Genomic DNA, 142,393 nt, shown 5'->3' with positions numbered 1-142,393 from the left:
AGTCCGTTGTTGTGGTCCGTCCTTGTTCGCCATGTTGTTTACTTCCTGCCACCCAAATGATGAAACATTTCCCATCATGCATGTTGAGTCTAAGTTTGCCGTTTTATTTCCAGATGCTACTTTCTGTTAGCGTTGACGTGTCTGTTCAGAACATGGTGGTTTATGTTGGTAACTGTCACGTTTGTGCTGATTTATACTCTTAACCATTAGCGAGCATCAGCTGTATTTTACAGTGCTTTGAGTTCTTTCCCCCTGTGTTAAATGTTAAGACTGCGTTTGTCTGCTGTCTGGGTGAAAGTAATGAGTAACAAGGCCATAAATTTCAGTCATTATAATTGCATTATTTAATTTGGAAAAGTATTTAGTTTCATTTCTAGTTATTGCCAAAAGCAGCAGAATTACAGTAACACTTCAGTTCCAACACTGTCCAGCAGACATGGACAACTGTGACTGGACAACATCCAATATTCCGTCTTGTTTTAGCTCTGTTTTTGGTCCCTACCAGCTCCAGAGGGACATGTCTGGTGCTTCAGCAGAAAAACACTCCGTCATGTTCACCAGCTCGTCTCTAACTTCTTCTGCGTGTCGCCTGGTGCTGAGCAGCTGCCTGTGGTGGCTGGAGATGGACTAAAAAATGAATCATAACAAAGCTGTCTGCCCTAAAAGCAAAACATTGAGCGAAAAGAAGTTGAAACGCTGCAGAGAGGGATGGTGATGCACACACACTCATCTGATCCATCGTCATTATAAAACGTAGCGATTAAAGCAGCTTAAGGCTGCCGTAAACGGCCATTTGTCATGAATGATGGAATATTTCACTCATCACTCTGTTTGGTTGAAAGGTAAAATAAAGAAAATGCAAAAGTTTAATCTTTGCTGTTCTACATGCCTTTTTTCTCCAGTTTTCTATTCAGACATGCGTACACTGGGAACATTGAGGCTTTCACTGCAGCCATTAAAAACACATCTTTCTTATGTTTCATCGAACTCATCGGAGATTCCCTCCCTTGCATGCTTGTGCAGTGAAATGCCAGGTTCATACTTTGCTTAAAGGAACCTACAGTGAAATTAAAAAACATGTTTCTTCACATAAATCTGGAACAGCTGCAATTTTGAGGCAGCCTTCGATACCCAAAGTTAACGTGTTTATGTTTGCAGTCATGTGGCTGTTGGCTTTATTATCATGCAAATTTGTCTCCGTTTCATTTCTAAGGGCCCACGGCTGAAGAGGGTCTGTGTAAACTGCCCAGCCAAGCAATATTTAACCAGGCTGGTAGCTGATTTCCTGTGTGCACCGGCCTCCACCGTCAGGATATTAACTGTTAAAACCACTGGAGTGTGATACTTACTCGCGCTGATTGATTTCTTCTTGTCTCACAGAGGAAAAGTCCACAATTCCCGGGAGTTGTTACTAGAGAGGAAAGCATTTGCAGACACAGGCACATGCTGCCAATTTGACAGGTTTAGTTAGGCACCTTGGCTCTGCTCCTTTGTTGTATTTAAAAAGCATCAGATGAGTGGGTTTTTTCTTGGGCGGGCAGTGTTTGACTCTGTTTCAGAGTGGGGAAACAACTCATTTCATTCCTTTGTCTAAGGGTTTTCCCCCCACGTCTCCCAACATGAAGAAATTGTTGCAAATGAGTCATTTCTTCTTGGCAGGCCTGAGGCGCAGCAGGAAAGAAGAATAGCCATGTTCTTGAGTAGACAAAAGTGATTTACTTATCCTGTCACTGCTTTAATTACTTCTGATAAAAGCGGTGATTACTAATGTTAAAATGTATTTCCTGCGATATCTTAAATTGCATCTTTGAAAATTGTATTGTCTCTATCACAGTAAAAAAAAAAAAAAAAGATCTTGATTCACACACGTACCAGTTTGAAAAGTTTCTGTCTGGGATTGTGTGTGAGTAATTTTGTGTGTGGAGAAAGATTTTGGAAAATGAGTGTTGAGGTTTATGTTTGTGTGCATGCATGACTGCACGCGCTGGTAAAGGAGTGTGTTATTGTCCTCGTCGGTCTGGGAGGGGAGATCAAAAGCAGACCTCGTCTCTCTGCGACTGGCCTTCATTTCTGAGCTCAGTCTAAACTGAAAACTGAAAATGTCACATTTTCCCCTCCGAGTTCCTTCAAGCTCCAACATGTGCTTGCAGGTAGTATTTCTGAAGTGCAATACATACAGCAGGGGGGGGGGGGGGGGGGGGGGCAGACGCAGAGTCTACTGTAAAGCTACAGCCTGTTTTGTCTTGTTGCTAGTTTTATTACAGCTGAAATATGCAGCCAGGAGAGCGTTTGAACCCTTGGCCTCAGTCTCGCCCAAGTCGCGGCCCAATTTGAGCCAAATCTGAAACAGTAAAATCCCAGAGGATGTATAGTAAAGCGCCGGTGCCAAAACCCTTCTCGGCCTGCCTCGCCCTGCCATCTGCTTCGTCGAGTGGAGTCACGAAAAGGCCTGCAAGAGTGAGATTTAGTGCCACCACACCTTAAAGGATGTTCTGTAAACATTCATACTTTTCCTCTTTTTCCAAATTTCCTTTACACGTAATTGAGATGCTTCAGGGAGGGGTTTCATTCAGGATGTGGTGACCTACTGCCCTCGTGGGTTTTTCCAGCATTTGTGCCTTTCCTCTGCTGTTAATGTCATCATCTGATTCACTTGCTCTGGCTGAGAGTGATGCTCATGAACAAGTCTCCCACGAGCACTTCTGTTTTCATCGCCATCCAGTGCAGTTGCTGCCTGGACGTCTGATTTGTCCGGGAATGCCAACGCTGCTGGGGTCACTACAACATCAATGCAAAGACAAAGAGACAGACGGAGGCCTGAGAAAGCCCGGTCAGTTCTGCACAAACCACGCGTAAGATGTTCACACGTTTCCGTGAACAGAAGTTACACCAGCCACACATACGACATGTGAATGCTTCTTCTCTCTGTCGACCGTCACTGGTCCAGGTTCAGACTTAAAAGAAGAATTGGAGGGACAATCCCCTTTTATTTGTCACACAATTTTTCATGCACATGCACACACATGACATGCAAGTTGGTGAAACTTGTCCTCCGCATTTATCCCATCCTGGTCGTCCTTCCTCCGCGGCAGACCAGGAGCGGTGGGCTGCCATCTGACCGGCGCCCAGGGACCCAGTTCCTGTTCGTCACCATTGGTCAGGTGGTGCAGCTCAAGCAGCAGGCACCGGAGGCATGGTGGAGGACACGCCCCCCCAGCGCCCACAGCGAGATTCGAACCCGGGACCTTCTTCTGTGAGGCGACAGTGTTACCACCAAGTCACCGTGCCACCAGGCATTTCCGACCTCTGTATCGAGCCTTTGAGCCTCATTTTTAAAGTCTTCCTTTACTTTAACCCAACACGTGTTGTGAGAATTCCTCGGATCAGCGATAAACTCAAGTTCATCAACGAGCCGCTGAAAGGGGAAGACGTGCGATGCGATGGCCGCAGCCAACACTGAAGATGCTATCATTTTATCTGGTTTGGCAAATGAAAGTCACTGCAGACGTTTGCTTCTGTAGTTTCTGAGGAAGACAATTTCTCTACCTGACTTCAATCAGGAGGACTTGAAAACTACATGTTGTTCATCCTGGTATTTAAAGGAATAGTTCAACATTTTGGGAAGTACATAGAAGGCTACAAGCGGCCGGTCCAGCGAAGAGACAGTGTGACACACAGTTTTTACCCTTTGTTTTCAGTTTGGATTAAATAAAACACATATCCTGTTGATTAACGAGCTTTAGAGGTGCTGGTAGGCATGTTGTTGCTACATATGGACCGTGCCAGGCTAGCTGTTTTTCTCTATGTTCAGTCTTTACGCTCAAGCCGCACCTCACCTAACTCTCAGCCAGAAAGCAAATAAACCTTTTTTACCAAAATGTGGAACCCTTACTTTAAAGCCTAGTAGACAGCCAGAGGAATTGTAACAACCACTCAAGGCAACATTTTGTCGAGATTACGAGGCTATTTTGAGGTTGTTAACATGAGCACCAGAGCTGTCGACCCTTCGATCCTCATCACGCAGTCTGGATGCAGAGTGTCGGTGAACAAACATGTCCAAAGACAGAAGGAGGAGGAAACATCTTCATGTTCCTGTGAAAGAGAGAGCGGCCCTTCATGCAATGAATTCAGCGTCGTCAGCGCCAACCTGCATGAATGGAGACATTATTAATTATAGTCCACAGCCGACAGTATAACCACGCTGGACAGCGCTGGCGACTCAGCGTGAGTGTTGGAGCCGTGAATATGTGTTTCAGGCACCCCGAGTGCGGCTTGGCTTCGCTGCATTAGCAGATCCGGCCAGATGCTCAGTGTGATCTGTCGCAGGGGATCGGGCTGGATCACAGCGGGTGAAGATGAAATTAATCTCGGTCCAAGGCGACATCGCACAACTGCTTCTTCTCCACCAGAAAAGATTCAACGTGAAGAACAAACAGAAAGGAAACTGTGCGTCTTGCGGTCAGACAATGATGTGAGAGAAATGGGGTGGAGAATTCTTTGTTCTCGCAATTAAGATCAAATGTAATGATTTCTCAGACAAAAACATATTTTCACCGGATGCCATCATCGAGACAAGGAGTGAAATCCTCCTGGAAAGTCCAATTAAAACGCACCTTTTTGATGTATAATTAAAACTGCTTAATATATAATATAACCTTTCAGTTGAGCATTACAGTTTTATGAGGCCCAAGTTTAATCCTCCGACACTGAAATGATTTAAGATTATGGGAAACAGAGAGGTAAACATAAAGCTTTTGTATTCTCTGATTATGAACTTTCATATCATGCAAGTTGTACTGATGCTCGTCTCCCTTCTCGTGCAGCTTAAAGTGATCCAGTGTTTACAAGCACATGATGCAAAAACAGACAAAAAAACAACATCTTGGGACAGTGAGACAACCACTAAGAATACGTGCAATTACGCGCCGACATGACATGAAATCTGTGTGAACGATGCGCCTGAAAAACAAAGCCCTTCAGCGCTCCCTTCCTATTTTCAGCAGATGACACTGCCTTAGCATACATTACACATGCATATTATCTTCGCTAATCACGCTATTTGTGGGCCTGATTGCAGTGTTGCTTAAGACGGGGTGAGCAGGGGCCTCCTTTGTGCCGGAGCTAATGATGTCCCTTTGTGATCGGGCGGGGTGTGAGGGTTGAGGACACTGGAATAGACTCCGAAGAGCTGCTGTGTGGGTCTTAGTGTGACTGGCAGCTGCAGTAATCCGCCCTTTGTGTCTTCAACAGGGCCCCACTGAGCTCCCCTGACAGGGACCGATGTTCCCAACTCCACCAGACAGCCCAGATGGGCCGAGTGACACAGAGGGAGAGAAGGAGGGAGGGAGTCGGAAAGCATCGAGATAGAGAGAGACAGGGAGGGAGTAAGAAAGTCAAAAGAGGAGCGGGAAGTGAGAGGAAGGAGAGGATCATCTGGGGTAAAAGGAAAATCCTGGGAGGAGAGTGTGGAGGAGACAGCGTGGAGGAATGGGGGTCTGGTCCCTCTTGACAGCTCTGTTGCTGCTAAGACAGGATGGCCTCGGCAGCTTTGGATCAGGGCTGGTTTGTTTGCCCAGCATTTGTTTTTTGTTCCTTTGCGGTCACCCTGAAGCGTGCCTGAGTGAGGGATATGATTGGTGGAGGCATTCTGGGCGCAGTGCTATTCAAACCCACGGCCGCACACGATTGCACAAATACCTCTCGGTCTGTCCGTCACTGGCATGACACAGTGTTTGTTTACGCTGAGCGACCCTTTCGTGACGTCTGACAGGACGGGATGTTTTTTCTGCTGCTGCTGGCGGTTTGTGTTCGTCTCATCTCGTTACTCTGGGATGTCATGTGACGGGCGGGTTTCCTCCATCTTTCCATACAGTGAAAGCTCAGGCAGCTTTTCACATCTGCTATGACCACACACTCTTCAGCAATGTCACCAGAGATCATTGAAAAAGACCGAACATCTCACCAAAAGCTGTCATCTGGGAAAATGCTGCACGTTAAAACACAGACGGCTCTACAGTGAAGTTCAGAACATGATCATTCTGTCAACAAAAATAAACCACATTTTCCTGTGTTGTCCCGTGTTAGGAGATGAGAAAATGAGCAAATTAAAAACTGCAAACCGCATTTTGAGAGTATCTTATTAAATGAATTTCATGTGCTTGGCGGTGGAGCAGGATACTGGGATTGGACATGGCCAAGGGACAGATTTGAGGTTGCAACCAGTTTAATCAATAAGAACTGTCTGCACTATAAAATGTCACAAAATAGTGAAAAATGTCTCAATTTCCCCCAAAACCCAAGATGATGTATTAAAATTGCATGTTTTGTCCGACCGACAGTTCAAAACCCAAAGACATCCAGTTATTGTCAGTTAAAACACAGAAAAGTGTCAAATCGAAAATGTTTGAGACACCTGAACCAGAGAACTTTGGGCATTTTGGCTTGAAAAATAACTCGAATGATCAACTGATAATCAAAGAGTAGCTGTCAATTGATTATTTGACTAATCACTTCAGCTCTAAACGGATCAGTCCACGTTACGGAAAGCTAATTTCATCGAGCGGAGGGGTTTAAAAATGTTCGATGGATTTACTGATTCAAAGGTTTTGTATGTTTCCTGTTACCTGATGAACATCAGTCTGCTTCAGTTTCATTATTCCAGAAATGAGTAATGAGATTTTGGAGCTGTCTTGGAGGAAAACCACAACAAACCCGGTTCAGTATTTCCTGTCTGTTTCTAACTGCCCATTAAAGCAGAAATACCTTTATGCTGTCCAAAAACATAAAAAAATGTATTGTAACAAGGATGTAATTTATGAAAAAATACTGTTTATAAGATAAAACCATCTTTCCCTCGTAAATCTATCGTGCTGAAATTTATGGATATAATCAGTCACCAGTGCAAATGGTGTTTTATTAGTGGAACAAAATCTAGTTTCTCTTCTGAAAGACCCCGAACTGAAACTCCTGACAGTGTTATAAGAAAACACACAGGCGTCTGTACCACAGCAGCTTCATAAACACGATCATACACATGCTGTTATTTCTAAAACAGAAGGAATTTATTTCCAATAATCACAAACTGTGGGAGAGGACTCACTGAGCTATGCTTTCCCGTGTGGGTGGAGTCAGAAAAACCAGCAGAGGAAAAGCAGAATGAGCTGTCTGAACAAACTCGTGTTGATCTGTCCTTCTAATTATGAGCTTTGTAGCATTTTAGGAAGGAAAGTATCAAAAGTGTTGAGCTTTAAGAAAATGAAAAGGTACCTGCCTGCATACCTGCATACTGTCTGATTCACTGATTTTCACCTTAAAGGACGAGAGTCCTCATTTCTATATATTAACATTTTCTAAATTGGTAAAAGAATCACTTGCACTTGTACTGTATTATTGTATAATACTGCATAGCAGTGCAAGGACTAATCTTCCAGAGTCTGTCTGGTCAGAATCACATGAAACCGTTCACTGGTCCTTACTGATAATCAATAAGTGGTGTAAACAGTTGGTCAGCAGGCAGCGGGGCCACAGAGTCAAAGACAAGCCAGAATAAACCTCCAAGTGGAAACAACAATTTCCTAAAGGCTCAAAACTAACCCACAGCCAAAGTCCCGCACCATGATATTATCTGCTCTTACTGCAACCACAATGACAGCTCTTTGATTTCAGCGTGAACGAGCTCCTCACTTGAGACATCAAACAGAACATAAAGCAACGGGGATTTGAGAGTGATAGAGGCCCCATTGATCTTCCGCTTTCTTCTTAATTTATATTTAACCATTGGCTTGGCACCAAAAAAGATTGTGTTTATGGCCTTCTAAAATCCATCATTAATTTCTTAGTGCTAAACCGTGGCCAAACAGTGTCGTAAATAATGTTAATCGCAGATGAAACCCAGCGATTTCACCATCAACATTTCCTCAAACAGCTCTGTATTTACCCCGGCTCCCACAACAAGCTGCTGAGCCCCAAACTCTTGGTGCTTCGCAGCAAGTCGAAGAAATAATTGTCTACACTGAACTGGAACTCACTCAGATGTGTTTGGAAACTAAACGGCAGACAGAAACAGGAAGCGGCGCTGGTGGAGGGAGCTGGGTCAGCGTGGACTCAAACAACACAAACTCACTTTAAATAATGTGGAAATCATCTATCCAGACACGACGGGGTGTGCACAGGAGGAAGAATCGATTTTAAGATCATTTAAAGTCACAATAAAACGCTGGGAAATGCTGGGAGCATTTGGCTCCTTTAATTTGAAAACTCAAACTAAATATTGAGGTGCAACAAAATTCACCTGAATTGCATTTCAATCTAAAAACATGTTTGTTATTTAATGTATAAATCAGCTACAATCAATATGTTTGTATTAAGAGCTCACAGGACTACTTTCATGTAAAGGGATCGCTCATCGTGATCAGCCCACGGGGATTTATCACCATCTTTGCAGCTCTCCTCGGCTCTGCAGGGAGTTTCGGCATCTTTCAGTTCATTGTTTCGGTTTTCCTGCACACAGCTCTTATCACCTTTGTTTTCAGGTGCAGCAGGCAGCTGCTTTATCACAGACCTCTGAACCCTGTCCTCTACCTGCCCAGCACCACTGACGAGCTGTGGACTCTTGGAATTTCCCCTCGCAGGACTAATAAAGGACTATTGAAATGAATTGACATTCAGCAGCAGGAAGCAAGAAGGTGAATACTGCTAATGTTGTGCTAATGTTGCTCTGTCTAAATAAATAATAATAATAAGTAAATGTGTTGACACGTTCGTCGTGCAGACTCTTGATGAAATGTGTGTAACAGGGCTGTGGAGAGGCAGAAAGTATAAGTTGGGCTTTGGATGCAAATTGTGATGATACTGGAATGAAAACAATTCTGCAGGACCGACAAAATAAACACAAACAAATCAAATCAACTTTCCTGAATTGGTCTCAAGTTCTGCTTTTAAATTGTGAAATTGTATTCATTTTTAGGCAAATCAACGATTAAGACTCATTCTGTTGCCTTTCCTGTTATTTCTGCGCCCATCTGTAAGTGTATTCCAGTGTGTGATAACACACACATGTTAAATGAACGGCAGAATGAACCAAAGCTGATGCGCTCAGTCCGTAGATTTCCCAGTTTGGGAGCGGATTAGAAACTGGAGAGCTGCACATCCATCTCTGTCTAATTGGCATTTCATAATTGCCACTGCGCGCAGCCCAGTGAAGTCTGGACACTGCATGTCTAAAAGCAGGTGTCTTTGCACTGTTTGGTCAGCAATTTTGGTGAGGAAATGTGGCGTTTGAGGGCCGCGATTCAATAGTTGTAGGAAGGGAAAAGCTCAGATCAGGGTTACAATTCAACATAATTAATGCCCATCAGCATCCAGTGACTCACTTCTCTTTTCTCTGAACTACAGACATGATGTACATGAAGATCTGAAGATAACAACAAACAAGCAGCAAAAGCTGGCTTTGACGGCAAAAAGTGGTGTATAACTGTAAAGAGCGCAACAAAACTTTCCAGGGAGTTTATGCTAGTTTCACATAAGTCATATTTGAGCTTGGTCTCAAGTGCTGCTTCATGAACATGATGAAATGGCCTTTTAAAGTACTCTCTGAGGAGCCAACACTTCAAGGGCTTCTTAGAACCCACACCACTGCCTTGTATCACCCCAGGAGAGGCAGAGGAAAGAGGGCCAAAGAGAAATAGAAAGAGAACGCAAGAGACAGCGAGCAAGAGGGAGAACACTCTCAAACCAAAATGCAAAAGATTCATAGGGGCTGAGATGAGCAGAGAAACCATCACAGAGAGAAAAAAAAACTCCAAATGAAAGAGCGCAGAGCCCCCCAAAAAACTTTTATTCTGAGCTGATCCTCAGATCAGATGAGATAAGAGCACAGTAAGTTCACTCTCTGCTTGCAGCTGAGTTCAGGCATTTCTTTTTCCAACTTACTGAGTGTTGGACTAAAAGGAGGACCAGAGGAAGAAGGAGGCAGGAGCAGCATGAGCGTGCCCACTAGCTTTTAGTCAGGAAGCCTAATGAGTTCCTATGGGATGGAGGCTGGCTGTCAATCACCCTCATTCTTTTCCAACACTGTGCCGTGTCGTCCTGCACATGCAGAACCAAGGGGCATGAAATAATTAGAGATGGCCGAGCAGCCACAGTGTGACTCGGTTGTCTGGCAGAGGAAGGAAGTCACAGAGTGTCTCTCGTGTGAGGGGACATTTGATTTGGTTGGATCACGGTGTTGGAAGACACCGCGCCCGCCTTCGCGACGACGCTAAAATGTGACAGTGAGGTAATAGTGTTACAGCATGTTGCGTAATGTCGCCATGATTCCTGACTTATTGTGAGGGCGAAGAAAGAAAAAAAAATGGCAAGCAATGGATTGAGCTTATGATGAAAGGCAGCCTGCTGATGGAGCATCTGTGAGCCTCCTTTTAAAGATGGGATGGCAGAGAATGAGAGGGCAAAGACGGAAAAATGGATGAGCACAGAGAGAAATATCAGGCCTATTGTTCAGCTGATGTTTTTTTAAAGGGAGGCGATAGCGTGGAGATGAGAGGGGGGCTGTACATACAGCTTCACGCCTACGATGAAATATTTATCAGTCGTCATTTATACAGTCACCCAGACCGTGCAGGGGTTGATTATATAGACCACGCAACCAATTAACATTTCTGTAAAATCCACATTTGGGCTTAACCTCTTTTTTTTTTCTTTGGCTATGAAGACACAAACAGAAGGAGAGGGAGCTGTGGGAGGGGGAGCAACACAAAATGAGCCATCCGCGATCAAAAAACAAGAGGAGGATTTAGTCACATCTGCATGTGAATAGATGCTGCGAACATCGGCAGCGGCAGCGAGGGCTTTATGTAATTGCTGATGAACAATGTCACAGAGCTGGCAGATTGGGGGAGGGACGGCTTAGGGGGTCATGTGACGAGAAGTGGCTTTACATCGGAAAGAGCGTTCGAGCCGTATGACGGTGCAAATCTAAATCTGACTGTAGCCCTCGCAGACGACTCGCTCTCAGTGAAGGTAAAGGCGAAGCGTGGGTGTGGTCTATTACTACCTCATTAAAGTTTCCAAAAATAAGCACTTTGTCAGGGAACAATCATGATGATGGTTAAAAGAAGCCAACGCTGACCGTCAGCTGGAGGCAGGAAACAACCCGCAGCCTCCCATGTGACCCATCCAACCATCTCGACCTCCACCCTCTGTGGACTTTGCGGCTTTATAACAACGTCAAACTTTTCATTTTGCTCCGGATGGACAAAAGTCATAATTCCTCAAAGCAAATGTCGTTTTTTGGGGCTCATGCTCGTGTTTTCCTTCGGAGCACAGAGCAAAATCCAAAGAAATTCAGTTTACGATAAGATAGAGAAGCTGCAACAAGTGTCCCATTAGTTTTCTGCCCATTGGCTAACTGTTGCAGCTCCAAGTATAAACCTGCTGTCCACGTTTTACGTTGCCATGATCTATCCAGAGGCCCCGGCTGAGTGAGCAGCCAGCGAGCCACAAAGGTTAATGGATGGCTTTCTCATTAATTTAGCCCCCCTCACACACCGCTAACGCTCCTCACTGCTAGCTAACCTGCCTTCCGTACCTCTCCACGTGTCTTGACACAGAGTAAAATCACCCACGGTCTAAGGTTAATTGCACGTCCGTCTCTTAACAAAAACGCTGCATTGTATCCTCTTTAGTTTGTGTAAAAAGCTGGCAGGGAAAGGCAGGAGTGTCGCTGCCAGGGGTGGTGGGCCGGGAATGGGCTCGGGGGACGGAGGGCGAGGGTGTAGAGAGCAGCCAAGGTTGACCTACGAGGCGGGGCAGGAGAATTGGCCCGGGATCTGAGGAGGTGGTGTGGGGACGCTGGGGAGCTGCTCTATCTGCGGGCATCCAGCCAGCTGTGATCTACTGTATTTCCCTGTCAGGCAGGCCAGTAACACACTGATGCCAAGATGAGAGGAGAGGAGAGGAGAGGAGAGGAGAGGAGAGGAGAGGAGAGGAGAGGAGAGGAGAGGAGAGGAGAGGAGACAAAAGAGGTGGCAGATAAGAAGCATGATGCTGAAAAATGCACGGTGGACACAGTTGAACATTTGTTTGCTATCACACAGTTCAGATCAGATTGTTTGATCATGACGTGCGGCCGATCGTCAGCCTTGGCCTGAGGACACCACCAGAGCCGCAGGCGTAAACAGTGGAGGGATCAGATGATCGGCTGGACATCTGTCCCCTCTGCACATATGACGCTTACTGCATGTGCATAGAGGTGCCTCTTCACTATTGGTTGCCTGTTTCTCCCATTTTTTGGTTTTTCTGTGGAGTTTTTCCTTTCAGATCAAGGGTCAAAGGCCAGATGGTGTCATGTGCTGTTTAAATGGACAACGAGTCAATGCTGCACGTCAGTCCAGGCTCCCGTAGGCTGGGACACGATCTACTACACTTTGTCTCCATCACCCAGGGGAGTAGTTCTTAAATGCTCTTGAACTCACTGCAGCTGACATTATCTCTTCCCCTCAACCACCAGCTATCATCTATTTTTTGCTTTTCACCACTTTTCTCTGCCTTTCCAATTTCGCCTCTCGGCTCCTTCCCCTTCTCTTCTGCCGTCATTTTCCCCGTTTCTCTATTTCTCTGCCTTTCTCCTCGGCCTCTGCTGTCCCCAGGGGGTATGAGACAGGGTAGGAGACTCGCTGTATGTGTCGCTGTCATGGCCTGAGCTCCCGAGTTGAGGATCCTTTGATGGTGTTGGGGATTATTCATCCTGTTCATTGGGCCGTACACCACTGTCACACAGCAGCAGCAGCAGCAGCAGCATCACATGCATTTACAGACACACACAGACTCACTGCTCAGGAATCTCTACTTTTTCCACCGCCGCACTTTGATGTTGGAACTGCTGTTCTTATCATGATACTGTAAAGTTACTATATGCAGTATTGATGCTTCTTAGCACCTCAACATGGCGCAGACATCCTCAGATTTATCATGTAAGAAAGCGGAGTTCTGTTTGTAGTTCATGCTAAAATGTTCATGTTTCTATGTCTACACATTTGTGGAAATCTCTCAATTTTTTCTTTTCAATCCCAAACTCAACAATCAATATTTCCACTGTCATTTCCACATTAAGTTATGGAGACAGAAAGTCTAAATGCAGTGTCGTAGACTACATCTCCCATCATGCTACAGACCAGGAAACAGTGACACTAAATATGTTGTTATTGGTATCAGAATGTGTTCATTTCTCTTGTGGAACAGTTTCAGTCCAGATGTTTAATTGTTAAAGTCATTCAACGTTCTCCAGTTCACACTTGTTGGGATGTGCTGCATTTCTTTATCATGTGTGAAATAAACAGAATTTTTCTTGACTCTGGACAGCCGGTTGGACAAAACAAGCAATTTGGAGGCATTTCCTAGAAGTCTTTGAAGTAGTGACGGGACATTTCCATAATTCTCTGGTATAAAAGATGAATGGATTCATTGAGAAAATAAGTCAGATTAAAGAGTAATTTAAAAATCATTAGCGGTCCTTCGGTAGCCATGATGCTCCAGAGTCAGCGAATGTGTGACTCAAGCAAAACACGGAGAGACAGTGAACATTCAACTCGTGCATTCAAGCAGAGACTATTCATATTTTTACCATTTCAGCCAAATGGTCAAAGAGTGTCTAATGATGATGGCTTAAAATCTGTAGAAAATGAAGGTGCTCTGCATATTTTATTTTTGCATATTCAAATAACAGGTGAAGAATCAGGAAGAAGCACAGCCAATGAGCAGAGAAGAGTCTTGTTTGTTAACTGATGCCACGGCTGCTCCTCTCTTTACTTAGACAGATGCTAGACTCACTGCTGAGTGTTGGTCAAGGATAAGTGTGTGTGTGTGTGTGTGTGTGTGTGTGTGTGTGTGTGTGTGTGTGTGTGTGTGTGTGTGTGTGTGTGTGTGTTGGATTCAGGGTGTGGCTGCTGGCTGCTGGCAGCTGGAGCGTACTTCTCTCCCTGTGTGGCGATCTTGAAGGCTGTTCTTTTTTTTTTTTTTCTTAAGTCTTTTCTTTCAGGGTCCCCGGAGGAATTTGGGAGCATCTCCTTAATGATGGTGAACGGTGCAGCCGTGGCAGTATGTGGGCTGCTGGTGTGTAGGCGATGGGAGATGGAGCAGCAGAGCTCCACAGCACCTCATTAGGCCCAGGACTCCCGAGCTGGAGCCACATTAAAGAGCAGCCATGCCTTTCAACATGTGCCGGCTGGTCTCTCTTCCGCTTTCCCCTCTGCTGGAGCAGTCTCTCACATTTCAGATGCATCCACACATACACGAAATGTACAAGGGAGAAGGGATGAGGGAGGAGGTGAACGAGGGATGAGAAAAGAGGAGGTCACTGAATCCTGGCTGGTTTGGTGCTTCTGTATTGTGAGTAACTGCGTTGTGGGGTTTGATGAGGAGCATCATTAAGGCCTTCAACACACCTGTGACTAACGATGCCCACGTTAACTTCAGAGCAGGAGAATGACATCAGGAAAACGGTGGCGGATCCTGCTTACATCCCGACTTTCAGCGCAGACGCTCCCATGCTTGCGGCAGCCAGGCAGGGATCACAATAATCCACTAAAGCCCTCCACCTCTTCACACACTTAACAGAAGTGGAGGGAGCTCCTCCTCCTCCCTCTGTGAAGTTTGGATTCGGAGGCTTCACGAGGTCAGCCCCGTTGTTAGCGTTGTTATATTGACGAAACACTCGGCTGGCAATCAGTTCGCAGCCCGCCCATAATTCAGCCGACAGCCCAGCTCGCCTCTGCGAGGAGAGAGGTTAAGTTTCTCTCTCCGCAAGTGCACAGAAAGAGTAAAAAGGGTGTTTGCTGAGGACTGGTATTCAAATTGCTGTGGGAATTTTGCATGCATGTGTTTGCTATCTGTGTTTACGATTTAGTCGGCTTTCGCTGTAAACAAGCAACCATGAGAGAGCTGTTTGGATGATATCATAAAACGCACGTCTCTTTTAAGTGCTGGAATCAATATCCCATATAATCACAAACATGAGGGCGTTCGAGAGCGATGTTCTCCTCTGCTTGGAAGGGCATACAGTATGTCATATTAATGCAGTTTAATTCAATTAGCTCTTTGCTGGGAGTGCCACGGAGGCCCAGAGGGATATTTTGTTGATGGTACGCGGCGAGCAAGAAAGCAGGAGAGAAGATTGCCAGTTAATATGACGATATGATGAGAACATTTGGTGCCATAACAAGCAACAAACTGAAAAGTTTTAATTAAGTGCAAAACAAGCCGGCGATCTTTCACACGAAGGGTTGGCTGCAGCGAGGTTTCGTAAAGGGCTGAAAAAGGTTTTTAGATGGAAGAAATAATTAAAATCAGACTCTCAGTGTTTCTCTGACTGTCAAACAAAGAACTAATTTTAAGGATGAAACTCTCTGTGCAAGCAAATTTAAGGAAAAACAGCCATTTTCACCACATCGAACAACGTTAGAAGAATAAAAAAAGGAGGACACAAAGGAGAGCCCGGAGGTTTTTCCTCCGGAGCGAGTCCCCATCACGAGTGACACAAGCACTTATTTTCCTCTTTTCACTGCATTTCATTTAAATTTCCATTCTGTGTCTTAGAAATGAATATTTGATCTTTTCCCCCTGAACCTGTCACCGATGGGCCTTTGAAGCTCTGAGGCGCTGCATTGTGTTTGTGACACTGTGGGATATACAGCAGAAAAAGATCAAACTGCTGCGCGCACACACAACATGAGGCGGTAAACACTGCGTCCTGGCGGTTTACCTGTTTAGAGGCCCTCTTTGTTTCAAATGTCCTGACCACAAATGTTTAGGGGCAACAGTGTTGTACAATGTTTGCTTTTCTGGAAGTGATTGTCTGCTTTAATGTTTTTTTTTTTTGTCTTACTTGGACTGCGTTTGCTGCAGTTTGCAGAAAGAAACTTTCTCTCTGAGACCTTTGGTTCTTTATGTTCTGTTGACTTTACTTGTGTTTGTATGTTGTTATGTGCCGAGCATGCATCTGTGTGTGTGTGTGTGTGTGTGTGTGTGTGTGTGTGTGTGTGTGTGTGTGTGTGTGTGTGGTGTGTGTGTGTGTGTGTGTGTGTGTGTGTGTGTAGTGACAGCAGCACTGGAGGTCTGCGCAGTAGCGAATTTCGGAATTCCCCTACTTGAGATCAAATGGAAAAAAAGATATATGGGCTCTCGCTGCTTTCCAATTAATACTTCACCTGCGTCTACGGCAAGATGAAAAGTGATAACGACGAGCTGAGGACAGCCAGAGGTTGAAAGAAAGTGTGAAACAGAGTCGGAATGAGCTTTAGAGGTGTTTTGGAAATCTCCAACCTGCTCTCATGCTGATCAGCGACACTCCAGCATAACAACTGTGGAGGAAAGATTCTCGAAGGTGTGTAACCAAAATGTTGATTCTATGCTCCAGATTATAGGCCTGTGTAAAAATAGAGAAAAACATGATAAGCACGGTCTCATAAAAAAGTGGAAATTGAGCTCCCTAGTTAGTCATAATTGGCTAATTTTGTGTGTAAGGTCATGATAGCACTTGAAGCCTCTCTGGATCCCTTCCCGCAGAAATGCAGCGTGCAGCACAGGAAGCCCTTTTGTGTGCCAGCCACCACTGATGTGCTTTCTGTTTCCATGCCAACTCACTTTCATCTTTCATCTTTCTTACCAGCTCATCCTACGCTTCAGATGAATTAGGTTTGTTGCAAATTCTTTTGAAGTGCACACACAACCCCTCCTGCCCCCCCGCCTCCCCCCCCCATACCACCCCACTTGAGCGAAACAAAACAAAAACAGTGAGGAGCTACAAATGTAAGCCAGTAATCTTGCTCGTTTCGGCTCCTTGGCTAACCAATGGCACCACGGACGGGATATTTCCACTTCATTTCAATTTGGGATACATCCCTCGCTCCTTCTACCTCTTGGCTTCCATTTTCTGCTGTTGTGAGCTGCACTGCACCGCACAGTTCATTTCCATTATGGAGACGGTCGCTGAGAGGGTTGCATTGTGGGTTGGTAATGATCTTCAATTACACTGATGCCTGTACCTAAGGGGTAAAAGGAAGGTGGGGGTCTCTTAAGGATCAAAGGTTTGGACCTGAAGAGGACTTCTGTGTCCTTGCAGATGCATTTTCTCAAGATGCTCCAGTGAATTCTGCCTCTGGACACAGAGAGGCAATTTCCAGGCCCGAGGCTGTGTGTGCCGGTAATAGAGGTGCTAGAAAATCTGGCGTCGGCTGGAGCCCTGGCCTTTGAGATACCAACGATAAACACATCAAGTTCGCTTTCTTCTGCACCTCCATTTTCCGTTATTTTCAGCTTGAACTTGATTATGTTACAGCCTCACAGCTGCTGATCAATATTTTTATCTTGTTAATGGTTTAAAAGTGTCCATCATATGCAGTGTTTCCATCAGCGCATTTTTGTTTCGCATGAGAGGAGGCTGACGGGAACGGCAAAACAGAAAAATAAAAAACCTTTCGCGAACGGTTACCTTCTCTGATAAATTCTGATTCTGCTAATCTCAACGAACAAACTCCTAATAATCACATAACCATCGCCAATGTAAACAAGCTATAGTTTGTGTTTTCTTTTGCTGATTTTTGTGAAATTTCATTCATATTTGCGACACGTTTGAATGGAAAGAGTGAACATAGTGGAGCATTTCGCAGCGAAAGAGGCAGATATTTCCCTCAGGTGTTAGAAAGGAGAGTGAGTGTTCGACTTATATTCATGAAGAGAGAAACATGCCTCAGAGTGAATGCTAATAATGTTCTCTGTCTGTGAAATGTGTAAATAGGTTACTGCTTGCTAGCATGTCCACCAGAACAGCTTCATTAAAAGAGCAATAATAAGCCAATGTTGTGTTTAGAGTGTGTCCCGCTGCCCCCTAGTGGACAACAAGAAATCAGTCAATTCTGCTTTAAGCAGATGCGAGTGTGAGCGTACAAGTATCTTTAAAAGCTTTGTAAAATGTGTGTTTGATTTCTTGAGCTATTTCGTTTTTATTCAGAACTCGATTAGGAGTAATTAAGACAGTCTACACAAGTCTGCTGTGGATTTATAGCACCATAACACACAAATATCACTTCAAGAACTCAATTACGAAACCCCAGTGGTTGCAACTGATCAAATCTGCCTTTGAAGCAGAGGAAAAGTCGTGGAAAACAATTAGATTAGCAACAAAAAGCCATACAGCCAAGAACTGTTTTTTATGGTAGTTCAAACAGGAGAGCTGAAACTCTCCATTCCCACAGTCATCAGTCAGAATTCAGCCTTCAGAGAGAAACACAGCACACATCCACGACTCCAGCGGCTGTTTGTCACAAACAGCGACTCAAAAAACAGAGGAAAGCTCATTTCAAAGGTCAATTCAGAGATATTCTAAATTGAATCCAAACTCATTTCAAAACACAAAGACACAATTTTGCCATCTATGACAGAGCAGTGAGTCTTCTCCTGTCTCTCATATTGAGCTTTTCACCTCGCCTTCTCCAACTTTACACCAGGCTCGGCTGCAATATTTGTCCCTGGTGACATCAAACGTGCTTCACACTATCTGGCTGTTCTTTTGAAGTTCCTCGACTCGAGAAAAGAAGGAGAAATAAATAACGTGCTATCTGGAGTTTCACATCCGGCGTATCTGGACACCGAGGTCCTGATTTCTTTGCGTGGAAGCGAATGGAGCAGGTGCCAGCTTTTAGGAGAGAAGGGAAGGAATACGGGAATGTTTCGGGGTCATCACTGAGGTTCATCTGAGCAACAGAAAGCACTGGAGGAAAAATCAGACTGGAGGACACTTGGAAAAGAAATGCTTTGTGTTTGCAGGTCAACAATTCAGGCTGCAAAAACATTTCACAGCCAGGGAGACAATCTGTGCATCGGTACTGGACCTGCTTCTGTGATTTATTCTGCCCGTAACGCTCAGTTTTAGCCTCTAATTATTTTCCTATCTGCTCGGAAACACTGACAGCATACGGACACGATGGTGAAGCATAAAGGGGCAGATAGAAAATAAAACATCACAGGGATACCACTGCCAAAGCACGTCAACACGCACACAAAGGGGATGCATGTAAACCAGTGAAACGCATGTAGACCACGTTGTCAAAAGATCAGCTCATTTAACGCTCGATTATGCCTGGTAGTTTGTGACGAAAATTAGAGACACTGAAATTCCTTGGTCAGCCTTTCAAAGCCGGGGCGCTGTGGTAATTTACTTGATTGGAATACAATTTTGAGGTTCAATTAATTCCAAGATGATTCAGAATACATTACAGGAAGACTGATTTATTTAGGTTAAGCTTCCATTGGTGCCGTGCAGAAGAGTAAGGAGGCTTTAACAGAATGATGCTTCATAGTACAGAAGTGAAAAATATTCAAGCCCCTTGAAAAGGCGTTAAAGGAGCATGAAAGGAGCCAAGGGTGATACTATACCCCTACAACATTTGGTTAATTGGAGATTGGTCACGGGCTGTAATATTTGACTGTAATCTGAAAGGCCTGTGAAAGCAGGAGTGTGCAGAGAGAGAGAGAGAGAGGGAGATCAGCACGCGCTATGAGGAGCAGCCAGTGATAAGATTAAACCTATTCACATCCCATAATGAAAAATGAGCAGCACCAGCTCCTTTTTATCAGCCTCATTTCTCACACCGTCACTCCTCTAGGTTGTTGTCGTGTAAATAACTGAATAAGAGCCGACGCTACAACGCTCGTTCCCTGGCGCAACGAGCAATAACGTGCGTTCAATATGGCATCGAACACCAGGAGGAACCAGAAGTGGGGAAATAACAGCATAAACATCGGCCCTGGCCTTATTTTCTCCCCGCTCCTCCGCGTAACCAAACTGACTCATTATGAACTTCAAAGACACAGATAGGAGTTTTAATTAAGAGAAATGCAGTGGAGCAGTGGAGATAAGTAACATCCCCCCTCCCCCATTTCCCCCTGCCCCCCATCCTCCCTCCACATCCCCACCCCTCAGCGCTCAGACAACATCATTAGGACAGTACAGAGGCTGGTGGTGCGCAGCAGCCAACCGTCGTCCCACCGCATGACACCAAAAGCCCCGCGTGGCTTCGAGGTGGTAATCCTCACATCACAGGTCCTTTGTGCTGATGCGCAGTGACACAGTGCGTGTCGCAGTACACGCATGCAAACATAAACACAGGATTATCCGACACCGGCAGCAGCACCGGTGCCATCAGTCAGCTGCAGTGTATGCGCAACAGAACCGAGAGGCCTCGTAGGCAGAAAGGTGCCATTGTTTCCCAGAGCGTCATCCTTTGGCATCAGATTACATAACTTTGCAAAGGGCACAGCCACATCCATACTGCCAAGGAAAAGCCACAAATGCTGGGCTGATAAAATCAGATCACTTGATTTTCAGCTGGTGGAGAGTAGACTATGGGTTCTTTTCAGTGTCTGCGTCACACCATAGAAGCAAGACTAAAGAAAAAAAAAAGATTTCAAAAATTAGGATTTTTCAAGCAGACATGCCTGAAAGTCTGTTTTTCGAGTTTTTTTAAAGGTGAACATTTGTTGGTTTTCGTCATCTTCTGATAGTAAACTTTTATCTTTTATCTTTTATCTTTTATCGAACGGCTGCTGAGACAAAACGAGTGCTGCAGCTAACCCATCACCTTCTTAGTTAACCGTCATCACAATATCCTAAATGACGAACATATCAAACGTCTTCTGTCTAGCCAACAGACTAAATACCAAGAAAAACAGCAAATTCTCACATTCTCTGTCATTTTTGCTTGAAAAGTGCCAATGATAATTAACTATCACAAAACAGTTGCTGGAGACTTTTCTGTCAATCACCAAATGGGTTAACTGGCTAACTGCTGCAGCTCTCGACAAAACAAACAATTTCAAGATATGAATTTGCTCTCTGGGAGTCTGTGATGGACAGTTTTCACTATTTTCTGCCAGTTTATAAACCAAACAAGTACTGAGTTGAGTTGGGTTGCAGCCATAAAGAACATGGAACACAATGGTTTTGTTTAGTCTCTTTTAGTAACTCATATTAACAGACATGCATACTGAGTAAATCCAACGGCAAGTTCTAGTTCCAATCTCATCTCAACCTTCCACTTTAATCAAACACATGGAGCCGCAGTCTTACTTGCACTATTTGTCTTTGATTACTGATGTTTGAAAAGTTTGTGCCTGCAGTCCTGGTGACGCTCATGTTCTCAGATCCCTTGAAGAAGAAGCGAAGAGCTGAGACACCATAAAACTCTGGAGGGGCTTGTAAAAGCCTTCTAAAAAACCCATCAGATGATGTCAAAATTCATTGTCATCAAAGTAAACTCCACACTGCTTGACTTAGATCCGAAGAAAAGAAGAAGTCATGCTTTGGAGGTTCTCACATGATAACAATGTACTCGCAGCCCACAAATAAAACTCTCATTTTACCAAGTAGGTCAGTTAAATGCCAGCGTCAGAATGCCAAACAGTCTTATGAGATAAGATAATGACGAGGAAGATACAACATGTCGAATGACTTCCAGTGCTTTCTTACACTTAATTAGCCGACGATCACAACTAATCTTACATCACATTATCTACCCTGCCAAGCCAGGTGAGCTGTGCCTCGAGTCTCAGGTGGATCCCCTCCCGCCCGAGTAGACTGGGTGAGCGCTCAGACCGCCCACACACCCCCGGGCCTGCTGTGCAGCGGAGATCAGTGGCAACAGAAAGAAATCTACCCCCCCACACACACACACACAACCCCCCCACCCCCCCTCCAGGGTAAGGCCTGATGTCGGAGAGATTAATTGCAGACTACGGAGCTGCAGCATGCTGGGAGCACACATCGCTCACAGGCTCAAATATATTCATCTGCGTACACACACACACACACACACACACACACACACACACACACACACACAAAGCTAGCCTCCCTCTCCCCTCACAGGCAGGATCCATCAGCATGTTGAATCCCAGATGAACATCAAACCCCCCCAGAGGTGCTGCTCCTTTGTCTCCAGGTAGCGCTGCCTGGCGTCCTGCCCACCGCCTCCCGCTTTCATGTGGCCGAGGGAATTATCCCTCCTTTTGTGTGTATGTGTGCGAGCATCGGTGTGTATGGTTTGCACTAGAGTGTGACGCCTTCACAGGTACTATCTTTCATATCTGTTTTCTGCTCTGGCAACAGGCCAGCCAGCCTACCTCACAGGTGGCTGGCTGGCCTGTTTTCCCGCAGGCTCCTGAGCAAGGCAGCGAGGCTGCAGCCAGCCGGCGATTACGAGAAGAGCAGTCGGAAGAAGGACGTAACTCTCAGACTGCTGCACTCTAGTTAGCGGTAAAGGGTTAGGAAGTGGTTTGCCATGTGTGTGTAGTGTGTGCATGCGTGTGCGAGTACAGTAAATCACCGAGGCTTTTTCATGTATACCGCGTGCCCCTGAATCTAAAAGAGTTTTCCTGTGTGCTCATGCGTGGCTGTGTGTGTTTGCGTTTCCCCCATGTTTAGTTTTATTTGTACAAGGAGAAAAATTGAAGGTACAAACCCACAGTGTGCTGTGCTGCTTATTTTGGGGAAACATAACAACTGGTATTTCCCACTCTTCAAAGGAAGCTGTATAATACTTGGTTTTGCTGTCTTCTGAGCGTGCTTTGTGGAGATCCCCACTGTGAATCCAGCTTAAATGCTTTTCCATCCCGCAAACTCCTCTCTGAGCGCGGCGGCCGACTGAACCTTGAAGATGGCTCTAGAGTCTCAGCGAACTTTTCACAACAAAGATCATATGGATCTTTGGTAGTGCCATTAGATGTGTGCGCTCGTGTTTGTGCGAGTGAGCAAAGTCTCGTCATCGGGAGCTTAAGTGTTATCTTTGGTCCTCTGTGCGTGTGTGTGTGTGTGTGTGTGTGTGTGTGGCTGCAGTCTCCTCACTTCTTTTAATTACTCTGTAAACTCTGGTTCAGGTGAGTCATCGCGTTCCGACAAAAATGAAAGAAAATGCCTTTACTGCAAAGGAAATTGTTGTTTTTGGTGAAGCCATTGCGTGTTAATTGTCGTCAGATTGCTGACATATATATATGATGACCGTGACTTATAATTAAAGAATGAAGTGCGAGCTAACTGCATATTAAAAAGGAGTAAACTACTGCGGCTGCCAGTTCAGCCTTTCCTGGCAGCGTGTGACTCACCACCGCTCCTCTCACCAGAGTCTTTACTGGAATCCAGCAAAGCCAATCCTTGTCCTGACCTAAGCTATCAGTAAAATTAGCACCTGCAGGCCTCAAGAACTGGTTCTGCGCACTGTGTGTGTCTGTCTGTATGTGTGTTCGGGTTCTCCCTGATGTCCCAGTCCCAGAGCCGTGCAGGTATGTTTACGCTGCAGCAGAATGGGCCTGCAGGATAAGCAGCAGGTGGCCCCTGTCTCTGGTGACAACAGCTGGGTCCCGTTTGTTGATACTGGGCTGCGGGAGGAGGAGAGGCCTGCGAATATCCCTCCACCCTCAGACTCCACATGCCTGTGCTTAAAGCTGAAGTCTGAAGTGTGTTTGAGATAAAGACACCTATCCTCACACGGTGCTGTGAATGAGCTGAAATGATGAATTTTAGTGAAGTAAAGGACAGAAAGATGGCATCAGCGATCTCTTGCCTGTTTGTTTTCTCTACATAAATCAGCTTCACTCAACTTGGGTTCACTCTGTCTTCCTCCCTGGTCATCCACGCCCCCTCTGCGGTAGCTCTATGCCCCTCCCAGGGGGGCCTGCCCCCAGTTTGAGAACCACTGAGTGCACTTACTCAAGTACTACCAAAATTCATAGGAAAACGTAGCACAATTTTGAGGAACTTTCCATGCGTATTTTAACTTCCTGCAGAGGGAAATATTCTACTTTTTACTACATTTATCTGAGAACTATAGGGGATACTTTGCAGATTAATACTACATGCAAAACCTTTGATCAGCTTCTAAAATATGATGTATTATTATAGTTTAAAGAGCCCAACAGTAATAAATTAGTTCAAATCAGCTCCACCTGAAGGAGCTACAATACAATTCAGTTAATATATTGATGAATAAATAATAATAATCCAGTAATAAAATATATAATAATACATACAAGAGTTACACTGTATAATGAGTACTATTGCTTATGATTTCGACTTTAAGAAGATTTTGTTGATAACACTTTTAATGAAAGACTAAAGTAAAGGATGTGAATTTGTCCTATACTGCTGCTGCATAAGGATTTGCTGTTGCTTCTGTTTTATATCACTGTAAATGAAACATAGTCTGGCTTTGTGAAGAATTATGATGAACATTTTTCACTATTTCTAGATTTTATTCTAAAAAACAAAACAAAAAAACAACAACAGATTATGAAAATTATTAATTTCAGCCCTGAAAAAACAAAAAACAATATGCAATATTTGTATGGTGAAAGCAGCATTTGAACTAAACCAAAGCACAAACGTCAGAGCATATAAAGACAATAGAAGCTGTTCATTAACCTTGATGTTACATCCATCCAGGAGAAATTTCCACATAATGCAAAACAGATCAAATTCATGTTTTGGAAACTGAAAAACTCCACAGACCTGATGACAGTTTATGATCGTTTGATTTAAAGAAAAAAAAACAATTTTTAGATCCTCTAAACTCACGTAAGATACAAAAAAGCTGGATGCCTCATCACTTTAGTGCCTAAAGTCAATATTTCTTCCAAAATAGAAATCCATTCTCCCACCCCCCCAGTTCCCTTTGATGTGTGGGTGTCTGGGTCTTACATCAGACATCAGGGTCAAAGCCTGAAAAGGCAAGTCAATTTACAGACAGACATCAGAGGGAGAGGCTTCTCCTGCTCAGGTAGGGCCAAGAGAGTTGGGCTGCAGCTCCACAACCTCCTCATCTGTCAAATTTGAATGGAACAGACAGCTCGGACAGCTCGGCTAAAGCAGGTTCATTGTTGGGTTCGTTACACACATCGATTTACGAGCAAGAGTGCAAACAGTCCAGCTCGGAGTCCTGAAGCAAGGGTTGACTGCGAGGCGGTGTGTCCACCAGCAGCCATAAAGGTTTGTATGTCGGCACATCAAAGCCCCCAGAGAGCATGCTCCAACAGCCAGTAAACCGCTTTATGGTATTAGCAATTTGCTCATGTGCCTTTATCTTCATGGCTCTTAAATATCACTGAGTTCATCCACAGAGACGTGAGAGGGATGACAGGAAGTGAAAGCTCACCACAGCAGCAGCGGTTTGTCCGGAGTGGCCGATTCCTGACTTGATGTAGCATAAGGTACATTACGCAAACAAAGCAAATCTTGTTTACATGCCTGCGGGTGTATTGGAATTTCAGTTTGACCAAAGTTAAGATTTAACTTTTCAGCTTTGATCTGCATGAAGAGTATTCAAACCACTGTAAGCCAGAAGAAAATACATATTTTACTTTGAACTGCATTGAAGTCAAGTGTAATATATGTCTTTGTATGAGGAGTTGTCAGACATCAAATAAATGCAGGAGCAAGTAATAATAAACATTTTTTTTTCAAATCATCTTCAGTAGAATGTTTTAATCTGTACCCCACAGGAACGGAGGCTGTTTCACAGAATTAGCTGCTCTGGCTGTTAAAAAATATTTAATTTCTTGACCAAAGCTCGTTGAAAATATGAAATGTGCACGCTCGAAATCTCCGAGATGTTTGGCAAGATCTCATTTCTGTGCGCAAGAAAACTCAATTACACAGCACCAGCTAAACTTCCTGCATTTCAAATTGATGCATTCATTCATAATTTCCATTTGTTGATGCACCCAAAATGAGACTGCATTAACATTTCGGAGATTGTGCGCATACATGACTCTTATTTTGGGTAAGCTGTGGGGTGAGATTTTAATGTCTCAGCGTTCAAAAGATTTTTTCCACATGGTTCGCATTCCTGGGGGGTCGATCGGACGAAGTTTTCTTGTAGATGATATGAAACAAATATGTATTATCACTGGCTGCAGGCCTCAGATAAATCTATTGATTACAGTTAACCTCAATGCAATTCATATCTCATGATGCATTTTCTATAAGGAAGAGAGCAACACGTCCACGACCAAAAGCCAGGACCTCAAAGCCGTAAACAACTCTCCCTGCAATATAATGATCTGGCAGACACACATCAAATACAAACACGGATGAAAGACAGAGCCAAAGCACCTCCAACGCCGCTCCTGTATGTGCCATTACATGCAGCAGAGTTCATTAAGCTGAGTATGTGAGGAGAGATGAAGGCCCCTGCATTGGGGGATTTCCCCCTGCTAGCATACTGCCTGAACATGACTGCCAGTGTCTTTGAATACTGTACAAATGCATGGCTGAGGGCGGATTTCTCATCAGGCCTCAGATCCCAGATCCTGTCTTCTTTCCATACACAGATGGAAGTTCCTTCTCTTTCTGTCTCTCCTTTTTACTTGCATGCTAGTTAAACGGTACATACAGAGATTGAAATATGCCTTTGATAGGGATGAAGAATTGATTTATGGACATACTTTTATCATCGCTCACTCATAACCCGCTGCCCCCGAGCACTCTATCCTGTGGAGAGGTTTTTGGGGAGGAAACCACCTGCTTTGATTTATAACCCCCATGGATTGAAAGTTGTAGTCTGGACTTCAAGTGTGTGAAATCCCTGACATCTCCTTCTAGGCTGAGTCGCACCGCTGAGCTCAGGGCAGTCCAGGCTTTGAGCCTGATGGTCTGAATTAGAGTTCGACTTGAATATGGACAGCTAATATGAAAAGAAAATCTACAAAGGAGACAACTGGGAAGAATTAAAGGTAATGTGTGATCCACAGCGGGGTGGGGGACAGCTGAAGGACATTAGGAGGCATTAAAAAAAACAAGTGTCCACAACCTGTGGACGAACACGAAGTGTGCCACACGGGGATAAATCATGATCATCTTTTCACCATCTGAGGGCACACATGTAGCTGTATAAGCCAGAGGGTTTGCCTATAAAATATACATGTTTGAGAAATTACAGCCAAAGCATATCCCAAAGAGGAACTCCTGCAGTCAGACGCAGGCTGACTGGAAGTGACTGTCCAGACTCCTCAATAAAAAGAGATGAGCTGAGACTTCTTAATGTTGCTCTGAACTTTGTCTGAACTTGTCAACGTATTATGTATCGTTTTATATAAATGAGGGCTGCAAATGATGGTCTAAAGGTCAATCAAATCTCTTCATCTTCAGATAGAAAATCTGTTGCTCAAATCAACATTCCTGGGAAATCAGGATGTTTTACATTGTGTATGAGTAAATGCACACTGTACCGCATGTACAATGAGTAAATGTGTGTGTGTCTGCATGGACTCATAGATGCTGCACAGTTGGATAAATATCTGATCTGTGATCATGGGATTATGTTCAGCATCTTAAACACCAGCACAACCTAATTATTATTATTTTTATTATTATTATTATTATTATTTCTATTTTTTGTTTTTTGCAATTTCTGCTGTATTTGACAGTGATAGTAGAGACAGGAGAGGTATAGGAAGGGAGGGGGGGGGGTTTGACATGCAGCTGCTGTAAGGCCCCCGCCAGGTGAGCTACTGGGCCCCCGGTTATTATTATCATTACCACTGCTATTACTGCGACTACAGATGTTGTTATTGTTTCCATTATTATTTTTGATTAGCTACCCTTCCTTGTTTTAAAGTTTTTATGGCTCATTTTTGTCCTCTTCTTCCATACATAATTGTCTGATACATCATATAACATCAATATAATGGCTTTATGCTTTGTTTTGTCAGGTAGAGTCAACAGTTGTTTACAACATGGAGCCACAGATGGGATTTCCTCCAGTGAAACACACTTGCAATAACCCAACAGGGGCTTCCGATACTCTGGGATCTGCATTGGAAATGCAGTTCGTCTCCTAGGGCTACAGGCCCTCCTCCATTGTTTCACGGCTATCTTGACACCCACTCACCAGAATGGAGGCATGCCGCAATGAACCCTGGGATCTGTGATCCTGCCACCGATAGGCACAGCAGTGCCACAGATTCCATTAAGCTCCAAATTAAAGCAGGCACATCAAAGGGCCTGTGAGGAGGCAGCATGGAGATGTGACAGTGAGAGGGGGAACGAAAATGAGTGAGGGGAGAATAAAGAAAAAAAGAGAAGCCTCATTTACGCAATCCCCGAACGTGACAGAGCCTAATCCAAATCAATATCTGTGAGTGGTAGAGTGTTGTTACAATGCTAGTGTGGAACATATTAGAGGAAGATGAAAGCATCAAAGTGGTTAGCTAGATGAAATTATGTCTTTTATATCACAAGAAATAATTGGAAAAATCTGGGAGAGCTGGCATATGTTTTTGCTAACATGCAAATGTTCTTATGTGCGACCGACAACATGGGATCGGGAAGCAGAAGCTTCCTTTGGCCCAACTGACATTTTTCAACCCGAGTTTCAATGATACCTGACTGACAGCTCAATGGAGACTCTGTTCCCATTTTACAGCCAAAACAAACAGACATTATGTGCAATTACATCAATGAAATCACTTGACTTGAAGACGCGCCTACTCTTCCACACGGTGTTTGACAGCCGGCTGAAACAATTACACAATGCTATTAGCTTCGTCTGGGACTGTTCAGTGCATTAACTGTACATGTTATCCATCTGAGAGGCCTTCTTTTTTTCAGCTGAAATCTGAGAAGCTTTATCTGTGTCCTGCATGCAGAGGGTAGAGTAAAGGGGGACCACTGGGATCTATTGTCTCTATAGATAATCTCTATTTATTTTTCTGTCCAGGGTGGAAAATTTGTGACGAATCCCTCGAGTTCACAGTGTTTTATCACTCGATGTTACTTGCGATTTGGGATGGGAACAACTGTACGTGATGCCGCCCGCATAATTCCCAAGGCCTGTCCAGGAGCTTCTGCTGTTCAGACAACACCCAGGGACCCTCGCAAGCTCCATGAGCACCTCTGTGTGGTTTCAAACAGCAGAAGAAGAGCAATAAGGGGTACCGGCCAAGAGGGATTGTGGAGGGGGTTGCGGCCCTACAGCAGTCTGCCTGATTGCATCGCCACACAAGCGTGTCTTCAAAGCCTTCCCCTCCCCACCGCCCAGTTTGACCAGATAAGGGCCCCCTCACGCTGTGGTTCAGCTAGGGGACAGGAAGACACATGGAGGGGTCAACGGTAGTGCCATCTGCTCCCCATGAACAACAAATACTGTACATCTACATCAACAAACTGCCTCACTGGCCAAACACATATCCTGTCCTGCGTTGGGGCTGGCTCCTCAGACCGTGGCTTTGATCACTCTATAGGCTTTATATTGGAGCATATACTGTGTAATACGTCCAGGATGTTCGTTTCACCACTCACACAGGTTTCATGAGGACAAAGTTAATTGACTCAACATCTTTGTTCCCTTTTGTGCCTAAGACCAAATATGTCTTGTGATGTACAGCAGTGCAGGCAGGCAGCTGCCAGCAGGCTGCCGGGTGTATACGGTGTTAACGATCTGTATTAAGGGCATGCTGATAAAGGTCAACTCCACGTGACATCACATTCCTGCGTGCTGCTAACTGCGAGCGCCGCGACATTGATTGACAGTGGGCACAACACATAAGACGTCTCATTCTCGGAGTGAAAGGCACGCTGGAATGCAATTCAATCTGCAAGTAACTATTCTAGAAACGGAGGGTGGCGTATCATTTGCCTTGTGGCATTTTTTTGGGATAAGCATGCCAACCCCGACCCCACACCGCCACACAACAGCTATCCACACTCCCATACCTCTTGACTGGTTCCACCACCTCTGCAGTGTCAGCAGCTGTCACAGAGGCCATATCGTGTTGCACAGAGGCAGCCAGGCCAGCGCCTCCAGGTTTGCTGCTCGCTAAGGTGGCTTTTTCCAACAGCTTTTCATCTTTTCCCTCTCTCTTATACCTGCTTGATATGTCTTCTGCTTTTATCCCCTTTGCTCTCTGAACAGCTTGTTGGCTCCTGCTGCTAACACATTATCAAGCCAATCAGGAGATAATGACTATCATTGGGATCTATGCTTAATTAGTCGTTTCCAGTACGTTCTAACAGCACGCCTATGTTTCCCCTATCCTCAATCTTCCACCACAAAACTACTCCCCCGTGACCTCACCTGAAAAGGTGCTTTCCACTGTTTTGCAGGTAAGACCTGAGGGAGTTTGGCTCTCAACAGCCAGGGCCCCCCAGAATCAGCTTCATACACTAAAAACTTCAGTTATGTCTGTGGGTCCAAGCATTTTGATGAATGAATGGTTTGCCTGCCGTGACAACAAAGGAGGTAGCTGGATACAGTCACCAGGCTGGGTAATAAAACCGGGGACTATCAAAGTATTCAGCCGGTTTAAAGACAAGCAGGAACTCTGGCGTGAAAGTATGAGCTGTTCCCAAAGCATGAATCTCTGCAGCGAGTGAAACTGTCATGTGGGGCCTTGTCAACGAGCCAAAAACAACTGAATCAGCTTTGCATAAAGGAGAAGTTACACAATAGAGCCTGTAATACCTGGTCAAACAAACCTGTGATTGATGCATTTCAGACAATGGAATAGCTCAAGAGTGAACAGGATCATGGGACTGTGACCAAATAGTCTTTAGATCACTTTTCTGGGAGAGGCCTCGATGCGGTGAGTGCTTCACCCAGTGGTAATCATGTTTTGTTTGGAAAACCCTGCTTCATATTGTTGCTAATGGGAAACAAATTGCCTGAGCATGTTGTCCCCTCAAACTGAGGGATTCCCTAATCCAAATCCACAACCGATAGAGAGAGAGGGAGACAGCTTAAAACCTCATAACTTCTTGTGTTTGGTTTTGGCGGAGAGGGATAATGACAAGGAAGACTGAGAGCGCTGGGCTTGTCTCCTGGCATGGCCATGGGAACCCCCCCAAAAATGAATAAGTCACATTATAATCCATGACACCACAAGGAGATGAGATGAAGAAACACTGAAGAGGGCCGAGCAAATGGCTGCAAGAGAGACCATGAGAGCTGGAGGAGGAGAGACCACATACAGGCAGAGGAGAACAATGCGGCTCTCTCAGGAGGGGTTCGATGATGAAGGGACGATGAGGATAGATGAGGGTGAAGTGTCAGTGCAGCTTCCACGTACAGTCCGACTAAGATCAAGGACCCCGAGAGACAACTGAATCAATGTCAGACATGGATTTGGATGCAATGTTTCTGCAATCTTGCAAATCTCAGGATGTGGTGAACATATGCTGCCTTTAGAGTGCAACGTGTGGGGATTGATAACAAACCTGCATGTTCTCTCCTATGTACGCACACATGCGCGAGTGTGTGCGTGTGTGAGTGTGAGTGTGCGTATGGTAAAAGGGTGGGGCGTTGAACAGAGGCCCCTCCAGTCCAGACTTGAAAAGGCATTCTTTCATCATTGCTAATCTCCCAAACATAAACATGAGAGCATCCACACAGTCTCTCTCTCAGGGCCAAGGGGTGACCCTCCCATGACTGGGGATGAGGGACTGCACGAGTGCAGGACTGTGCGTGCTTCTGGCCGTCTGACTGTTTGTGTTAGGCAGAGCTGCACCGACTGCATCAATCAACATATCAGGTTTATAATAGTTGTTTGTGAACATACTGTGAGATATTTTTTGGTGGGTGTGTGAAACAGAGTGTGTGTGTGTGTGTGTGTGTGTGTGTGTGTGTGTGTGTGTGTGTGTGTGTGTGTGTGTGTGTGTGTGTGTGTGTGTGTTCTGACTGCGAGGATGTGTGTGTTCCTGCGCTGCTGGGTAAAATCAGGCTCCAAAGCAGGGCGCGACTTGACACGGGAGACAGTTTCATCCGCAACAACCGACAATTAGTTATTTTTCCACAATAACCGCGTAAACCATAATTGCTTGTCGTTTCAACAGGAAAAATTATGTCAAAAGCACATAATGCTCAGACGCAGGGACAAAGAGAGACCTGATATCCACGTGTGGCATTCGAGAAAGTGGGAGAAGTGGAAACTGAATCACCTGGGAATGGCTGTCAGGCTTTCAGGGAGTGGGTACGGCTGGGATGTGAACCAGCACAAGGTGGCACTGGGCGTGCTCCTCTCTATAATAAGGACTCTTATTTCTCAGGCCTGTATGGCTGGCATGAAATAAGCTCAGCTCACATGACACACGCACGCCTGCGTACACACACGCACACATCCAAGCTTGAACGCTGCACCATTCCCTGTGTACAAGCCAAAGCTGTTTTTGCAGAGCATTTAAGAGATAAGGCCAGTGAGTTAATGCAGACGTACTGCCATAATCCAGTTTTCCCCCCCTTCTGACTCTCAACCACCCCACCCCACCCTCCGCCCCCCTCCGCTCTCCTTGAACAGCTTCTCTGCACTTCAGCTGCGTATCTGTGACAGATTAGGGCAGATCACCAAGGATTACCTCCACCAGACGCAGCCTCTACACGTTGACCATAGACACCCCCCAAACTCCCCCACAGAGAGATGGAGAGAGGGAGGGAGCCAGATTTAAATTCAATATTGAACAGCTGAATTGATTGATCATGTGTTACAGGGAGTTTCATTTTATCAAGTAATAATTACAAAAGTAGAAAGATATGATCACGTTGCCTCTTGTCACTCATGCACTCTTCATATCCTGTAAGGAGTCATTGTATTGGTGGGAGGCTGCACGGTGCATGGGTACCTGTCGTTCCTATGGGATGCTGCTACAGAGTGAATATAGGTCAGACCTTGTTTTTGTTATTTGCCTTTGAATGCTGGATAAAAGGTGCCTGCAGTCCCTGTTACTTGCTAATGATCACCCTTTACTAATAACAGGAGCAGCGCTCTGTACCCAAAGCCAAATATCTGACAGAGAAATCATTACTTTATTTTCTTTGTTCCAGACTCAACAACTTCATTTTCGTGCAGCACACATGTCAGCATCACCCAGTGGTCTGTTTGGGTACTGCACATTGGCCGAGAAAGGGTGGGGGGACATGTAGTGAGGAGTTTATCTCATGGATTTGATGTGAGTGTGAGATAAAATGAAACTGATATCTCACCACTTTTAAATGTGATGCTTTTGGGCAATTTAAGGGCAACTTTTTCCATATGAAATGCATTTGAAATGAGAGAAACTTTCTGCCCAACTTCCAGGAGATGTTCACTGTTACAGTCCAGAGAGAATATTTTACCCATTTCTAACAGAAGAGAGCCTGAATAAATGAGCAGCATCCTTTATCCTTCTTCATCTATCCAAAGCACTTGACAGCAGTGATCTTGTTTGTAATCAATAATACATGATTCAATTATCATGTATATATAATATGTATATATTAAATACATCTCCAGTTTTTATATAATCAGGTTTTTATTCATAATCAACATTTTATCCTCAGAATAACCAAACAGATCAAACAGAATATTTTACTGTATCCTGAACATTTTGGAGGAGTATATGATTTTATGGGCAAAGTCAGATTTAGATTACAGTCACCAAGGCTGATGTTTAACTTCTCATTTTGAACACGCTTAAAACATGAAATAAGCATAATCCAGCCGCAAAGCAGCCTTTACTGCCTGTGTAATCTGTGTTTGGATGCCTGGAAACAAAAAGGTGTGTGTGTGTGTGTGTGTGTGTGTGTGTGTGTGTGTGTGTGTGTGTGTGTGTGTGTGTGTGTGTGTGTGATGGAGCAGGTGTGTGCAAGATAGGCAGATAGGGGGCTGAGGGGGGTGGGGTGGGGTGGGGGCACTGAGACCCCACCTGGACTCAGAACAAGCAGGGGACCGACTGGGGACACGGACACTACACAACACACACTACAAAGGGCTGGCGGGGCGAGGTGCACGAACGCCATAACACAGCCAAAGTCCCATTGTTCTCTCCTCGTTTCATCTCCCCTCCTTCTCTCCAAATATTTGGAGGAACGCTCTGAATAACATACTGGTACTGAGAATATTGCACTCTGTATATTGTTGAAAGGAACTTAGGCAGTCTGAGTGTTTGGCTCTTCAAAGATGGTTGCTTTGTTTTGTTTGGGTTTTGTTTGCTCCTGTATTTGAATTGTGTACCGTGATTTCGTGGATACCTCATTGTTCCAGGATTTCAGATTGTTGGACAGAGAAGCGCCCACTGGCTCATTTATTTTCGTTGCATCATGTGACTCATTGTAATTGCAACACACTGGGAAAAGCAGGCTGAAATGATGCAAAAAAAACAACTGGCTCCTGTTTCCCACTGCCGCTACTGGGGAGCTGTTTGCCTGAGAAGTTTCATTCTCCTTCATCATTAGTCTCAATAAGACTGTTCCTATATAGACTTCCAGGGTGCACATTTCCATACCCGCGCCAATGGGAAGTCAATGATTAAAAATACAAGAACACAGCTTTGCATCAGAGTTCAAAAACACGGGGCTGAAAGTGTGGAGCTGTGCTATTAATCATGTGATCAATGGGGGATGAGCGTGAAGCCCGACAAGGCACAGTTACAGCATCGTCTTACAGGGTCGTTTGATGGCCCTTTCCTGGGGACCCCAACATTGATTGGGCCCTGAGGGTGCCCTGCGGCGCTGCCCCGTCGCCAGGGCCTGACTGACAGCTCTAATGAAGCCTGCCATCGTCGGGCAAGGGACCGCTCCAGAGCAGGCACCGAACTTCAATCGGCCTGTGTGACGTCCAAAGAGTTTTGATTTCTCAGCAGTGGCGAGGGGGTAAAAAGGAGACCCCTGTGGGAGACAGGCAGCCCCGGCCTGCCTTTGAATATTTCTCCGTTTACCGCATGTCAGTTCTCGGTGTTGCAGGCGCACAGAAGAGAGACGTAGGGGGGTGGCTGTGGTGAATTTTTCATAAGCGAAAAGAGAAAAAAAGAGAGAGAGAAGGGGCCCACAGCCCCGTGGGATTAGGTCTGGATGCTGTCATATGAATGTCATTATGTGTGGCTGTCGTCGTGCCAGTTTACAATAACAGTTGTTGTCCAAACCGAGTCTCGCTGATGTCCTGGTGCGCTTTACGAGCCAAGAGAAAAACACGTCAGGTAACTTTTCTTCTTAGTTTAGCGAGGATGGACGGAGAAGTTGCAACCATCAGTGGTCTCTCCGTCTTCCTCTCTGGCAAACACACACCCCTTCTCCCTGCGATGGAGGGATGTTGAAGAGCAGTGGAACCTCAGAAGACTCATCCTCACTTTGTTCTATTATTCACCATCTCTGGCTTCAGAACTCTCTAGGATCTCCATGGGGTTACACGCTCTCTATCCTGATGGAAAGACTCCTGCGCCGCTGAGAGCCTGTTTACTCCCCGGCCCCGAGGTCCACCGGAGTATACAACCAGTCCCTTCACTCCCATGCTCACATCAGAGCCATCAAAAATAAATCAAAAACAGCCTGGTGCAAGCCATTTGTTAATCTCGTGTTCGCTGGCACTTTTTGAAACCACTTGCTGAATCAAAAAGCGTCATTTTGGAGACTGGCAGCCCACTTCAATCCAGCAGCGATGATGACATTCTGGCAAACGTCACAGAAACGGTTAACTCGGCCGTGCACGGACCTCCTTTTGTTCTTTTCAGTCAGCACGAATCTTTACATCCTCACCCACCATGATACGATATGATCCCCTCTCAGAATGCTCATTTGTACCAGCATAAATAGTTATTTGAAAGATAAAAGCAAACATGTTTGTTTTTTGTTTGTGTTTTTTCCTCTTCTCAACTCCCCAAAGGCATTTATGAGCACTTTGGTAATAAGGACCAGAGAAGGATTTAGCTGAAGAAGAGGAGCAGAGGATGCTTTGATGTACTCTTAGATTAAGTGAAGTCTACGGCGATGTCTACAAAAATACATGCAGTGTATACACTGAGCTCGGCTAGACAGATTCCTCTCTGCTGGCCCTTCCTCTCTGGTCCCAAACCACCACAGCATGAAAGACAGTCTGTACGCTCTGTGGTAGCAGGAGACTTGTATGGACCTTGTCGACAGCTTCAGATGAACCATTCCCAAAAGAAACACAAACCAGGGAGATTTTTTTTCTCACAAACTTGTTTTTTTCCCAGCCCAGAAATTTCCCCCAACAAAAAAAAGGCTAAACTTTTAAAAGACTGGGTTCACAGTTGCTTTGATTTTTTTCGATATGTTGCTCTGCTTAAAAGAGATTTAGCAACTAGGCAATGCTCTGAAGACGAGCAATGCCCCAGCGACTCGACACAGTGCCAGCGTTTGAGCGTGAGGAAGACTGAGTGGGAGAGGGAGCAGCAGGAGAAGACAGAGAGGATCATTCTCTAACTTGTTATGAAACAGTCAGCATTTTCAATTTTAAATTTATCTTAAATTTTAAACATTGGATTCAGTGTGATGAGCTATTCAGCCAGAGGCAACAAAAAGTGTCAAGTCTAACCTTTTCATATATTATGTATTCTAATCACTTGCAAACTAGTTAGCAAGCAGAAAGCGAAGGAGCCGGCCAGTGGGTTCTGGCGAGGATGTGTGATCCTCAGTAATAATATACAGTAAGCAGGTTTACAAATCAGCAAGCAGACATTTTCTTAAGAAAACACTCCTTGGCACAGTGTGACTACTATGATTCCCTCTATGCTGTGCAATTTGTATTTGTTTAGGGTGTTAATGAAAGGTTGCATGAATAATTTAACATAAACAAAGCATGTGATTCCAAATTAAGTGCAGCTCTGCAAACACAGGAAGCAGCTCCATGGCACCGCGTGTGGCGGATCGTCTGGTGATCTGATGCTGACCTCTACTGGACAGCTCTGCTGCTGAGCGCGAGGTTATTAGCAGACTGCCTCCACGTTATTCTCAGGCACTATCACAAGCTAGTCCTGCAACTATAAATTCAAGATAATGGCAGCTTGTGATTTTAGTTTACATTCCATTGCTAACTGATGATGGTAAATGATATCTGCATTGCAACTTTACATATTCTTCATACATAATATCCATATTACAGCCCCACCATCACTGGACTTTGGAGACTTAAAACAATAGATAACGGTGTAAAGATCAATAATCATATTGTTTTAATTAAGAAACATTTTTTTAAAAGGATTTCTTAATGTTGTTTGTCAAAGAATTGTTACCAAGATATGTACTGAGGCAGACATTTCATAGCATTTTTTAGTCCTCTGTAGTGGATCAACAATTTATATTTTACATATATGCCTTTAAGATATATCTGCAATAAGCTCACGTTACATGTAGCTCTGCTTTATATTCACCTTTTTTTCTGCAGGTTTCCCTCTCTGCTTTCCAGTAAGACTGCAACTTACGATTAGTTTCCTTATTGATTAACCTACAGATTATTTTCCAGATTACTCAATTTAGCATTTTGTATATAGAAGTTAAAAAGTAATGAAAAGTGCCCAGCATGGCTTTCCATAGCCCGAGGTGCCATCATCAAACCATCAATTGACCAAAACCAAAAAATTAATCAAAGAAAAGCAGCAACTCCTCGCATCTGAGAGGCTGGAATCAGCTAATGTGTGGTATTTTTATCTTGAAAAATGACGAAAACCATGAATTAATCATCAGAAATAGTTGGAGATTACTTTTCTGTGCATTGAAAAGATTGACAAATGGACTAATTGCATGAGCTCTGCTTTCCAGTTAACTCCAGTAAATGATAAAGTATTCATGTATGAGTTGATGAACACAGCCTGAGAGCTCTCTCACTTAAATGCAACGTCGGTTAAATGTTAGAAATATATTTATTTACATTTGCAAAACAGGCAAAGAGCAAAGAGTGAGAGTCATAACGCTGTTACGGGGCTCTCTCTCTCTCTCTCTCTCTCACTCTCACTCTCACTCTCACTCTCACTCTCACTCTCACTCTCACACACACACACACACACACACACACACACACACACACACACACACACACACACACACACACACACACACACACTGTAAAGTCCAGTTACCCCAAACAAACCTTTTCCCTGTTTTGTCTTCCTACAAGTTGAGGACGGCCCACTTCCCATTTCCTCCCCTACCCCCTCCACACACACACATTCACACACCCACCAGCACCACCACCCCACCCAGTTCAATTAACACTGCGGGTCCAAGGGTGTAAATTATTTAGCGATGAATTATTAATAAATAATAACAAAGGGGCCCGGGGGAGACGCGGCCCGGTCAATTAGGAGAGAAGGGAAAAGTGAAGGCAAGCAGCGGGGGGTGGAGGCGGGGGATCTGCAGCTGATCTGATCTGCGCCTCATCATTATCGCCGCCCGTCAGACACAATTACCTCAGCTCTGCGCTCCCCGGCACTTCAAACAACAGCTCGTCCCTCTGACGCTGACAGCCCTCCACTTTCTACTGCCTCTGCCTCACACGCACGCATGCACACACACACATACTGTACATACACACACACTACACGTTCTCCAACTCTATTACAAGTTTAGATATTCATCGTATATTGTAACATGGCCACAAAAAACTTAATGATTGGCAGGTATGAGCTCCAATCAAATATCAGGACACCTCATGCAACAGTTCAGGTACTTCAGTGTCAGTGTACTTCAGTTTGAATTACTTCAGTCTGAAGTACACTGACACTGTCTGTAGAAAAGTATTCACCACTTCGGAAGTTTTTATGTTTTACAACATTGAATAAAGTAGACTTTCATGCGTCTAACAGATCCCAACAAAGTCATCTAAATCAATGACAAAACACATATTTTTACATGTATTCGCTCTCTTTTACAGGACACACCTAACTGATCTCTAGTGCAGCCAGTCGGAGGTCACATAATTAGTGAAATTGAGATCACATGTACAGTATGTAGTCAAGGAGTTCATTTGATTGCAGTATAATCACAGGAGGATGAGTATTTTTATAGGTACCAGATATTAAACTACAATTAACTACTGTATAGCAACAACTCTTGTGTTTCACCAGTTAACTCGTAGTGTTGAGACAAATCTAAATCAGAGTTACACTGACTATAATCTGTAAAAATACCACTGAGGAAGTCCTGGAATGTTACAGGGACCTCTGATTGGGTAACTTTGACCTCACGACCCCCTGAATGACATACTGTAGGTACAGCGTACTCTGAGTGAAAGTACAGGTACATATGAGGAGTATACAGTCATTTTCTGGATTTCTCTGTGTGTGTCGTCCTGTCTAATTAACTCAAATGGATTTGACTTGTTATGGTTCATCTATAATTTTCCTCAGGCCTTTGATATTCAGTCTGCAGATATAAAAAATTCAGGGTTAACTTGTCTCCAAGCCTGTGTGCCTCCTTGTGTGCAGGGCTTGGATTTGATATGATATGCAGACAGAACTGCAGGAAACCGCTGCGTTTTTTTAATATCATCAAGAAACAGTTTGAGAATATATGATCGTTTTTATAGCATATGTAATTATTAATCAAATCATTTGAAACTGCTCATACTCCTGAAAATACAATATATTTGACACTGAGCTGTGATGTCAGGAAAACCATACCGTTTCTAAAGACATGCACTTCAGTTACTGGGTGTTTCAGACATTGTTGCATCATATTCAGTCTGTTAATGGAGCTGAACATATTTAAAGCATCTGACTGTGTGATACCACAAGATGGTGCTACATATCCACAAAGTGTGAGCCTCATGAGAGCGCCGTAATGCTGCTTTTTAATCCTGTCTGCTCATTTAGAGAGCAACACCTCACCAAGGTTAATATGCAGCATTTTAGGATAAAGTAGTGAATTCTGATGCCAAGTGCATGTACAGTAGCTGTACAGTGTTTCATTCATTGAGCATAAGGACTTTGTAATGTTACTCCAAGGGCATGAGGTGGCAGTCTTTATCTGTTAAACCAGGGGGACCATCAGAAAAGACTTAAACTCACAGATGAAGCTCTGCTGTGTGTGTTAATCCTGGCAACCATGTTCACTGAGCAGAGTCATCCAACCTGTAATATAGACCAGTGGGACAAATAGGATCAGATTCATTAATTAAGAAAAAAAAGTCTTCAGCAAAACCAGATGTGGTGATGTATCTTAAAGAGTTTTATCATCACAAATATAGAATTACTGCATGCATCACCATGCTGCTCAATAAATAGCCTGTAGGCAAATCTGTGTGCAAGCAGATTTTGTTATTACAGTGCAGCTTCTTTCAATGGGATAAGCACAAGAGCCAACTCGTTAGAAAAAGAAACTTGGCACGCATCCCATGAATAACTTCATTCAGCAGGAGAGCTGAATGCAGTCTTAGTCAGCTTGTGGCCAATATGAGAGGGTAGATCTAGCAGCAGGCGATGGATCATGGCTGACAAGAAAAAAAAAACAGTATCTGGGCAGCAGATGTTCTCTGTAATTTCATTAGTGTGTCTGCATTATGGAAAGCTTGCACATCATGACTGATGCTCATTATATTCTACTGAAAATACACTGTTGTTTAAAGATGCAGTTGTTTTACTGTGTACACCAGTGAGGCTTTTTTTCTACAGTTTCTTTCTAAAAGCACAAAAATTTGAAAAAAAAATATTCAGAAAAACCAATCTCCTCGCCAAAAGCATATTGATTGCATCCAGCCGTTCTGCCATCTCTCAGGGAGTATTGATGACTTTCACCAATCTGACGGGATTCAGTGCACTGCTGTGTAGAATATGGCATGAGGGAAAGAAGTCTGACAAATGGGCAACTGCTTTTATGACTCATACCTCCTCTCCTTTTAGTGGAAGAGGTATTTGTTTTACCCTGGGAGGTTCAGAGGGAAAAGAAATGTCTCAATATGCATCCACTCATTGTGCTACAACTCATCTGAGTCCAGGAAACATGCTTCTTTAAGGCCATTATACAGATTTACATGACAGTTAACAGTTACTTTCCATCACAGCGTACCTTATAAACAAAGGATCTTGATTTTGGAATGCTTTGCTTGTCTATAAAATTATTTTATGTTAACAGTCAAACTGCAGTCACCAGAATGAGTGGCAACTTAAAGGCAATTTGTCCACCACAGGATGACTGGTCAGACTCTGGAGTGAGAGCCAAGAGCGAATTACTCCTTTATTGACCACACACCTGAGGGTTCCTTGATCAGTTTGGAGGCAAAGAACTAATACGTCCATAGCCATAAATAAATGAAGGGTTCGGTTCGGGAAAAACTGATTAAATGTAAAGATGCATAAGCCAATAAACCTAAATATATGTAGTTTCATTAAAACAAATCGTGTGCTATGTGATAATCAAAGAAAAAAATGAAAATGCCTCCTTTTTTTGTCTCCATCTATTCCACGAACACTTCAAATACACACATACGAACAAACTGCAGTGCATAGTTCTCTAATATTTAGTTTTACATCATTTAACTTGAAACCTAATTTAAAATTAGACTGCATGTGTGCTCCCTGTGCTTTGGTCTTTGTTGAACATCTTCACAAAACTGAACAATTCAGCTCTTTCTCACACATATGTGCACATACATTTACCAAATGGACTCATCATTCATGTTGATTAGGGAAGGCAAGGTCGGTCTAGTTCTTCCCAAAGTCCAGGTCTGCAGCCATGGACCTCTCTTCATTATAGTTCTCAGTTTTTTCAATCTCTCCAAAATCATATTCAGCATCAAAAACCTTCTCAGATTTGGACCCCACAGAAGAAAAACTTGCAAGCTTGCATAAAACATGGACGCACTCTTTGTGCCATCGCAGTTGGTTTCTTAAGAGCCATCGTGGAGCTAATCCAAAAATGGGCAAAGAGGTGGAGCATGGGTGGAGCAGAGGCTGCCTGGCTGGTGAAACAGCTTGCCATCAGTCTGACCCTACATTTACACATAGGAGGGTATTTTGGAAAATGCATATTTTGGCCACTCCGTTTTCAAAAATAACATTGTGCACACAACATTGTTTTCAAAAATGTTGCCGTTTACATGAACACGGATAAATACGCTGTCGAGCGCATCATAACTATGCCAAACCTATGGGCGTGAGTGTAAATAAGGTCGCTCACATGATGTTAAGTATTTTCAGTTGCATGTTGTGACGTTTCGGAACCTAAAACGCCGTTTAACCCTGTTCACATGCCAACAAATAACCGGCGTTTTCGGAAATCTCCACTTTGGCCGAAGTAGCCATTCTTGGACCTGCACTTTTTGGCACTTCAGTGTAGGCTTCATTTTGTCGCTATACAAATAAAAAATTGAATTTTCCAGGCCTGGAGGCTGCCATTTGACCTTTGCATCACTGTCATGTGAGGGCTTCAAAGCAGAATACAACTCATTCAGCAGAGAAGAGAACAGTGGGGTTGTGTTTGTAGTTCTGTTTCTGAAAAGCTGGGTACAGTTTGTGGAAATACTGGACTGAAACTTTAATTCTGCCCACGGCAAAGATGTTCTGAACCCAGGCAGACAGTAAACAACCATGTGATTGCGAAAATACTTTGGTGGTTGCAAACAGCGACTGGGTAACCATTAGCAAAGACAAACAACAATACATCAAAAGACAGTTTAAGTTCTCAGCAAAAGCTGCTAAAAATCAAAGCTGATGTAGACTATTTAGTCAGAAAACAGTGACTTACTTGGATTTCCCTTAAACTCAACAGTGTAAAATCCAAGATGGCGGACATAATTACTCACTGGAGTGCTGCTTGGTGCTGCCCCTGACGACTGGAAGCTGTATTACAACAGTTAATGCTATTTTTGTTATTTTACCGCGTACAAACGCGTCTTTTGTCTTTTTAGTTTCATGTTCAATCAGCAAACCTAACTGTCTAGCATGAGGAGAAACCAACGTCAAATTGGTTCGCAACAGGTCGGAACAGGGGCTTTTGGCGCCAGAATGACCTGTTTGGGTCCTCGAGCCTCATCTTGGTGACTACCGGTTTAGTGCCTGTGTATTAGCACTTAATGCTAGTTGGTGGTACTCTACATGCTAATAAGCGAGTTCAAACGTATATGTGCCACATAAACACGACACACCAGCCGCTGTTTCACCAAGTTGCATACCTTCAGCCACCTAACCGCGGTGCTCGGGGGCGTGGTGCTGTGGTTCACTTGGGTTGGGACGTTCCTTTGCTCCAGCCGCCCTGCTGGCTGCCTCATGAAAAACAGACCGAGGAGAAAAAAGCGGGGCGAAGGGAGCGGAGTCTGGCTCAGTGTCATTAGGAGGAAATGGTATGCAGCTCGGGCTGGGCTGTGCCTCTCTCTGCCCCGTAGCTATCGTCTCATCTGCTGTTCTTTACTCAGACAACAACGCGTTTTGAACTGGAACACCGGGCTCCGGAGCACATATTGTGGAAGGATATTCTCTAACCGGAATGCCCCAACAGTATAGCTAACACGGTAAACGGCTGACGATGGCTTCGGTGCGGATGGTCGGCAAAGTTACGGCGAGACTTTTGGGAAGTGTTCAGCCTCTCCACTGCGGTCTCAAAACCACTCGTCCGGTTACATTTCTTCATCAGGTAAATGAACCATAAAGCGAATGGCTTTAATTCGTCGTATGTTTGCTAACATTACACCGCCGTACAGCTGTTGAAGTCTGCCGGTATGTTAGCTCACGTAGTTGACCAACTGGTTTCCTGCCATGTGAACGCCTCACTGTGTACTTCAGTGTACTGCAAACGGTTTGAAGAGCTGTCTTCGGTCATTTCTCGACCATTCTAAAATCAGATGAAAACTTTAGAAACAGGTGTTGACTGTTTTGTTGTCGTTGTTTAAGTACGATCCAGTTTTCTTCCAGGTTCCCTCTGCTGGAGGTTTTCAGGACTCCGGAGAAAGGCATCTCCTCTCCGCCTGCATCAGTGTTTCTGTCTCTGTGTCCTGTAATTTCATTCAGGGCTCACGGAATAACAAATGAATTATTAAAGTGCATTACTTTGCTCTTCAGGGGTTCAGAGGGTCTAAACACGACGTACTTATAGTTATTGTACATTATCACTATCATAAAGCAGTGCTCATTTAATTAGTCCCCTGAGGATGTTCGTCAGGAGCCCATTTTGAGAAACAGGCCATGATCAGGCTGCTAAATATACTTCTGAACTTTAAGTAGAGGCTTTCCTTGTCCTGCACAAAGACACATCATTTACATTGCTTGCTATATTCTGCAGCATGTTGAGCATAGAGGTCAGAATCTCATAGTATCATATGTCGGTGTTGTGCATCATCAGGTGCTCGTCTGCCATAGTCAAAGATGCAGGTAAATACCTGCCTGCACAAATCAGTAAATGCATACAGTTGTGAGCGTTGTGCAGGTGGGAAAGGCTGCGCAAGGCAAAACTCCACATTGCATCAGAGCATCACCACTCAGGTTTATCATCAGTAAGCTGTTAAAATGGCTGGTTCAAGTTGCCTCTTTTATTAAACATTGTAAGAAATCAGCTAAGTCCTGAGCCAGCGGATCCCCAAGTGGACGCCTCAGATTTCGGCCAGTGCAGGAAGAACAGGACATAGTGTGTTGCCAAACGCCATGACAGTCTCCATACTGAGCGAAGATTGAAATGCAGTTTGTGGGACTGAGGAAAACAATTCTTTCTGTTAGATGGGCAAGCTGTCATGAGTCACCTTGCATGTCAGGATGACTAAGAGTTCTATTTTTAGTCTGGACCATATATAAAACTGGAGCTGCAGTTTTCCTCTTTTAAGATATGCTGTACTAAAAGTGCTGCTACAGCAAACCCAGTTTACCTCTCCATACTGAATGCCGTCACTACTTCAAAAACAGAACTCCTCTTCATCGGTATGCTCAGCATGTCCCACCAAAATAAGGTTAAGGTCACTGCCTCCGTGTTGTGTTGTCACCTTCTTTTAAGCCCTAAAGATACAACAGAAACAGTGTATGTAGCTTAAATACACCCATCAAAGGGGATCCCCGCAATTGCACGATCAATATCTTTAACCCCTCGGCCACCAGGATGCCCCCCTCCAACCCACAGCCTGAGTCAGTGCTGTGTGATTTTCCTTTTCCCAGAGATTGTAGACATTTAACAGAGTTTAATACTAGTATACTCGTTTTTTTTAAGGAGTGGCTGCACCACAGCTTGTTTCAAATGGGCAAGAACAACATCTGTAACAGGAGAGCCTGTGTACCTAACCAGTTTTAGGAATCCAGAGATCTGTCAAGTTTTCTATGAGATTGTTTCAAATAAATAATAGAGAAAGTGAATTCAGATAATTCAGCAGCATTAGCCAGCAAGATAGACTGGGGCTCCAGAGGTTGAGGAAGTAGAAAATGAAAATTGATTTGGATGGATTGAAGTTTTGACTTAATTCATGGGTTCTCTACCCTTGTGTACAGAAACTATAAACCACTACAGTCAGCATGAGCAGACATAAATTGGGCATCGAGCTGTGTGAGCAGTTGACAGCGTGCACTGATCAGACCTGAGATACGTTCTCTTGTGGGTAGTCATAGAAAGTGTCATATTTCTTATTAAATTTTGTTGAAAAAAAGTAAAATGAGCCATTATCTACTGAGAGTGCACAGGAGATGAAACCTCCAACACTCTGCCATCTGCTGTATTTCTTGTTTTGCCCTCAGCAAAGGTTTTCTGCTGGGAAATGTTTTATTAAGGCAGGCCTCTCACTTTTATGAGAGAAGCTTTAGGGAGTTTGGCTTTTATGTCAGTAAGTGATGGTGCTGTCGGATAATTAGTTTTTTTCCTACAGGCTGTGCCGTAATGCTATACGGGCGAACGTAATATGATGGAGCTTGAAATACTTCCATGAAGGACAGGAGAGTTGAGAGAAGTTTGACCGACCTGCAGCTCGCTCAATGCAAATAAGCCACTCTGAGTTTGTTCTGCAGTCATTGTTGATTGTCTGTATTTACAGTAACACATAAAAGGAATATTCTGGGAAGTGCATTCGCTTGCAGTTTTTCCCAGAGTCAGACAAGGGGATCAATATCAGTTTCATCTCTGTGCATCCAGTATTGAAAGGTTCAGGAGGCCAAACAGAATGAAGGGTAAACTACAACTCCCAATTACTCCCGCTGTGTAAACATGGATGAAACACAATGTGATCATTAAACACAGATCAGTAAACACAGTCTGTTTGCAAATGATTGCGTTTTTACTTTTTACACAACGTGTAGCTCCATTAAAAATGCCTTTCAGCACATCCAAAGCTGTCTTATTTCCACAGTATTGCCTTTGCATTCAACATATTCAATCATTTTCGGAGAAGTTTTAATGAAGGGCTCGTTTTACAAATCCCTGGCCATGATGATGACACATATGATATTAATAGCCATGTTTTCATGATGAGTTGCCATGTTTGTGTCATAACTGTGCTCTGAACAAAACCTCTGTGACTCCAGGATGTGCTGGTGACGACCTGCTTCCTGTCAGGTCACAGCATGTGAAACAGACAGCTCTGGATCTGTTGATAGGCGTGTTTTCTTCCACGTTTGACAGCGGTGGGGGAGCAGTCCCCCCTGCTGTCAAACATACTCCCAACACACTGAACCTTTGCACTGGATGCACAGAGATAATTGACACGAATCGCTTCACTCGACTGTTGGCGGGATTGCAAACCAGCCTGTTTCCCAAAATATAACTGTTTTCTTGAAGTATGGAGTGGCAACACAGCACTTTGTGAAATGAAAACACGCACTGTCAGGGTTTCCACAGCATACAGGAACAAATCAGGAGGAAAGCGTATTGTTCTCTCAGTCTTTCCATCACATTTATAGTTTGTACTTTGAACGTTTGTGCCTGAAATGGAGACATATTCCTGCTATTCCAGAGAAAATGTAAACCCCAAAATGTCAAGAGAGCTGAAGCAAGCATCACTTTGTCACTGGAGGGGTTGACACTTTTGTCGGACAGCTGTCTTGCATCTGCTGTCTTGCACCTTTCAACGTCTGGCATTACACTGTCGGATGGAAGCAGTTTCATTCCAGCGAGTCTGTCTGCTTGTTCCTCAGTGTCAAGACTGGTCATGCCAGGCATAGAGCCGTCCTTCATTAGGCTGGCATCCACAGAAATAGAATAGGCCTGATCTCCTGGAAGGCGCATGTGGACATCACCCGCAGGGAGTCTTTCAGACTTGTGTTTCACTCAGTAGATGTTAAGGTGTTGAACTTGGGACCAGCTGCGGGCTGTATGGAGGATTCCTGATTGGAGCTGTAGCGAGAGACGTAGTGTAGCAGAGCCTGAAATACCTGGTCTTTACATGTAATGTGGGCCGTCTGGTGGCCTGGTGATTAAGATGCAAACCCTGTAAGTGCAGCATCATCAGTTTGATTCCAGCTGGGGGATTTGTTGCATGTCACACACCTTCCTCCCCCCTCGTGCTTCCTGTCTGCTTCGCTTTCATCAACTGTCCAGTAAAGATGAAAAATGACTGTATCTGAATGTCTAATCAATAATGAAAAATGAATGTTAATATGAGGTGTATATTCATGCAGAACCCATTGCAGTCGTAACGCTATCAGGTAAAACACCCCTGGAGGTGGTCTAGCTCCCAGTGTAATCAGTTCTGAGCCAGGTGTAAATGCAATCAATAAAGTTAAACCACAATCTGCTCTTCCTCCTGTCTTAGGCAGGACGGGCAAAAATCTACAGATCCGCTCTTCACTGCAAATAAAACATGAGGAAGAGTTAACACAGCGGCATTGCTTCCCTTCTCCTGGGACACCTCATGTTCAGCCACTCATACCTACACCCACAAGTCAGTCTGCAAATGGCATGTTGAGATTAAAACATTAGGACCAAGTGTAAACGCAGTCGCCTCTGATCAGGTACCATTATACCGACAGCTGTGATATTAATCACCTTAACTGATGCAATTCACGAAAGCTGGAACATTTATCAGCTGTTGATTCTGGATACCTCACCTGCTCCTGATAGTGGTTCTTAAAGTACAACCAAAAAGCTTGAAACAGTACATATGCCTCTACTAACTGTACTCGCATCTAGATACAGATCGCAAGGTAACGCCAGGAGTGACAGTAACAAAACTGTTACACAACACTGAAAATATCTTATATGTTCCCTGTGAAAACAGTGAAATTCAGTGTTTTGTCCTTGTAGTTAAAACAGATGAATAAACACTTAACGTTGCATTCTGTGTTCTGTATTGTCAACAACGTATGCTGTGAGATCAATAAGGTGTTAATGAGCCCTTCAAATTAAAAGTCATCAGTTACAAATGTGACCACTAAACACCAATGTATGTGATGTTTACACACACAGGTGAAATCATTCCTTAACCTGAGACTTGGCACACTAAGGGTTTGTTTAAGTAACTTCAGGGTACTTTTTAATCCGACATGTGCGCCTGGTCCCGGTGTGACCCTGTGACGGTGCTTGACTGTGAGACAGACTGGGAAATATGACTCAGTCATGTTGGTAAAGTTTTTGTGGCAGCTTTGCTTTTTGGGTTTGTTTTGTTCCTTTCCAAATTTCTGCTTGGTATCTGGCTGTTGTGGACCTTTGCAGACACCACACGAATTCCTAAACCCCCCCCCCACCCCACCCCCGTTGTCCCCCTCTTTTCAGTATTCATCTCCTGCATTGTGTTGTGCTGGACCGCAGGGCAAATAACTGTTTGCTGATTGAGCCATGCAGTCTCTTACTGTGTTATCATGAGTCAGTACAGACAAGTACAATTTGGGCTGAGTAGTGATTAACTGTAAGAGCAAAAGTCCTACTCTTACATGTGTGGCATGAATAAATATGAGTCTTGCCTCTCCTTGTTATCCTGCACCACCCGTTCTGGCTGCAGTGAAGACACAAAAGAGAAGTTCCTCCAAACAGACAGTTACTATCTTCTCATGGCAGAATAACTGTTTGGAAAGCTGCCAGGAAGCAAAAGGCTCTGCTTGTTGCCCCTGCTGGATAAAAGGCCATCTTTACATTCCCAGCATGCATGAAATAAATGAAATCTGTTTATTTATGTGAAGTATCCAGTTCATCCTTTGTTTTTTAATCCCCCAATGAATTATAATTTTACATTTTGATACACTTACAGTATGTTTTACAGCTTGATTTTCACTATTATCAGGTATTTTAGACTTGCTGTACAAATACAAACCTTGTCTTTCCTCTACCCACATGCCGCCATACTGCAGTCCCCTTCATCCCGTTGTATGTCCTCCTCGTCCTCCTAATCCAGCCGGATCATTAGTTGCGTAACAGAAGACAAACGCCTCAATGCAAACTATTTAATGGCACAGTGCTGGCTGTTCACAGCCATGATGGCAACAGGGACTAATTCAATTTCTCATCATGGCAGCACTCATTTTTCATCCCGGCGTTTAGGCCATTTATTACTCTGCTTCAAGGCACGCCTGCAAGATGCTGTAAATCATCACATTATGATCACGTGTGCACATGCGGAAAAGTCACTTTCTCTTTACTTAGTGGTATGAAACCCTTGATGAGAGTGGGAGGAGATGCCTTTAGGAAGTCTAGATGCGACAGGCCATAGCTCAGTTGTGACAGGATCCATAATGGAGCAGTGTGCTGGGAGACTTCAGGGAAAATGAGGCTGCTTGTCACCGTGATAACCCTATTCACTGCACAAGCAGGAAGACCAGGCCTACTTCACAAACGCGGCAGAAGGACATTACAGTTTGTCACCATGTTGTTTAGGCTTACTCTGCGTTTTCGCTCTCTCCCTGTCGGCACGGCATAAATAAGAAATGCCCAGCTCAAGGGGTAAATATACCTTCAGCCGATTGTTTTGAGAAACAGTTGGAGGAAATAATTTGGCGAGGAGGATCAGGTGCGCAGTGTTGTTCCCTGCAGCTCCAAATTGACTCCAGAAATGTCTGAAGGAGAATGAATAGACAGCGACCACCCTGCACTCTAAATACAGATTAGCTGTGTAATTGGGAAGTGTGTTTTGTTTTGATAAGCAGACAAATGTTCAGTATAGAAGCCAAACGTGACAGCAGTCATCATGTGAAGTCGAGAGGCCCACTCCTTTCTGCAGGCTGCATGAGTGTCTGGTGACAAGGCATGGGTGTGTCACTTTTGTGTTTGCTTTGTATGGGCTTGTTCTTTAGCCTGCAGCCTGTCGCAGCCCGTCGTTGTGTGTTTACTCATCTATGGATGTGTCTGTCTCTTTGAATGGGAGTAGCTCCAATGAAACGATAGATCATAAATAGGTTGGACATTTTTAATTTGGATCCAATCCAGTAATTGGTAGCCGACCTTTCCTGCATGTGGGCGCAGAGCTTGTGACCTCTGTCTCACATCTTATCTGTCTAAACATAATTTGTCAAAAGCTGCCATATTGCATAAACCCGAAATCATTAAATTTCTTTTTCTATCTTTTATCTCATCTGATTTTGGTAAGTGCCAGTGTTAATATGGAAGTGAATTAGCAAAAGGTTGTATATGACGTCAGTCACTCTTTTGTTGTGGTGTGAACTGCACATGGAGGGCAGGAAACACTATAACACACACTCAAAATGCCTATGTTTTGCGTTATTTACGGTTGCTCGAATCAATCAGTGTAAACGACAACGTTCAGCACCGCGGCGCCAAATGTTTATTGTCCTGTGGATTAACCTAGCAACAAAGCTGCACACCCCAGCAAAAACAAAACAACATTCATCCCAGAGCAGCTTGGCACCGAGGTCGTGGACCCAACCGCTAACAGGAAAGTTGTTTGCCTCCATACTTTTGTCTGTTTTAATTTGGTTTCTAGAGTAGAACGACATCTGAAGGACCAGGTAGTTGGTTATATGTAATCAGTGCAACCTTTCCTCCAGCGGCACCATGAGGGTGACATTTTTGATTTTAGGTGAAATATCTCGACAATTACATTGCCGCGAAATTTGGTCCCTAGAGGTCAAAATTTCAATTTGTCCTGTTCTTTGGTTCATGATCAAATTCCTGCTGAACTAATGACATTCAGCTTAGTTCAGTGTTTCTCAATTCCGGTCCTCAGGCCCCACTGCCCTGCATGTTTTAGATGTTTCCCTCCTCCACCACACCTGATTCAAATGATAAGCACGTCATCAAGCTCTGCAGTGGCCTGATAAGGAGCCGCTCATTCGAATCAGGTGTGTTGGAGCAGGAAACATCTAAAACATGCAGGGCAGTGGGGTCCGAGGACCGGAATTGAGAAACACTGGCTTAGTTGTACTTTGACTGTTGTGCTAATTAGCAAATGTTAGCATGTTAACACACTAAAATCGTTAAGACTGTAAAAGCTTTTAAACATCAGTATGTTGGTTGTAATTGTGAGCTTGTTAGCATGCTAATTTTTGCATTAGCTTAGCATTCTCTGCATTGTTTGGTTCTTGTGCATTTAGAGCAACAGTCACATTATTCCCTTAAGGAACATAAAAAGCATTATTGTCCTCATGTGTTGGTCATTGAATTAATAAGACGGGCTGTTTTCAATAGTTTGTAACAAAAATTCAACTGTAGGGGTCAACTTTCACATAATGCGTATATAATATATTGTAGCCAAATGGTTCTTTAATGTTATTGTACTGCTGTTTCAGAGCATTTGTAACCACTAAATGTGGGGTTAGAGACTTAAAATGGTCAGTGCTTGTAATGCAGCGTGCTACACACTGTAATAACACAGGGCAAGGAGCACAGCTGAGGAAACGGACTATTATTCATCATGCAGCTCTTACGCTGCATTATCTGCCACGGTGGCCACGTTCGGTTGATTTAAAATGGGACTAGTATGTGTGTGCATAGCATATAAACTGCCTAGAGTCAGTCAGCTGTTGAATTGATTCTGGTCAATGATTTCACACACTCACACACACATTCCCCTTTGGTAAAGAGACAAACAGTCCAGCCTCGCCCTTGATGCTTCGCTCCAGATCTGTTTCCACATTTGCGAGGCACTCGATGTACAACGTGAGTTCAAATGTTGCTCAGCTCACTCCCCTGTTAAACTGCTTCATGGGGAAGTGTTTTTTAATGAGAGTGACACTGTGACAGGCATTTTATTCCCACACAGCTCCTGTATGTGTTGGCAGTCAGCACCCGCACCACTCAGTTTAATGAAGCACTATGGCTGCTGCAGTATGGGCGGCTTATAAATTGCTGTTCCGGGCTGTTTAACATACTGGTCGTGTGTTTGCCCTCTTCGGTTAGCCATGGGGGTCACAGAATAACCAGACTCTCTCAGGTTTCAGCGACAGATGTTTGTATTATATTATGGCATGTTTCGCTGGTATTAAAGAATATATACATGCAGTTATATGACTTAAAAACACTTTTCCTGATTGTCCATGGAGAGCTGGTGTGCTGATGCGTCGGTGGTAAAGCTCTGTGACAGGTAAGCATTCAGCTGTATAATGACATCTGGGGATCTCCCACAAGCTGAACAGCTAAATCTGGTCTCACTGGGATCACTTTATTTGGCTCTTTTTGGCACACTGAGTATGTATAAAGTCATGTTTTCCTTCACAGTGTGGTGCGCTGCTTCATTAGCAAGCCAACAAACACTTGTAATACAAGTTTGTTTGTAATCTCCAGGTAACGAAAACCTTTCGAGCTGCTTTTAGAATATTTTTTTTGTGCTTTGCCTTCTGGGTCTTGCCTCTGTGATCCATTACTGTGATGGTCTTCATGGTTCATGTCACCTCAGTAAAAGAGGCCTCTGGTCATGTGGACTGTTGCTCATTGCTGTAAGTGAATGCTGATTTTCCAGTTAAAGTTCCATCTCCTAACCAGTGGAGTGTGAGGGGCTTCTGCACATCCGGCTCCGTCGTTGTGCCTCGAGACTCGTTTGCTTTCTCAGACCATGAAAATGGACGGCTCCCTAGTTCCTCTTTAATGTGATATTGATTGAACGGACTCCCAGCTGGAGGACACGGGGGTGGGCGAGAGTGGTCTGCCACATCCACAGATGTCAGCTGGAGAAAGACGTATTCAAGCGGGACCCCTGTGACTCTCCGCTAAAAAGGATGGATTCGCTTTTTGAGGTTCAAAAGGCCCAAGCGCTTCAACAGCAGGACGCTCGTGTTCACAGCTTTTAGGAGGAAGCTGGAGGACATAATGTCATGAATCATTTCTGCTCTGACTCTGAACATAAGATTGTTGTTAATGCTGTTGGTACATTGCATTTAGTTGGTTTTGTTAAAATTGCGTCTCTGTATCACGTTTGAATGATTTTAAATATGGAGTAGAAATATGACTTTGCATGTAAACTGTAAACAAAAAGTCTACGCTCAAAGACTCTCAAGTACAGACGTTGTTCTGCTGTCCAGGATCTGAGCTGCTCCATATGGATGTCCTCTCAATCAGCACGGTCGGACAGACTCGAAGCCCTGCGGAGCAAACATTTTATTGAGAGACTCGCGTTTGTTACGAATTAAAGACCACAGTCCAGAGTTTAATTAACTTAATGAAAAGTCGTGCATCAGCTAAAAGGAAGAATCTACCATCAGCTGAGCAGATTACACACCATTTAGGAAGGGAGTGAAGAGGAGTCCATCAGCCAGCGAATGCTGTGGAAGAGATTTACGTTCACTTAAAAGCACTCTGAGAGCGAAGCCAAAGCCCACAGAGGTCTGATGTGGTTTGTTGGCTGTTTTTTTTCCAGATCATTCTTCTCAGGATGCCGTGGACCTGTTTTATCTCCAGTGTCTGTGCTTTAACAAACTCAATGGTGATGCTTTCTTTCTTTCTTTCTTTCTTTCTTTCTTTCTTTCTTTCTTTCTTTCTTTCTTTCTTTCTTTCTTTCTTTCTTTGTGTTTTAGGTTCAGCAGAGGCTGCCTCTTCTTGGACCTTCTCAAGCTCTTTTCTACAGTACGCTGCCACCCTCCAGTGGTAATACACAGCTACTACAGCCACCTAATAATACATTGTTGTATCTTGCATGGCTGCCCCCTGTTGGTGGCTTTGTGACACTCCTGCTCGAGCTTGACCTGATCTCTGCACAAGATATATAGCTTAAAAAAAAGCAGTGTCAGCAGATTCCCCCCCTCATTGTGTTGCAGATGTGTCCTTGAAGTACAAATATGGCCGTTTGGTTCTGGAGGTCCCGTTGCCCTCCAGGAACGAGAAGTGTCTGTTCTTCCTCAGGCCGATGCTGATGAGTGTGGGTGACCTGATCACAGACCTGCAGAGGGAGGATCCAGGAGCCAATGCCTCCATTTTCTCCAAGGGTAGGACACGACACTCGTCAGCTATGCAGACCAGGCCGATCACATTGTTCAGGTTTATTCGGGCGGGTCGAGCCACTTTTGTTGCTACCTGGTTTGGCAGGTTGGTCGAAGCGATATCTGAGGAGCAGCACAGAGCGGTTTGGCAGGATGCCTGCAGAACATTATTTCACAAACCATTAACTCATTTTCGCCACTGTTGTAAGGTTGCGTTGAGAGTCACCCTGAGGGTTTTAAAAGGTTAATCAGCTCCGAACAGTCGGGAGAGAAGTAATTTGTTGTAGTTTGCTTTTAACCTCAGTGCATTGTGGGAGATGTGCCTTGCATTGCCAACAACTGGCCTCATGTGTGGTACAATACATCAGCGGTTTCCAGTCCATTGAGCTGATGTCTGCTCGTGACCCTTCAGCACAGGTTAGAGGGAAGCCCCAAATTTAGACATCAAAGTCTGTTTATTACAGGTCTGTGGGAGTAACTGTGGCTTATGTGTACATCCATCAGTGTGTGCTCTGTGTGAGGTCTGATCAATCGCCTTAAGTCTCCAGTCAGCCTCTGTTAAGGCCGAAGACTACAAATTTGAAAATGGGGGGAAAAAAAAAAAAAAAATCAGAGTGTGGAGTTTGAAAGAGGCCCACTCCTCATCTCTGCTTTAGGCTAGATCGCTCGAGGCTACATTAGCTGCTACTAGCATAACACGCCCAAACTGTCAGCAGTCAGGCTGCATTGTGGGTAATGCAGGTGCCAAGGAAGAAGAATGTGGAATAGAAAGATGATCTCCCTGTTTCTGCTGCATTGAATTTGATCTTTTAAAAAAATAAAACTGTCCATGATGTGTCAGTTCCAGGAGAGCAGCGCTAAACTGGTGAAGTTAATGTGGACGTGAGTCTTCTCTTTAATCACCTTGTGATCCTTCAGCTCTCACAGGTGATGCAGAGGCCAGCTGTAAGTGGACTAACAAAGCGATCCTTTGTTGATCCATGAGGTGACGCTCCTTCTGTGTCAATAAGGGCGGTGACTCATTCTTTTTTTGGCAAAATCGCTCCGTCCCTCTACACCACCTAACTGCAACACAGTCTTCAGACGCTGCAGATAATATCTTGAGATCACGAGCTGAGGCAGGCTGACAGGAAGATTTCATCACTTCAGGACATGTTAGAACTGAGCTGCATATATTTTGTGTTATGCTGTCTTCCTTCTTTTTCCCATGTGTCTCAGTCCTTTAATGAGCTGTCGTTCTGCAGTGATGTGTAACTTTCTTCATGCTGTAAATGATTGACTCCGTCTCAGGTGACATTTATGAGTCTGATGTACGCGGCGCTGATCTGTCTCATTTCAGCGTGTGTTATTGTTGGTCAGGAAACCTTTTTTTCTGGGCTGTAATGGTGAAGTTTTATGATTACAGTAAAATTCTGACTTGGACGTTTGTCCTCTTGTGACAGGTGGAGAGCGTGTAGCCAACACCACGCTGATAGATGCTCTGCTGGATAAGGACTTCCAGCTCATCATCAATGATGCCGTTTATAACGTCCGCGCTCCTGAGAAGGGTACAGACCCGTTTGTCTCCAGTGTTTAACTGTCCTCATTTTGTCTGCTTCATAACTACAACTGAGTCCTGCTGATCTGCAGTGACTCCTCACTGTCTGTGTGCCCTCTGCTGCAGTGTGCACGTCCAGTGAGCACGCCATGGAGCTGGAGGACATGAAGCACGTCGTGCATCTGCTCCACACGGCGCTCCACCTCCCTGAACACCACCTGCTGAAAGAGAGGCAGCTGCTGGAGAAACTGGACAACCTCAAACAGGAGCTGTCCCCTCTGGAGAAGGTAGATGTGTCTCAACATCTGTATGCAATTAAACCTCCTTTTCTACCTCGTTACTTCCCCCTGACGGTCTGCTTTTAGGCCTGTTCTGAAGGTGACAGACGGCGTCTCTGGTTGTGTGAACTGGCCGGTAACCCCTCCCTTCTTCTCTCGCTGCCTGACAGATGAAGGCACAGCTGGACAAAACAGCAGGGTTCCACACGTCCCGGGCTGTCTGGACAGGCATGGCCCTGCTGTCTGTGCAGGGTGGCGCTCTGGCCTGGCTCACCTGGTGGGTGTATTCATGGGATGTCATGGAGCCCGTCACTTACTTCATCACCTACGCCACCAGCATCGGAGCCTTCGCCTATTACATCCTCACCAAACAGGCAAGTCTCAGGGACGTGAGACAAAGACAGCATGTCAAACTCTTCCATGAAGGGTTTTTTCTGTCCGAACATTAACAAACTTTCTTCTGTCCCTCAGGATTACGTGTACCCAGATATGAAAGACAGACAGTTCCTGCACTACTTCTACAAAGGCGCCAGCAAGAAGAAATTCAACGTGGCAAAATACAATGAACTTAAGGAAGAACTGTGTCAGGTTGGTTGACTGGTTCACTTTTCCCAATCCCTCATTAGATAGACACAGAGCAGTCTACCTCACCAAGCTTCAAACGTACAAACTTCACCTGTGCTGTACTCACAGGTGACGAATGATGTTAGCCACTGTAGTTCAGTATATTAGCATGGTAACATTTGCTAATTAACTCTAAACAAGTCAGTATTTTGCACATATTGGTCATGAACCAAAATACTGGCAAATATTTGGACATCATGGTGGCCCTCGATGAAAAGTTCAGGAATCACTGAAGTTATTGTACTTTCTGGAATTGTGCTGAATTGCCCTTCAGTAATAGGTTTGTGTGTGTGTGTGTGTGTGTGTGTGTGTGTGTGTGTGTCAGGTGGAGGAGGACCTGAAGCGTCTGAGGAACCCCACTCAGCTCCAGCTGCCGCTTGAACAGATCCAACCGAAGCCATGAACGAAGCCGAGCCACAAACTCTCCAAAGCAAAAACGATTTTTCTGCTTTATTTTGATAACGGCGCCTTTTTACCAGGAATCCAAATCATTCTGTGTTTGTTTACTGTCTTGATAATGATGCCAATTAAAAAACATACTGAGGACTGTTGAAATAAAAAGTGCTTCCTGAACGTTGGGAGAACGTCCCGTCCGCCTGACGTCTTCTTCTGGAACTCTCCACTGTGTGGTGAATGTACTCGCTGCTGGTAGACAAAGTAACCCCGGACTGTCTGAGAGGATGAAGGCTTGAAAACGACCTCAAGGCACAGGTGTGAATAATACCACGCTCTGTGGGAGGCACACAGTCACTGAAGTGTCACACAAGATTTTATTACACAAAGTCAACAGTAAGAAGACAAAAAAACAGAATCAGTGTTTGCTCGTAGTTTTTCCTGAGTCGTAGATCATGTGACACAGCTAGACGTGTTCGAAGCCCACAGGACAGTTTTAAAAAAAACAACACCCTCCTCCCTGAGGTTCTTTCCACACTGGTGTTTGTTTGCCATTTTGGTTGCGTTATTAAATTTCGTACTGTAAACTGCGACAACACAAAGAACAGCACAAACATGAATTCCCTTTTTGATGAAGACAAACAGCACGTTTACATGGTGCCTGGGTAATCTGAGTTATTACCTGACCGCTGATAATGAAGTATTGAACCCTGATGTGGACACAGTCATAACTGCCTGATTACGTCACCTGCCTCACATTACACAGTACGCTGGAAAGTGTTTGGCTTGTGGACATTTCAAGCTTCCTCAGAAACAAAGTTTGGTCTACGGAAAACTTCTCCATGTGGGGTCAGCAGGAATGTCAGCTTCTACTGTCTTTTTGGCTTTTCAAAGGGATCTTTGAGGTGGGTTTACATGAGGTACCCACCCATATTAGTCCATCACCTACAGTAGATGGCAGTTAAAGTGGATGTTTAGAACATTTTCACTGCTTCACTTCGTCATCAGAAGGCTCTTTCCAAAGGGAGACTGAAGCTGTTGTCGCTCTCCTCAATGCCACCAGACTCCTTTGACAAAAACAGTAATTTTACCTCGCAGAGCACAGGAGTTGCTGACTGGCCGCTGCCTCTATCCGTGAGTTTGTTTGTGTTATTGTGTGATTTCGGTGAATCTGAACCAACCTTTTAAAACACTTAAGTCACACAATAACACAAACAAACTGACAGATAGAGGCAGCAGCAGACCGGTAAAACCTGTATCCTACAAGGTAAAATTACTGTTTTTTTTAAAGCAGTCTGGTGGTGTTGGAGAGCCGAATAAAACTGCTTCAGTTTCCTGTTGGAAAGACAATACGCTAAAGCAGTGAAAATCTTCTAAATATATCATCCACTTAGACTGATATTGATCGTTTTGGGCAAGTTTTTTTTAGGTGGCTAAAATGTATTTTGCTGCTGTTCACAGCAGCTCAGCACTTAGAGTCTCACTTCCTGCTGCTTCTCCAAACTGGAGGTGTGCTGACCACCATCTACTGCAAGGTAAGTTTCTCATACAACCCCATTTTAAACACCCAAACCGTCCCTTTACGACAAACTGGCTGCAGTATGAGGCAACGTTTGTGAGGTACCACAGAAGGTCACACTGGAATAAACAAGCAAACAAAAACATTTGCTGAAGGCTGACAGACAATGTGGTCTATAATAATTCTGCAGTTTAAAAAGAATTTCTTCAAAGTGCAAAATGTGTATTGATCTTCAGGGGTCGGACAAAATAACAGGAACACCTTAAAACATAATTTAGGCCAATCTGATGAGCGTTATGGTCTCAAAAGTTACCTCTTACAAGCAAAAAAAAAAACAACTTAAAGTCTTAACAGTTCATATTGATTATGAAATCAGACTTTTGTGGCCGAATCAGTTATTGGAGAAATAAAAGAGTGATGGTGAATATTGCCAAATACATTAAAATATGCATTCAGATCCAGAAAGCTGTTTAGATGAGGTGATCAATCAGGTCAGCTTGGTCAACAGTCACACTTCTCAGATGTGACGTTCGTGGTGTGAAATAGTGCCTGAGGTTTTATTTCGTAGAAGACTTTAACGTTCGAGCTGTGGTCGGCTTGTTTTTGGCACATCCTGCTGTGGCAAACAGACACTCAAGGCAGAATATTTTACAGTTCAATGATGAAAAATTCAGTGCATTTAGCAAAATTCACTTGAAGTATAAAAATAAAAGTACTTCTTGTACAGAAGAATGGTCCCTGTCAGTGTTTAACTGCGATGTGTTAGTGGATTAATGTTATTGCTGCGTTAATGCTGGATTTTACTGCTGATGTTTAAGGTTCATCTGAACTCCTTCACACACTGTTGGCTCCTTTAATCTACAGAAACGCATCATATTTTGTAAGATCATCACGTTTGTAGTGTCGCTGTCCTGAGAGCCACGTACCTCTCAAGCTCAGAAAACAGCCTGTTTTCTGCTTTTTTCAGGGTTTTTAAACAGTTTATTTAGCTAAAAACAGAGGAGAATTAGCCGTATTAGCCCTCTAATGTACTGGTCTGAGTTACTGCAGGGCTGCTGTTATAGATTACTTTATCATATCTACTGTGAGATTGCATCAAGGAAACCAGATCAGTGCACGAGCAGGCTGCTGTGGGTCAGGCCAGCCTGTAAATCAGACCTATTTATCAGCAGCTGATCAGATGTCTGCTCCACCTTCGACCTCACTGCTGCCACAGAGGATTTCCTCGTTTCAATTCCGTGAAAAATGCACATGAAAAAAATCTGAAAACTGCGAGTACCCGTCCTGAAATATGGTGTCTCCAGAGGAAACTTACGCAATTAATGAAACCACCACTTGGACTGAGCTGACTTTTCACAAGCTCGTGAGTCTGCCCGAGGCCAGGAACATCCAGAGCGAGTCGACACAAGTCGTTCCTGTTATTTTGTGACCACTTATTTCGCTGTCGGCTGTCAATTATCTGATTGTTGAATGCCTATGTGAGTAATAGTGTCGAACATACAACAGAGGACTGAGAAACATTTCTTTAACACCTGCCCTGATTCTGGCAGCCACACCAGACTCACTCATTTTACTTTTTTGGTCGGAAGTAGAGTTTCTTGGTGAGCATGGAGGCAAAGCAAGGCACCTGCTTCTTCCCAATGGCACTGCGGTCGTTACAGTTCCCGACGCTCCTCATCGACACTTTCCGGTTGACCAGCGTGAGCAACTCTGTGAATTCCAGGGAGTTCCCATACTTCTGCAGCAGCTCGCAAAGGTCCTGGACGTACCAGGAGCCGTTTATGGTCTCCCGGTGGGAATAGTAACCTTAACGGACAACACCAGGACGGGGACAGGACAGTTACTGACAGAAAAAGGACGTTTGAAGTGGATCGTATGCCTCTCATAGCTCACTCTGGTTACTACTGTTACATCCTCAAAGCATCGACTGAATCAAATGAAGAGCGTCTCATCATGCGCAGATTAAAGTTTCAAACATGCCGGCCGGCTCACCTTCAGCCACGGAGTAGCACATGATGAAGTCAGCCCCGGCGGGGAGGGTGTGCATGGCGCTGGCGTCCACCACCACCTCGTTCGTCTTCAACTCGTTGTCCACGGCATCGCAAGGGGTCACCGGATTGTCGTGCTTGTCTCCGCGGCATGCCTAGAGACGGACACTTTGACTGCATCTTTTTAAAAAACTACGGTTTCCACATGTGACACGTCCCCGTGGACGGGACGGCGTTCTGGCTTTTGTTTGCTTGTACCTGTAATATGAAGATCTTTGGCTTTCCCACGAGGCTCCTGCACCGGTCTCCTTTGAACAGGGACGTGATGTCCTGAATGCTGATCTTTTCATCGTAGGCGTAAACGTGATCATTCTCACCGTGGCTCAGGAAGACCAGCAAAAAGCAGTCTACGTCCGAGTGGTCGGCCTCCGCGGCTGGGGGGGGCATCGGGGGTTTGTTAAACTGGACACTGATCACGTACGCAGCACATGCTGGACATGCTGTCTTTGCATATAAAGGTCGTTTGAGTGCCTCTGCTTACCTTCGTTGATTTTATCTAAGACCTCTGCCAGTTTGTAGTTATCGTAGGCCTTCACTTCAAAGTTGAGCTCTTTCAGTCTGAAAGAGAAGTGAAAATAAGTTCAGCACATGACGAAACACATGAGAAACTCTTACAAAACGACAGGACGGGCTCGTGGCACAAGCGCAGAGAAGTTCCACATCGCAGTCGTACAAAAGCGCCGTCTCCTGCTCAGCAGCCGGCTGCCGATACCTTTTCTCCAGGTTGTAGCGGTCAGCGTTGGTCCCGTGCCTGTCATTCAACCCCAGGCACCAGAAGAAGCGCTCCTGGTTAAAGATGAGCGCGAGGCCTCGACGCTTGCTGTCCATCGTGTACTCCTCTGCAGGATCCAAAGCTGAAGAGCTGCGACGCGATGAGAAGGAGCAAAGACATGATCAGTGCTGGACGAGAGGCAAGCGAGGAAGCAACAGGAGGAAGCAGTTTACCTTCTGATGAAGGCGTCGGTCTCTGTCAGGTTCTCGGTGCACGCTGCGGAGAACAACGCAAACATGAATAAACCACAAAACCGTGGAGATGCACTGCAAAAAGTATCACAAATACTCTGAATATGCGCCTGAAGTTGCCAAAAACACACAGGAGGACTGAGCTTTTCAGGCTTCTTTGTTCGGCTGCACAAACTACAGGTGAACGGACCGCTGCGGGGTCGAGCGGCCATTGTTCCCTCAGCTTAGAGTCCTCGTGGACGTCAATGGCTGAGTGACAGGTGGAGAAAGATGGCAAGAGAACAGAGGCCAAAAGTGACACCTCCACCCTCCACCCTGTGACGTGCTTGGTGGTGCCGTGTTTGTCGGCCGCAGCCAAACATCATTTTCACTCAGGATCAATCAGCTGATTATTTTAAAGACGACGGCCTCAAAGACTTTCAGTTAACTGTCACCGAGGAGACAAAATTCAGATTGAAGAAGCTGCATTTACTCAAGCCGATTCATGGATTATCAGAATAGCTGGCGATTAATTGAATAGTTGACGACTAATCGATCGGTCTTTGCTGGTGTGGCGTCCTTCACTCAGCTGACGGTGTCTAACTGAAACCGATGCTGCTTTCATGAAGTCTTAAAGTTCAACTTGACGCTCATTTAATCGACTGATAATCTGAACACACCTAATGAATCAAAGTGTGTTTAACAGCTTCCTCCTGAACGTCATGACCTCCATGCAGGAGGCCTGGACTCCTGCTGGCTCGGCGTAGATACAAACATGCCATGAATGCGTTTTGGATGAAGACAAAGACACTTGTCTCTGTCTCATATGTGACTCTGAACACCTCACCTCACTCCACCCAAAAAAAAGCACCTGTCCACCTGCACGCGGGTCAGTTTCGCTTTGACAGGAGACTGTGGGAGTGAGCTGATGATTAATCTTCCTCTGGCCGGGCTGTCTGCACTTTAAACTCTGTCTTTCAGCTTCAGCTTGTTTCGCTTTGGGTCAAACCTCGAACAGACTTAAGGTGGAGGCAGTCTGTGCAGTATGGACACTCACCCGCCCTGTCCGTCGCTGTCTGGCTGTCTTCAGCAACACTTCCTGAAAGGTGAGAGAAAACACTTCAGACTCTGACAACAGCTCCACTTCAAACAGCCCCCACCGACATGCCGGACTGTGGCGGACTGAGGGGCGAACCTCAGGTAAAGGTGTGCCGGAGCACAGTGAGCAGCTTCAGTCTTTTAAAACATGCAGGAGTCCAAAACTTCTGTTTACTTTGAGTTAAAAACACGTTTATAAATCTGTTACCTCCATATCTGTCCTCCTTCGTATCAGACATGCTCACGCTTCGCTCCAACTGGCAAACTAATCTGTTTCGACGATCCAACCCTGGTGATCTCCGGTTGAGCCCCGCCCCCCTCGAGCTCATTGGTTGGGCTTGACAAGAGGAGAGCGCCATTGGTTCTCGCGTCTGTCAGTCAAAGGTCAACAGCCAGGACTTCCGTGTTTGCCACATTGCAGTAGACTCATGAAGCATTTAAGAAGAGGCATTAAAGAAATCACGAACAATTTAAGTGAGATTAGATTTTTACAGCCGAAGATCAGAAGAGCTAAACAGCTAATCCAGAATGGATTCAGTCTTTTCTTACAACTTTTTAATCTATATTTTTTTCTGTGGTTTTCTGCATTGTCCTTATTTTAATTTTCATCTATTTCCATGTCTTTGGTCTGCCACCAAACAGGCTGAGAAGAGACTGCAGCAGAGTGAGGACTGCGGAGGAACCACTGGCTCTGACCTGCCCTCCACGCAGGACTTACACACCTCCAGCCTGAGGACACGGACAGGAAGCATCACTGCAGACCCGCTCATCCTGCACACAACCTGCTCTTCTACTCTGGTGGCCACTGCAGATCGCTGAACATCAACACAACCGCAGAAAGAGTTTCTTTCCACAAGCCTTCATCCTGAAGAACAGTCAGCTGTCAGACAGCAACACCAAAACATCCACTGCACAACTTAATTCATTGCCGTATGTCTTTTTTCTACACTCAGCATAATGTTTAAACCGGGGACAGATTCCTTTGCACAATAAAGTTGATTCTATTCATTTTTGGTGTCTTGGTCTGTCTGTCTGTGCTGCTGTAACACCTGCTATCTCCCCCATAAGGTCTGATCTTTACGTGTTACCCTAAATGATAACTCCAAGTTTCAAACACACTCAAATTTCTTTCACTCAGCAAGAAAACACAACTGAACAAATGTCCACAACATTCAGACTGTACGTAAAAGCAAGTTTACCCACAACACAGTGAACACTGAACAAGACGAGCCGAAGACTGAAAACTTCATCCTCCAGTGGGATAAAATGTGAAAGTCCAAGTCAGACAGACTGAAAAGTTTCATAGATTTTATTCAACAGCCTTTTCTTCCAACATCAACTTCAAATCCAGGACAGAAAAGACGTTTTGTCTCTTGGACGAGGAATCAATGAGTCCCTGAGTTCAAGGATGCTGCTTATAAGAAATATGGCCGACACACACAGAGACACAGAATGATCAATGGAAGGATGTTTCTTTATTTTCAGGACAGTTTAACACAGGTTCTCTCAGTGTGAGTTTAACCGCTGTCATAGTTTCCAAATATTTAACAGATTTCATGAAGAGAAATATTCTATCTCATGTCCTATCAGGGTTCTGGGAGGAGAGACTGGGCAGTAATATTCAGTTTGACTTATCCATTATGTCCTCATAATTACTCTAAAATCTGTGGTAATAGCTGAATAAAAACGTCCTGGTTACTTGAACACTGTCCTGGTGTCACTGATAATCTGTCAAATTACACTTTTTGTTTTTTAAACCACCATCTGTGGCCGATCAGATGTCTCCTCTGTCATAGTTCCTGCTTCTCTTCATGCTGACACACACAAGACTCACTCTGGCTGTCCAGGTACGGCTTGCATCCCAGGTGCTTCGCAGCTTTATACAGCAGAGTCACTGTCGAATCACAAGCTGCCAGGTGAGACGGAAAGAACGAGAAGGAAAACATGAGCAGGAAAAAGGTGAGCTGAGAACAATAGAGACACTTCAACTTCATCTCCGACAGGCAGGACGAGCCTGACGCTGTGGTTATGAGTCAGTGCTGAAGACTGACTGTCGATTCAGGTCATCCTGATCCAGATGACAGATTACAGATTCCACATTTACTCTGTTCAACATCAGCTCTATGTCTCTATGCCGCCATCTGCTGGTCACACTGTGCTTTACAACCGTTATACATTTCTTCATTTTAAAAGATGAAAATGTAAAATTTGACAAATGTCCACCAGTGAAGCATAGCTTCTTTGCTAAATGTTGTTCTAAATATGCGCCACAGTCCACCATGTTTTAAGCAGACTGCAGTCTCAGGTGTGCCTGACCTACATGAGATTATGTCTTACATTACCGTGGAACACTGATAGTAAATATATGGCTTCTTAATGCCCAGCTGTTCTTCAGATCTGTCCCTGCTGACTGATCAAGTGTCCCAGTAAGCCATGACAGTGTGACGTGAGCCAGCCTGAACAATACCAGGACCCTGAAGCTGAAGCAGCTAACTGGGATTCAGCCATCATTGTTTTATTCCAGGCAGACGACTCACGTCTGTACACTGAGTTTGGTGTCCGGGCTCCGACCTCACCACTCCTGCAGATGTGTCTGAGCAGAGATACTGAGGAGGTTCAGCCTCTCACCTTGCACACTGTGGTCTAATCCCAGCGCCTTCTGCACATTCCTGCAGATGGTCTCCAGGCAGTGCCTGAACTCCCTGTCGCAGTCGTGCTTCTCTCGGCCGCAGGTGTCATAGCAGCTGTCGTGTTGGTTACAGCATTTGTTCAGAGACGGGACGCCTACATCAAACTGGAAAAACAACAAAAATGCAAAAGATGCGATGACGAGAGACACAATTAACCCAATTAAATTTTTTTAAACTAATTTTAACTGTAAATGAAACATAGCTCATCAAAAAAAGGAGCACTTCCTGTTTTACTTGACATCAAATGCAGTCCATTAACGTCAGACTACCTGAAATCCAAACAGTGCAGAGCTGCATCCGTTGGGTGGAGGCTGCTCGTACCCGGGACGAGGCACCAGCTTGTCACCTGTGAGAGAAGAGCAAAGGTGAGGATGGTCCTCATTCTGCCAGTCAGTTATCTCGCTGTCAGGAGGCGGACTGGAGCAAAGAAAAGCACATGTATGAATAATATCCTTGATGTTTGGTTGTGCCAGTGAGCCAAGACCACCGCCATTAATGTTATTAGTTTCACATGTTTGATGAATCAATCATTCACTTTGAGAAAAGTCTTGAAAGAAATCAAGTCAATTTCATGTTCAGCTTAGTACCACAGATCATAATTTGCCTCAAGGGGTTTAACGATCTGCACAACTTAAGAGACCCTCTGTCCTTAGTTTGTCCTTAGTCCTTTGTGTGGTAGGAGGGCTGTCCTGCACCCACGCTCTGCACACACAGCTTGTGTGACACTTCATGAGAAGGATTGCATTGAATGATAAATTACGCTGCTACCACCTTTGTTTGGTGGGAATATAAACAAATATGGTTATTTATGGTGGAGGGAGGCTCGTGCATTGGCCCCCAGTCACTCAGGGAGGCTTAGGGAACAATGTTTGTGGCTAAAGAAAAAAAAAAGTCACACCTCAGCCACTTCCCTGCTCTGACCCCTCTGATAAACAGTGGAGCTGCAGTGTTGAAGAGACTCTGTTGATTGGTGCAGACAGAGAACAGTAGTTCCTCTAATTGCATGCAAGGTGGAAAACTTTCTACTTTCGATTTATGCTTTTCAAGAACCAGAAAGTTTAAGTCACAGTTTTCAGCAGGTAAATGTCCATTAAATGCAGGTGAAGCTGCAGGTGGCAGAAAGTTAAAAAGCCAACCAGCATTACAGGAAATACTCAGGAGAGGCTTTTTCCCGCTGGATAAAATCACTTTAAACCACTGCACTGAATACGTTCATGATCAAACTGAACAAGAAACCAAAAGTATCAATAAGTGCCAAAAAAAAAGCTGAACTTAGAGGCCGTTGAGTGAGTACTGAAATCACCAGTAGAAGAAAAGAAAGACACCTGCTCACCTTCATCACACCTGTAGCGACACAGGCCGCCATCGCTGTCAAGGAAACTCTGAGCAGCATCCCAAAAAGTGTCAATCGTCTTTATTCCGTCGCGGATGGTTTTCAGAGTTGCACTCCAGTGCGCAGTGTCCGCCTCATTTTCACAGGCGGACACATAAGAGGACAAACCCAGCAGGAGCACGCAGACGGAGCTGATGCGGTTCATTGTCCACCTGCTGTCACAGACCCTCGCTAGGTCCCGTTACCTTCCGGCAGCTGTGTGCAGCGGCTGCACGTCTGTCACGTGACCGCCGATGAACCAATGACGGCGACGCCACAAGCCGCAAACTCAGTGAACTAAAGTGTAAGTGTCATGTAATGGAAAGTGTCATTAAATAACAGTTTCAGCGTGTGAGCGAGGTGAAGGTCTCTGCTGGGCTAACGAGCATTCAGGAAGTGACGCAACAAACAAACAACAAAACAATGCAAAACAAACAAATAAACTGTAATAATGATACTAAACTTAATTTGCATGTGCCTTTCGTACAGGAATTGCAGCTCAAGGTGCTTTATAACAAAGAAATCACATGCACAAAGTGAGAGCGTCACAACGAAGCACAGCTGTTAGAACACCTCCACCTGGACCATCTGCTCCACCCGGGCCACCTGCTCCATCCGGACCAGCTGCTTCACCCTGCACCTCGGCTCGTTCTGCTTTTGATGCCTTAGGTGCACTTATCTCATAACACTTCTGTCTTTGCCTTAAGTTTTTGAATGCAAGACTCGTGACTGAGTATGGTGTGTCTTCTTTAATTTGGCCTCAGTAGAGAATCTGAGTGCCAAAGGATTTTAAAAATCAGCATCCACCCGAGCAGCAGCCTGTTCACCCTGCTGCCGTCTGACAAGCGGAGGGATCTGCTGCAGTGCCACCAGACGACAGCTCTCCTCAGACTGTGGACTCCTCGGCTCATCCTGCACACTCCACCATAAAACTGTTTTACTGTGTGAAGCATAAAGGCTCAACAGCTTGCATTTTCTTGCACGACCCTGTGTTGTCAATAACAGGTCCTGATCTGACATACAAACGTGTTAGTTTGTATGTTAGCTTGTGTGACCGCTTGGTGGCGCTCAGTATCCACACTTGTTAAAGATGGACCTGCACCAATCACAAGCCAGTGGGGAGTAACAAAAATGTTGTTAAATGCATGTAAATATCAAAACTCAACATTTAATGCATTGGTGCAGCCGGCTTTGCTCCACAGACTGACCCCTTACTGTGACCCCCCTTGGGAGGGAGTGAGCGGGTGTGCGACGTTTCCATTTATTACTGTTTTATTGCAGAAATTTGCCTGCTGAATGTGCTATCTGTAAGACTCATGGCTTGTTCAAGGTGACAATGTTGGGATTAGCCTTTATCAGCCGTTACAGTTTTGAGAATTAAAACTATCAGTCAGAACGACTTGATTTGAGGGACAGTTTGATATAAAACAGCCATATTTCACTATATGAATAACTTATCCCGTATGTTTGCCACTGCAGAACAAGTCTCTTCATCACCTGACCAGAGGGAGCTGCTGGCAGAACATAAAGTACTGCAGTAATGATTCACGAGGTGAGATGACCTCCTTTAATGCACTTCTTTTTCCAGTGCCTCTATGTTTAGTGCATGTTAGCATTTACAACATTTTTTTTTAGATGAAAACTTTTTGTTTATTAAAAAGAGCAATGACACTATACGTCTGTCTGTCTGTCTGTCTGTCTGTCTGTCTGTCTGTCTGTCTATCTATCTATCTATCTATCTATCTATCTATCTATCTATCTATCTATCTATCTATCTATCTATCTATCTATCTATCATGATAAGAGCCCGGTGCCTTGTAAATACCCATTCTTTCAAATATTTAATTACATATGCAAATTTGTGTAAAGTGTATTAAAACCCAGGAAATAAAGTTATGCATGTTTCAGTGTATTTTGGGTATGTGTTTTTAGTATAAAGGGTTTTCCGTGCTACCGTCCATCTTAAAACGCACAGAAGATTAATAAGACATCCTATGCTAGACAACATAACTGTGATTATTAACACAAATACAGTCCTGCAGGATGGAGACAGTTAAGTCAGGGTGGACTCAGTCAAGTCAGGGTGGACATAGTTAACTCAGTGTGGACACAGTTTAGTCAGGATGAACACAGTCCAGTCAGGATGAACACAGTCCAGTCAGGATGAACACAATCCAGTCAGGGGTGGACACACTGAAGTCAGGGTGGATTTAAGGTAGCATTAGTAGAAAGTTTGGTGGGCGGGGTTATTTATATTGCGTCATAATTTATGTTGCCTAGTGTAAACAGTCCATTGGTTGAATCTTTGTGATGGGGGTTCCCTGCCCCAGATTGCAGGGGTAAAACAATAAATAGAAGCTATCACTTTAAATTTTCAATCTCTGGTACAGCAGAGATAATAAACTGTTAGATAGTAGAGCTTGGGAAATATTACAATATCCACCTGGGATACTCAGTATTTCAGATCAGTTTACAGTCGGTTGCTCGTAGTTATTTATTACAAATACTTCTGTCTACATAGATAGGTCTTTCATAAGGTAAGTTAGCATCCTCTCAGCCAAGTCAGCTATGAGACGTCTGACAAGCTAACGTTAACCATGCCAGCTAATGTTAGCTGCATTGTCTAGTGAAAATCACGACAACTCGATAGACAAGCAGTCATCATTCAGAGTTGGCGAGTATTGTGTCGCTACTGCTTAAATATCACATTTCAGCTATCTAGTTCAAAATGATGCGCATCAACTAAATTTTTCAAATCTGCCTTCCTTTGTTTTCTTTGAGCTAGCACAGCTAGCACTCAACTTGTTTCATTGATTATGGTTCGACAGTCAGTGTAAGTGGGGAATAACGTCAACGTAAATATCTCTAAAAGTTTAAGATCGGTTTGTATTGCGTAGGATTTTTAACGGTCATGAGGCAGTCAATTATATATTATTGACAGATGTTGTTAATTAAGGAGCCCCACTGGGGTAACATGGACATACTTTTTTGGTGCACTACAATCACCGGGCTCAACGTTATGTTGGCTTCATGGTTACCCCGCTTGAAATCAGCTTGCGAGTTGTCAATGTGTAAGCACAGCAAAGCAACATCTTGACAGGTGTCCGTTTTTCTGTTAATCAAAACGCCAACGTGTTTCATGAGATATGTTCCTTCCGCAAATGACAAAAGTGACCACCGGCTGAAAGAAAAACGACGACGCCACAAGTTAGCCACAGCTAGCGTTAGCCGGCTAACTAGCAATGTCGCAAGGTTGCCGTTGCTTTCTTGTATGCTCGGCTAGCGTTAGCCATCTAAGGTGACAGCCAAGAGGCCGGCAGTTAAGAATCACTACGCCTTCAGTGTTTTTGTTGTGTAGGTAACGTTGACGTAGCTGACAGTGCAGGCGCACGGTGCTCCTGAAATTTCTATAACAGGCACACATGATTGCAAATTACGGATCTGTCACAATATATAGCTAACGAACATGCGACAAATGTGAGAACTGGCAAATGTTATTAGCATGGACATGAAAGGCCTAACTCATACAGTAGGCCACTTGTGTACAAAGGGACGTGCAGATGTGTATAACACATGTATGTGGTGTATACTTTAAAAGAGGCATTTAATTGTAGTTAAGCTCGTTTTCTCCGCTGCTCAACTTCAACGGCTGCATCTCTCGCTTCCCTTTTATCTACAGCCGGTTTCCTTCTTTGTCTCATTGGATGAACGTGATGGCGCAGTTGAATGTTAGCTAGTGTGTTAGCCAGCTAGCTAAACAGTCAGCTGTCGTTCCTCTGCCATAGGTTTGATGTGGGTCAGAGGGAACATTGGCCTAATGAGACAAAGAAAGTGAAACGCCTTAATTCACTCTTCGTGCTTCCTACACTTGCTGCTCAAACACAGCTGTGTTGTTTACCTGATTCAAAATAGACATTAATGTGTGACAGTTTCTGCAGCAGTCCAACTGATTTCCAGGCTTTATTTTCACAGTCATTGTCTCCTACACCCAGCTGCCAATTCATTTGGTATTTCAAGCCTAATCTAATCCATCTTAATACAAAAGCTCTGCAACAAATCAAACCTTTTATATGAATGTGAAAATGCTCAGTTTTTGCCTCAACTGTTTTAGAAAGGTTCGACTTCATAGTCATTTTTGAGACGTGTTAGCTTGTGGTGCTGTTGAATTGCACTGTGTAACACATAGTTACAGATTGTCAGTTTAAAATATGAGAAACACCTCAGTATATCACAGTATCATTCACCAGCATCATGAACTAGAGCCTCCAAAATGACCATAAAGTTTTATAATCACTTCTTTAAACAGTTTGAACAAAAAAAACTAAACAAATAACCTTCATGAACGTCAGGTTTATTTCAGGCCTGTAGTGTTATAGTGTGTTATTTTTAGCTAATGAACTGCCAACTGTTTATATATGTGTTAACTCTTATTTCTAGACAATATTATTGCAATTAAATCTTTATCTTTTGTTTCAGCACTTAATATTGTTTACCAAAGAAATGGTGATGGAGAAGCCAAGTCCCCTGCTTGTAGGGCGGGAGTTTGTGAGGCAGTATTACACACTCTTAAACAAGGCACCAGATTTCCTGCACAGGTAATTACTAAAATGTGATGTGGTAGACTCAAGATCTGTAGGTGTTGGTTACATTTGGTATAACTGAATGTCATGTTATTGTGCCAATCAGGTTTTACGGGAGGAATTCTTCCTATGTTCATGGAGGACTTGACCCGAGTGGGAAGCTGGCGGAAGCAGTGTACGGGCAAGCGGTAGGTGCTATGGACCAAAAATGAAGATTCACATTGAAAGTGCTGCGTAGTAGATGTCAGGTACAGTAATATTCACAGCGGTGATAAGTATTTATTTTAATGAAGTTGAAACTAGCACAAATTGAATCATTGGCAGCATTTGAGGGAGGACTAAATGTCAGCAGATTTCCGTGTTTGTCACATCCTGTAAACTACCTTATATCGCTATAAATCAGCATTTCTGTTGATAAAGTCTGAGCAAAATTGAGTCAAATATGAATATAATATCCTGCTTTTGAGGTTGAGCTGAGTAACGAATGTGAAAGTAAACAATACACTGGCTGACCTCAGATTATTGCTATCTGTCCAAAAATCTAAGTAAGTGGGACTCGGATTTCATAACACAGTTTTCTAACGTAGCAGCACAAATTGATAAAAGTATAAGTGTGCTCTTCAACGAGATGAGTTATTTTTTTGTTGGGAGTTGAAGGTTCCAGTCAATAGTTGCCTGAACATTTGTGGTCAGATTCAATTAAATGTGAAGTGCCCAGAAATGTCTCAGAATAGCAACATGTCTTCTTTAATTACAGGAGAATGTTTATTTTGACCAAAGTGTCCCCTCCTTTTCATTTGTTTTTTGTTTCTGCATCTCGTAGGAAATCCACAAGAAGGTCATGTCCCTGCAGTTCAGTGAATGCCACACAAAGATCAGACATGTGGATGCCCATGCCACGCTGAGTGATGGAGTGGTGGTGCAAGTCCTCGGAGAACTGTCCAACAATGGTCAGCCCATGAGGAAGTTCATGCAAACTTTTGTGCTTGCTCCGGAGGTTAGTAGCTCTACCCTTTAGTTCTGTTACCAGGCGTTGAGTTTAAGGAGATACGTTGCTGTTCCTATGATGCCCAAAATAATTGGTTTGCTTTGTTTTTACACTGAAATGTGTGTGAATTGTGTGTCTGACTGTATGACAAATTTCCTTAGGGTTCAGTGGCAAACAAGTTCTACGTCCACAACGACATCTTCCGTTACGAGGATGAGGTTTTTGGAGACTCAGAAGCTGAGCTTGATGAGGGTAAGATCTTCACAAATATCTAGACCTTGTTTTTTATTTGAGTTTGCGGTTCACGTTTTTGTGGTTAAATGTGAGGGTGCTATTTTCTCTCACTTAGAATCAGAGGAAGAAGTTGAAGAGGAGCCAGAAGAGAGGCAGCCGTCCCCTGAGCCACTTCAAGAAAGCCCCAACAGCACCACCTATTACGAACCTCACCCTGTCACGTATGCTAAAATTTAATTATAACCTCACTAAATCTAGCATGAAGGATTTTTCCTTTTAAATTCCTGTGGAAGTGACGACATGCTGATGTTTGCTCTGCAGCAACGGAGTAGAGGAACCCATGGAAGAGCCAGCTCCAGAGCCCGAGCCGGAGCCTGAACCAGAGCCCAAAGTAGAGGAGGTAAAGCCTGAAGCAGATGAGAAGGTTCTGGAAGAGATGGAGGAGAAAGCACCTTCACCGGTCCCTGTGGAGTCTCCACCAAACACCCAGGAGCCTCCCAAGGTGAGACTGATGTGTCTCTGTGTTGTGTACTTCTCTTGAGTAAGATTATCAGGGGGTATAAATTCACCTGTTGGTTGTAGTGCTGACGATGTACTGCATCCCTCAGACTTTCTCGTGGGCCTCGGTGACCAGTAAAAACCTGCCTCCTACCGGCACAGTTACCGCCTCTGGAATCTCACCGCATGTTGTTAAAGCTCCAAGCTCACAGGTAACCAGCTAACAGTGCACATGAAGTTTGTTTTTCTAATGAAATGAGCTGTCAGGGCACGTTAGAAATGCCTCACTACACGGTCTACCGCAGTGTTTACTGAAGATTAGAGAGTTGTAAACAGCAGCAGTAGATTTTGAAGTTTGTGGGAGGAGCCCACAAAGGCGTAATGAGAAAACACAAAATAAAGCACTTCACTATAAATGTCATGAGAAAATCCTGCTCTGTTATGTTATCATATGTCTCCACCCCACCTCTCTTTAGTCTGACATTAGGTCTTGTTTAAAAAATGGTGGAAAAAAACATTTGAAATGACGTTTGATAAAGCTCCAGACTGGTGAGGAAGGTCACTGGAAGGCTGTGGTGCATTCAGATCATGAGACAGTTAACACATGTTGGTCACCTCAATATAAAGCAGACCTTCAGTGGTGTGAATGAACACACAAACTGCTTCAAATGGACAAGTGAAAAGCAGCAAAGTGGCTTGAGACTAAACACTAAACCGTGTGAAAGGATGTGTGGTTCATTTAGATTTTTCTGTGTGTGTGTGACACCCCTCCCCCACACAGCCCAGAGTCGAAGCCAAGCCGGAGACACAGACAGCACCTCTTCGTCCCAGAGACCAGCGCACACGCGACAGACCAGCGTTCACTCCGCGGGGCCCCAGACCTGGTAATGCCCGCTCTGATTCCCCAGATCAAGGGTTTTAGCATTTAATTTCACTTTCACTTGGTTCGTTCTCACGCCCTGCACGTCTCTGTCACTCTTAGATGGTGTTGCGTCTTCGGAGTCACAAACAGGAAAACCACACTTGAGTTTTGTTAACAAAGGTAAACGTGAGCATTTAAGTCACATGTTAGTTAATTACATCTTAATATAGTCCTGTTTCATGATTACTGTTTAACTACTGAGTGAAAATAGTCAGCCTTTGTCTTCAGTTTCTTGATAACAAGATTTTTACTGTCTCGCTAATGAGTTTCTGCGCTGTGCTTGTCGTTCTGACCTGCAGGTGGACGGGGAGAGAGCGAATCCGGTGACGTGGACAGCAGGCGGATTGTCCGGTACCCAGACAGCCACCAGCTTTTTGTTGGCAACCTCCCACATGACATTGATGAGAGCGAGCTCAAAGATTTCTTCATGAGTACGCTTCCTCCAGAAACAACACTTTGTCCATGTCCTGCAAAAACCTTCCACGGGGTGAATGAGTATGAGTTAAAGTGCATAATATCCTTTTGTTCTTGCAGCATATGGAAATGTTGTGGAGTTGCGGATCAACACCAAGGGCGTCGGTGGGAAGCTGCCCAACTTTGGATTTGTGGTCTTCGACGACTCTGATCCTGTGCAGAGAATCCTGGGGGCCAAGGTAGACGGGGCATGTATTGACATTTCATTACCCACTTTCATTCTTGTGGTGGTGGTTTGGTGGCACACATTTCTACAATTACTCAGACGCTGAATCTGACACATTAGGGATAAACTCCCCACAGTCATCGTCTCTTATAACTCGTATGTTTGCTTTCCATCGTCATGAGTGTAAAAGATCGAGCTTACTAACAGATATCTGAGGCTGTGTTCAGACCAACTGTTGCATTGAGCTAAAAAACAAAAACAGGATGCTAGGAGCTGTGCTGCAACAGGTGCAGGTGAGATAAAATGTGAACCAAGACGCGCAGTTTGAGAAAGTACAGACACTTAAAAAAGACATTACACTGTGTTTATACTGCTGTGATGTCGGATTTTAGCATCCAGGAAATCAGTAGATCGGCGCTGCAGCCCTGGAAAGAGCATTTGCTCTCCTCCACTGATGACTGGATTGTGCAGTGGCAAAAAGCTGAGCAGCCATCAGTCGCGTTTTTTGTAAACCGCCTGCTCTGGTTTCAGTGACATAAATGAGGAGGCTGCATTTTGTCTCAGTCACAGATAATACTGCTTCGACAGGCACTTTCTGCTTAAAAAAACGATGCATATTGCTAAACAGAGTTTACAGAGTAAGAGCAGGTTAAGTGTCCACTGGACTGAAAACAGCCCTGTGTTTAAAGCGATGCAAAGGGCTGCAGTGGAGGGGTGTGTTGCTTCAGGTATCCAAGAGACCAGGAGCTTTAACGAGCTTTTGTCGCGATGATCCAGAGTTAAACAGCAGAAGTACTGTGATCACTTTTTCCTGGCGTTGGCACCCCCTTGGTTACACCAGTCTGGCCTCATTCAAGTGAATCAGGCCTGCATGGTTCTGAAAACAGCCTCAGATGAAATGGTTTGGCTGGCAGGGACGCAGAGCGGCGCTCACAGAGAGTCTGGACAGACGAACAAACTCGTGTGCAAACCAGTGAATGACGTGGGTTTTGAAACAGACGGGGACGTATTCAGTGTGGTTTCTCCTGTAGTGATCTCCCTTCTCTCCCTGCAGCCCATCATGTTTCGAGGCGAGGTGCGTCTGAATGTGGAGGAGAAGAAGACGAGGGCGGTGCGCGAACGAGAGACCCGCGGCGGAACAGACGAGCGCCGGGACATGAGGCGCAACGACCGGGGCCCCGGAGGTTCGCGAGGCATCGTGGGAAGCGGAATGATGCGTGAACGCGACGGGAGGGGACCGCCGCCTCGAGGCGGCATGGCCCCCAAACCTGGCATGGGCTCCGGACGAGGCTCCGGAGGACAAGGAGAGGGTCGCTTCACAACCCAGCGCCGCTGAGGAGAACACCGCCTGCAGTGTGGAAGTAGTACCGTGTTCTTCATCTTCAACCGTTCTCGTTAACGAAAAGAAATCTTCATGTATAAACGTATAAATTTGTTTTTGTTTAATTTTTTTTTTTTTTGTTCCCTCTTTGCTTTGGAATGTGACACAGCCTGTCAACCATTTGTTTGTGAAATAGACAAAACAAAATAAGCAAACAAAAAATTTCGCTTATTAGTTGTGAGCTGAGCATCCTTTTGGGGCATCTCGAGAATTCACAAACTTTAATTTGTAAATTCGTGAAAAAAGGCAAACCAACCAGGAGTAATCTGCCACATTAGGAGGGACTGATAAGACTTTTAACTACGACAGTACAGCCCATCATTTGGAAAAGAGATTATATGCCTTGACTTAACTGGGGGCGCTGCTTCACGAAATCCCTCTATTGCACATTTTATACGGTAGTTTCCTGCCCGTTACTGTTGGAAAAGAGTGAGATGCAAAATTTGTGCAGTTCCAGGGGAAAAGCTTGCCTTTTACATTTTTCCTTTGAGAGACCACTGCTTCAGAATTGCATAATGCACTCATCAATATGCACTAATGGGTACTTTTGTCGTATTTCGTTGACATCCACGCTCGGAACGCAGCTGGAGAGACGCGTTTCGTCGTCTCAAAGCGATACGACTTAACGGGGCAGGCCTCGCTTACAGCCTGTCTGCTGTGACCAATGTACTTTTCACACGTTTGACCCAAAACTACGCTTCAATTACTGCTGGATGGACAAGATGACAAGCAAATCTACATTATATTTTTCCTCATTTATAAATCAAAAAAAAAAAATCCTGGACTTTCACCAAATGAGTGGGGGGACAAAGGATAAACAAGAAACCAAGCTGAACAATAGAAGAGTGGTGGTAACGATGGCTGCTCGCTCTGTTTTTCTTTGATTCCAACCTTGTTTTTTCTTCATGTTTTTCCCTGCCAGCTAGACCACGAACCAGGGACGGACCGCCCGTCCCTCCCTCTTCCCTCCCTTTCTGTCTTAAGTGCGGAGTAACAGAATAAATGTACAGCAGAAATCATAGTTTACTGTATGTTTTGTTTTTCTGTGTATGTTTTAATTTCTCTCTCGACTTGATAAGAGCATGACGGTGCCTTCTATTTCACCTTCTCCAGTCTTACTGAAGCGTAAAGCGGTTCACCGCCTCCTGATGCGAAGCTGCTCATTTTGAACTGTTGTCTTCTGGGAGGGGATACAAAAACGTTGCAGTATTCACACAAGTTCAGTTTTTCAGGTGCATATTTCTTTTTCCATACTGTTTGACTACCTAAGATGACCTGTTGTGAGTGTTGTACATTTGTTTTGTATTGTGTCTGTTCTGGGTTTTGTAGAAACTGTAGGTGCCTCGAGTTCTGTTGTTCTCATGTAATGTGGTTAAGACGTGCATCTAAAGAAGCCCCACCCCCACCCCCCAGGAACAAAAAGGTACATTAAATATGGTGGCAGAGGAGCGCTTGGTTCTTGGTTTAACGCGCCATCGGCTCTGCAGTGAACCTCTCGGCGTGATTCAGATGCTTTGTGTGTGACCGTCGCTCGCTTCATCCCTGGACTCAGAAGTTGTCAGACTGTTCTTTTCTCAGCAACAATTTTGTAACGATCCGTGCGGGCGGGCTGGCCATCGTTCAGCCTACTGACCGGCAAATAATTGTGCTCACTTTTCTAGCTGTTTATGCATTTGTATTTTCATAATGCTGATTATTCATTGTGCTTATTGTATTGGTTTGTTTTTCCACTCAATGCCGTGCTAGTCGCCTCCTTGCCCTCTGGCGTCTCTTCTTTTCACCGCTGGCAGGGAGGGAAGACCTTTTGGTTTCAGCTGGGAAGGAAAACATGACAAACGTGAGATGTTTTCTTTTTTTTATTTTATTTTACTTTTCTGTTATCTTGCACTGAAATGGGAAGTGAAATTGATGTAGCATTTTTCTGGACAAATATACTAATGAGGTCTTCCTTGTCTGGTGGTATTGCACTATTCCCAATGTTTCTGGGACAATCTGTCAGTTTGAACACAGACTCTCCAAATTTCTCATCTGGCAATGGAAAAAAAAAAAAAATCTTAGTGCTCCTCTTGTTCTCAGCATGAAGTAATGTTCGCTCTCTTGCAGGTGAAACAAGATGTCATGTACGGACATGGTATATTTTATGTAGTTTTCCACAGTGATGCTCGACTGCTCGGCCTTGTAGTCGAGACTTTCATATGTGAGAGCAGTTTTCAGTAGAGATTTGATTTGTTACCATCAGTCTTTGACCTAATATGACAGAAAAATGACAGCTCTTTGGTCTTTTGAGTGTTTAACAGACCGCTCTTATGGGTGCCTCTACCCCGAATGTTATATTTGTCAGGTATTTGCTTAACACAGGCACTTGACTGCAATCATACTTTTTACAGCAACGCTCAGTGAAGAGATGTGAAGAAGAGCCGTCACGCTTGTTGCGGTGGTGAAAATGTTCAAGCATATAAATTTACGGTTGGACAGTTGTTTTACGACCCGCCCTTTTCCAAACTTTAAAGGATCCTCGTGAGAAAAAACAAACCTGTACATTTATTTTCCTGTGGTTGAAGATGCAGTAGAGTGGATCCTCATTGTGAATCATTCCAGTCCTTTCTGAATGGAAATAGAAGTACCTTCATGGCTTTAGCAGGTGTGGTAAACAGTTGGCTGCCATCTTAATTTTACTGTGTTTACCTTGTTGCTAGTAGAAAAGTGTTGCAGGTGGAGAAGCTTTTTTTTGTTTTGTTTTTTTTGTTTTTTAAGTTTCTTTTTTCCTTTCTATTTTGAATGTGTTGGACTTAACATACAATAAACTACTGATATCAGCACCACTCATACCGTTTGTCATGTTTGCAGGTTCCTCCATGAAAGATCGTGTAAGAAACAAGCTGTCGCTGCTCGTTGGTCAGACGGACGCGGCTGGTTTGTGGGGTTTTATAGCAAACGAGGCTCTTTTCTGCGGTGCAGGTTTAAGTCGTTGGCAAGCAGAGAAAACTCGCAGGATCGTCATTTGCCTTTTTTTCTCAGATATTTTGCACTTGAAGAGACACATTGTGGTTGTAGCCTGTTTTTTATTTTGCAGATATTGCAGTTAAAGGGGCGCGCCACAGATTTTACACATCAGTATCAGTTGTCATGGTTGGTCCCAGCAGCCTGTGGACATGTGTCTTCAGCCTCCTGTGTCTCTGGGACAGATTTGCCAAAGTTAAAAAAAGAAATGTGGGCATTTACCTGGCAGGGATGGTAAGCGTCAGATCCAGTGCTTCTGCAGCAAACCAAGGACTAAATGTCAGGATGTGTCATGATGGAGGTGCAACACTGAATTGCTGCCCTTTAAAAGTTCTCTGTGAGTCTTTGACAGCCATGGACACACGACAGCCGGTGCTTTCACATTGTTCCACAGATCTACAGGTGGTGTTAACATGTCAAGAAACCAACAGACGAATGAGGAAGAATGAGCAGATGTCTCATGAAGAAGGAAAACTGAGCATGGTTGCTAGACTCAATGCGTTTTGGTAGCAGTGATTGTACAACAGCCTGTTTTTATGACCGTAAAGATGAAGATTAACTGCATTCATTCACGTTTGAACGTTGAATCAGTCCCACGATCGGCGGCACCTCCAGAGTCTTCAGTCACCGTCACTGTCCTCCTCGGACGACGTTTCACCTGAGGTCGAATCAGATTTCTCCGTCCGGAGGGAACCTCTTCGATTTCCTTGAGGAAACGGACCCGCTGGGAGGTGTTTATCTCGCAGGAGGTCCAAGAACCACCGAGGAACTGGGAGGAGGCCAGAGGGCGAGTGCGGAACAAGTCGACCCCCTTCTTGTAGAGACCCTTTATGATCAGCACCTTGTACGTACACATAAGAGACCCCACTGGCTGGATCAGGTGGGAGAACATAATGAGGAATAATAGGTTGGTAGAACACATGAGGAGGAAGAGGAGGGGGCTTCTGGTTCTGTCCTGGTTTCCTGACAGTGGTCAGAGGTGGTGAGGTGGTGGTGCTTCCTGCCAGAGGCTCATCGGTGACAGGAACAATCACACACGGAGGGTTTTCACTTCCTGTCTGAGCAGCCGCAGCTTCTTCCACAAAGGACTCTACAACATAAACAGTGCAAATGGGATTCGGGGTCAAAGTTCAACCAGGTGACGATCTGACTTAGTGATCATAGTGCTGAGAGGTGAATTCATGACGTACCGTGTTTTTCATCTCCTGCAGTGTCATGTTGACAGTTGGAAAGGATTTTCCCAACAGGAAGAGCCCCTTGAAGAACAGACTCATGGTTATTTCTGGTCCCGTCAGCGTTTCACAGGACTGTCAGTGCACATTTTCAGCTAATAACTTCATACAATTTCTGCTTTCAACGTTTTATTCATTCAGTCAACTGTTAAATAAAATAAGAATAAAAAAAATAGATTAATAAACTAAAAGGACTTAAGTTATAGGAATCAGAATTACATTATATACATTATAACCAAGGATGTTTTTCCTTTAACGAGCTTTAACTGCACTTGTTGCTTATTTAGTCCTAAATATTGCATGTTATAGATACATTTTTTTAAAGATTTGAGTCCAAGTTTTCAGACTGACAGGCTGTTTCCTCTGCAGATTTTTATTTCCTAGTACGAAGCTGCTTTATCACAGCTGCAAGAAATACAATTCTAGTGGGGAAATAATAAATCCTTTATTTCTTTTCTTTAAAAAAAATCTGAATTAAACATAAATTTGACGTGTTTAGTCTAACAATTATTGGATTCAGCCTATAAAAAAGCCTAGAATCTATATGCAAAGTCAGTTTTATTTCCTTTACTCAAATGGCCTGACACTGTCAAACATTCAGACCCTCTGTCAGACCAACTGTCTCCGTCCTCTGTCTCCGTCCTCATATTCTAAATGACTTGTTAAAGAACGTCTTACCTGTGTTTTGTGTCTGTGAGCACAGAAGAAGGAGCAGAGCTGCTGCAGGGGTCAGCTCCATCGTGGACAGAAAATGTTCCCAGAGACCCTCAGTGAGGCTTTTTAAGACGACGGGTGGACCCTGTGTTTTCTTTGACACCTCATTCATTTGTGTTATGACTCAGGTGATGCACCACCCTCAGTCATGTTGCTTCACAGACAAAATCTTATTTTCTTTAATAACTGAATGTACATGAATGAGCTTGTCTTATTCTTCGGAGGCGTGGAGAAACAAGGTTTGTCTTCGCTCAGTGCTTAGAGGGAGAGACGACATGCTAGAGAGTAACTCTGGTGAAGACAAACAGCTACCAAGCTGCCACGAGGACACTGAGGTCATACCCTTTATACTTTTTCAAGGTTCGACTTATTATTCCATAAAAACATGGAAATGAATCCTAATTAATCAAGCTGATTACCAAAACAGAGAAAATAAATACCAGCAAAATAAAAACACAAAAACAACATAAAACTTGTTCTAAGTAATAAAAACTATAGTCTTCTAAGTACTGAAACCGTTGTTCCCTTTCTTCTTCTGTTTTTGCATTCTTGTATTACCGCTTGTACATTTTTGAGGTACTTTATACTTCTACTCCACTACAACTCACACAGAAATATTGTCATTTCTACAGCCCTAGTTGCCACTTTGCTGACTGAGATTTTACATACAAAACATGTAACACATTTACAAGATATAAGCATTGGTACAGATTCAACTGGCCGACAGCAAAGACCCAGAATAAACCATGTCCCCAGGTGTGCACCATCTCAAATGAACCATGCGCCACCTGAGCACGACACCAATAAAGGTCTTAAAGCTATATTTTTATTTTTGCTTCTTACGTGTTTATGCACAAGTAATAATATGGCAATAATATTATAATAATTATTCAATATGTACTGATAAAGCAGTGTGAGAAGCCGTCTGCTGCTTATTGAGCACACTTCCTTTTGATATTTAAGTACATTTTTCTGATAAACACCTGTTCTTTCAGTCACGTGGGATTTTTAATTATGACCTTTTATTGGTAGCGGAATATTTTTTTTTCCAGTGTTTTCCATATTTCCATTGCTTTTGCGGTATTTTTCACGCAGTAATAACTGTTTGAAACTGGTCTTCGTGCTGCTGTGTGATCTTTCACACACAGTCCAATCAATGGCTTTTTCTTGCCCTTTAAATCGTTGAACTCTCTTGTCCGCTCGTCAGCCACGTATCGCCACGTCTGCGCGCATGCGCAGTGCAGCCACAGTTGTGTTCCGGGATCGGACGGGCAGTCCGCAGTGTAAAAATCATTTTTGTGTACCTTTTTTCCTTTTCTGTTCACATAATTATTGCACGGACCACTGAGGGGGGAGTGTGAGGGGTTTTCAGAAGGAGAAACGCTTTGAATACGGCACCGAGAGGACGTCTGTAAAGATGAACTTCTTCAGAGGAGTGATGGGGGGGCAGGCAGCCGGGCCGCAGCCGTCCGGAGCTGAGACGGTAGGAAACCAGCCCCGGCTAGCAGCTGCTAGCTTACATTTCACCGCTGTTTGACGTTACCTGACAAACAGACTACACACACGTCACCAATAAAACATGTGCTTTCACACTGACGATGTATTTTTCTCTAAAGAGAGACAGAAATATGCATTCAGAGACTGCGGCCTCCCTAAATTAGAACAACGAGCTAGTCTGAAGGCTAATTAGCCAACGTAGCATATCTGTCATTCAGCAGCAGGGCTGTCTGACAAGTCTGCTGTTTTCATACGTTCAGCTTCAATGAACTGGAAAATGAATGAAAGAAAACACAATATGAACAGTCAGTCAGCACCTTCCTTACAGTGTCTTTATTTTTAAGTAACCTCCAACGATACAAAAGCTGAATATATTCACGTCCAGTGTAAAGGAAAGTCAAAGGCATTCAAGATGAAGTAGCACATTATCACACTGGTGTTGCTGTGCAGCGTCACCGATAAATGATAAATAAGTAAAAGTAGAAAATCCTCCCAGGGTGTAATCCCAGTATGAAACAGCATCTCACTGTGTGATATCTAAGAAATGCAGAATATTTCATGCAGCGTTTTCCTGTTTGTGACTGAGTGTCATAGTCACATAATGAGATCTTTGTCCGAAGACATTCCTGTTTTGTCTTTTTAGAGAGACAGCTTGTCCCTCCTGCAGAATGCTTCATCATGAATTTGTTGAAATGTTCATGTCAGCGCCGTCTTTCCCACCACTGCCATTTAAAGAGTAACTAAACCGTAATCTGCTTTTTTGAGTTAGTAAACGATGTTTATGTGCTGCTTGTCAGTTGATCTTTGTCTCATTCATTGCAGTGGTAGTTTCTTGCCCTTATCCAGACAAAACGTAGTATTTCTGTCCTCTAGACCAGTGTTTTTTCGCCCCTTAAATTAAAGCAATGTGGCATATGTTACCAGTTTAATATGAACTAATGATCGATTTGAACTATGAATTAAATAATGATTTCTCCACGGACAGATCCAGAAGCTGTGTGACCGGGTTGCCTCCTCCACGCTCCTAGAAGACCGCAGAGATGCTGTCCGGGCTCTGAAGTCCCTCTCTAAGGTAAACGATAAAGTTACCTTAGGAAAGAGGTGCAGCAGAAATACACCCACTTGCCAGTTTATTAGGTACAGCTAGCTAAACCCAATGCGGTCTGGTACCAACCTCTGCAGTAAATCCTCCCTTTGTGAAGGTTGTAATGTTCATTTGTTGCGATGATTTAACTGCGTGATCAGTTTGGATTCATGGTTTTGCTCGGTTTTACCGTCAGAGTAGAAAAACAATAAAAACTGAACATTGAAGCTTCATAAATATCAGTTTGTGTTACAGGGCTGCTGTATTAGACTGCATCAGATTTAGCTATGTGTACCTAATAAACTGGTAGCTGAGTGTGTGTGTGATGGGGTCTGTGGGGAGAGATTTGTGTTAATCAACATTAGTGATGTTTCCAGTGCTTCTTTAATCCAGCAGGTGTTTAGTGTGTTAACAGTTTTTCATTTACAGGAGGACTAAAATCCCTGCTCTCCTGTTTTCATGTCAACGATTTGTCAAACTCTGCTGATTAAAAACTGGACTTCTTCAAATGCAGCTCTGCTCATGGACTGTTTTGTCACTGGCTGCTCCATCAGCCATGAGTAATGAGTTGATCAGGCATGAAAAAGGGGTTTAGGAGGCACAGGGTTGCACATTAACGCACAGTGACAGCACTGGTCAGAAACACAGACATGGATGTGTCCACTTCCTGTATTTTCTAAGTGATGTGTTTCTTTTACAGTATGTCTTGTGTTCAACACTCTGAGCGGCTAAACTCGCCTTACTTATCATGTTTTGTAGAAATACCGCATGGAAGTTGGCACACAGGCGATGGACCACTTGATTAACATACTGCAAACTGACAGGTATGATGATGCAGTGTTAGTGTTTTTGTTTAGCTTTGCACCTGTCACTGTTTAACCAACGTGCAGTAGAAGTGTTTCGCTAACACTCTGCTTCCTCCTGCTGATCGAACAGGTCCGACTCTGAAATCCTCGGCTACGCTTTGGACACACTGTACAACATCATCTGCAACGATGACGAGGAAGAGCAAGGTACTGAGCCCTCCCACGGTTATTACAAACCACTGCATTCCCATGAGATTGGCCATCATTTACAGATAATTCCTCCTCATTGTGCGGCCACTGTTAACAGTGTTGACTGACTGAGCCGTTGTATTGTTTGCATGTGTAAATGAGTTCAGTTCATGTCACCTGGACTCAGTTTGCACTCCCCTCATCTGTACACTGTTCATGACTGCTTCATATAAAGATTCTCGTCTCTCTTCTCTTCCATGTTTTAACCCTACAGATGAATCAGAAGGTAAAACTCTTTCCCTGTGCATGATGCCACCCCCACCCCACCCCCTCGCTAACCACCAGCACTTACAAACCAATCAGTTCCTCTTGGTCGGGATGTGGAAAAAGAGCACATTAATACTCTTGTTTACGCCTCCTGCAGTGCACAGATTGTCATCTCCAGCCTTGGTTGGCATGTTTTCACATGAATCAGTCGGCTGATTTCACATTTCTTCACAGTGGTTGAAATGAATGCTAGCTTCTGGGTGAGGCTTTAAACTTCCTCTCCCCTCCCCTGCTCTCGCAGACGCAGTAACCCCCCTCCCTGTCTCAGGGAAGCATAAGACTGTTTCCGTGCCTGGTCAGTACTCAAACCATGCTGTCCGCGCAGTAGTTGTAGTACTCCTAGGTGACTAACTTCACTAAAACCAGTGGGCACTAGGAAAGTGACTAGAAGTTGTTTGGGTGGTAACAAGAACGCTTCACTAATGCATCACATCCCTGGACCTCTGTCTGTCATGTCTCATCGCTCCTTTGCTTCCCTCATATTTTAAGATCTGGTTGTTTTTCCGCCATTGTGGTGAAATCATACTGTGTGTTTCAGTCTGCTTCTCGTGGTAAATCCTCGTTCATCGCCTTCCCGTTGTAGACTCTAATATTTTGTGTTGAGATCTGAAGCTTCTTAACAATCAGGGACAGTTTCTTAAAAGACGTTTTCCTTCTTTTTTTCCCAACCTACCTTAATTTATTTCGATTTGGCCCATTATGAAGAACAAATAGTTCTCTATCATTCTGACTGTGTTTCTGGCCGCCTGGCAGATTTCAGCCGAATGTGCTCACTCTTTATTTAGGTCTTTTCTTCCTGAGGGAAACATCTGCCTCTTTAGCCGTTAAACGCTCCACTACGTTCTCTAGTTAGTCACCAGCTTTTTCTGTCCTCTGTTTGCTGCTGAGCATGCAGAGCGCAGTGGATTTATCGGAGTGTTTTCTCTGAAAAAAGCTGCCTGATGAGAGTGAGCTGAAAGAACCTTGACGCTGTGGAGGCAGGTGATGATTATGTGTGGTCTCATCACCAGAAATGACCCTCTTCGCAGTACATTTTCATATAAATACACTGATCATTGCAGCTTTTCATGTGATTTGTGGGTGGTAGCAGAAATCAAAACCTGGGTAAATACATCTAGAAGTATCTGCATTACTAGATACCTTCTATCTTAAAATACCTTTTAAGTTATGGCCAGATTTCTCAGTTAGGTACACACTTATTGTCAGCTAACCAGCCTAAAGCTCTCAGCTCATCCCACATTAAATGTCTTCTCCTACTTCCCTCTCACAGTACCTCTCCTGAGCCCACCCTGTTCACCCCTCCACGCAGCTGCCCCCTCATCTGTGTGTCACCTTATTTTTCCAGAAGGCGCGTTCACAAGTATCACCCTGAGCGTGTACACCGTCCTTTAGTAAATTTCCATATTCTCTGTAAAGTCAGTGTTCGACCTCAGGCTGATTGCTTTGAACAAACCAGCTGGTTTCCTCACTGAACTGATGACTTCTGCTGTAGTCTTCGTCGGGTCGGAGACGTTCATTTCAGCCTTCAATCTCCCCCACAGATGAGAACGCCCAGAAGCAGGCAGATGACCTGGGAGTCCAGTTCACAGACAAGTTCATCGAGGACCCCGAACATGTGACGCTGCTTCTCACTCTGCTGGAGGTGCTGAACTGTTTGTGCTCCGGTGTCAGCAGGTCTGTGTTGTTGTCCTAACAGCTGCCTGACATATTTATGCCCTGATGTGATTGGCAGGAGTTTGACTTCCACGTGCGTTGGCCTGGAGTGAAGCTGCTGACTGCTCTCCTGAAGAACCAGGGTGTCCAGGTCCAGGGCATCATTCTGGTCAGCCCCATGGGTGAGCGTCCCCTCTGCACGCCTGATCAAACTTCTTTTATAATGTCAGGATTTTACTCACGACCTGCACCGTCAGTCTCACATCAACATATCTGCATCCCTCTTGAGGTCACGTATGTGTTCATCCGCAGGTGTCTCCAGATTGATGGACCTGTTGGCGGACTCTAGAGAAGTCATTCGCAATGATGTGAGTACCTGTCTCTGCTGCTTGAGCTGACCACTTTGTTCTAAACCACCTACGAAAGCCTCTGAAGGTCACGTTCAGACCGTCTCAAGCTCTGTGTGGACAAAAAGCATCGCTCTCATTCATTTCAGTGTTCCCATTAAAACAATGCAGGAGGCAGATTGTAGCCGGGACGCTCGCTGAGTGTTTAACGCAGGTCTTTTTCTCATGACAGTCAAATATAAATATAACCCTACAGCGGCCGTATGTTCGGATGTGGGTGACGAGCTGTTTCTCTCCTCCAACAGGGCTTGCTGCTGCTTCAACAGCTGACCAAAAGCAACGCTGCCATTCAGAAAATAGTGGCGTTTGAGAACGCGTTTGAACGTCTTCTGGATATCATCACAGAAGAGGGCAGCAGTGATGGAGGTAAAAGGATTTTGAGATTCACAACAGGAGCGTCTCTAGAAATCCAAACAACCTGACGTCTGTGCTGTGCATCCTTTTCTCCTCGGTGCAGGTATTGTGGTGGAGGACTGTTTGCTGCTGCTGCTCAACCTGCTGAAGAACAACAGCTCCAATCAGAACTTCTTCAAAGAGGGCTCCTACATTCAGAGAATGAAGCCCTGGTTCGAGGTCGGCGACGATAACTCTGGCTGGTCTGCACAGAAGGTCACCAACCTCCACCTCATGCTTCAGGTAGCACAGAGCAGCCACGTCGCTTTGACTGAAGAGCAGAACAGTGGGAACAGCATTGTTTTGATTAAATCTTGCACCATGCTCTGTTCCCAGTTGGTGCGAGTCATGGTGTCTCCTGTGAACTCTCCTGGAGCTTCAGCCAGCTGTCAGAAGTCCATGTACCAGTGTGGTCTGCTGCAGCAGCTGTGCACCATCCTCATGGCCACCGGAGTGCCTGCTGACATCCTCACTGAGGTAACAGCAGTCGTACTAACCAGCGCAGACAATAATATTAGCTCGCTCAGAAGGTGTGGCTCCTGCGTTCAAGCTCCTGATCCGGCCTCTTTGTTTCAGACCATCAACACTGTATCAGAGGTTATCCGAGGCTCACAGGTCAACCAGGACTACTTTGCGTCTGTCAATGCTCCGTCAAACCCACCGAGGTCAGACGCAAGCAGAGAACCAGGAAATTAAATCTCTCATTTTCTCAAATTCTGTACTGACTCTAACTTTTTGAACTGTCTGCAGACCGGCCATCGTGGTGCTGCTCATGTCCATGGTGAATGAGAGACAACCGTTCGTCCTCCGCTGTGCAGTCCTCTACTGCTTCCAGTGTTTCCTGTACAAAAACCAGAAAGGCCAGGGCGAGATCGTGGCGACGCTGCTGCCCTCCACCATTGATGGTCAGCTATAGCAGGATTCCAATTCTAGATGTAGGAGTATCAGTTGTTTCGTGATTATTTCTAATTATTCATTTACTGACTCGCCCACTTTTCCCCTCAGCAAACTCCATCTCGGCAGGCCAGCTGCTGTGCGGAGGCCTGTTCTCAGCAGACTCTCTGTCCAACTGGTGTGCCGCTGTGGCCCTGGCTCACGCCTTGCAGGACAACCTCACCCAGAAGGAGCAGCTGCTGAGGGTCCAGCTGGCCACCAGCCTGGGAAAGCCCCCCGTGTCGCTGCTGCAGCAGTGCACCAACATCCTGTCCCAGGTAGGACACTGACAGCGGCGCTTAGCTGCTCATGCCAGCAGGCTGTGTGTGTCGTTGTGGGACGGACTGTGTAAGAACAGGCATGTTTTGACAAATAGAGGTGAATACTGACGTGTCAACAACAGTGAATAGAACAATGTCACGTTATTGTGGTTTTGCAGGGAGATAAGATCATCCGGCGGGTGAGTAATGTGTGTGTACTGTGTCTGTGTGTGTGTGGTTTGAGTGTTCGGGCGACACCTATGCTGGTTGTTTTGGCTTGGCATCTGTAGCAGGGTTCTCGTTGGCCCACGTGTTGGGGGGGTCTTGCTTCCCTTTAACTCTTTACTACCACTTCTTCGTCCCATGACCCAGTTACTTCTCCTCGGGGTGGCACACGGGTGCACCCCCCACACACAGATCTGGACGCTCTAGTTGCTCTCACTGTGTGGACTGCGGGTGTGCACTCGAGAGGTTCAGAGAAACGGGACACAGCAGCTGTTTTCAGTGCTTTTATCTCAGGTGATGTCATCCTAACACCTCATTTGAGCCGCGACCTTTGACCGTTTGCTGCAAGCCCTTATCTGTCTGCTCAGCGCTGCAGCAGCTTTTGGGTGAGAGGTCTCCACTCTCGGTTGTGTTTTTCTTTTGTTTACATGTACCTGCTGACAAATGCACATCGCAAAGAACAGTTTTCACTGTGGGTTCATGTTGAAGAGTTTCAGCTTTAGTGTTGAGATGAAGGCATGCATGACTCTCCTCATGCATCCCCTGGAGTTGCCAGTTCTTCCATTTTTTCTGCAGTAGAAGTCAGTGGTAGTCTGCTAAAAATGCATGAGCTGCCGTGTGAGGTGAGGTCTCACATTACGTTGTCAAGCCAGAGGAAGCAACAAGGGGGCCAGCACCAGGATTTGGTGGAGGGGTCTGGTCTGTTGCCAGTTGGGATTTGGCAAGTAACTAACTGCCAAATCCCAAGATCTTTGCAAACCAGCTCCTGGAGATGAAAATGGGCTCATGAGGGTGTGAAATGAGACGTTCTGGTGGGGAGGGATCAAGTGCAGGAGGTCAAGCGGTCGAACTAGAGTCAATCTTCAGGGATAAGGCTGCGATCGAGAATGAGTTGTACAATGCAGCTTTATCTTTGGACACTCGGATGCAGAAAGAAGATGTGCGGCTAAACTGTGAATATCTGCTTGAATTTTTGGTTGCCCTCAAAGAGCTTCTGGCGCCCATTTTGCTCCAGTTAATGTGGATAAAGATGAGAATCAGCACTTGAAGGCCTTGGCAGTCGTACCTCTTTGGGTGGGGAGCAGGTTGCAGCTCCAGGTGAGGCAGTGTTTCATGGAGAGGGTAAGATGGAGGGAGACGCTGACGGGTGAGCCTCAGACTGACAAGAATGTGGTCAGCTAGCTTTGAGATTTAAAGCTAACATGCTAATGTTGTGTCTAGATGACTTTCTCCGTTGTTGTGATGGTTCACGTTAAAGGTGTCAGTGACTTGAAGGAGTCTTCGGTTTCCACACAAACACAAACACAGTGTGTGATTTCTTTTGCTGAGGCGTGTGTGTTCAATTAATACCTGTGGTCATTTTCCTGTCTTTTGTTTTCCTCTTCATTTTTGCATTACGTCACATTTGGAGACTAAATCTGAAAAGGTGATTTCGTAAGTTTTTGTAGTTTGGAATGCTTCTAAGTTTTTACCCTCACCTTCATCGCTCAGATCTCCACACTTCAATAAGTTCGGCACCATTTATTTCACTAGACGACAGACGTCTGCTCCTCCTAAAGCATGATGTGCCTTAAGCGTTGATGCACCAGCTCATTAGCAGCCTTAAGCTACGGCGTAGCGTGTAGCACTGCGTTTTAATCTCTACTGATTTTCATCATCTTACTTTCCAACTCCATGAAAGTCATCCTTTCTTTTTCTGCAGCTGGTTGAGATCAATTATTTCAAACTGCATCATTACTTTCGTGTCCACTGGAAGCAGAGGAAATATGTGTGGTAGATCTTAAACCTCTTACCTGCTTCTTGGCAATGCATGAGCATTTTCATGTCCTCTTTTCGTTATTACAGCTCATTTTCCGCCCTTTAAAAAGCACATTTTGCGGGATTTGCTTTGCATGAGCTGATAGCTGGAATACAGTGAAATTACGATTGTGTGATACTTGGATTGCAAGACAGAGTGAAAACACAAACTAATTTAAAATTGTGAACACGCTGAGTACACGATGGCTGGAGGTAAAGAAGAGTTTTTTTTAGGCTTTAAGGACATTTATGTGTTCATGCAGGTGAACACAGCTCGCTCTGGCCAACATAACCATGTCTGAATATACTGAATGTGTTAATTCTGTCCCAGTTTTTGGTTTGTTATAACCTTATTAACTACTAAGTGTTGATGTGATTGAAGTGCTCCCAGTGAAGCAGTGATGGGTTCACTTAACCTTCTCCTTATTTCTGTTGATTGGGAAATCAGATGAGAGGAAGAAAATTGGGCTAAGTGTCAGAAATGTCACGTGTCAGCAAAATGAACACCATCACATATTCAGTCCCCATTTTCACTTTCCTTTTCCTGTTTGGATTGAACACATTAGCAGTAATTTGTTGGATTTCTGGGTTGTTTTGTGTCACACTCAGCAAATTATAGCTTCCTCTTTAAAGAAATAACTTGTTGCTAACTAATGTCCCAATCTGGACTAAATCTAAGAGTCTGTGACCAGGATTCAAATTATAATTAAGTCGCCAGTCTGACCCTGATTATGCCCACTTGACCTGATGCATATAACGTCCCATATTTTCCCCTCCGGTCCCCCCGTACACGGCTGGTCTACACTGGACTCTTGTCAGTCGTTTTTACTGTCATCCCAGATGCACATGTTGACCTCTGTTGTTTCTCTTGTGCTCTTCAGGGCAGTAAAGTGCAGACCAGGGTGGGCCTCCTCATGCTGCTGTGCACATGGATCAGCAACTGTCCGATCGCGGTCACACACTTTCTGCACAATCAGGAAAACGTTCCCTTTGTATCCTTGAAGCAGCTTGCAAACCGAACACCGGCTTCATTAAAGTAAATGTCTGGATTAGGCCATAGGTTTGAGTGCAAACTATTATTTTACTCCTTTGAGATTCCAGGTTGGAAAGTGTTGGTGTTGAGTGCATCCTTGACTCGGTGACTCCTGCAGCTGACAGCTCAGATCTCAGAGAACCTGGGAGAGGATGAAAGGCTGGTGCAGGGCCTGTGTGCGCTGCTGCTCGGCATCTGCATCTATTACAACGACAACTCGCTGGAAAACTACACCAAGTGAGATCACACACCCTCAAAATACACGACCTGCTATCTAGATGTTATTACTGAACAAATGAGTCACATTTTGTGGGCACACAAACAGGAAAACAGTAAAACTGTTGTCTTCTTAGTCTAAAACCACATTTATTTAAGTGTATCGAAGCTAACATGTGTATTGAAGCTAACATGTGAGGTGACACTGCTGCCTGAGTTTGTTTTGGGCAGTTTCTCCATGTTATATGTGTGATATGTATACCTGAGTCATACAAATGGTTCTGCTGTAAAAACACTGACTTATTTTGACTCATTTGAATTTAGTTATTTTAGTTTGAAAGAGGATTAGTCATCTCTCTTTGCTTTACTTTCCTCACACCCTTAATGTGCACATACGGTGTATTAACCTTTAAAAACACATGCAGGAAGAAGTAATCAAGCTTTACCAGAGTCGGACCTTTGTTTGTCCATGTCCTCAAAGACTGAGACGCTTTGATTGCTGTGATGCAGAATATCTGCAGAAGTAACGGTTAATTCACATGCTGCACATATCTGATGTTGCAGATACTTTGTGTTACCAGTAAATACTGAATGTAAAAAAATGTTGGCACAAGGTCGAGCACGTGCTCTGTCCATCGCTCTGGGTGAAGAGAAAGAGGACGGACCAGCTGGTCTGTGTGGGGACATGAGATCAGAGTCTCATCGTTTGGTTCAGGCAGCACTTCTGTGTGAGCAGGACGGAGTTTCAAATGCAGCTTTTTACCCAAAGTTGAGCACTTTTCAACTCTCAGCACCCCAATTGCAAACAATTAGAACTGAGGAAAACACTCTTAGCTGCACACGGCCCCTAAATGACCCAATAAAGCAAACTAGGTTTCCTTCAGAAGCCTGGAAACATCAAATCACCTGAATCATGTCAACGCACTGACTCTTACAGAGCTGTGTCCTGTTTGAGACCAGTTTAGAAGCAGTGAAGGGATTTCAGGCACAACCTCACCTACTTCCAAAGGTGCACGAAGAGGGAAGAAGTCAAACTCTGCCTCCCACAGGTCGTCCCGTTTAAGACCTGCCTTGTCGTCTCTGTCCTCCTCAGAGAGAAGCTAAAGCAGCTCATCGAGAAGCGGATCGGAAAGGAAAACTTTGTGGAGAAACTGGGCTTCATCACCAAACACGAGCTGTACTCGCGGGCGGCCCAGAAGCCGCAGCCCGTCTTCCCGTCTCCAGAGCAGATGCTGTTCGACCACGAGTTCACCAAGCTGGTCAAAGAGCTGGAGGGTCAGTCACAGACCGTTCAGAGTTAGCTCGACCGTCGTTATCAGCGAAGTTTCATGCTGTTTTAACAGATGATTTTTGTTGTAGGTATGATCACCAAAGCAGTTCACAAATCCAGTGAGGAGGAGAAGAAGGAAGAGGAGGTGAAGAAGACTTTAGAGCAACATGACAACATTGTAACTCAGTACAAAGAGCTGATCAGAGAACAGGTAAACGGCTGAGTGCTGGTGGCTTTTTCAGGTCTGCACGTGCGTTTTGATGTTACTTCTCTTTAATCCCGTTGACTCTTTGATTTCGACCATGTGATCGTCAGGACGCTCAGATCCAGGAGTTGAAGGAGCAGATGTCGTCCATGTCCTCTCAGAACGAGCAGTTGCAGACAACAGTCACGCAGCAGCTGTCCCAGATCCAGCAGCACAAAGATCAGTACAACATCCTCAAGCTAAAATTAGGTGGGTTCACCTCATCGGTTAGCTGCTAACAGGTGTTCTGTGCCCTTGAGAAAAAACAGGAGCAGAGTTTAACACGAGGTTCTCTGTCATACTAATGTCTTTAATCGCATTCCTGTGCTCTGGCTCTTCTTTTCGTATTTCTGGCCACTGTTTCTGTCCACAGTAACGTTTTACTGCTTCATTGCTGACATAAAGCGGCGACGTTGATGAGCTGCGTCATCGTGAGATACAGTTTTACAGCAGTGCTCACAGGGCAGCTACACGCATCATCAGAGAGGATTTAAAGGAGCAGATCAGCATTTTGGGAACCATACGTGTGAGCTTTCTGTGTGAAAGTGACAGTTTGTCATTTAAAGGGGGTTTAAACCAGAACCAGGCTAACTGTTTCCCCATATTTCTTATCTTTGTGCTAAGCTAACAACGTCCCAACTCTAGGAAGAGTTGGGACGTTGTAGCCTACAGGTTTTACAACATTACGTCAAATCTCTTATTCAGAAAATGAGAGTGGATGCACCAGTCAGACGACAGTGAACACAGCAGCTCAGGCTTAAACAAGTGAGATTAATCAGATGCTGAAAGTCGACAGTGCGTGCTGTTGTTTTTTTCCTCTGATGAAGAATTGAAGTTAATCTGGTGAAACTGGATTTGTTTTTAACTCGTCTGATGACTCCCGTGGTTTCATTTTCTCTCTGTAGTAATGCTGAGTGTGACAAAGTCCACAGTCCTAACCCTAACCCTTATCTAAAGAGCGTCGATGGAGGCTAAAATGTTAGCGTGTGTATAGAATGATGGCTAAAAACTATGTAAGCAAAACCCAGACTGTAAACAGACATGCCTCTAAAGACTCTCACACACAGATGAAATTAAATAAGATGAAGAGTTGTCTTTCTGTGATGATTTACTGTAGTGGAGCAGCTGATGCTCAGACCTACCCCGACCCTCTCGGCTGCATATAAAAGCCTGTGGACTGACCTCAAAGTGAGGTTCACGTGTGCTCCTCCGCCTCCTCCATACTCCTGCAGCATCAACAGTGTGGAACAATGGCTAACGTTAGCCACCGACCACAACAAAGAGTCCAACAAAAAGCACGTTACAATTATTAGTGTGATTATGGTATTAGCTGACTAATGATAGCTAGCGTTAGCTTGCTTGCTAACACAAATGAATCACTAGCAATTACTCGATTCATCCAAACTCCCGCTGCTGTTTCCAGGTGACTTCTCCAGCTCTGAATGTGACATTTCGTGTGCTGTTTTTTGACTTCAGGTAAGGACAACCAGAGTCAGTCCAACAGCCAGGGAGACGCCTCACAGGTGAACGGGCTGCAGACGGAGGAGCTCACTCAGCTCAGAGAGGAGGTGGAGGAGCTCCGCAAGCAGCACACGCTCCTTCAGACACAGCTCAGTGACAAAGATGCGCTCATCAGCACGCTGGTTAGTAAACGTCTGCGTACAGCATCTATGTGTGTGTGTGTTCGTGTGTGTCGTATCTGTTGTCAGGGCCCGCAGGCGCACGCACACACAGACTCACTATGTCTGTGTGTGTGTTTGTTTGCGTAAGCTTCAAGTGGAGGCGGCGAGCTGTGCAGGCGACTCGCTCCTCCACGCACGGCTCGGCGACGCCCTGAGCAGCGTTTCCCAAACAGAAACGGCGGTCAGACGACAACATCGCTCCGTCGTTGCCAACGACAATGTTCACACAGACCACAGCTACTGAAAACAACAAGCAGATACAGAGCTTGTTTGCTTTTTGGAAACTCTTCCCCGAGGGGTAGAAGTCTGTGTTTAGACAGAGAAAATGAATAATCCGATTTGATTATGATTTAATCGTTCCCTAGTTTCGGCCGATTTGCTGCCTTCCTCTGGTTCTTATGACTGCTCATCCAACAAAACTAGACATTTGAAGATGCCACCTTCAGCTCTGCAGGAAGCTGCAGTTTTCAAACTTTTCTGACACTTCACAAACTAAACGATTAACCAATTGATCAAGAACATCATCAGCAGATTAACTGATAATGAAAACAGGGAGTCACTGTCCTATTTGTGACATGTCAGCATGCGATTAATCAGATTTTATTTCAGCCTCCCAGCGATTATGAAACGAGAGAATTGGGATAAACCATCATTGTCCCACATCACACTGCAGTGATGCTCTCGTTTTGTCTTGTGTCGTAAATCCAGCGCTCCCCTTTCCTTCACACTCTTACACTTCCTCCTCCCTGAAGGCCCAATCTCGGCCCCGCTGTGGTCTGTTAAGTTCGGCTCAGTGTGGTCGAGCCAGACTCTTGGATTGTGATGTGCGCATAGCAGATCTGTGGTTTTAACACTGATCGTAATGGAGCAGCTCTTCATCTCGCTGTGTCACTGATGTTTCACTGCAGAGGTCGGAGACGTCACAGACAGCAGAAGGTTCGGCAGCGTCAGACAACACAGAACTGCTCAAGGTGAGATCCGTCCTTCACTTTCCCTTAAGCCTTTTTATTATTCTATAGTTTTATTATTGTCAACAAATCCCATGAAAAGACAAAAACCAGCAGCACTGCTCTGCCTCTGAGTGCTTTCTGACTTCTCTTTCCTTTTGTGACTCAGCCCCGAGCCTCTTTGGTCCTATTGAAGATGTAAATCTTCAGAAAAAAAAAAATAAACTGCCGTGCTCATGTTCATGGCAATGAAGGAACATTTTACCAGAATAGTGTGAATTATTTATGTGTTTGAATAGTTTTTGGACAGAAATGGAGGCCTGTGGCACAGTGCAGGGAGAGTATATCAGACTCTGGTTACACCGTCGTTCATCGCTGAGTCTCTGACGATAAACAAAAATATAGAGTATCACCAGACTTAGCCTCAAAACTTCAAGTTAAAGCAGGTTTCAGGTCATGCCTTTGTACTTAACAGGTGTTTCAGTGTTGGTTGACTCTGTTTGTTGCAGGAGCTGGAGGTCCTGAGGAGTCAGATCCAGTCCCAGTCTGCAGAAATCAACCAGATGAAGACGGAGAGACAAGAGCTGCTCAGACGAGCCGACGCTGCCGTAAATATCATGCAGCTATGACATTTTTGTGCCAAATGCGTCACATTATTCTGAAGAGAAGCTGACTTAATGAACCTTCCGCTGGTTTCTCTCAGTCCTCGGACGCAGTTGGCGGCAGTGACGGCTCATCGGACGCCGCCAAGATGGCAGAACTGGACAGCAGACTGACGGCGCAGATGACCGAGACAGAGAAAGTCAAGGTGTGTGAATAAGTGCTGGGCTGTCTGTGCGATGTGTGTGGTCTGTGCAGCGTTCCCTCTGACCTCTTCTTCGCCGCTTCAGGAGGAGGCGAAGAGGCTGTCGGAGAGCCGGGCGGAGCTGGAGCAGCAGCTGGCCTCGGCCAACAGCACGGTGGCCATCCTGCAGACGGAGAAAGCAAAGCTGCAGACGGAGGTGCAAGAGTCCAAGAAGGAGCAGGACGACCTGCTGATGCTGCTGGCAGACCAGGACCAGAAGATCAACAGCCTGAAGCAGAGGCTCAAAGCCCTGGGAGAGACGGTAGTCAAAGACAGAATCATGCAGTTTTTCTAAATGTCCACACGTAGCTTTCAGCCACACATAAACTCAGTTTTTAGTCCCTTCACTGAGACGCGTGACTGTAAACTTAACGATAAACCTCAAAGACGATGCTTTGTGTCCCCACCGCTCAGCCGTCTTCTGTGTGTTCGCTCTAGTTAGACTGTGACGCTCTCCTTGCAGGTGGACGATGAAGACGACCTCGACGCCAGGGACCAAACAGACGACGATGACGAGGAGGAGGACGAGGACGAGGATGAGGAATAGAGACAGAAAAAAAACACAACACTGAAAGAAGAAGAAGGAGAGAGATGGGAACTTGTCTGCCAGCAGTCGAGGACAGACTGCAGGACGCCACAGAGAAACTGAAGCGTGGGACTGATATTTGAAGCGGTGTCTCTCTCCAGCTGCCATGCTTTCATTGTCCTCCACCCCTTCGTCACATCACATGTTCATGTTAGTTATTTGGACTTCTTCTGGTCCAGGATGTGGTTCTTGGGTTTTCAGTGACAGCTAACAGATTCAAACACATCAGTGCATTCATCTCTGCCACCTTCACCGTCAGACTGTGATGGTTTAGTCTGTAATGTATCGTCACGTAGTGTTTCCTTACGTCTGACACCAGAGAGAAGAGGATTTAAGATGTAGCAGCCGTAAAAAAAGGTTTGATATTATTTTACCATCAACACGCTGGTGAGCGCTGCTGCTCCCACCAGCGTCACCTGCCCTGAATTTGCCTTCACCCCCACAAACAGTCAGCGTCTCAGTATTTCAGCACTCAGAGATTTTCCACTTCCCTCCGACGACACAACCTGACCGCTCTACAATATGCTGCAAAACACTGACAGAAAAGATGTAAAGACAAAAAAGATATTTTTGCAACTTTTTGTCCAGTTCTGGCATCCAGCTTCTGTATGATATTGTGTAACTTATCGATTTATGAGCCACATTGAAATGAATAAAGAATCTATCGGTCTGTATGCCTGTATGGAGGGATAATTGTAGATAAATTAAATTTTACTAAATCCACAACAAGACTTGTGTATTTGTCTTTTCAGGGTTGTTCATGTCTGAATATAGAGCTTGATTTGGTGTTTTTTGAGGCGTTTTTATGCCTTAATCATGTGGCGACGTACAGGAGACAAGAAACGGGGACGGAAAGGATGAGAGGGATCCAGGGACGACTGTAGATCCTTGAAAAAGTTTCACCTCTCATCCAAAGGGATCACCTGAGACCAGGTGTGAATGGTTGTTAAACCTGTGAGGGGATGACAGGACAGCAGTGTGGGTGGATGTACAAACAGGGACGTTGTGGTTCAAGGTCACAATCTGGTCAATTCTCAGAGAGAACTGAGATCTGAAACGAAGCCTTTCTGTGAGTAAATATCAAATAATATTACGATTATTAGTAAATCAAAAACATTTTCTAATTTCCACCAAACATGAACAGGAAATAACACTAAGAGGACAAAGGAAGAACACCACGTCATCCTTTCACTTAGAGATTTATTCAAGAAATTAAAAGCCTCCATGTGAGGAAATATTTCTGCTCAGTTACAGTTTGACGCTGTTTGATATGCAGCCATTTCATCTTAAGAACCTTTGAAAGGAGCTGAGAAACACATGATTACAGCTTCCTAACATCTAAAGTCTTAGACAGCATGCTAACTAAAAGACCTGTGAGGTCCACAAGAGAGCAGAGCCTTGAACCAGAATCAGTGCATTTTGAGCCACAGTTCATCTGGAAAGTTACCATCAAATCTTTTAAAGTAACTCATTTTGACCAAAACCAGGGAAACTTTATGACATTAAACTGCTGGTTTCTGAGTGTTTCTGACTCCTCTGAGAAACACTTTTGTTGTGTTTGTGAAGACGCTTGTTTTACACTCCAGGAGTCAGACAACTTGTCCGAGCAGTTCAGCTATTTGACCGCTGAGCCTCAGGGGCACCAGGAGGCCGATTACATACTTCACGCTTTTTCTCTTCCAGTAAAACCACGCCTGAAAGTGCTGGAAGCAGTCTGAAGACTCTGCACGGAGAAAAACATTTTGTTTTTCATGTTTCCACACATGACGAGGCTCCTTCCAGGGCCTGAGGTCCAGTCAGGAGGACGTCTCTCTGCTTATCAGCCGGGACAGTGTGGCTGAGTCTGTGCATGTCATCAATGCAAAATGTGGTCCAGGAGACCTGCCAGGTGACAGCTTAATTAATTAATTTTGTTGCATATAAAACATAGAAAGAGCTCATAAAATATGTTTTGTAAAAAATTAAGTTGCCTGACAGTTTATACAAGAACAGCAGAAACGATTAATTGATGAGTCGATTGACAGAAAATTAATTGAGAAATATTTTAACCATCATTTAAACATTTTGCATTTCGAGCTTCATCAATGTGATATTTTGGTTTTGCTTTCCTTTAAATACTTCCAGTACATTTTCCTGATTACACTCAGGTGACATTGCTTGTAACAGAGTATTTTCACTGTGGGATTAGTACTTTTACTGAAGTGAAGGACCTGAGTACTACAGGAAGAATCATGACTCCTCTTGTGATGGCTGCGCTTCAACACTGGGGGGCAACAAACGCCCTCAAATACAGATGTGCACCAAACATCATGCACTAAATGACAAACTTCATGTTCCTTCACATGTTTAAGGAGGAAGGCGGGAAGAATTTAAACAAGTTGGAAGTAAAATGGTTTTAAAAAATACCTGAATACTAATTTGATGTGATTTTCAGTCACTGTTAGTGTTAATAGTTAATGAGCGAAAGTCTCCACTGTCAGGAGCTGTTCAGCCACATAACAGAAAGACACACACACACACACACACACACACACACAGCCAACAACATATGGAATCTATGCAAAACACTGTGACGTGTATCATTCAGAGGGTGTGAATCAACACTTTGACAGCTGTAGACTGTGATGACCCCGTTTCACCGGCCTCAGGGCCCGAGGCAGAGCTGATCTGAGAGCCTCCTCTTCCTCTGTGAGAGCCGCCCTGTGCTCTCTGTCGCCTTCAAGGACCCGTCAAACACAGCGTCAGGCCTCCACTGATCACCAGCCTGTGCTGTCATTTAGATTAAAAACTATTCTTTAGGACATATTTCTTAAAGTCCTACAGAGCATATTGACTGTAATCTCTTTGTTATGATAGAAAATGTAAAGTGTAAATGTCATAACATATAAAACACATCTTTAATGCTGTGAATGTTTGACATTATTACTTCTTCTCCCTGCGCATGAATTTCATTCATTTGTATGTCACTTGTTTGATTTTAGGTGGGTTTTATTTAAATAACACTTTTAATTATAGTGGAACTCAATGAGCTTCACATTAAAGTGCAAACAGCAACAAGTGACATGAGATCATAAGAAATAAAATTAAATGTGAAAATAAGCAAAACCTGAAGAAATAAACTAAACTCAGGAAACGATACTGTCGATTAGACTTCGTTTTAGGTTAAAAAACATTACTCAGTAGACTGACTGAAACGTAGCTGCAAAGATAAAAAAAAAAAATAATAAATTCAGACATCATGAATAAATACCATTAAACAAATACTCCACACTAGAACCGAAACATGAGAGAAACGAGCATCAGTCTGAAGTGAACTCAGGTGACGTCACCACACCTGTTTGTGTTTTGTGACGTTTGAGCAAACAGCAGCAGATCAGCTGAACTGACCTTAAAACAGCTGGAACATCAAACTCAGACTGACTCCTCGGAAGGAGCTTCAGATTCACAGAGTTCACATGAAGTGCTGAAGAGTCCATCCACAGTTTTATCATTTAAAAACAGCATTGTGTTTACTTCATCCGGTTTAAAGAAGCACTGATGGAAAAATAAAGACGTGAGTTGATGTAAGAAATGTGGTTTGGCCTCATTTCTGCAGCAGGTCACACTGCGCTGATTTCAGTCCGTTTTAAAGGCTCCAGCCTCACTTTATGGTCTGATTTAATATTTCTGTGTAATCAACCTGCACGGCCTCGCCCCTCCCTCCTCCTCCTCCTCCCTCGTCGCATCCTGTGCTCGCATCCCTCCTCATCCTCCGCCCTCCTCCTCCTCATGTTTTCTTTTTTTCCTCATGCTGGCCGCGTTGTGTTCAGGAGCGATTTGCTCTGATTGTGCGCTTCTTTCTCTCTCTGGGACCCTCAAGGTCGCGCCGGGCATCATGACTTTTAAATGACCACCATGCAACCACCTCCTGCATTATAACACGACTCGTCTCCACCCGGCGGCTCCACCACCAGCAGCAGCAGCAGCAGCAGCAGCAGCAGCTCCACTTCACCGAGTCCTCTTCAGAGAAAACTACCACCACCTGCCGACGCACCGCGCACCGTATGACCGTCTCAAAGGTGAGTTCCGTCGAGGTGAACCGTGCGGCGCTGCGCGCGCTCTGTTTGCAGGATGGAGGCTGCGGGAGTCGCTCCACTGGCGGCGTGGCTCCGAGCTGCGGCTCCGCCACGCGGCTGCACAGCCTCCACCCCCGGGCAGGACAGTGTGCGTGTGTGAGGGTGTTTTAACCGGCTCTTTTCGTTTAAAGGCGTCTCATGCTGACCTGTGAGCCTCTTTCATGCTGTTTTTAACCCGCCTGAGTTCAGACAGGATGTTGTTATCAGCTCACTCAAAGCTGCGTCTTAATCAAAGTCACATGACCTGCTCCTCATCGATACAACTTCAATGATCAGTGTGAAATCAGGCTAATCATTACTTGATTAACTGTTTGGGCTATAAAGTGTCAGAAAACTGGTGAAAAATGTCTGATGATTGTTTCACCAGGTCATCAAATAGCTTGTTAGCTGAACAACAGTCCAGAAAAAGTCGAATATATTCAGTTTTCTGTCATTTAAGACAAAGAAAAGCAACAAATCTTCACATTTGAGGAGATGAATCCAGGAAATTGGTATTTCTGTCTTGTTTTTAATTTTGCTGGAGGATGCCCCACATGTCACTTTAGAGGGAGGGAATTTAACAAACATCTATGAAACTGAGGCGCAGATTGACTGCAACTAAACATGATTGTTAACTGGAAACTATGAAAACTACAAAGATGCATACACGCTGAAAAGATGAGTCGATTCAGAGCGGATGAGTTGATTTAAAAGGAATTTCTCGTCAACGATACTGATAACTGACTAATCATTGAGGTCATTTATCAAGAAAAACGCTTGAAGCCTAGTTTGGACAAAACAAACAAGGGCTGCAACTATTAATCAATGAGTCATTTTAGCTGTAAGAATTGAGAAAATGATAAATATGGCCACTGTCATTTCCAAGGAGCCAAAGTTTAATCCTACCAACAGTCTGTAAACCAAAAATATTCACTTTGCTGTACATGTTAAAGAGAAGCATGAAATCCTCATTTTTAGGGGAGTAACCAGCGTATTTTTTTTTGTCATGAAAAAGAATTTAATAATTAATCAAAATTAAAATAGTTCCAGATTAATTTTCAGTTGATTGACTAACTACAAATTATTTCAGTTTTTAATAAAAATAGCCTCCACGTCTCAGTTTAGAAACAGCTGTCTGTTCATATTTTAACGGATAAGTGGGTTAAAGGTCGACTGATAAGAAAAAAAGTTTTAATTATTGGTTGGAGAAAACAATCAATCTGAAAATGTTACTTTGGGTTCTGTGATGGTCATTTTTTTTATTGCTCTTTTGGATCCTACACAGAAAACAATCAGAGTCGCAGCCCCCGATTCACACAGCCATCAGCAACAGTATCCTCAGATATCGTTCTGTACACATTCAGTTAATTTCATCTTCATGTCTGCAAACACATCATTAGTTGTAAGTGAAATCTATTATTTTGGCTCTGTGGGTGGCTGTAGTCTGTCCGTCCACCAGCTCCCCGGATGGTCTGGACCCATTGTTTTTACGCACTCTTGTCTGGATGGACATAAACAAACTTAAGACAAAAGAAAAGCAGTTTGAGAGCTTTGTGTTTAATGAGCCGAGTCTAATGGTCACCACATGTGGAACAGTGGGAGAAATTTCGGACTTTGTGCCAGCTGGCTCGAGGAGTTCGGCCTGGCACATCACTTCCACAGGGGCAAGGCCAGGACACGCACTCTGCCTGGACCGAGTGCAGTTTAATATGGTCTCTCCATTACTCCAGTACCACTGTTTAAGGACTCTTTGCTTATTTTCCATATCATGGTATATGTTGATAATGGAAAATAGTGATATTTACTTCAACCATGTTGTCCAACTCGTTTTTAGCATTAGCTCAAACTGGGCCTACAGACCTGAGGCCCAGCAGACCAGCAACCCACCAAAATTAGGAATTTTATTTGAACTGTAGTAGACATTTACATGACAACATGTGTTAAAACAAAGAACTATATTGTCAGAATTGTATTTTCTCCATAAATGCTGTTCTCTTTACTTTCACTGAGACATTTTGGGAAATACACTTATTTTAGAGTTAGATGGCAGTTTGATATCACTCAGCTGGTCGTGTGTTACACAGCTGAAGCTGAGGTAATTAGCGTAGCTTAGCATAAAGACTGGAAACGGGGAAATAGCCTGGCTCACACTGGAGATCGTTAACAAATCCACCAACTCTTCTAGCTCACTAGTTAACACGCTGTGTCTTGTTCGTTTAATCTGTACCTTAACCAAAATATGCAAAAACAACCTATAAACTTACTTGCTGTGAAGAAATAGTTGCTGCACAAGCTAGCATATAAGATAGCATAGCAAATTTAATGCATAGTCATGAGAGTAGCATCGATCTGACCATCGAAATCTCTGCAAGAAGACAAAGTATCGCATTTCCCCCCAAAATTTAACTATTAATAATATCAAAGGTCATGCCATCACGAAATGAACCTCATTTTACAAATTTTTTAAATAATATACATCCCACTTTTCTGTCCCAGCTCAATCAGCAGGCAGCACAGACATTAACAGTAATGTCAGTTACGCTTTAGCTTTGTAGGACGGTGCAGACATGTTTGATAAGGTTATTTAAAATGCATCAGGTGTTGGTCTGTGGTGTCATGCAAATGCATATGTAGACATACGTTAGCTCCACTAATCTAAGTAACCTGCAGGTCGTTATGATATCAGATGTCAAACCTGAATGGTGTTTCAGACTGTGAAAAGCAGTAATGTCCTCAGTTTAAGTGTGACAACATGAGTCATGACTGGTGGAGTAATGTGGAGGTGTCATGCCAGCACTAGATCTGTCTAAGTAGGCCAGTCATCTACCAAATGACAAAGTCTTGCCAAGATGAGCATTAGGCTAATAAATCTGCAACACGTCTGTGATGGGAAACAGAAAACTCACTAAATAAACTCACCCCTTGTCGGTGGCTTCAGACGGGGTGAAAGCACATCTTTACACCCTACAGACATTTTAATGAGGAGTTTGAGGCATCTGAAGACACTCTACTCTCTTGTATTTATTTCCACTCTGTCGCTACTGAAATCTGTTGTGCACTTTCATGCTGGGCTATAAAACGCTTTATCTCTGGCATGTTATCACACACACACTGTTAACACATACCTGAGATTCTCCTACCTTGTCCAACCTCTGACTTGTGCACTTTGCTATGTAGAAAGTCAATGACTCAGATTCCTGTAAGCATATTATTGTTTTCCCGTTAACAGACAACAGTTATTTGCTGTTTATCTTGTACTGTATGTCACGATCACCCAAGTCAAAGCAGTAACTGGAGCTTTGTTCACACAAACTCGCTGCTGGTTGCAGGTGTCAAAGTCCTACCTGCTGTGATCACTGCTGTGAATTGAAGGCGTGCTTTTGAGCAAACAGGCCCTTGAACCTTCTGGCAATATTTCTCTGCTGCTCATGAACAATAAAGTGATCACCAAATATCAAGAGGTATAACCTGTATTCAAGGCAAACAGTGCGCCTTCAATAGCTCAGAAGCCTGTTGACGTTTACTTTGAGGTTGCATTATGCACCGCAGGTTTGATGTTTTTAATCTCATGGAAAATGAGAGGAAATGAGCAGGACGTGTTGTGTTAGAGCTCAAACAGCTGCCAGGTTAATTGATCAGTTAATGGACTGAAAAATCTGCAGTGATAGAAAAGATCAATTGTTTTAAAATAGTTTCTTAATCAAAAATGGCATAAATTCATTGGGTCCAGCTTCTCTCATGGAAATATTTGCTGTTTTTGTCGTCTTCTACTTCTACATTTCCTTGACTACTGGTTCTCCATATACTCGTGGAAACAATAGAAAGTTACAGAACAGCTACTGAAGGGGCCTTGAGGTGAGATTTTTTTGTCAAGGTTGAGTACGAACCTTGTGGGTGAGACAAAACAAGACATTTCAAGACGTCTCCTGTGACGGGCAGTCTTCACTTTTTTCATTTTAGAAACTAACAATCAATAGATACAACAATATAGAGATTAATTGAGAATGGAAATAACTGTTAGTGTGGATTTGATGTATTGTCACGTTAAGCTGTTAGCTGGTGAAAAGAAGCCAAAGCGATGCCTGGATAGCGTGCGTGCAGCTCCCACAGGGGTGTTTGAAGTGCAGAATGTGTCGAGTTTGTGGTATTTTGATGGATCTTTAGGTGTTACTCCACACAGAGGTGAAGAAACCAATTAAAGGCTGGTAAGTCATTATGTAACCAGGTCAGACATTTGAGGTGTGTAGGTGTGTCCAGAATGCCAAATACAACACGCGATATTTACGTCCTCAAGCTTTCTGATCAGTTTTGAGGTCATGACTAACCATTTTTTTTAGTTTTATCAATTTGTTTTTAGATGACTCCAGAAAATGTAAAAAAAAAAAAAAATAGTGAAAAATCCCAGCAGCCTCAGCTGTGCTTTGCATTTGTGCCAGTCAGCAGATGTTAGCATGCTAACACGCTAAACAAAAATGGTGACCATGGTAAGCGTATCATCAGCATGTTAGCATTTAGCTCAAATCACCGCAGCACAGCCTCACAGAACATGACTAGCGCCTCTTGGTCTTGCTTTCAGATGGTCTATAGAACTTCAAAAAATCCCAAGAAAATATCTTCAACTTTTGTTCACCTATTAGTCCAAACCCCCAGATAATAAACGTCCCACAATATAAAACAGAGAAAGACAGAAATTGATGTCATTTGAACCTACGAACTGATTGACTGACCAACCGTCTCAGCAAAACAAATGTGTATGCATCTTGCATCTCTGCTGAAAGTGTGTGCGTGCATCGTATTCCTGTTTGCTCATACACTGGACTAAGTCAGTGATTTAGTAACAAGTTTGAAACAGCCTGAAGGCGAATGAGATCACCTCACATGTCCTCTGTTGCAATCAGAGTAGAGGTAGACATCGTGCCTTGAGGTGGTGGTGGTGGTGGTGGTGGTGGTGGAGAACCTGATGCTGCCACTAAAGGATGCCTCATGCATGACTGTGCCTCCAGAACAAAGCCTGCAGGGGCCTTATAAGTGTCTGACTGCACCTCCACCACTCCCTCCTGAGGTTCACTCGACGCTAAGCCTAATGAAGGCCGACTTCATGGCGTCTGTGCCCTGATTAAAACCCACTGGCTCCCAAACTGTCAGTGAACCAGTTGGTGCAGGCTACAATTGTCTTCATTTTGTTTTTTGACAAACACAGGATAATGCTGAATGCTAAAATGTACTTTTACATTATCACGATTAATAAAAAGTCTTGAAGTCAGTAAACACACTCAGATGGACGCTGTCCCCAAAGCCGCTGCCCTATTGTTAGCGTTGTTGTGTGACTTGTTTGTTAGGATTCGCTGATTATAATCCAAACTATCCCTTTAAATGCTGCTGCACGGCTGGAAATTCTGCTGATTGTCATGACCGATTGTTCACTCGTCGTTGCTCAGAGCTGAGGGTGATGTCTTTCTTGTTTTGTCTGGCCGGCAGTTTGAAACTCAGAAATACTGAACGCTATAAAAATGAGAAAAACAGCAAATCCTCAGAAGCTTTGGACACATTTGAAAATTCACTCAAATGATCAGTCGATTATGAAAATGACTGCTGATTAATTTCCCGTTGATTTTTTCAGCCTTTTTGTCTGATTCCTCACTTACTGTTAATTTTGCAACTAGATAAAACTCTGATCTGCAATTAGCTTAGCGCACTGCTGAACTGTGAGCGCTGATTGATGCGATAATTAGGCCTCATCATGAAGGCAGATGTTTAAATTGGAAGTGGATGCATCATCTGATATTTCAGATCTAATCTTTTAAGTTACAGTGGCGCGTTTAAAGATGGATTTTTAAATTTGTGAATCGATTGATGCTCTCAAAGCATTCAAACCAGTCCGCCGTGTGTAAGTGCACAGGCTTTAGGAAACAATCTGCTGCTGGATGTTAAGGATGATTGCTGTACTTGTCCTGACAATGGTTTGGAAATCCTAAAATGCTCTTATGTAACCGGAGAGTCTGCACGTGACCGCAGGACCTCTCGCTGTTACTGTCACACACAGACCACCTAAAGACCACCGGCTGCCCCCAACAAACCAGCTGCTGCTGCTGCTTCTTGTCGCTGCAGGGCCGCATCGTTTCCACAGCTAAACATAATGACTTTTTAAACATTAGCTTGAAAGGACCTGTTTGTGTTTCCAGCCTTCTCTTTACTGTTACATCACTGTCACTCAGATCAGCCGTGGCAGGTTGTCCTGCACGTTTCTGACATGACAGCTGTCCGACTGTTTGAGGATTATCTGGTGCTGCTCCCACGTGGGCCAGACAGGGAGGGGATTACTTAAAAAAATATAGAGAGAGCGAGCGAGTTTGTGGATTTGTTCAATGTGGAGCTCATGGTGCTGCAGGGAGGTGACACCGTGAAGGCCACAGGACAGAGAAAACCTTTGTGAGGACATTGAGAGAACCAAACCCTCTGCCGGTTAGCCCTTAATGTTCTGTAGCTGTCTGCCTCTCAGCTGTTCGTTTTACATTTCAGTCACAGAAAAATAAATGACCTGGAACTTCATTTTAAAAAACGTCCTGCTGTGATGAAAATGTTCTCCTCAAAGAGTCTATCCGGTCAGCTGCACCAGTTTTAACCCATTTTCCACATTGTGCCTGTTTCCTGTCCTGGAAATAAATCACTTGTTTTACATGATGCAAGAAAAATGTAAATTTAGTTTTGTATGAAAATTAGTGCTGTCAAAAATATTGCGTTATTAACACGTTAACGCAAATCAATTTAAACGTCTTTTTTTTTTTTTTTTATCGCGAAATTAACGCTCTTTGTGACCTAGTGAACTTGTAGTTTTTTAGAAGCTGTGGCCATCATAAAGTAAAAAAAACTACAGGATCCGATTGTAAACCGGAAACAAAACAATAGGCACGCCCCCACGCACGTGTTTGGTCTTGCTTGCTTGTAAAAGGGTAGGCAACCAGTTTGTGTGGATGTCAAGCGCAAAACGCCAATATGGATGCGAACAAGACTCTGAATGGAAAGTCTAGTTTCAAAAAGTTGCCAGATGGGTCGACTGACAAGACCAAAGTTATCTGCGTGTGTTGTCGGCGTGAACTGAATTATCACCGTAGCACATCCAGTCTGAAATACCACTTGATGGCCAAACACACGCCGAATGCAAATTCTCCACAGCCTCCTTGTCAAAACCAGGCGATAATGGGTGGCTTTCGACAGAGACATATGGATGTTGTTATGTTCAAAGGAAACTTAAGAAAGGAAAGTTTAAGCCATGGTTTAACTGCACTATAGGCCGAGTCCTAGTTTACAATGATGTGCACTTTGTAACTTTATCTTGTAACACCCTGTTTTGATCCCTTAGAAAGGGTTGTTGAAGGGGCTTTTTTGTAACCAAGTATTTATTTTTTTGTCATCTGTTTATTGACGGTGTTAAATAGTGTTAAAATGAGCGGCCGTGTTGTTAAAGACCGTCAAGCTTTCTCTCAGCTCACCGTGTGTCTGTATTTATTGGGACAATTTTGGGGGATTTTATGGACTTAACATAGTAAAATCTGTGCATGCATGCATTAGAGGAAATAAGTCCACGTCCTCTGTTGATCCCTGATCCCTGCTGTCACTTGATCAAGAGTTCACGTGCACAGGCTTCCATGGAAGTGCATGGAGTGAATTTTCATGATAAATACATTCATCATGAAAATTTTGGGAGGTTTTTATTCACCCTGAACGCTTAAAAAATGAGTTTTCTTCACCTTTGAGACTATTTTCAGTAAGTTCACTAGGCCTAAATATGCTAAACTCTCCAGTAATTCATGAGAAAATAGCAAAGATAAGAGAAATATCTGTTTAAAAATAGAGGTATGTTTTTCCTGCTTTTTTACTCATCCTGCGACCCTCAGGTCTGGTCCTACTCTCCTAGAGCTTTAATTTTATCAATGTTCAATTTGATCTCTGCTCTTCTGGTGAAGTGCATCAGCAGCTACAGGATGTATTTATTTATAGCGCGGTTTCTGTGTTTGCTCCTGTTGTTTCTGGAATCGGGGGGTCTTCATCGTGAGGCAGATGGGTCAGCAGAGTCTGATCCATTATTCATGAAGAGAGGTAGATGGCCTCTTACGCTGGTGTGTGAGTGTTCGGGTGCATGTTCACCATATTGATTCCACGGCCCTAAAGTAGCCCTAATGGTTGCACCTCATGAAAAATGCTGTCAGACCAAATGAATGCTTCCTCCCTGATGAGGTAAATAGGCAACTGTGTACATTTGCCTATTAGACTCAACAAGAGCTGCCTTTCAAATGCTGCAGCATACAGCTTAATATGCAGGCTAAATGCCTTAACCTGCAGTATATGTACACAATCCTTAACGGTGGGTGTGGGGTCAAGGCACCTTGTGCTATATAGTAAAACACGGATGCCAATTTTGATCCATCACTGGTGCAGACTGGAGTATCTCAGCAACTGAAGGTCATTTGCAGTCAAGTGAATTCAATTCAGACGGAGGGCAGGAAGTGAAAACTGCAGTGGATGAAATGGAGGAAAGTTCTTACTGTGCTAGTTTAGATGAAATTTTGAGAGAAAGGTATAACCAGAATTTAGAGCATATGTTGGATGTGACCCTTGCGTTATGAAGAGGAGCGAGTCTTCAACTGAACTGAAAGTTTTGCTGCTGTTGAGTCAGCAGATAAAACAACTAGCTGCTCATTCAGACGTTCTACTCGAGAAACCAAACGAAAGCAGACAAAAATATGGAGGCACGCAGCTTTTTGTAAGCGGTTGGGTCCACGACCTCGGTACCAAAGTGCTCCAGGATGACTGTTTTTTTTTTCAAGGGTGTGCTTTTATTGTCCTGTGGATTAACCGAGCAACAAAAGTTCAGCGCCGCGGTGCTGAATGTTTTTACTCTCTGTTTGCCAGGTTAAGCACTCACAAAGATCTGGTGAAATGCTCACTAAAGACGTGATATTTGGTACAGACATTTATGTTCCCTCAGGATAAATTGTTGATTTTTCAACCCCTCAACTTTAGCGCCACCATAAAGTAAAATATTGTAATTTGTCTATTATTTTGGTTTATGACCAAATTCCGAACTAATTACACTCTCTTCAGCCTTATTTTGTGTTCATCGCTAGTTAGCAAATGTGAGCATGCTAACACGCTAAACTAAGATGTTGAATGTGGTTAACATTATACATGCTGAACATCACCGTGTCATTGTGAGCCTGTTAGCCTGCAGATGTTAGCATTTAGCTCAAAGCACCACTGTGCTGCTAGCATGGCTGCAGACTCTTCAGAGTCTGAATTTCCTGTGTTCAATAAAAACTGATGCTAGTTTTTAGCCGAGGTTTGAACAAGTACGACTTACTTTCCCTTTGGCATTAGAACGTCTGCGAGCTGCACGTTCTGCGTGTGGAGTATCACAATACGTTAATGCAGTTAGCTAATGGGGGTGATCTCATTAGCGGTGGCCTTGAGTCTGATGACAGGACGTGCACTGCAGCAGTGCGGAGTGTGTGTATTGTTTACAGGGAGACGCTGAGCCTATATAAAGGCAAGCTAATCCCCATGAGTCACAGAAAGTGAAACTCACCTTGACTGCAGTTACTATGGTTAGGGTGGACGGGTGGCCTTAGCCGGTGAGCCTCACAGACACTGTATTCATTTAAGTGATAAGGATCCCTGCGACTTGTTTGGTCTGATCCGAGGTGGAAGCTCACTGCTGAATAATTGATCATCCTTCAGCCAATTTGTTGCTTAAGATTTATTACATATATGTATCAACTGGTAAATTCTGCAATAAACTGCATCTCTTCACCATTTTCATTCCCAAGGCAGTGCAGCTGAACTAAATTTAGAACATGAAGACTCATTTTGTGCTGTGGCACATATTCTCCCTCTTCCTTCCTCTTTGATGCTGAGTATTTTTAATTGTGTCAGGAGCCTGAGCTGCGGAGGCCGTCTGCAGAGCAGCACCACTTAGTTGTAATTAATAGAAGATAACAGAAACCCTCTGGAGGCTACGACCTTAGACACACTCCTGCCTTCACGCTACGATGTGACATGATCCGTAATTATAATGACCTCTTACGATGTGGGGGAGAATTTCGTTTTTCAGCCTTAATAGGAGAGCTGATATTGATCTTCAGGTGATTGTCGTTGCTCCATGTGATGAAGCTCTCTATCAGTCCTCTGAACTCCTCTGGAAAAATAGTCTCTAAGTGAAGACAGCATGTTTCTACCTGGACATTATTCGCTGGAATCAGACATGTCAAACTACGATTGACTGGCTGGCAGAGGCAAATAACTGCAAGGTGCTAATTCTGTTCTTTTTTCCTGAAATCACCTCTTATTGAATATTATGTGTGATGAAGAGATGCAGGAACATTTCATGTGCTCCAGTTGCACAGGTGCGGGTGCAGGTGTAGCTATATGCAAATACTGAGTGTGTGCACTTTTACAACTGATAACAACAAAGTGTTGTCCCTGTCCTGAACAAGCACAGCACCACACCAACGAAAACAATATTAAAGTGCTTCCTGTTTGTCGGTTTGCTGAAGTAACCACATGAGAACTGAGCTTTTTTCAGGTTTGTGTTTTCGAGATCACAGGAACAAAAATGATCGGAATGATTAAACAGTATTATCTGCTCTAACTTGCGAGCTTTAGCATTCCCAGTTAACTAGCTGAATAACTACAGTGATGCTAACGTTATTACGAACATTAAGTGCCGCCGTGCTGAATGTTGTTTATGTTACGGCTGTTTTCTTGGTTAACCACTCACAAGGTCCACTAAAGACGTGGATCGCCTCTATACTAGACAGGGTACGTTATTCATGTTCACCTGCCTTATGTCAAACTGTTAACGCGTCGTGTTGCTTGTAGCCGTTACTTTACATCTATCACCATAGATCTAAAACAATAGCTAATGTTACACCATTTCCTGACTCGGCTCCTCCCGACCGCCATTGTTTTCGATGAACCTTATGAACAAAGAACTTGTGGTACTCCATAAAAGCTCCACGTGGTTTCTCGGTTTGAGCGATTTGAGCGACGGTCAACAACACAAAACATAGGTTTTTAGAGTGTGCGTTATTGTGCTTCATATGCAGAAAATCACTTCCTGCCCTCCGTCTGCAGTTTGCGCCTCAACAAAAGAGTGACGTGACGTCATCTGCAAACAACCTATTACGCCTTCTTTAACACAGAAACAGATGCTTTCTGGCTTTTTACTGTATGTGCAGCCCTCTCTCTCTCTCTCTCTCTCTCTCTCTCTGACTTTCTCTGTGGTGATCGTTCAGCCTCCGTCCAGCATGCCCTGAGGCTGGGCCCTCTTACCGTAAACCAATAAAGGAATTGATTTGATTTCCAGCTCGTCAAACCCAGCCGCTGTTTGCTGTAGTGCTCCCGGATGCCAGACGTCTCTTTGCGTGTCTGTTTGTCTGCAAGATTACGTTCTTTGTGTCTATAATCATCATAGTTTAATGTGTGAAACAGAGAGACGTACGCAGAAATGATTGGATATGTAACAGATTTGAACTTACATGTGATTCTGGGTCTTAAAAGTGAGTCAAACAGTGTTTCTTTGATGTGAGTTCAGGAATTATTGGCTGTACAAACTGTGTTCTGCTGCCAGAGTTGATGTAAGCAGGTGAGTGAGGCTGTGATATCACTGAATGGGAACTATTCACAGCTGCGTTAATGCAGATATTGGAGTGAATCAGACATGAAAGAATGAGGTGCACTGCACGGGCATGCTAACACGTGAGTCAACATCTAAGCTAACTGGAGGTGAGATCACATCACACGGTGTACTTTGCTCGTCTGTGTGGAGAAATGAGGCTCTTCATTTGTACCCGCAGGCATCAGCAACATTGTTCTCAAATGACAATTGATCATCTTATCAAACACTTTGCTCCACACATCACTTCCTGTCAGCTGATCAGCTCGAATGGATCACAGTGACGAGTGCAGCTGAACATCCGCACAAACAGAAGCATGTTTGAAAGCAGAAGCTCCTGCAGGCTGAAGACGGTCTCTGGAAAGAAGCTTTCTCAGGTTCAGACCGGCTCAGATGTAACCCAGTGATTCTGTCAGCACACTTAGTCACACCTGAACCTGTTGAGACACATGAGCAGATTACGATCTGATCTGAAGCTTGATTATTCATGCTGGATCTTCACCTTGTTTGTATTGCTGCGGCTCTTTATATAAGCTCTTTCTTACAGTTGGAAACTTACCGTCTCTTTCAGTCTTGTTGCGGTTGTGTTGTTGCTGGGCGATGTTCAGAAAACCTTTGCTCGCGCTGTGTGTAATTTGGTGTTGCAGTATCAGTATGTACTTTGTGGTGTTTATTGCTTTTATTGAAATTTGATTGACAACGTGTTTGTGGATCAAATGACAAATGGAATATCTATTTTTGGCTGATCCGCTGAATTAAACATAAGTGCTTTTTTCTGTCATGCCCACCTTTTGGAGGCCCCCCTCTGACCTTTTATCAGGGGGTAACAGTCATCAGGCACTAATTAAAAAATGAGCTAAGTTGAATTTTCAAGAAGTCGAACTACATCTTTCATGTGTGTTTCTCATTTGTTTCTGCTCTCCAGCTTTACTGAGAATCAACTCAAGATGTGTGCTCGTCGAGCGTCACCTGGTTTTCTTCTCTTCCCTGTCAGGACTGTCCATCACGTACTTAACATGTTATTTTGCTGTCTGAATGACTCTCGAAAACCTGAATCCTCCATCTGGCCTCCACCACAGTACTCTTGATCATTTTTTCCTGAAAGCATCAGATTCATCTAACTTTATTTGAGTTTTCTCTGATGAATTTGCTTATGCTTGCTTCCCTTAGCCATGCTTTCAAATCATTATCCTGTGCAAAAAATCACTTCCTGCCCTCCATCTGCAGTTTGCGCCACAACAAAGGAGTGATGTGACGTCATCTGCAAACAGCCTGTTGGAAAGGTTTTGACTGGCCTGTGTGATGTGTAGAATCAGTATCTTTCCTGGGTGTAAGTGCAGGTGTGGCTCCTCATTTGCACGGTAAAGCAACAGAACCAGAGTGTAAAACAACATGCAAATTAATGCCGAGTTGAAGTTGCTTGACCTTGCTTTTCTTAGTGTTGCACAACACTGAGATATCAGGGCCATAGCATGTGATGCCACAGGCTTGTATTTCTGTTTTCCCTCTGCAGGGAGGTGCGGCCCTGACCTCTCATTTACACATTTATTTGCTTTCTTAATGACTTGTGTAAATGAATCTGTCTGTAATGGAGGTCTCTGTGTACACTGGACATCAATAGCTCCAGATGACTTATTCGATCGTGAGCTGCACCTGTTCAGTTAAGTATGTACTTGAATGGGACGCCGCTGTTTGTTCAGTTGTTGAGCACTTGACCATTTAAAGTCTGTGGGGAAAACACTCGAGCACAAAAAGCTCAAACCTCACCACGGCAGTCTGCGCCTCAAACTGAACCACGGGATTGTTCTCGGCACTGAAACCAGGTGTTTTACCGTCAAAACACAGACAGACGGCTAATCAGGAATGACAAAGTGAGGACGGGAAGGTCACCGCGTCTCCGTCGTGTCAAAGGCTCTGGCCTGTTTTCTCACAGCAGCCGGCTATTAGTCTGCCACCGTGTGATCTGTGATTAGAGAGCGAGCCTTGTGGTTGGAGCTCTTTGGAAAGAGTCACAGGCTTTTAGGACGCGTGCCCTGTCCTTATTGATAATTGCCACAGCTCACACACTCACACACACTCGCAACGCCAAGGTTTAATCCAGAGCCAAGAGCGGAATGAAAGGCCGGGTGGTGTCTAACAACAAGTGGCAGCAAAGTGTTCATAATTCAAAGCTGTCAGAGGGCTTTGATAAGAGGAGGATGGACCTGGCCGAGCACTCCACCGTCTGTCCGGAAATCAGAAAGCTGCTCGTGTGTGAGCCACGTTTGGTCACATTGAGCCAGTGTCTGTTCTGCTTTTTCATTTTCCATACGAGTGTGTGTAGCTGTCAGGTGTGTGTCGGTCCCTGCAGATTGCTTTGGCCGCATTTTTTTGCCTCTGATCAGCAAACTACTTCCCACATCTCTACCAGTGTGTGTTTCTTATCTCAGAGACGGTGTGTGAACGTTGGACTCTGTTGTGTATTTGCAGATGTGCTTGCAGCCAGCTTTATCAGTAGTGTATACCTGTGTGTGTGTGTGTGTGTGTGTGTGTGTGTGTGTGTGTGTGTGTGTGTGTGTGTGTGGTAGCTCGCGTACAGTTTTGAGCCAGAACTACTCGGACGTACATGTTTTGTCTGTAAACACAAAACATCATCGCCGCCTCAGATTAGAGAAGCAGCAGCAGTGAAATCAGCTCCGCCTCCAGCAGCTGCGTTAAATTGCTGCTCACACTTAAACTCATCAGCATTAATAATTCATTAACACTTAAAAAGAGTCCATGCTGGAAAATGCTGATGCTTTTCTCTACTTAGATACCCTGAAAACATACTTCTGATCGGTTTTATTCAGGTGCTTTAAGTCCAGTTGTTGCACAAATGAATGAATTCAGCCTTTGTTTATACAGGGTGGTCCGGTGCGAGCGCTCTCTGTGGCGTGAGTTTCCTGTGTAGACGACAGTAGGGGATGAGGACACGGTTTAGAAATGTTACTAAAGTAGCATTTAATAAAATCTGAAGCAAAAAAAAAAAAACACGAGATAAAAGCCAAAGTAACCTTAAAGTTCTCCGTTGTCCAGTGAGGTCTAACCGCTGCCTGTAGAGGAGTAACAGTCATGATGAAGACTTTCTAACTGGTGTGCAGGCGTGCATGTTAGTGCAATAACAACCATCGATCAGCCCCCACGGCTACGCCGCCGTTTGACCGTGTGAAGGCCAGTTGTCAGTGGCAAGCTTTTTTTTTTTTTTCACCCCGTCCTCTTATTGACCTGTTAGCCTCTCCTGGCCTCCAGTGCTGATGTGACGTTACATAAAGCCTCCGTTTGACTTGGAGTGACAACCATCACTGTCCAGCTGGAGCCAGTGGTCGAATGGATTCGGGGCATTCTGCCAAACAATCCGGGCGATATGATTTTGAGTGTAGGACGCGTCTTTTTTGACTCTGAGGGCTCAAACTTCACAGAAGTTTGTGTGTGTGTGTGTGTGTGTGCGTGTGTGTGTGTGTGTGTGTGTGTGTGTGTGTGTGTGTGTTGGGAACATGTAGGCTGTCGCTCTCACACAGTGCAACTTCATGAATGAATCAACAACAAACAATTTTTCTGAAAATGAGCATCTGTTTGCATCCAGGTAAGAGTAGTCACACGGCCGCTGCTCGGCTGTTCACGCCCGCCACCAGGTGACGTATGAGGGGCGAAGTCCACACAGGGAGGAGGCTGCTGCGGATGAACTGCTCAAACACAGGACTTTCACCCAGAAGATTGCGGTTTGAGTCTTGTGCGAAACCACAAGCCAATGCTGTTTGTCTTGATTTTTAGATTTAGATGACTCATTTTCAGGTTGGTGAACAAAAATACTTTAGGAAACGATCAATGATGCAAATAGCATCTGATTCTGAAGATGTGTCCCAACGTCAACCTCTTCATTTATTGGCCTGTCTTTGGATTTGGCTTCAGGAGGGACATAATCAGACTCCAACTGGCATGTTGGGATGACATAGTTAGCATCTTTAAAGGGACATTCTACCAATTTTACAGACAAACGTCAGTTTACTTGTTCATGGACACAAGTTGTCTCAGTTTAAAGCAGAAAGCCTCCATCTAAACTCAGAATGTGGAGTTGACTGATTACTGCGCAGTACCACTGAGACTGTGTGTGTTTGTATTTCATACTTTCACATCCTGTTTCTTGATGCATTTTTCCGCCTCATAAAAAGAGCAGACTTTCGAGAAATAGACATTTTTAGTTCGAGAGGAGACGAACGTAAAGCTTTTTATGAGCTACAGATTCGGTGAAAAGACACATTTCTTATTGAGCAACGTCGGTGAAGAGGAGGTGAAGAGGAGCGTCTTCTCCTCCTCAAAGGTCGAGCGAGGAATCCTGATTGAGCAAACGCTGCGGAGGAGTGACGAGAGGGAGCGGCGCTCGGCGAGTACCTGCCGCTCGCTCCCTCCCTCCCTCCCTCCCTCCCTGTGGTCACCTCCCTCTCAGGGAGTGTACTCACACACTCCTGCTCTCTCCTCCTGCTTGTTCACACATGCACTCGGCTTCATGCTGCACACGCACACACACACAGTCTCCTCTGGCTGCCTGTGTGGACTGTGCACATCAAAGAAGAAGAAGAAGAAGCTCTGTTAGGACTCTGCTCGGATAGGACAGCGAGAACTCGGACAGGCTGCTTGTGTGTGTGTGTGTGAGTGTGTGTGTGTGTGTGTGTGCATGTGTGTGTGTGTGCAGAGGCAGTATTGATCCATGTGCTTGAGATAAAGCGAGTGATTTTTTTTTTTTGTGGAGGGTGGGAGTTTTTGACCTTTTTTCGGGTTGCCACGTGACTTTTTCCTCAGTCAGGGACCCGCTGCTGCTGCTTGTGGAGCCAGTGACGACTCACTCGACAGGGTGAGTGCTGCTCAACTCCCAGTTTGACTTTCTCACACTCCCTCTTGCTCAGTGGCACACTCCTTCTTTTCTTTTCCTTTCATGCTGTCTCTCTCTGGATTTCCTTCATGTCCTCCTCTTTCGGATTTGTCTCTGCAACAAGACGTTCTGTTAGTGATCTTTTTACTCTTCAGACCTCTGTCCATAAGTGTGTGTGTGTGTGTGTGTGTGTGTGTGTGTGTGTGTGAGAGAGAGAGAGAGAGAGCTCACTTTTTCCCCTGGGGATTCAAAGTCAGTGTGCATGTGCATCAGACAGGCTTGAACAAGATGAAACAAAAATCTCTTGTCAGCCAGCTCCTCATCTTTTCCTGCATCTGTGCACATCTGAAAAGTGTGTTTAAAGACAGCTTCCTGCTCGGCACACATTTGTCTGACACGCGCTCCTTTTTTTACTTAATTATCTGATTGCTCAGACTTGGACAAGCAGCTGCTCATTCGCTGCCGTAAGCGTGGAAGTGTTTTCTATTTTCTGCTGATGACAAAAAGAAAGTCAAGCTGAAGCTGTTCCACAACAGCGAAAATGACATCATCATCCACCGTCCCAGTCAAGTCATCTCTTACCCACAGAGGCTATTTATGGCGGCGTCCACCCTTGAAAACACTACCATTCGCTGAGAAATGTGCCGTGTGGTTTGAATGGCAGTCTGTTTGAGGTCTTTTCATTAAGCCCGCTATCCCGTTTCTCACGTCAAGGTTTATGAACGTATGAGCCAGCAGTGCTTTCCAGTGAAGTGAAGGTTAAAGCTCAAACCTCAGTACATTTGAATAGAGACCAAAGTGCGTCTGTACAAGTTGCCATTTGAATGTTTGGTCAGATTTATTGGGCTCGCTTGCTTTTTCTTTGATTTCCTCGTTTAAATTGGCAAACTTTTCCGCATGTAACGCTGACACATTGAACTGGATTAATGAAAAAAGGTGTTAAAATATTTATAATCCCATCAATAAGATGCTTGAACCCTGATATCACATTAGAAAGCTGTACAAAGAGCTCACAGCCTCCCCGTTGGCCTGTTGTGCAGGATGATATCTGTTCACATTAAGCCTCTCTGTGTTTGACTAAATCCATGAATTGTCCTATTGTCTTGACACATAGATGTTCTTTAATGGTCACTGGACACGATGATTGTGTCCTCTGGTTAATGGGGAGATAATAGAAAGCTCCAGTAGTAAACCAGTGACTTAATGTGATACCTGCCCCCCCATGAAGCTTCAGGAGATGGCTGAGCTCTGATTCCTGATTCGTCTTTGCGCCTTCAGCCGGCCAACCTTCACACAGCAAATACAAACAGCTTTGTTCTTATTTTTGCAGTTATTTCCATTGTTGTAATAACAGCACGCTCACCAATGTGCTGGGATTAGGGAAAGCAGCAATGTTGCGCAAAATATACAGAATTCAGATGATGTGCGATAAACTCATTCAGATCGGTCAAATGATTTATTTGAAAGAGAAAATGAAGCAAACCCTGAAATTTTGAAAACTTTCTGGAGTAAACATTCAGTTTCCAGACCTGCTCTCTGGTTCAGCTTTGACCTACTGTGCTGTTTTCAGGTGCACTCCTGTTGGCTTTCACCCCCATCTGGTGATTATCAGCCTCAGACTCTTATGATATCTGATAGAAATGATTCCCAAAACGCCACAAAAATTGTAATACATCCTTTAATTACAGCTTTATATCTAATTCCACCAGACGTGGGGTAGAATAGTGTATATTTAAAAGATCCATGGTGGTATTTCTGGTCTTATTTTGTTGCTGAAATTGGCTGAAAGAAGAAAAAATTGACTGCTCTGCTATGATATTGACCATGGCGGACAGACTCACAGATGCCATGAAGCCACAGAGACAGTCAGCCTGATTGCTTGTCTTTGTGTCCCTCATATTGTCCACACCCTGCCCACCAGACTCCTGTATACGTTAATGATTAATTCGCTTTTGTCTGTTCCTGAATTCATACACCAATAAAACAGCCTGCTGGAATAAAAGACTATTGTGAGCAAATCTGAAGATCTCAATCTTCAAACCAAGCGCTTAATAAATAACTGACATAATTCTTATACTGAAGTATGGAACACAAGCTGAGATCTGGTTTTATGTTTGCGTGGGTGGGTTCCTTTTGTCGTTTTGTCGTCGTATGAAGTTAATTTTTCTTTGCAGAGCTGCAGAAAACGTGCATCCGTCTGTTTTTCTTACAGCTTCTGTGTGAACTGCATGTGTTGAATTTCCAGTGCGGCTGTTATCCTGTTACAAGACCGAGGTTGTACGCTGTCATCTGTGCATGACAGCAGACAGTCTGTGAAGTGTGTTTCACTCGCTCACACAATCAACACGCACACACACACACATGCTGTTGTTCATATCGCCGTGGTGTGTGTTCACACCTGTACATTCCATGTGTTGGATTTCACTTGGAGAGTTTACAAAACATTACATCCATCCCATCCACAGGCTGAGCAGGCGGGGCCGCTGCATGCTTGGTTTTATAGGCACTGAGTCTTATGCTTTAGGTTTTGGTGTCAGGAGGTGATCAGTCAGCACAGCAGAGCAGATCATTAGAGTGAGTGTTAGGATTAGCAGATTTTTTAGCTCAGATTGTGTTTCTGCTCATAGCTTTAGGCCCGATTCTGTTGAGTAACCGATATCTTGACAACAGTCAGTAAACTTTGAACTCCCCTCCTCCAGCGCCGAGCCTTGGAAGGCCAAAGAGGGGAGCGGCTGCTAGTGTACGCGTTTATGACGAATGAGGTGCGTGTGTGACGCCGTGTAGGTGAGGGGTAGGTGAATACGCTGCTTTGCACATCTATGCACAAGCACAGACCCACAGAAGAACTCCGGCTGAGCAAACCAGATGTACAGTATGTCTTTTTTTAAAGTCATATCTGTGTTTTCAGTTTAGTTTTATGACTGTTTTTACAGCCCCCTTATTGCGGTTGCTGCTGTGACTCACTGGGCACAGACTAAAATAAATTTCCCTCTGACAAAATCTCCTTTTTTTGGTAGTTTGTCAGCCCGTCAAAGAAGCCTTGTGAATAACACCGTTTTTCTGCTGTCAGTGAACAAGCCCGAGTGTCTTTTGATCAGCGTGAAGCCGGTGTAAAAATAGCCAGAATAGTGTTTTCGTCATCAGTTCTTGAGGAGCTGAGGCGGCCGCCCACCGTGCAGCCTGCTGCGTACCTGCTGCAAGACGCAGCTGAGCAGAAGCTGCCACTGGCCTGATTACAACCTGCTTTAGATGTGACAAGATGTCTTAGCTTTCTGCCCTGGAAGGCTCTCCCTCTGGGCTTGTAAGCCTCAGCAACACATGAATGCTGATTAGATCAACACAGATGTGCTCCAGTTTGTAGGTGCATGTCGCTGCCAGAGCATTGCATTCAGCCCTTAAGTGTGTGTGCACCGGCTGATGGACGCATTCAAAACTCTGGTCAGACGCAGAAATGTGAAGCAGGTAACAGGTGATTTCTCTCAGTCAGGTCAAAAGGCTTGTTAATTCCTCTCATGCCTTTATGGGTGTATTCAAGTTATGAGGAAGTTACCTTTAGATATTGGTTTTGTTGTTACGGAGCCGAGGAGGTGACATTTCTTTTCCACGCACAAAGGCGTGATAATGATCGAGGAGGTGTTTTGGGTGGCTACGCACACGTGTTAACAGAGGAGTTCTTGAATGAGAATAACTGACTTGACAACTACAGCAGACTACAGAGGAATGCATGTCAAAGTGCACGTGAAGACGTGCATGTTCCTGTGCAGACCTGAAACAAGTTGGTTAATTGATTAACTGATTAACACAAAATTACTAATTTGTTAATCAGTTTAGTGCTAATAGTAAATGTTAGCATGCTAACATGCTCGTGTAAACACTGGCAAAGATCAGACTTGCTAAACATCACCATGCTAGCATGAAGTTGGCATTTGGCTTAAAGCACCACTGTGCCAGGTACAGCCTCACAGAACTGCTCGCATGGCTGCAGCCTCTCAAACATTTGCTTCTTCCAGCTTCTCAGATGTGAAGAATTCCTGCTTTCTTAGATAATTAATTAATTAATTAATTATCTATATAGTTGGCAGTATAATAGTTGACAACTGTTTGACTCATCACTGCAGCTTTAAAAAAGATTATTCAGATAGTTGAGAAAATAATCTGAAGTTTACTGGATAATTAAGGGATTATTGAGGGATAATTTCCCTTAAAAAAGGTTTTGGTTTCACTGTTTGTTTGTTTGGACTGTATGTGTGCAGTCATAACTTTTACAGTTATTAAAAATAGTAAGTTGCACCATCTTGAAATGACCACACTCTGTTTGGTTGTCGGCAAATCAAATGGCAATGAAGTTGAATTTGATAGTGAGTTGAAGGCTTGTTTCTCTGTGCAGAAGCAGTTTAACAAAGAAGGCAGCACACTCCAATATTCAGACTGGGAACGCTCTTTGTTGGTGTTTTGCAGAAATGCAAAATGTGTGTTTGCCTGAGCACCAAATGCTGACAAGTTAACCGTGAGAGCTGCAGGTTCGGCTGCCCGTGTGGTCGCATGTTAGAGGCAGTCAGACTCTGACACACCTGAGGAGTTTAATGAAGCTCCCGCTCAGGTGTGGAAACATTCCAGGTTGACAGCGTGAGGCTCTTTGCACTGGCCTCGGGGGAGAAGTTGAGAGGTGAGAGTAAGCCGAGACACGGGGAGTCATGAACTCCACCCGAGCATTTCTGTTCCTCTGAGATTCTCCGTCCTCGTTTGTTTTCTTTCACCAGATTTTCTCCTTCTGTCAGTTTCATTGGCTGCTCGTCTTATTTCCTGCCACACCTGCGTCACGCTAACCAGCTGCTGTTATTTTTACTGCCCTCACTGTGATGTCACCCAGTTTGCATATTGGTTGTATTTATTTAGCCATCATCAGGAAGGCCGGCGGGCAGTCCACATGAATGATGTCACTGTTTCTGAGGACAGGGATTGTTTTTGGTTGATTTTAGGTGAAAACACTTGGTTGTGATGTGTTTGTGCCTCCTGTTGTTTCGTTGCCTTAGAAGCCTAGAAGTTGTCGTGTGGGTCCATTTTTTTGTAACATCTCGTCCGTCAACCTCCTCCACCCCTAATTCATAAGTAATGACCATGCAGCAGCAGGCAGGGAGCCAGGCAGAGTAGCAGAGCAGACATGCTGGCTGGCCAGACCTCGTCCCAGTGGACCAGAGCCACTTATCTCTCACAATAATGACATATGCATTGACTCGGGGCTAAAAAGAGACTCTGAATTTGCGAAGTCTCAGTTTTTCTTTTTCCTTCGAATTTATTTACTGTTTGCTGTTGTTGTGTTTGTGCCCAAAAAAAACAAAAATTCAATTGGCTAGCCAGAAAATGTTAATCAAGGATAACGCTAACAAGTCGTAGGAACACTCCATATGTTCCATATATTTATAACACAAACATAATTACTGCCATGACTATGAATATTGTCATTTGCAACACATAAACAGATGATCTAACAAGAACAGAACAGTCACTCTATGACCAACCTGATCTCATACATCCTGTTCTTAAACCAGTTTCAGCTGAACTTTACAGCGTCAATGTTTTAGAGATTGTTTCCCCAAACTACATTTTTTGTTTAAAACTGACTTTACCGTGGTCTAAAATCCAGTTCATGCATTAAAAACAAATCAGTGGATTTGATGATGTAACATAAGGTGTCCAATGAATTAATGTTCAGATAAATAAATCTTTTCTCTCAGAGGCTTGTAGTACCGAAATACTGTGAAGAGAAATCACGATGTTAGATAATAACCTGCGCTGGCACTTTGCACCTCAGATGTTCACCAGACGTATGTGAGCTTAAACAATGTAATTAACAAAAGTCTGAGCTTGATGCTTATTCCTTCACATCATTTTTTCCAAATGAAGTGATAAGTTATTTCCCAGCAGCTGCCAGACTTTCAAAAGCTTTTGATCTTTTTACCATATTCAAAAAGAGCAGAATAATCAGAATGTTAAAAATGTGGAATAGGGAACATGTAAAAAATACTCACATGATTACCTGACAATGGGAATAAAAGTGGGACTAAAATAATACCCTGTGGGACACCACGAGATATTGTCTTAGCCTGAGACAAAACTCCACAGATTTCTATAACCTGAGAAATAAATGGTTGCTCAAGGTTCAGTCAAAGGCAGAACCTTTCTTAGTATTAACACCAGGTTATGGTTGTTTTGTTATTTTTGTTATGAAGTAGAAGGATTGCTCCAGCACACTTATACAACCTTGATTCCAAAACAGTATTCTACTTGTGGTACCGGAGGTGTTTTACTGGTGGACCAAACCTTCTGTATAGAAAGATGAATAATAAATTCCATATCAGGGAATTTCCTCAGTTGTATCTCTCAGAAACAACCTGCTCTCTGTCCATTTGTTGCTTTGGTTCTCCATAGATCCCTCAGTAATCCTACAGAGAACCTCAAAACACTTGAAGCTTCTCCCACTTTTGTTCTATTGTCTAATTTGCATCAATAAAGAGAATTGGACCAGTTCCCGGTCCCATAAATAGGTTCCAGTGTTTCACGTCTACTGTTACTGAACAACAGGAATATAAAAAGCTCATCGCCATAACTGTGAGAGATGACTCTCCTTGACCGACCTCCCCTGTCCTCCTTCTCCACCCTCTCCTCCTCTCTCAGATGACATGGCGTCCTCAGTACCGCAGCTCCAAGTTCCGCCACGTGTTTGGTAAGCCCGCCACCAAGGAGAGCTGCTACGATGGCGTGCCAATCACGTGCAGCGTCCAGGACAACAACTTCTGTGCTGTCAACCCACGTTTCCTGGCAGTCATCACCGAGTGTGCCGGGGGAGGGGCCTTCCTGGTCCTGTCTATCCATCATGTGAGTATCTCAGCCCCACGGCAGGTTTTACAGACTGATGTCAGCTTGGTAAAATTATTTCCCTCAAGATGCTTCTGAAAGAAAGTGCGATATGTTTAGTGAATTGAGACGATTCCTCAAGCTACATGTGGCTCCAGACCTCTGAATCGCCACTTTTTCTTTTAGCCATTCACGCAGGGTCTGCACACAGACTGCTGCTCTCCAGTTGGAGAACAACTGAGCCATCTGGTTATACTCTCACTGGCCACTTTATTAGGCACCTCTGCCCTGAATTCTGCTTTTACCAAGCTTCTTATTGATACTGTCGGAGAGGATTGTAGTTCGTTATGTTAATGATCGAGGTCGTACTGGTTGGTGATGCCGTCACTCTGATGTGTCAGACAGATGCTCCTGATTGGTTGAGGCAAAATCAAAAAGAATAATCCCCCCCTGAACGATATATCTGCACACTTGATCAGTGGAAAAGAAAATGAAGATGCTGACACACAAAATTCAGCTCATTATGTTTTTTAACATGTCGATATCTCAGGACAGGAGCTTTATGAGAACACTTCTCATTGCAGCAGTTGTTTTTCTGTCGTCTGATCTGTTATTTTAGGAGAGCATTGTGGCTTGTGGTCCTTGCAGTTCATTATGATAAAATATAAAATAATTGAAAAGTTAATCGCTTCTTCCTTCCAGCTAGGTAAAATTTCACCTGTAACTGAAAGTGACTGAAAAGTTCTCACCTCTGGGCTGTTTCACAAAAGACATCATGAAGATGTCTGCTGTCGTGGTGGCATCTCATGTCAGAGGAGATCAGGGGAGCAGAAATGCTACAGTTGAGGATTTTTTACTGTTATTTACTATCTGCGTTGGACAGTTTCCTCGTCAACATCTGTCATGGCGTCTGTTTGCTCCTGCACACACAGCACACCTGGAGAAGACGGCTCTGCTCTGGCATTATAAGTTGGACTGTAGCCAAAAGGGTCTGTAAATACCAGGAGACTGAAACATCGCATGTGGTCTTTTCTTCTTCCTCATTACTCCGCCTTATCTCGCTCTCCAACCTCAGCTTAAACGTCGTTAATCAGCACTCTTCCAGACATCATATGTGCATATGATCTCATTCATTGGTGTTATCAGAAACAATAGGGATCTCCTAAATAAACTCAGCCAGACCTCCTCACTCTGGTGCTGGTTGGGCTGTAAATCTCCGCTCCAGAGCGATTCATCAAGCCGAACGCCTCTCCTTTCTCTCCGTCTGTCTCCATCTTTTAAATCGTCTCGGTGAGTTATCACCACCCTCCTGGCATGGACAGGAATTGCATACAAGCTTTGGAATGACATAACTCATCTCTTGACCCCCCTGCGCCCCTCCTTTCAATGTCTCGAGGAGGTGAAACTTCAGCACCCCCTCCCCTCTGCTGCCCCCGCCTCCCATCGACGTGTGTGTGCTAACAGATAAGCTTTTGTTCTGTGGAGAAGCTTAACAGACATAAATGCAAGAGCAGAAGTGCTTCGTTCTCCTTACCTGGGCGAGTGTTTGGGTGGCTTGAAGCTCAGATAATGGCTTCACCGCTCTCCATACACACCTTACCTGCAGTAACCTATCCTGCAGGTGTGCGTGTGTCAGCTGAGGAGGGTTCTGTTCATACTCATGGCATAATTAGCCGTCTCGTTGAGGCAGAAAATCTTGAGTAAGACTTGAGGTGACTTTTCCCTTGTAACAGGATCAGTGAAGACCGGAGCATGTGTCACATACGTTTTTGTGTTATTCCATCTTCAGTTTGAGTCGCTTCATGTTAACGTCTTGGACTGCTTACAGGCTGGGATTCCTGTCCTAACCTGCACCGATCTGCACGTCCTCATTTTTTAAAGTTTTTTTTTGCAGTTTTACTACTTAAAGATCTTTAGTACTACTGCAGCGGAGGAGCTGCATGAAGTCTGATTAGTTTCCTCAAGTGATGTCACTGGAGTCAGCATCAGTTGGGTCTGAAAGCTTTCCAGATTTCTGCAGCCCACTCCTCATCTCTGCTAGAAGATAGTGACTTTAGGCTACATCTGGATTCCATTGTGGTTAATGTAGGCATCAGTTTTGACAAGAGAGAGGAAAGCATGGAATAAAAAAGACATCTCTGGTTCTGCTGCATCGATAACTAATGATTTTAGTCTGACGATATAGGTTAAGTATTAGTACTGAGTAGTAGTAGCAGTGAGTATTCTTTAAGGATCAGTTAAATGACTACATGTGAAAGGGCTTTGTAGCACCTTTTAGCTCATTGTCGAACAAAGTTAATGACTAACTGTTGAGTGTTAAGCTGCTGAAGAGCCAGATGTTCCCTCAGGAGTTGATGGAGGTTTCTAGATGATTGCTCCCAGGGTCAAACTGCACCTTCGGGACTCCCTGCTCTTCTCTGGACACAGGCCTGTGCACAGAGCTCAGTGAAAGACCTTTCATTGTGGGCAGCTCCATGTTCTTGGATTGAGCTACAATAAACCTCTGAAATTACAGACACTACATGCCTTAAATGATTTTAAGGATGTGACCTTCAGGGTCATTCAGAGGACTGCAATGTGCAAAGCAGTTGTTTTACTGTACAGTTTTTAATGTTCATTTTAATGCCTTTAAATGTCCTTTTTTTGTTTTTCCTTTTTCTTACTCTTCATCTGTGTGTCTTGTACTGGATGTCCATCCACGTCTGTGTGAATTATGTTTCTGTGGTCTCCTGAAAGGTAATGAAAACCAGCCTTACGCTGAGTTATGGATGTTATGCCTCCTTGAATCTGCCGTCTACCTGATGGTAACAGGTTGCTGTCTTCATGGAAAACTGCTGTTTTTGTGTTGTACCTCCTCTTTAAGGTTCTTTGTAGTTTGAGAAAAGTGGAAAGTGGAAAAAAATTCAAACATACAATCTGATGAAGCTAAACAGTTTGTCTTCACTCAACGGTGATACACATCCACTGAAGTCCCAATTAGATCTTTGCAGATGGATCACTTAGTAAATCATGAAGGACGGAGCACAATTTAATAAAAACTATACAATAACTATAATTGATAACCAGAGTAGAGACTGAAGGAAAACTAGGATCATATCGTGTATTGATTAAATGTACGCTGTATTGATTATAGCCAGCAGTAGTCATAGTACTCTGTGCTGTATGATGAGTTGGATCAGGATATCGATATGACTGTCAGGGCTGTTCAGTGTATATGTAGGTAAAGCCAACAGCCAATCACAGTGGCCTTGCATAACATTGCCAGGCAACCAGCTGAGACTCCAGGAAGGGAGTTAATTAGTGAGCCGTAGCAGTGCTGGAGACAGATTTACGTTTGGACAGAGGTAGGCTACCTGTTTCCCCTGCTTCCAGTCTTTATGCTAAGCTAAGCTAACTGGCTGCTGGCTTCCCATACAGACATGAGAGTGGCATCAGTCTACTTATTTCCCCAAGTGTCAAACAGTTGCGTTAAAACAATGATATACATGCATTAGTTCAAAAGTTCTGTGTTGTGATTCCTTTTGTTTTTGTGTGTTTGTGTATCAGACAGGTAAAGTGGACCCTCACCAACCCAGAGTATCAGGCCACAGAGGCAATGTGTTAGACGTCAAGTGGAATCCCTTCAACGACTTCTGCATCGCCTCCTGCTCCGAGGACACCACGGTTTGTACCTTTTCAAAACGCTTCGCCGACTCGTTATTGTTTCCCTGGAAAATGAGCGAGCAGCAGCAGGGAGATGATTTTACTGCCTTGCTGTTTAGCCTTCGAGAAGAACTAGAAGTCATTCCACGCATTCCTCAGCTCTGACCAGGCCGAGAGGCTCACAGCAAAGCCCTGAACACAGAAAGAGAAAGGACGAGTCAACAGGTTTTTCCTCCTCTCAGGACTATTCTTACAAACTGACTCATCTATTGTCCATGTTCATTCAACCCTGGATTACTCTCTACGCTGGATATTTATCATAATCTTTGACTGTTGTATTATATCATTATATTATCATTACATGTGCATTAGTGCAAAAGCAGAATTTGACTGGCGTTAGTAGAGATGGGGCTAATTTTTAACTGTTTTATATATTTTTTGTTTCTGATGTTTTTTTGTTTCTGATTCTGAAAATGGTGATAAATGCTGTCACAATTCACCAGAGCGCAAAATTACACCTTCACAATGCTCGTTTTGTCCAACCAATGGTCCAAATTATTAGAAATATATTGAAGCAATTGAAATAATAGTGAAGCTGAAATGTTTTTGCATGAAAAATAACTTATTCCAGTCATCAAAATAGCTGCCAATAAATTTTCTGTAAATCAGCTAATCGACTAATTCTTTCAGCTGTGCTTATTCTTGTGTTTTATCACAAAAATTGTACATTTTAAACTAATTAAAGATGTCACATAACTGTAGTGGAGTAAAAAGTGCAATATTTTCCTCTGAATTTTAGTGGAATAGACATAGAAAGTGGAAAAGAATACTCAAGTATCTGAAATTTGTACTTAAACACAGTAGCTGAGTAGATGTACTTGGTTATATTCCACCACTGTTCGTGTGTGTCTGCAGGTGAAAGTGTGGGACATCCCTCCTCACGGTGTGCTGAAGAACCTTACAGTCCCATGGAAGGAGCTTCAGGGCCACAGCCGCAGGGTTGGCCTCATCGAGTGGCACCCGACCGCGAACAACATCCTCTTCAGCACAGCCTACGACTACAAGGTGGCGCAAACACGCACTCTAACGCGCTAATGCTGTTACCAATTATCTGCTGCAATTACAATGCAGCCAAACAGGTCACAGCTGTTTTGAAGCAGCCTGGTTATTGTTAACAAGTCATGATAAAGGTCATTCCCTGTGTAAAGCATCACAAGCACATCGTCTGTTACCGCGACATTTCAGATCATTCTAGGACACTAATCCTAGTCCTGCAGGCTAACTGAAGAACGCCACGTTGAGTTTCTGTCATTAACGTCCAGACTCAAGTCTCACAGCTCTCAAGGTCGTTCCTAACCGGTTGCTGGATGTGTGTGTGCGTGCGTGTGCTGTGACATCTGCAGGTGATGATCTGGAACCTGGACTGTCCGGAGCAGGTGATAAAGAACCCCGTGCGGACCATCAGCCACCACACCGACGTCGTCCTCTCCATGTCTTTCAACACAGACGGCAGCCTCTTCGCCACCACCTGCAAGGACCGGAAGGTCCGCCTGATGGAGCCGCGCTCAGGAAACCTGCTGCAGGTAACGCTCTGCGTGTGTGTGGTTTTTAGACAATTCTGTGGTTACATTTCAGCCTTCCAGTGCTCTTATTTTGAAAGGTCAGTTACTACACTATGGCCCAGTTAATCCAATGAATTACGCGTCACTGTATAGAAAAAGAGTTTTGGTTAGTTTTAGGGACTAATCACAATAATCAGCTCATTTCTATTTTCTGTCGAATTTTCTCTAAATTTAGCTTTTCTTATTTGCACCCTTTGCAAAAAAAAAAAAACTCATTTGTTTTAAACAACAGTGGACAGTGTCTCTTTATGCAGGCTTGTGGACACAAAATCTGGGTCAAAATGAGTTAAACTAATATTTCCCTTTCTAAAAACTCAAATATCTTTCAGTGAAAATCAGTAATAAAACCTAAAAGCTGTTAGTCTTAGCTGCAGAGTACCATCCCGCCTCATGTTGCGTAAGTGGGAGTTGCCTGCTTCTTTTCCCCTTCGCGGCCCAGGCGCTCATCCAGCACCACACAGTCAAAACTGACACCTCTGGTCTGAGCAGACCCACAGCATAACTCCACAGACCTCTGGGTCGCCTGCCAACGACTCACACGCTTTACATCAGTTTGCTCTCGCCGCCATCGCTGCCAAACCAGCTCATGTCATTACATCACAGTGATGTAGCGTTGAGCTGTTACCATCAGCCTGTACCTCTTATATAACTTTTTATGAAGTCTTAGGCTGTGCACACCAAACGTTTTGTAAGCTTGATGCTTTGTTTGATGTATGTTGTGTTGTGTGTTTGCAGGAAGCCAACTGCAAGACGCACAAAGCCGGCAAGGTGCTGATCCTGGGTAACCTGAAGATGCTCCTCACCACAGGCACTTCGCGCTGGAACGACCGACAGATGGCTCTGTGGGATCAGGTGAGAGAAACCGCTGCCCGCTGACAGCGTGATGAGTGTTTCGTGATAAAATAATCTCATCTCAAAGGTCCACTCATTAGCTTTTCCCGTGCTTTCATTCACATTTCACGGTCTTAATCATAGACTGTATAAAACCTGGGCGTAGCCTCGATGACGTCAGCCACAGGTTTCTGAAGAGCCACCGTGAAGCTCAGTGACTCCAGCCGTCACCATCCTGGCAGCGCCTGACTCCACCAAACTCCCAGCTGGGTGGAGTGTGGGTGGAGATGAGGTGGCTGAATGAAATCTGGAAAGCCAGCGGCTAGCTGTCACTCACAGCAGCCATGCCCGTAATCACGCATAACTTAAAGTATAATTTTAAATGTTCACCCCACAGTTTCCATGACCGAGGAAATTATCTACAGAGGCCAAAACGGTTTTTGTACCAGGCTGTAAGCATGCTTATTTTTGCTGTGAAGTTATATGGGGGTCTATGGGGACTCACTCACAGTTTTTGGCATATCGCTCTTTGGCTTCATTTTCAGCCCCGGAGGCTGCTGCTGGTCTTAATCAGTGAACGGCGCCGGATCAGGCATCAACATGTGTGAGTTCTGTGATTACAATCTCTCGCTATCAGGTGACGGGAGTGCGACACCAGGTCACATGATGACACCTGAAGAGGCTCCGTCCAGTGATGACCATGAGATCATACTGAAAAAGCTAGAAAGTGGACCTTTGAGTTTAGATCATTTGGTTGTTCAAATATTTTGTTTAATTTTCTTACTTATGTTTTGCTGTATATATCAACCATTTGGAGTCGATAGAGGTCATATTTGTATTGATTAGTTACCAAAAAGGTTTCCTGTTTTCTTTATTTGTCTGCAGATGATTCATAATACTATCAAAGCGAAGAAAGCCTTCAACTAACAGTTATTTCCATTTTCAGTCAGTCTGCCAATTGTTTTCTCAATGAATCTTTTATCATTTTGTCAATAAAATGCCAAATTATGGTGAAAAATGCCCTGATCAGAAGGTGATGTATTCACATTTCTTGTTGTCATTCGATCAGCAGCACAGGACCCAGAGATGTTCAATTTACCATCAGATATCATAACTACGAGCAGCAAATCCTCTCAAATGAGAAGCTGCAGCTGTCCAGTCGATCAATGTATGAACACACAAGGTTAAAGAAAGACGCAAAAACAGCAGCAAACATCTGCATTCTGGGCTGAAGTTCAGTAAGAGCAGCCGAGTCTCATTTGGAGACGAAGGAGTCGAGTAAAAGCCCAGAAATGAGCACAACCCCAATAACAGAGCATTACAGTTACACAAATTAAGTAATGGGCAGCATATTACATCACCAGCAGAGAGGTCATGAGTGTTGGTGGCCTTTTTTCCTGGATTACATCATTGAAGCCTCTGAGCATTAGAGTCAGGATAAAAGAAAAAAGACACGTGGAAGGAGAAAAAAACTGTTAAATATGGAAATAAATACTTAGAAAGTGAGGAAAATTGAACATTTTGGACGTTATGAACGATTGGAAGCTATGAACTCTTTGTTTCAACTGTTTTGTGTGAATCTCATATTTGGATCACAGAGAAACAAAATAAAAGCACATTTAAGCTCTCTCCATCCTGGTTTGTGTCCTCGTGGCTGAGCAGCTGCTCCACTCAGCAGGAAGTGGGCCTTCTCTTCACACAACTCTGCCATCTAGTGGACAGATGGGTGGACAAGTTAAAGCGCCGGCGGTGCACCTGAAGACTTCACTGTGTTAAAGTGGAGCCACCTCAGTCCCACCCGCTCACGCCTGCACTGACAGTCAGCGCAGCCGGCTGCTGTGTTTTGATGTGAGAGTTTATCCTGGGTGGGAGATTATGGCCGAAGCGCGGATTAGGGATTGAGCGCTCAGTGTTTTTCATTCGGCGCTGGAGAGTGCTTCTTATAAAGAAGTGGATTTAAATGAGTGTCTTTGATAACAGGGATCTTAACACACATTAGTGGTACTCAAGTGTTGTTTGTGATCTCTGCGTGTGTTTGTAGGACGATCTGTCTGTGCCTTTGTTACAAGAGAACCTGGATGGTTCGTCAGGAGTCCTTTTTCCCTTCTACGACCCCGACACGCACATGCTCTACATTGCTGGGAAGGTGGGTCTCTAAAAGCAGCGTCTCTGTGCTCATACACAGCGTATTTCCTTACATAACATTGTTGCTAAGACTTCTCTTGTCTCTGATAGGGTGATGGAAATATGAGGTACTATGAGATCAGCTCAGAAAAACCGTATATCCACTATCTAACAGAGTACCGCTCACACCTGCCTCAGAAAGGAATGGGTAAGAAACACACACATGTTAAAAAATACACACACAGTGGTCAAATCTCAGATGTCACCCACGCACTGCTAAAATCTGCTTCTTCTTCATCAAACTGCAGCATGTCGGGCGTTTCATTTAACCATTCCTGTGCTTGGATATGTCTAAACTGTGCAGGTTGGTCACTCTATAGAAACTGTGCCTGCCTCCTGGCTCTGCTGACTCTCTTGCACCTGTAAGCAAAGCTGCTGTGCAAATAACCCAGCAGTATTTGAATATCCAAACCGACTGATGAAAGTGGAGTGGCAGATCATGTGACACCTGCACCCTCACAGACATGCACTCAGGGTTTTAAACTCAGCACAAGGGTAGTGTTGGATGGAAGAGGTTTAGAAACTCATCTTAAGATTTTGCCAGTTCAGCAAACAGCAGCAGCTCTTTACTATTAAGTTAGAGATACAGCTGGGAGATATAACACACTTAGTGCTTGCCAAGTGCTTGCTCATGGGGGAATTGTTGGTTTCTTTGTAGATAAAAGAGCTTGGTCTGTACCAGCTCTATATGGAAAGTGTCCTGAGACAACTTCTGTTGTGATTTGGCGCTATACAAATAAAATTGAATTGAATTGAATTACTGTATATCAACATGTATTGTATGTATTGATAGAATACACTAATTTTCAACTAATAATCAACTGAAACGCAACTGAAACTTTGAAATACCCATCTTAAAAGCAGCCTGGCAGTCAAAAACTGTCATAAAACCTTGAGAAACCAATGCCCTAATTCGTTGTAGGGGTGTAAACCTAAAGCGGCCCATTTATTTGAATTCAGGCTGGTGTTAAAGGGTTTGAGAAGCGCCTCCTCCTGAACCTTTGCTCAGCATGCGCCTGGTCCTGCACAGTCTTACCCTGAAAAATTAGCAGCATTATACTCTTTCGTGATTCCAGAGCATCTTATTTTCGGTTATGTTTGGTCTTGGTGTTCTCTTGTGTGCACTGACTGCACTTAACTCTCAACAAACTGTAACAAAGGGTGCTTTAAGTCCAGTGTAGAGTATAGTAGTAGAGTATACACAGTCGTGCAGCGGAAGAGTGTGTTTCCGGTGCAGCAGAGTAAAACTGTGTGTGACTCCCTCCAGGTGTGATGCCAAAGAGAGGTCTGGATGTGATCTCCTGCGAGGTGTTCAGGTTCTACAAACTGGTGACAATCAAGAGTCTCATCGAGCCTCTTTCCATGATCGTACCCCGCAGGGTGAGAGCGCATGAACTCACACGAACCTCAGACACCAGGACATATGAAAGAAATGCACCTATTTTCTATGAGGTTATGTTTTAGGTTGATTATTGAGACCTAATTTGGAGTGTGTATTCATCTGCCTGAATGTACTGTGTGTATGGATTTCCAGTCGGAGTCCTACCAAGAAGACATCTATCCAATGACGGCCGGTAACAAGCCTGCTTTGACTGCAGAGGAGTGGCTCAGCGGCATCGATAAAGGTCAGAATCAGAACGTCTTCTCCGATTGGGAAGGCTGCTGGTGATCTGCAGCCAAAATGAACCTCAGTCAGGGTTCAAATACACCTAAAGAGAACAAAAACTACAAGCAGGGCAGGTGATATGGGAGAAGTTTTTTGATATTGATATGGCAAATGCAAATTTAATGTAAAACATGTTATGGAAAATAAACAAACTTCGTTTAACTGGTGGGCTGCACAGTGGTGCAGCAGGTAGTGCACGTGCCTCACAGCGAGAAGGTCGCCGGTTCGATTCCCGGGTCAGGCCTTTCTGTGTGAAGTTTGCATGTTCTTCCCGTGCGTGGCTTCTCTCCGGGCACTTCCTCCCACAGACCAAAAACATGCTCATTAGGTTGATTGGTGACTCTAAATTGCCCCTAGGTGTGAGTGTGAGTGTGAATGGTTGTGTGTATGTGCCCTGCGATCGGCTGGCAACCGGTCCAGGGTGTACCCTGCCTCCCGCCCATTGACAGCCGAGATAGGCTCCGGCCCCCCGTGACCCCGAAAGGGATAAGCGGCATAGAAAATGGATGGATGGATTTAACTGGTCCACTGTTACATATTTAAATGAAACAAAACTGTTCACTCAAATAAAATGAAAAAAACATAACTAACTGAAATATGAAATGACGACCAGCTCTCTAATCACGGGTTTTAGTTTTATATCTTGTAATCTGTTGGCAAGTCCTTATCTTTTACTCCTTCTTCCTCCTAAACTTCTGCATTTGAAGTATAAGTACATCAGCAAACTTGATGTTGTAGTAATGATAGGACTAACTTGAACTCCTTTTATACTGTCTGGTAGATTCATTCATAACCTTTGTCTTCTAGGCCCAGTGCTGATGTCTCTGAGGCCTGGAAGTCAGGTAGCAGAGTCGTATTCAGAGATGAGCAAGGGGACGGGAAGGTCTCAGAACAGGCCGGGCATGCTACAGCTGGCGTACATTCAGGACCAAAAGCAAACCAAAGACGGCAAGGAGGACGGCAGCCACGCAGTGAGCGACAGGGGTCGGACGCCCGTCAGCAACGGAGAGGACCTCGCACTTTGCTCTCCTCCTCGAACAGAGAACGAGGTACTGAATGAGTTTGGTGTCGCCGCATGTTCAACCACTCCTCAGTTTATGTCCTGCTGCTTGTGCAGTGATTTTGAGTTGTATTTTCCAAATCAGTATTTTTTTCCACACACAAGGACATAAGTTCAGCAACAATTTCAGCACTATTCATGTACAATCTCGTTAATTCCGCTTCATGATGAAATTGATCGTTGTGCTTTTGAAGTCCAGCACAAGAAATGTGGCCTAATTTTCTGCATCATCAATGCGCTCGCCCTGAAAATTAGACTCAGTTTTATTCAGAGATGAAACTCTTTTCACTCGTCTAAACACAAACTAACGTAAATGAAGCATGATAAGACTTGAAGCTATCACTTTTATTATACTGCATCTTTTCATCATGTCAGTGGTAAATAAAAATACATGGAGGGATGGTGAGCAGGTTTTTAAGTCCTGTAAATGTCCACCAATCAGAAGGTTAGGGCAACTTCTATGTGGCCTGAGAGGCAAAACCGAGTGCAAAAAGTGCAACTGCACACTGCTGCTCAGGCAACTTAAGGATAAACTGTGATATTCTGTATTCTTGTTATTATCAGCATCAGCTTTGAGCTTTTCTCCTCTGGATTATGGCAGCTGGACAGTTGGAGGAGTTACAGTTAGAGTTTTGTGAAAAACTGAAGCTTAAAAGTTATGGATGACAAAAACAGTATTTAAATAAAAAAGCTCTCCGGTGGAAATTACATCCGTGATATAATCCAACATATTGTGTGATGCGTTTTGTCCACAGCTGCGTCTGAAGTTCCACAAGCAGCAGGAGGAAATCCGGCGGCTGAGGGAGCTCCTCCACCAGAGGGACGTACGCGTCAAACAGCTGGAGCTGGAGATTAAGAACATCAAAAACTCCCAGTCTCAGAGCTCACTTTAAGACTAGAAGACCTACCGAGTCACCTTCACCTCCTCGTGGGAATGCACGCATTACTGTATGAACCCCATTTTCAACCCAGCGCACTCTTCTTAGGGTCCTGACTCACCTCTTATTTCTTACTCACCTCTTAAATCCTTTAATGGGGCCCCCATACTCACTGCACAGGGGTGATTTCAACCTCAACTTCATGTTTTCTTTCCATCTGTCTGTTCCACACGAGGTGCACATATTCTTTGTTCGTGTACATACACCCAAACACTGAGTCTATCCCAGCTGTACCATGTTGTAAAACTCTTTGCACCTGTTGGACTTTACCGTGTTTCTTTTGTACGCTTCACAGCTATGCAAATTTTATTGTAATTTTTAGCTTTTTTATTCTCTTTGTAGCTGAGAGATGAAAGGATGTTTGTGCCTAGCTTGACTGAATGATGTGGCTGTCTGCGTGCTGTTTGAAAGTTGTTACAGGGTAGGCGCAGACATCCCGTGTGATTGTAAGATATAGCGCTGAATTTATTTTCTATGCTCTGTGATTGTTTTTTTTTTTTTTTAATTTCCCCAAATATTTAAATTGCTGTACGTGGAGATGCCTGTGGTGTTTAATGTCTGTGTGCTTGAATGAGAATGATCTAAAAAATATCACGATCCCCGCTCTTTCGTTCTTTCATTCCGTTAAGCTGCATTTGTTTTTATTTTTGAATGACTGGAAAATTGGTGAAAAATCAATTGATTTCACAGCAGCTGTGTGTCAGCCAATCCTGCATCTGATGCAATGTAGCAGTTTTGATCTTAATTTTTATATTTATTTTTGAGAAATACAAAGAAAACACCATTTAATCAAGTACTTGAATTCGCAATTTTTGGAAAATACAGCACACAAACTGTTTAAAAGGTAAAGCCTGTTTGCTTTTTCCTGATGTGGACTCACTGTGAAGACATGATTTAAAGCCATCGTAGAGCCGGAGTCCTGCTCCACTTCTGGGTTAGCTTGTGATCCACTGGCTCTCACTTCTGAATGTATTTTCCTGACATCGCCCTCTGTGAAAACCTGAAACAGGACACTGGGGTTTCTGTTCTTATTTTAAGATGAAGGGGTTTTTTACTGTAGTGAAATTTCAGCACCTCGTAGCTCTGATGAGTGATAGCGTGAGTTTGGATGGGAAATATAATCTTATATACTGGGAGGTATGTTAGTGTCTGTATTTGGGCGAGATACTGCCTTTCTTGATTTGTCAACTAATTTACTGGATTAGACAAAGACAGACTTTTTTCCCAGTAATTTCCCAGTAAATGTAATTTTCATGGTATATATTGATATTACAGAATATTATAGGATTTTGCTCATATTACCCACTCCTAAGCAGGACTTGTCATTGCTGAATGCTAACAGTCTTCATTAGCAGATGAAGATTGCAAGTAAGTGGACCTTGAGTCGAGATTCATGCCAAGAATGAATTGTCAAGCTCAATTTTAAACCAGCAGGGATGCAAGGACTTCGTACAGATAAGTAGATATTTGTTTTTTCAGAATATGGACAGATATTCCCAGTATAATGGTTCATCTTTGAAAGAAACCCAATTATAATCTGGATGAGGCTAGTGGGACAGAAGTGAACTCCACCGGCGGACAGGTCTTCATCTCTAAATATGAAGCTTTTACTTAAATGTGTAAGGAAACTCAGAAATGTTTTGTTAGTTTTTAAATGCGTAGCTGCGATGTTCAACCTCAGTGACTTAGACAACTGTAAAATGTACTTATGTGTACTCTGAGCAGTTGCTGAGTCCATCCTAATGACATACAGAAATGTGTTTTCCCTCAGGAAACTTCTGCATAGTGTTCATACTTTTTGCCACGGTGTAGGTTTTTTTTTTTTTTTTTTTTTTTTAACAAACAAAAAACATTCCCTTGTCTCTCATCTCCATGTTGAGGGAACAATTGTCTGATATTGGCATGTAAATATGCACAGATGTCACAGACCTGCTTGCAGATATTAGGAAACACAAACAATATAGTTAGATACAGTAGAAAACACCATGCATGTCTGTATGTACTGTATGTAGCCAGAGGCACAAGCACCACAATGATTTTCTAGATTTGGCTTACATTTCATGGCCAGCTGTCAAAGATGTAACTCATGGAAACTGCCACACCAACCTGCACACATACTGACTCCATACAATTGTGAACCTTTTGACCTCTGTCAGGACAGTTCTAGCACCGCCTGATCTATGGCTGACTTTTGTCCAGGAGCGGCAGTGCCTGGACAACTCCAACCACCACTGCTGCTGCTGGACAAGTCTCGACACATTCCCACAATGTTCTGTAGTTTTTACAGTGGACTTGCCCAAGGGCTGATTTGGCTGTTTGTTGACAACGTTTTATGGTGACAGGTTGTACTTTTCTATCACAGAGCCAATCCAACCAGCTTAATTGTATCCATGCCTCTAATGGAATTTATTCACAATTGAAATCACTGGTTAGCGTGGGAATTCAATGCTTGATGCAGTTTGTACCACAAATAAATACTGTATATCTCTAACTACATAACAACAGCAGCTGCCACTTTTCTTCAGTAGTGAATGAACGGTCAACAGCAAAGTTTGTCTTCTGCTTTTACAATATTATTGCACCTTTTCACTTCCTGTGTGCCCACAAGGAATCCTAAAATAATCAATGTTAAATAAGAAAAAACATGAAATAGTCATATGAATAAATTGTGAAAATATATACATTTACCAAAACTTTTAAAACTATTAAAAAACTATTATGAGATGTTATTCCACCATTCAAAGTAACTGAATTTCACTGGATATCATTTTTATGTCGACTATTTTTTTCATACAGTCAGCTTATCACACTCTAGCCTCTCTTAAACTAGCAAACTGAACACCTGCTATCAGATTTAGCCAGTCAGTTAGCGCCTGTTAGCTAGCGCAACAACAATGCTAACATTTTTCCAAGTCAACCAACTAAAGGCTGCTGCTGTCAACAAACAGTACACAATCATAGTTTTTGAACCTTATCTTAACAAGGTTGCTTGAGCTACGTCGCTAGCTTAACTTTGCTTGTCAAAGTTAGCAAATTTAGCTAGCTCCTGTTAGCTTGAGTGTCTTTTTTTTTTCTTACCCTCGCAGAGTTGTGTCTTTTTTTAAGGAACATCTTTAACTTTGAATTAACTAGCTAGCTACTGCCATTAACACTGCCTCTTCACTTTCAGGCTAAACAAAGCTTGCCTAGCTCGCTAGTCTGTGTCCTGTGTCAAGTTACAGCAGCAGTTAGATCATTGATTCAGAATAACTTTGATGTTGCTGTAGCTAAAAGGAGCTAACTGGCTAATTCTGGTAGCATTTGGCAGCTGAGTTTCCCAGTTTAAGAGAACAATATTCAAGTTCAAGGTGACATTTTAATGTCTTTTTGTCAACCAACAGTCCAAAATCTATAGATCTTCGACAAGAAAATCGCCTTAAAATGACTTCTCAAACAATTAATCAAGAATCAAAATAGTTGCTGATTCATAATTGTTTCAGCTCTAATTGTCCCAGTCAATTGCAGTTTCTTTAATATAAATACTTTATACTTGTGGTACATACCTGATAAAGGCCCTGCACACATGCAGGTGTTTCCACCGACAATCAGTCTGTACATGCCCACACGGTCCTACAGGAGTTTAACAAGGCAGTGAGTGTGAATAGTGGGTGGACAATGGGTGTGGAGGGTCTTTAAAGGACTCAGTGCTACAGTTAGCTAATAAATCCTGTTGATTCATGTTGTTCTTTAAAGGGCACCCCACCAATTTTACAAAGCAAAGTGAGACTATGTAGCTTTTGCTAAACAGTGGAACAGTTGTAAGACCAGGCTTAATTTAACTCTAAGATTAGTGTAACGTTAAGTAGTTTCGCAAACAGAAGACAAACTTATTTTAAGCTTAAAAAGTTAGCCACCCTACCCCCACAGGCTAACTCAGAACTGAGACCCCATATTCCATGGAAACAATTAGTGACACCTGCTGATCGATGGCATCAGTAATCTTTACATTAAGCTTTTTCCTGTGGTCCACCTGTTTCAGATTTAATTTTTTCTTATGAATGTTGCTTCCTTTGCCTTATGATGACTGTAAATCTTTCTTGAGTCCTTGTAAGTGTTGGATTCTTCCAGAAGGCCGCCGTTTGCTGTTGGAACAAAGGGAGGTGAGCGATTTGACACACTCAATCGGTCAGCCATGGGTTTTAGTCTAGATTCAGTAATGACGTACCAGACCGGGTCTGGCTGTAGAGGTGAAACCTCTGATTGTAGCGGTGATTGTGTTTTATTGATTCTAACTTTGACTTTTCAATTATAAGAGGAAAATTGTTTATTCCATGACAAGCTGCATAGTGCCACTTTAAGACTGGTTTTAGCTGTGATGAGGAGGAGCATCTCTCAGCCTGTGGTGAAGGTGGAACTCTGTCTTTTGTGGTTCTGGAAGGAGCTTTGATAATGTCATCTGAGTGGCCTCTCGGGCTTGGAGGCTTCACATTTTTAACAATGAGCCTGTGGAACAAAACCGGACTGTGGATGTGAATTGGTTAGGGAGAGGAAAAAGATGTTATCGGTTGCATTATTGGAAATGTAGGAGGCAGCACTTTAGAGCCATACTATGGACCAAAGGTCAAGACATTTTGATCTCTGCAGCATCAGTTTTTATCATTCTGAGTTCACCAGCTTCATTCATGTGAAACTGCTGTAGTGCCCCATTTTAACTGACGAATGATTGAAATTAACTCCATATTTGTAGTTTTGGTTTTGGTGAAAATTACACTTTCAAAGCTATGGTGCTTGAACAAGTGTAATTTCAATATACTGTATGTGTACTTGTCATACATGAAGATGAGTTATTAACAAGAAGCAGTGTGGAGAGGAACAGGACAGCTGTTTATTCATAAATCTTATGAGTAATCACAACTTTGTGGTACAGTGAAGATTGCTTCACTGAACTAAACCTTCAATAGATGATCTTCATTCTGTTCTGTGTTATGAATGTGGCCAATATCCTCTGAAAAACTCCTCAACAAGCCAAATGAGGACAACAACATCGATCCATTCCAGACACCTCTCGGTATTAAAGCATGCACATCTCATATGTTATACTGGAGCAATAATGTAGCTGTGGGGTCAGCTGTGGGATTCACTGTCTGAACATGTGTGATTTAATAAACCATTTCATGAAAGGGTTATTGCTGGGTTAATACGAGCCTCGCTGTGCCTGTATTTTAATGAAATTAGTGTGATGTCTTAAAATGTATTTAGTAAAAACTGGAAGAGGTTTTATCCCATTTCTTTAAATGGTTTCTAAAATGTGTAGAAAATGTATTCATCACAGAAAATGTAATTGTCTTCTCTAATAGAGCAGAATGCTGTCCCATCTAAAACAATAAATCCAAGTAAGAAACATTTCACTCAATTGCACAAACATCAATATTTGAGCAGCGTTTGCTATTTTTCTTGCAGAAACAGCAGTGCTGCTTGCAGGTCCTGTGGCTTCCTCAGTGAACTGTTGAACTGTGAGTCTCTGAGGCTGCAACATGTGGACGGACGACATTTTTCATCTGCACACAACTGCTTGGCATGTTCAAAATTCAGACATGGGCTCTAAAAGGAGCAGCCTGGAGAAGATCAGCACACACAATCTCTCTTAACGGCAAATTATTGCTCCTCAAAAGCACAGTAATGCAGTTTGGTTGCTATTGCTGAGCGTATTGTTAAAAACCAAGGCGCTACAGCAGAGATGGCATCAGGTCACCCATGTGCAAGTCTCAAGTAAGTCTCAAGTCTTGACCTTCAAGTCTCAAGTAAGTCCCAAGTATTTTTTTTCTAATTCAGTTCAAGTCAAGTCAAGTCAAGTCAAGTCAAGTCAAGTCAAGTCAAGTCAAGTCAAGTCA

The 142,393-nt window shown here is 43.9% G+C and overlaps 6 protein-coding genes across 12 annotated transcripts; 4 read left to right on the top strand and 2 right to left on the bottom strand.

Moving 5' to 3' along the window:
• The first annotated feature begins 43,010 nt into the window (after positions 1-43,010).
• On the top strand, positions 43,011-57,024 carry LOC139343844 (calcium uniporter regulatory subunit MCUb, mitochondrial-like). Its single transcript, XM_070981676.1, has 8 exons — positions 43,011-43,367; positions 53,591-53,660; positions 53,831-53,998; positions 55,435-55,539; positions 55,656-55,816; positions 55,978-56,181; positions 56,279-56,395; positions 56,757-57,024. Exons 1-8 carry the CDS (start codon positions 43,260-43,262, stop codon positions 56,832-56,834), a joined length of 1,011 nt encoding a protein of 336 aa, XP_070837777.1. The 5' UTR covers positions 43,011-43,259; the 3' UTR covers positions 56,835-57,024.
• Positions 57,025-57,183: 159 nt separating this feature from the next.
• On the bottom strand, positions 57,184-62,692 carry LOC139343077 (caspase-6-like). The gene is made up of 8 exons (XM_070980485.1): positions 62,640-62,692; positions 62,391-62,432; positions 61,337-61,379; positions 61,104-61,253; positions 60,873-60,949; positions 60,590-60,765; positions 60,336-60,486; positions 57,184-60,149 (listed from the first exon to the last, which is right to left on the bottom strand). The coding sequence occupies exons 1-8, from the start codon at positions 62,668-62,670 to the stop codon at positions 59,914-59,916; spliced, it is 906 nt and encodes a 301-aa protein (XP_070836586.1). The 5' UTR covers positions 62,671-62,692; the 3' UTR covers positions 57,184-59,913.
• Positions 62,693-63,885: 1,193 nt separating this feature from the next.
• LOC139346695 (group XIIA secretory phospholipase A2-like) lies at positions 63,886-66,874 on the bottom strand. Its single transcript, XM_070985918.1, has 4 exons — positions 66,455-66,874; positions 65,391-65,467; positions 65,060-65,225; positions 63,886-64,340 (listed from the first exon to the last, which is right to left on the bottom strand). Exons 1-4 carry the CDS (start codon positions 66,657-66,659, stop codon positions 64,222-64,224), a joined length of 567 nt encoding a protein of 188 aa, XP_070842019.1. The 5' UTR covers positions 66,660-66,874; the 3' UTR covers positions 63,886-64,221.
• A 1,982-nt stretch (positions 66,875-68,856) lies between these two features.
• On the top strand, positions 68,857-78,555 carry g3bp2a (G3BP stress granule assembly factor 2a). The gene is made up of 13 exons (XM_070976229.1): positions 68,857-69,030; positions 70,970-71,088; positions 71,180-71,261; positions 71,897-72,070; positions 72,223-72,313; positions 72,411-72,516; positions 72,617-72,797; positions 72,904-73,005; positions 73,575-73,677; positions 73,776-73,835; positions 74,015-74,146; positions 74,250-74,368; positions 75,410-78,555. Exons 2-13 carry the CDS (start codon positions 70,994-70,996, stop codon positions 75,689-75,691), a joined length of 1,527 nt encoding a protein of 508 aa, XP_070832330.1. The 5' UTR covers positions 68,857-69,030; positions 70,970-70,993; the 3' UTR covers positions 75,692-78,555.
• Positions 78,556-81,901: 3,346 nt separating this feature from the next.
• Positions 81,902-97,804, top strand: uso1 (USO1 vesicle transport factor). 6 transcript variants are annotated; one of them, XM_070983079.1, is made up of 26 exons: positions 81,926-82,165; positions 83,165-83,251; positions 84,023-84,087; positions 84,200-84,276; positions 84,533-84,544; positions 86,127-86,227; positions 86,318-86,420; positions 86,551-86,606; positions 86,891-87,011; positions 87,103-87,281; positions 87,375-87,515; positions 87,615-87,703; positions 87,789-87,943; positions 88,044-88,249; positions 89,868-89,882; positions 91,135-91,245; positions 91,405-91,523; positions 92,596-92,777; positions 92,862-92,983; positions 93,088-93,226; positions 94,493-94,659; positions 95,607-95,669; positions 96,155-96,253; positions 96,349-96,453; positions 96,536-96,751; positions 96,953-97,804. In XM_070983079.1, exons 1-26 carry the CDS (start codon positions 82,100-82,102, stop codon positions 97,034-97,036), a joined length of 2,880 nt encoding a protein of 959 aa, XP_070839180.1. In that variant the 5' UTR covers positions 81,926-82,099; the 3' UTR covers positions 97,037-97,804. The 6 variants fall into 6 exon arrangements, with proteins under 6 accessions (XP_070839207.1, XP_070839180.1, XP_070839172.1 ...); XM_070983071.1 differs by lacking the exon at positions 84,533-84,544 and having other exon boundaries at positions 84,200-84,286; positions 86,125-86,227; XM_070983106.1 differs by lacking the exons at positions 84,533-84,544; positions 89,868-89,882 and having other exon boundaries at positions 81,902-82,165; positions 86,108-86,227.
• A 3,017-nt stretch (positions 97,805-100,821) lies between these two features.
• On the top strand, positions 100,822-139,018 carry coro2aa (coronin 2Aa). Of its 2 annotated transcripts, none has more exons than XM_070981656.1 (12): positions 100,822-101,133; positions 124,401-124,601; positions 128,127-128,243; positions 129,138-129,287; positions 129,626-129,805; positions 130,580-130,696; positions 132,717-132,821; positions 132,911-133,007; positions 134,127-134,239; positions 134,394-134,484; positions 135,333-135,574; positions 136,341-139,018. In XM_070981656.1, the coding sequence occupies exons 1-12, from the start codon at positions 101,119-101,121 to the stop codon at positions 136,476-136,478; spliced, it is 1,566 nt and encodes a 521-aa protein (XP_070837757.1). In that variant the 5' UTR covers positions 100,822-101,118; the 3' UTR covers positions 136,479-139,018. The 2 variants fall into 2 exon arrangements, with proteins under 2 accessions (XP_070837757.1, XP_070837766.1); XM_070981665.1 differs by lacking the exon at positions 100,822-101,133 and adding an exon at positions 117,634-117,707 and having other exon boundaries at positions 136,341-136,597.
• Positions 139,019-142,393: the final 3,375 nt, after the last annotated feature.

The sequence above is a fragment of the Chaetodon trifascialis genome, chromosome 2, assembly GCF_039877785.1.
Source record: "Chaetodon trifascialis isolate fChaTrf1 chromosome 2, fChaTrf1.hap1, whole genome shotgun sequence".
Classification (NCBI taxonomy): Eukaryota; Metazoa; Chordata; class Actinopteri; order Chaetodontiformes; family Chaetodontidae; genus Chaetodon; species Chaetodon trifascialis.
This window is presented reverse-complemented; position numbering and strand designations above follow the sequence as displayed.

Excerpts from the sequence above, each read along its gene's own strand:
- LOC139343077 (XM_070980485.1), bottom strand. The coding sequence starts at position 62,670 with ATGTCTGATACGAAGGAGGACAGATATGGAG. Across the intron at positions 61,380-62,390 it reads GACAGCGACGGACAGGGCGG|CGTGCACCGAGAACCTGACA; the intron begins GTGAGTGTCCAT and ends TGTTCTCCGCAG. Across the intron at positions 60,150-60,335 it reads GTGCTACTCCGTGGCTGAAG|GTTACTATTCCCACCGGGAG; the intron begins GTGAGCCGGCCG and ends TTGTCCGTTAAG.
- LOC139343844 (XM_070981676.1), top strand. The coding sequence starts at position 43,260 with ATGGCTTCGGTGCGGATGGTCGGCAAAGTTACGGCGAGACTTTTGGGA. Across the intron at positions 53,999-55,434 it reads TGCCTCCATTTTCTCCAAGG|GTGGAGAGCGTGTAGCCAAC; the intron begins GTAGGACACGAC and ends CTCTTGTGACAG. Across the intron at positions 56,182-56,278 it reads ATTACATCCTCACCAAACAG|GATTACGTGTACCCAGATAT; the intron begins GCAAGTCTCAGG and ends TCTGTCCCTCAG.
- LOC139346695 (XM_070985918.1), bottom strand. The coding sequence starts at position 66,659 with ATGAACCGCATCAGCTCCGTCTGCGTGCTCCTGCTGGGTTTGTCCTCT. Across the intron at positions 65,468-66,454 it reads TCGCTACAGGTGTGATGAAG|GTGACAAGCTGGTGCCTCGT; the intron begins GTGAGCAGGTGT and ends CTTCTCTCACAG. Across the intron at positions 64,341-65,059 it reads ATTAGACCACAGTGTGCAAG|CTTGTGATTCGACAGTGACT; the intron begins GTGAGAGGCTGA and ends CTCACCTGGCAG.
- uso1 (XM_070983079.1), top strand. The coding sequence starts at position 82,100 with ATGAACTTCTTCAGAGGAGTGATGGGGGGGCAGGCAGCCGGGCCGCAG. Across the intron at positions 86,228-86,317 it reads TGCTTCTCACTCTGCTGGAG|GAGTTTGACTTCCACGTGCG; the intron begins GTGCTGAACTGT and ends TGTGATTGGCAG. Across the intron at positions 87,516-87,614 it reads CTGCTGACATCCTCACTGAG|ACCATCAACACTGTATCAGA; the intron begins GTAACAGCAGTC and ends TCTTTGTTTCAG.
- g3bp2a (XM_070976229.1), top strand. The coding sequence starts at position 70,994 with ATGGTGATGGAGAAGCCAAGTCCCCTGCTTGTAGGGCGGGAGTTTGTG. Across the intron at positions 72,071-72,222 it reads CTTTTGTGCTTGCTCCGGAG|GGTTCAGTGGCAAACAAGTT; the intron begins GTTAGTAGCTCT and ends AAATTTCCTTAG. Across the intron at positions 73,006-73,574 it reads TTAAAGCTCCAAGCTCACAG|CCCAGAGTCGAAGCCAAGCC; the intron begins GTAACCAGCTAA and ends TCCCCCACACAG.
- coro2aa (XM_070981656.1), top strand. Across the intron at positions 129,806-130,579 it reads GCTCAGGAAACCTGCTGCAG|GAAGCCAACTGCAAGACGCA; the intron begins GTAACGCTCTGC and ends GTGTGTTTGCAG. Across the intron at positions 130,697-132,716 it reads AGATGGCTCTGTGGGATCAG|GACGATCTGTCTGTGCCTTT; the intron begins GTGAGAGAAACC and ends GTGTGTTTGTAG.